Here is a 143,216-nt window from a genome sequence, read left to right as displayed (position 1 = left end):
ACATTTGTCATGTCTGATTAAACCACACGAACCCCACATAAAAGCCAGCTCTTGCTTTAATATAGATAACAAAATACAACACTGACTGCCCCCTGCTGGCCTATTTTCTCCACAGTCACCAAATGGATTAATTGTTTAAGGAAAGACAGAAGTTTCTGACTTCGTGGCGGAAATCATGAACATGTTGCTCTCTATGCAAATGTTAGGAAGCCACATGGTTAGAGGCTCAGACTGTAAACATAGCAATGCTGCTTCAAATAAACACTAAAAGACCATTTCTATTACTGTGCCCTATTTCACTTCCAAATATGACCGCAGAACAACAAAATATGAAGATGATAAAACAAAACAAAAATAAAACAAAAAAAAGAAATGACACCAGGCACCAACCTGAGACTTTTGGGTCAAATTCCAAACCTTTGTAAAGTTTCTGTTTCTGCATTTTTCAACATTTTCAACCAATAAGATGTTAACCTTCACTGTGAGTGCTTAAATTATTCTACACAATCAAAACTAAAAGTGTGTTAAACAGAACACAGTAACCACCGGTCACTAGGGGACAATGTGTATTCCCCGACTGGTTGGCTAGTTGTTGCTGAAGGAAATCTGTCAAAGAGGGTGCTGAACTAAAAACCTTTTTGTAATTGCTTTAATTGCTATTAGGCTGCCATAGTTCAACATAAAGGGCATGAAAGATGGTGCGTTTTCTGCAAACACTCACCACTTATACTCCGAGCTGTGGGGAATCTGGAGAAAGTGCAGCACCAACCAAAAACAGATAACGTTCAGCTTCAAAGTAAAAGCTCTGTCTTACCATTTCTACCAAAACATTTCAAAATGGGCAACTTTGTTTTGGGTTTGCGTTTCACAGCTTTAACTAGAAAAATTTGCATTTCCTGCGAAAATGCAGTGTGGATGCTTAAAGCTGAAGCTGTATGCAAAAAGTAGCTGAAAAAGCTGAAAAGTTGCAGAAATTGTAAAAACTTTGCAGAAGCAAAAGAAGTTTGCTAAAATGGAATAACTTAGCAGAACTGCAATATCTTAGAGGAAACATAATACTTGGCAGAAATACAATAGCATAGCAGAATTTAGCAGAAATATTGTAACTTACCAGAAACATGATAACTTCTCAAAAATACAAGAATTTAGGAGAAATAGTATAAGATAACAGAAAGAATATATTTAGCCAAAAATACTTAAACATTACAGAAACACTATGATTTAGAAAAATAGTACAACAGAGCAGAAATATTGTGATTTACCAGAGACACTGTGATGAACTATGAATATTGTAATTTTAAATTGAGACTATGTTTTAGCACAAATATTATAATTTGGCAGAAATACTATAATTTAGCAGAAATACTATATTAAGCACAAATCCTATAAAAAGCAGAAATGGTATGATAAAGCACAAATACTACATTTAGTAGAAATACTTTGTTTTAGCACAAATCCCATAAAAAGCAGAAATACTGTACTATGATTTAGTAGAAAAACTATAATTAATCAGAAATACTAAATTTAGCAGAAATACTATATTAAGCACAAATACTATGAAAAGCAGAAATAGTATGATTAAGCATAAATACTACATTTAGCAGAAATACTATATTAAGCACAAATCCTATAAAAGCAGAAATAGTATATTAAGCACAAATCTTATAAAATAGCAGAAATAGTATGATTTAGCACAATAGTAATAAGTTAAACAGAAAAATTGGAAAAGCAAAATGGACAGCTGAAAAAATGCTGAACATGCTGAGGGTCCCTCAAATATACTTGTTAAATGACAAAAATCTGCAAAAAAATTTATTACAGCCACACAATCACAAATATGTACACATGAGGAAACACACATGCACAGAGAGACCCACACACAAGATCCAATTCAGTCAACCAGTCTAAATATATTGAATTTAAATCTTAGAATGAGATCATCCCATTAAAAGCCTTTCTCTCTCTCTCTCTCTCTCTCTCTCTCTGTCACACACACACACACACACACACACACACACACACACACACACACACACACAGGGAGAGAGAAGTAAGTTTCTAGGTCAGCCTGGGAGCTGGTGAATTTGAATCCACCAATCAGAGAGGCTGTGCACTTTTCCCCACCAAAACAGGTGCATCTGTTTACACACGCAGCAGCACAGAGAGACACAGGATTTTTGCAGTCTATTTCTCATAGTGACGACTCCCCTCAAACAAATGACCGTAATTTCCTAACCGTAGGGGCTAGAACGGTCATTCTTACACCGTTTTGTTCAGAAGAGATGGGGGAATCTTCAAGTGTTGACAATTTAATATTAAAATATGAATTTTTAGAGATATATGACATGGATGACTTGTTGACTTAGAAGCCACGAATTCCCCAATATGCAAATTTGAATGCCTGAGACCACATATGTGATTGGCTGGCTGGGAAGCCGTGCAGGCCCTGATTTGTGGATTTGAATTCCTCAGCCCTCAGATATGATTGGCTGGCTTAGAAGCCACGAAGGCCCCAATATGCAAATTTGAATGCCTCAGGACACTTATTTGATTGGCTGGGAAACTGTGCAGGCCCTGATTTGAAAATTTGAATGTCTCAGTCCTCACAGAGGATTGGCTGCCTGGGGACCTGGCAGAAATATATAGAAATACTATTATTAAGCATAAATACTACATTTAGTAGAAATACTATGTTTTAGCACAAATATTATAAAAAGAAGAAAAACTATAATTTAGCAGAAATACTATATTAAGCACAAATCCTATAAAAAGCAGAAATACTATAATTTAGAACAAATAGTATAAAAAGCAGAAATACTATAATTTAGCAGAAATACTATATTAAGCACAAATCTTATAAAAAGCAGAAATACTATATTAAGCACAAATCCTATAAAAAGCAGAAATACTATGATTAAGCATAAATACTACATTTAGTAGAAATACTATATTAAGCACAAATCTTATAAAAAGCAGAAATACTATATTAAGCACAAATCCTATAAAAGCAGAAATAGTATATTAAGCACAAATCTTATAAAATAGCAGAAATAGTATGATTTAGCAGAATAGTAATAAGTTAAACAGAAAAATCGGAAAAGCAAAATGGACAGCTGAAAAAATGCTGAACATGCTGAGGTTCCCTCAAATATACTTGTTAAATGACAAAAATCTGCAAAAAAATTTATGACAGCCACACAATTATAAATATGTACACATGAGGAAACACACATGCACAGAGAGACCCACACACAAGATCCAATTCAGTCAACCAGTCTAAATATATTGAATTTGAATCTTACAATGAGATCATCCCATTAAAAGGCTCTCTCTCTCTCTCTCTCTCTCTCTCTCTGTCTCACACACACACGCACACACAAACACAAAGAGGGAGAGAGCTGCTGAATTTGAATCCACCAATCAGAGTGGCTGTGTACTTTTTCCCGCCAAAACAGGTGCTTCTGTTTACACACGCAGCACAGAGAGACACAGGATTATTGCAGTCTATTTCTCATAGTGAGGACTCCCCTCAAACAAATGACCATAATTTCCTAACTGTAGGGGCTAGAGCGGTCATTCTTACACCGTTTTGTTCAGAAGTGATTGGGGAATCTTCAAGTGTTGACAATTTATCATTAAAATATGAATTATTAGAGATATATGACATGGATGACTTATTGACTTAGAAGCCACGAATTCCCCAATATGCAAATTTGAATGCCTGAGGCCACATATATGATTGGCTGCCTGGGAAGCCGTGCAGGCCCTGATTTGTGGATTTGAATTCCTCAGCCCTCAGATATGATTGGCTGGCTTAGAAGCCATGAAGGCCGCAATATGCAAATTTGAATGCCTCAGGACACATATATGATTGGCTGGGAAACCGTGCAGGCCCTGATTTGTGGATTTGAATTCCTCAGCCCTCAGATATGATTGGCTGGCTTAGAAGCCATGAAGGCCCCAATATGCAAATTTGAATGCCTCAGGACACATATATGATTGGCTGGGAAACCGTGCAGGCCCTGATTTGAAAATTTGAATGTCTAAGTCCTCACAGAGGATTGGCTGCCTGGGGACCTGGCAGAAATATATAGAAATACTATGATTAAGCATAAATACTACATTTAGTAGAAATACTATGTTTTAGCACAAATACTATAAAAAGCAGAAATACTATAATTTAGCAGAAATACTATATTAAGCACAAATCCTATAAAAAGCAGAAATACTATATTAGGCACAAATCCCATAAAAAGCAGAAATAGTATGATTAAGCATAAATACTACATTTAGTAGAAATACTATGTTTTAGCACAAATAGTATAAAAAGCAGAAATACTGTAATTTAGCAGAAATACTATATTAGGCACAAATCTTATAAAATAGCAGAAATAGTATGATTTAGCACAATAGTAATAAGTTAAACAGAAAAATTGGAAAAGCAAAATGGACAGCTGAAAAAATGCTGAACATGCTGAGGGTCCCTCAAATATACTTGTTAAATGAAAAAATCAGCAAAAAAATGCACAGGGAGAGAGAAGTAAGTTTCTAGGTCAGCCTGGGAGCTGCTGAATTTGAATCCACCAATCAGAGAGCCTGTGTACTTTTTCCCGCCAAAACATGTGCCTCTTTTTACACACGCAGCACAGAGAGGCACAGGATTATTGCAGCCTATTTCTCATAGTGAGGACTCCCCTCAAACAAATGACCATAATTTCCTAACCGTAGGGGCTAGAGCGGTCATTCTTACACCGTTTTGTTCAGAAGAGATGGGGGAATCTTCCAGTGTTAACAATTTATCATTAAAATATGAATTATTAAAGATATTTGACTTGTAATGCACCATAACTGAGCAGAGCGAAGCAAAAACTGCCTTGACTTGCCCTCAAACAACGCTTTGTAACTCGAAATCTATTTGGAGTATCGATATCATTCTTTCACCGTAAGAGACAGCAGGCTTTGGTGAACAATCATGGAAATTTTCAGGTCTCTGTGGAAATCCAACAAAAAGTTATGACGAGAGAAAAAAGTGGTTCATTTCCAGGGTTTGAAATCTGAAGAAATCTGAGCGACGGACGAATTTCCTACCCTCAAACAAGTCCAACTCATTTCAGAACGGTAATAGGTGAGAAAGAAATTCTTGAATTGTGAGCGTCAGGAGTGTCTGAAGATATACGGGGACAAGCCTCATGTCTTAACTTTGCTTCGTTAAGGAGATATGACGATTCGAATATGCCTCTCATTACAGAAATCCAGCGGTGATTTTGAACAAGCTCTCCATTCACTTTATATGGAGAGTTTTCTGACATTGTGTTGGTCTGAGGAGATTTGCGAAAATTCTATAAATCCCACAACAATGATAGTGACATTTCCTGAAAGCCAGCAAAAATACCTACGTTTTGATGTATAATTTGTGGAAGTTGAGTGAAAATTGAGCAAGTAGCAAACAGTTGTTCGGACACGAAGAGAAGACTGAAAAAGCTTCAGTGTCACACTGGAAGCCAAGAGCATAGCAACCATAACAACGCATGTATTTTGTGAAAAATCACAATTTTGCAACTCAAAACTTTAAGAGGCATAAAAGTAAAACAGTAAAAGATTTGAAAAAGCTGAATCATACATGAATAGCCCAATAATTTGTGAACATTTTAAAGTTTAAATGGTTGTTCTAGGTGAAAGTATGAGGAAGTAGTTAAGTTTCAAAAACAAGCAAAATTTAGCAGAATTTTGGAAGATTTCCATTCATTTCAATGGGACAAATTAAAGGAAAAAAGTGGAATATTTTAAAAAGTATAATAGTTAAAAATAGCAAAAGTCATAGCAGGAAAGAGCAAAAATAGCAGAATAGTTTAAAATTTGAACGGTGAAAATCGGCTGAAAATTGTGGAAGTAGTTTAACGGCGAAAAGTGTACGGAAACACCCGGAATAATAATAATAAAGAACTAGAAAAAATTGCATTTCCTGCGAAAATGCTGTGTGGATGCCTTACGCTGAAGATTTCTGCTGAAAAAAGCAGAAAAAGTTGAAAAAACAAAAAACATTGCCCTGAGCGAGATTCGAACCTGGCCTTTCTGATCTATAGGCGGCGTCTCACCTTACTGGACCAAACTGATTCTTACAAAGAAGAGGTGGAGAGACTGACAATTCTGGTGAAATTAGCAGAAGCTGCTTAGTATTGTGCTAATAAGAGGTGAAAAGGCTAAACATTTAGCAGAAAAGAGGTGAATCAGAAGAAGTTCTGCTGAAAAGAGGTAAAGAAGCAAAAAGATGAGTTGAAAAGAGGTGTAGAAGTGCTTGCTGAAGATGGCTGTATGTGTAATGACACACTGGAGAGTGTCAAGAAAGCAGAGCGCATGCAAGCAGGGAACATGTGTAGCAACTGTCACAGGTAGGATTCGAAACTCTGCCCCCGGGTCTCACGGCAGCTGCCCTACCCTCTGAGCCAAATGAGTTCTGGTCTCAAGCAAATATATGATGAGAGAGAAAATGTGCACTGTGGAGCAGAAGCTCAAATTAGCAGAAAAGAGGTGAAGAGGAAGAACTTTGTTGTGAAATGAGGTAAAGAAACTGAAATTTGTGCTTAAAACAAGTGAAAAAGCTGAACTCTGAAATCCTGCTAAAACAGTAGTAGAGGCTGATATTTTTCAGCTACTCACTGAGCCAAACTGGTTCTCACGTAACTGAAAAAAGGTGGAAAAGCTTAAAATTCTAATGAAAACAGCAGAAGAGGCTAAGTGCACTGTGGAGCAGGAGCTCTAATTAGCAGAAAAGAGGTGAAGAGGAATAATTTCTGCTGAAAAGAGGTAAAGAAGCAAAAAGCCGAGTTGAAAAGAAGTGTAGAAGCAGAAGTGCTTGCTGAAGATGGCTGTATGTGTAATGACACACTGGAGAGTGTCAAGAAAGCAGAGCGCATGCAAGCAGTGAACATGTGTAGCAGCTGTCACAGGTAGGATTCGAACCTCTGCCACCGGGTCTCACGACAGATGCCCTACCCTCTGAGCCAAATGAGTTCTGGTCACAAGCAAAGATATGATGAGAGGGAAAATGTGCACTGTGGAGCAGCAGCTCAAATTAGCAGAAAAGAGGTGAAGAGGAAGAACTTTGTTGTGAAATGAGGTAAAGAAACTGAAATTTGTGCTTAAAACAAGTGAAAAAGCTGAACTCTGAAATCCTGCTAAAACAGCAGAAGAGGCTGATATTTTTCAGCTACTCATTGAGCCAAACTGGTTCTCACGTAACTGAAAAAAGGTGGAAAAGCTTAAAATTCTAATGAAAACAGCAGAAGAGGCTGAGTGCACTGTGGAACAGAAGCTCAAATTAGCAGAAAAGAGGTGAAAACAGCAGAAGAGGGTGAGATTTGTGCTGATAAGAGGTGAAACTGCGGAACCAATCAGAGGTACTGCTTCTGTCTGCTTCATCAGGCTGTGTACTTGTATGTATTTCTGCCATAGACTGTTAACCAGAATCTGAGGTCCATATTAGAAAAGCTGCTAAAATCATTAAACTTTGCAGAATTGTAATAAATTATCAATATGAATTACCGGTCTGTGATAGTGTATAAATTTGTAGTTAAAAAAAAAACATGTGGGCCAAGGTGGAATCGAACCCACGACCTCTGGTCTGAAGAGCGGTGTCATTACCAATCGCGCCACCTCTAAGGGGGCGGGCGCTTTGAAAAAAAGGGTGATGAGGAGTCAGAATTAGATCGCGGTGAGACGCGAAAAACGCCGTTTTTTGGAGTTACAAAACGTCGTGTAACTCAAAAACTAGGTGGGATAGAAGCATAATTCTTGCACTGGGTGAATCAGCGGACTTTGGTGTACTTTGACTGCGATTTACATAGCTCTTTGTATCTCCGTCGCGGAGATATGACGAGAGAAGAAACGGCTTCATTTTCGGAATTTGAAAAATGAGAGGAGGACAGATTTCCACCCCTCAAACAAGTCTAACTCATCTCAGAACGGTAATAGGTGAGAAAATAATTCTTGAATTGTGAGTGTCAGGAGTGTCTGAAGATATACAGGGACAAGCCTCATGTCTTAACTTTGCTTCGTTAAGGAGATATGACGATTTGAAAATGCCTTCAGTTTCAGTATTTCAGCTCTGAGTTTCACAACCTCCCCATAGACTTTGAATGGGGAGTTTTTAGACCATGTGTCACTTCGAGGCAAATTGTGAAAAAAACGTAACTCTCACAATAATTATAGTGACACTGTCTTAAAGCCAGCAAAAATACCTACGTTTTGATGTATAATTTGTGGAAGTTGAGTGGAAATTGAGCGAGTAGCAAGGAGTTGTTCAGACATGAAGAGAAAATTCAGAACGGACGAGTGTGCAGTGGGAGTTAATTGCATAGCAACCATAGCAACACATGTATTTTCTGAAAAATCACAAAGTTGTAACTGAAAACTTAAAGAGTCATTACATGAAAACGGTAACAGATATGAAAAAGCTGAATCACACAGGAATAGCCCAATCATCTGAGAACGTTTTAAAGTTTGAATGGAGTTTCTAGGTGAAAGTATGAGGAAGTAGTTAAGTTTCAAAGACAAGCAAGTTTTAGCAGAATTGTAGAAGTTTCCCATTCATTTCAATGGGACAAATTAAAGGAAAAAAGTGTAATATTTTAAAAAGTATAATAGTAATAAGTACCAAAAGATATAGCAGTCGAAAGCAGAAATAGCAGAACAGTTTAGAGTTTGAATGGTAAAAATCGGCTGAAAACTGAGGGAGTAGTTAAGCGGCAAAGAAACGGAGCAACTAGAATAATAAAGGATAAAGAATAAAGAGAAACAGGATCTCAATAGTGTGGATGCCTACGGCATCCACCCAATAAAGAGAAACAGGAACTCTATAGTGTGGATGCTTAAAGCATCCACACAATTACGCTGCTCAAGCAGCTTGCAAGCGATTGCAGAGATCCTGACATCTTCGAAGGTTGATAATCACAACAACCTTCTAGCAAGGAAAGCATTCACATAGACGTTCTCAATGCAGCACGATATACACCTGTATGCAACCAACTTCTCCTACCGACAGCCAACATCCATTCACCAGCCAGTCATGGATTACACACTTTTCCCTAGTGAGAGGTCAGGTGGTCACTGACTCGTTTCTAGTCCTGTGTGACTCCACTTCTGGACACCATTTACACCATCACCAGTTTTTCAGTCAAAATAGACAAACATTTAAAAACAAATTCTCTCAAACGTGCAGTCATTTTTTTTTTTTTACTTTATTTAATAGAAAAATAGATTACTCTGCAATCGGTCACAGTAATACTACAGCAACTACCTCTGCCTTCACAGAAGTGGATGTCAAAGATGTTACCAGGTACACGAAGACACCAAACGCAGCAGGTATACTGGGGACTTAAGAAAACAGAACTGTTGACTGACAGCTAGCGGTGAAATTTTACACACTGCAATTTTATACTCCATCTATAAAGAAATGACACTATAATAACAATATATTATTCCTTAGAGTTCCAGTTTAAATTCAGATCTTATTTTCATTGACGCCATTTGTTTCCCTTGCACGTGCTGTCACACTTCCAGAAAGTCATAAATGCAAGTGTTTGCAGCCTCCACCCTTTAGCCTTAAGATTTATACACTGATGACACTGAAAAATAGATTTCAGTTACTGCACTGTATAAAAATGAGGCTAAGATTACCAGCAGACCTTATAGAAGTAAAAAAAAAGTTTGTGTGTATTTGTCTGTGTGTGGTGGTTGTGGCAAGGACACCCTGCCTGTCAGCCTTAGATGTGATACACCCTCTGAACATGGAGCTGCATTTCTTCGCAGCACCCACTGTAACCCATGGCGATGGCGAGCCTGCCCAGCAGCCAGGCATTATGCAAATGTAAATCACGCTTGACTGGCCACAAGACTGTGTGTGTGTCCATCGCATGGCTTCACATTTCACCCAAACTTTATTGGTGCCAGTGGTCTTTTTGTCTGCTTTAATTGAATTAACTTCTCAGAAACAGACCTTTGCAGGAGAGCGATGGGACGTAGCATAGCCATCAACCCAGCACGGGAGCTTTTAACTGTGTTTATACTGGAATCATTTAATTCTTCTGAAGGAAAGGGGGGGGGGGGGGGGGGGGGTGTCTCATTTACTTCATTTTATAACTTGATAATTCTTATTTTTAAGAGCTACATGACACATTTGTCACAGTCACAAAGCAAATGCATCGTCAGCACCATCAGACTCACTCCCTTTGCTTGGAAAGAAAAAAAGAAAAAAAAAAAAAAGTAATTTAAGCTCCTGAAAAAATTTTTCCTCAATCAGCGTGCTGGCTTTAGAAATGCATTCCTGCATGAACAAACTATTTTCTGCCAAAGTCAGAAGAATTTCTTGTTGTTTCACAGGACATTTTTGTCTCTGCTCCTCTCACTGGTTTACAGTGGGTGGGGCTCGCTTAGCCTAACTGTCGTCACATGTTCCTGCGCATCAATCAACATTTAGCAACATAAAATAAATCAAATCTGACTAAACCACAGCCACATAAATTAGCCTTGTTTTTAGGTTAATAGACGTAGAGGAATGTCACAAATTGAATGCCAAAAAAATAAAAAATAAAATACAATCAACACACCATAAGTAACACTTAAATTTATGGTAATTATTCCTCAATTTGAAGCTATGGGCATTTTTGTGTAATTACGTGAGTAAGTCTCAGTTTAAGGTACAAAAACAGTCAATGGTAATGTCCCCATCTGCTGGTTAAAAAGCACAGCATCATTAAACCCACATCGAGGAGACCTGAGCTCCACTTTGAAGGGTCTGAAAATCTTCAGATAAAATGCATCACTCTGCTGTTGTTTTGACTACAAGGCGCTGTCTGAAAGAAGGAATGCGTTCATCCTTTCTTCTTTCACTTCGACTGCGGACAAAGTGTCGTGGTGTCCCACCCAGATGCCAAGCAAACAGCGTCACATGGTTTCCTCTGGCAGATAAAAGGGTTGTGGAAGTCCAAATGTTTGGCCAGTGTCTAAGATAATGTAGCGCAAACAGGTTTCTGCCATCTCTATGTGTTTGATTTATGCAGACTCGCAGGCGTGAATGGACTTGAATTCTGCAGGGTGATCTACGGTGGCATTTCAGTTAGATGTGCATCAGACAGCATATAACGCTGGCTCTGACTCAAATGGATATAAAGAGCCCAAAAGTTTCCCCACTGCACAGAAAAGTCATTTTGTGTCAAAAGAAACGCATTTATTCAAAGAGTCAACAGGGAAGTTCAGGAAGAAAGGCCTGTTCTGCTTTTCAGGCTGCTCATTAACTGGCAGAGCATGCTGCTGCTGTCGGGAGTTTCTTTATCCAGATCTGTTCAGGTCAAACACATTGTGAATTCAGCCAAACAACACCAGGGACTGTTGAGATTTAGGCTCACAGCCCTCGGGTCACTCTTGTTATTCATCTTCACATTAATTTCATCACTCCTGGGAGGCAGGAATAGCCAAAAATGTTTCTTTATAACTCACAGAACGTACATTTTCATGTTAATGTAGCCTGGCATGCAACAGTGATTTAATAAGCTAGAAAATCTACTTTAAAAAAAAAAAAAAAAAAAACCTGCTAGAACCTGCTTTTCCAAAAATTAAAATTCACAGTTAAGAAATAAAAATGGCATCTCTGTTTCTGCAGAAATTTCACTTCTTGTCAAAGGAACTACTGACTTCAGTCAGGATCATCCATCTGTTTTCTGGAGCCTATCCCAGCTTTCATATGGAGAGAGGCGGGGTCTCTCCCTGTGATTGACAGGTCGCTGCCACAGATTACAACACACACTCATATTTACACCTACATCTCATTTAAAATCACCAGTTAACCAAACATGCACGTCCATGGACTGTGGAAGAACACCACAGTACCCGAGGAGAGCATGCAAACTACACACAAAGGCTTCAGCTGATGATCAGATTCAAACCCTCAAACCCAGACGTCTTTGCTGTGATGGAGCAGTAACGCCGGCACATCACCTCAATGATTAGTACTCAATTTCCAGTACTTGATGGTTTAATTTTAGTGGTATGGCTCTGTTGTGCGTCTCAAACAGTCTCACTGAACAGAGCAGGATTCAGTGACAACAGACTCTACAGTGAAGCAATGAATGTGCATAAATGTTGGACACAGCCATTGAGATATCAAACACTGATTAAGTCCTACTGTGAAGCTTGGGCCGTTTGGCCACCTTGATGTTTTAAAACCACACATGACAAACGAGAGGTGGATAAAAAATATGCTTGCTTAATCCTTTTACTATAATTTACAAGCTGAACATCAAGTTTGCATTTTTGTGTTTGTTTTGTAGAAAGAATGCAGGTTTCAGGGGAGTTTGGGTTCCAAAGCAGCTTGCAGAGGAAGACATCATGTGAACCATCAACTAATGTAGGCTTTCTCTGAAATGCCTGATCTTGACTTATTGCACTCTGTTGTATTATTTCATGGATGAATGAATAGTAGAAAGTTTAAGCATGTGTCACAGGAAACTGCCTTTAAGAATTAAACACAATTACCTGATTTAGAAATCAATTTTCAACTGTCTTTTCTTTTCTTTTTCAAAGGTGTGACTGCGTACCCTGGGCCTCAGTTTTGGCAGCTCACCTCTTTTACTCCATAAAAGACCCTGACATGCTGAGAGCTAATCCCAGAGTCTAAATTTAAGAATGCACATGTGTTAAAGGCTTGGCTACGGTGGAGCTTAGCAGTAATATAAGACAATAGCACAAAAGGGATCTCAGGAATGTGCCACAAAAGTGAAAGTGCAGAGAGAGGAATGCTATGCAGTGAGGCGATAAGTAACAGTGTCGCGGTGGAGGGAGCTGCTCGCTGATAATGCAGCCATTAAGGCAACTTGTTCAGCTTCATCTAAAACCATTAAAGGCACTTTATCTAACATTAGACTGTTAAATTCATTATTGTTATCTGAGAAAAGAGGAGGCAAAGATTTCTCTGAAAGATGGCGTGCAGAAAGTTAACAGATTTAGTTTGTCTTTTGAACCCAAAAAATGTGATGCAATGTCACTTTGCTGCAACAATTAATTAGCATTTACGGTACAACTGCAACTGCAGACATACATCAGTCAAAATAAAGCACATTTAATGGCAGAATAACAGTTCAGGGCAGTATAGTGCGAGTATAAGATTAGTACAACTCTGTTCTTATGTAACTATGAGTCATTCTCATTATCCCATGTCAACAAGTACGATATTACTTGCATACCCAGAGTAATATTAGCCTCCAGTCAGAGTTGATACACAGACCTAACACTACAACACAATAAGGTGGAGGTATTCAGGCTATTTTCAGATTCATGCCACAAAGCTGCCAAGGCAGATAGGCACGCAGGAGGCAAACAAGCAGCAGATTATGTTCTGAGAACTCCTGTGACTATCGTGATGTAAAATGAAGTGGGATTAAAGGGTAAAACCCCTCAATTTAGGTAATCCAATATGTCATTCTTTCAGTCTGGGAAAGTCCATGAAGAATCAACGAAACCAGACCTGCATTAAAGCCAAATGCTTTTAGGCTTTTACAGCCATATGTATTCTTTTCCTCCTTTGCTTTGATGCGTGGGATGAAGCACAGTTGTCTTTGTCCCATACAAATAAAAACAAGATGAATCAGGAGGCAATGCACAAAGAAACGAAACTTAGCCAATAATAATAATAATAAATATTTCAGTTACTAAAACGTCCAATTAAATACATACTGTTTTCATACTTAATTAAAAATAAAGGAAATCTGAGTCTAATATCCATAATGCCTTTCAAGGGTGTTGCTTGAGTGGCACTGAACAGTTCTAAAGAGTTTCAGAGTGAGAGATGGAGGATAAAAGAGTGTCCTTCTTCTATGCTATGTCCTAAATGCATTAGAAACTTCATCCAGTGCATAAATGAGGCTTCAGCAGTCTGGGCTCAGTCAAACAGACCAAGGATTCTGAGATTTGTCCATTATCTCATCGCTTTCCTTTTTGAAATGTAAGTTTTCTTCTTAGATAAACGTTTTCTTTCATATGTTTTTAAAGGTTAGCAAGAGTAGCAAGTTTTACAACAGCGCTGTTTAGGATGATATGACGGGGTTATTCAACATGCTGTCAGATATCGCCAGCATCACAGGGGTAAGCATAAGATGTTACAGTTAAAGGTTTTATACTCTGCAGTTGCATCGCTTGACTTTCATACACGGAGTAAGTTTACGGACAAAAGTATCGGGATGCACAGTCACTTAATCTTTGAGTTGTTTGGGAATCAGAGGAACTCACCCATGTATAAGTTACAGAGCGTGTTCAAGTCCTGCGGTGCATAGAGCATAAAAGTCGCCAATGCTCTGCTGACTCAGTAACTGCAGACCTCATCTGGCATTAACATCAGCACAGAAACTGTGTGCCGGGAGCTTCATGGCATGGGTTTCCATGGCCAAGCAGCTCCTGTAGGTGTAATCTGTAGGTGCCCAGTACTTTTGTCTTTACAGTGCATGTTTAATTACCAATTATTTCGTACTTTAGCTTTTACTTGTTGGTTAGGTTAGGCACTAAAAACAGCTCTTTTGGAAATAAAATATTCTGACTTGTGACAGGGGATCTTCTGCAGCCACATGTGAAGACTGGGAAGCGAGCAATCTGTGTTACCGCTACAACATGGCACAGACAAGTTGTGCTTAATGGCTGGAAACAAAACTGCCGTATCCAACCACCTGCAAATGCAAACAGGCTGGTTTATCATCATGTCAAATAATCAGCTATTGATCAGAATAACTTTGATTATGTTTTTTTGCATAATCGAGCAGCCTTATAAGACACCAATGCCCAAAATCTCTAGTCCCAGTGCCATTTACAGCCCTGCCTGCAGTAGACAAATGCAGCTGGAATCATGACAAGGATAGCGAACTAAAAGCATAAAAAAAGTCTGCAGACACATTCCAATCATCTAGATATCATTTTAATCATCCCACACGTGTGAATCTAAATAGAATCACTATATTTTCAGCTTTAGTGTGAACACGGGCCTTGGAGCCACCCTAAATAAACTCCCGGCCGGCCCATGTGACATAAATGCGCGGCATGTCGTCGTGGTCGTGTAGGGTTTCAGGCGCGTGTAACAAATGTGCAGCATCGCGTCCAAGAGTGTGATTTAATTAAAGATTCCTTTGCCCTGTGCACGGGGTGGGACACGCCTGCTCTCATTAACAGGGATCAGGACAGGAACGTGAAACATGCAACTTTTTTCTCTTGTTTTTTTTTTTTTTTTTTTCTCTCCTTTTAAATGGCGGGCCTCTGAGTTTCTGCTCGCATTTTACTAATAATAACTGCACAAGCTTTCACGACAGAACAAACTACCGTTGTCCCCTGTTGTTACATTAAGGGCCCTGAAAGCCACCATACATGTAAAAAAACAGACAAAAACAAACAAACAAAACAAAAAAACAACGCTTTTTTAGTTACAGGAATATGGATAAAGACACAGCTTGATGCGTCAGTGTGAGGAAGTTACAGGACTGGTGTCCAATTACAGAGTTACATACTTTCTATACAAACACTTTTTATATTTATTGGACACTTTATGGTGACGTTTCATCATACCAATTGTGCCTTCTTATTTGTTTTGTTTTTTTACAGTCTAGAAACCACATTCCAGAGCAAATACCTATGATATTCCTCCTAAGAGGGATGTGTAAGTGAGGAAATCTATCCCTTAAAAAAAAAAAAAAAAGGGGGGGGGGGAAAGAGAAATGAAAACAGTAAAGGCAAACTGGCAACAAAGATCTGCCTCAGCTTGTTACAAACATTAGTGCAAAATGGAGAGATGAAAAAAATCTGGGGTCTTTCTTCCTGTGTGTATTCAGAGTAAATGCAGCATGTCAAGGGGGGGTTATTACGCCCCCAAAGAAAAACATTCTCCTGATGATGAAAACATGATTGGGCGACCTGGGCAGCCCAGCCTAACTTTTGCTCCACTGTCACAGTAATTACCCTTGGAGCCCTGTGGCATCAGACCTTGGCGAAAAGACCCCGGGAAAAGAGAGGAGGCACAAATATCAACAAAAGACACATTTTGAGGCAAAAAGGATGCGACCTGGGAGAGCCGAGCTGCCTGTCCATCACTCGGAAGCGTTGTGAATGGCTACAAAAGCCCCCAGAGCGACACTTTGTGGGATTTCGACGTTGCCAAGAGCGAATGCCACATCGCCTTGCCAAGTTTTAGGAGCGAAGACAAGAAAATTCACCCCCCTCAAACACACACACACATAAAAAAATATCAACAAAACTGGAGCATAAAAAGGCCACATTCACAGCTACACAAAGCCATCGAAGCTGGATGGTATAAGACCAAACAGTGTGTATTATGTAGCACTGCTGCAACAAGGTCCGAGGCCGAGGTGCAAGTAAGATCTCAGCTTTACGTTCTAAGAAAAGAAGCAAACAACTGGGACTCTGGAGGGAAAATTTAGCTGCTCTCTGCTTTAATCTATTATTTCGACTGTCATTCTATCCACTGTGCTTTGCCAAGTGAATTAAAGACACTTTAAGAAGCTCATTTTGTATCCCTTTATCTTCTCGTTCCAGAGGCTTTGTGGCAAACGTCATGCATCGCTGCATCAGTAATGTCCTGAAAGGCTATTTGGAAAAGAAATATCCGCTCATCGGATTCACACATCCTCTGCCTGCAAGGCTTTGAAAGTAGAAAGCTGTTTGACTCCCAAAAGAAAGAAAAGGCCAAAAGTCGGATAATTACACGCCTGCTGTTGACATAAAAACTTTTTGATGTGCGTGCATTAATACTACATTTGATATTTAACGGCAAATAGTTATGATTCGCTATTATTAAAGCAAATCTTTCCTTCTGCTTCATATCTGAACAAAAAGTTTATGTAAGATGGATATACAACTCAATTTTGTAAATTATGAGTGTCAAACATAAGGCCCGGGGACCAGAATCAGCCTAGAAAAGACTCCAATCTGGCCCACTGGACAGCTTTGAAAACATGAAGGTGGGCATAAATTTTTGGGATGGATGACCATCATGTATGTCTGACTGTAAGCCAGTGTGTCTCATTCATGCACACAGGCAAATAGTCACGTGCACACTCACAGCCACATCCTAACATTCATCAACTCTAAACGTTCATAACAACGGACCTAATCAGACGTTTATCTTAAAGAACCTAACAAAGGCAAAATGGCTAAAGCTACAGCTATCATACCAGAGCCAGATACAAATCAGCAGCCAGTTATAAGAATAATCATAGAGATGAGTGAAAAAGAGAGAAGGGTTGATATCTTGTTATTGTAGTAACGAGAACATACCCGTCTAGCGAACCTGTTTTGTTATACAACAACAACAACAATCTTTATTTATAGAGCACATTTAAAAGCCTTGGGCATACCAAAGTGCTTTACATAAAACAATAAAAGGTTCAAACATTGATAACGGATAAATAAAAATAACGAGTTATGTTCATAGATAGAAGCTACCAATAAGAATGACTACAGCACATGGGTAATAGCAAGATAAAAGCTGTACCACCATAATAAAAGACACCAATAGAAAGATAGGAGGGAATTAATACAAGAGGTCAATAGGTCACAGCAACCAAACAAACAAACAAACAAACCAGCAATTAAAAGGTGGAGAAGGCAAGTTTAAAAAGATATGTTTTAAGCTGTGATTTAAAAGAATGAATAGAATCAGATGCCCGGATGCCAATCGGGAGATTGTTCCACAGCACAGGTGATATTGACAGTTTTGCATTATGAATTTGTTGCCAGGGACAGATCATCAACTCGAAGAACTCCTGACTCATGGTATTCGTTGCAAAGTTTATTGGGTTGTTGATAAAGATGCAAAGAGACAGAGTCATTAAAAGTGCCTCATTTGAGGGGAACAGATTCACTATATCAAGATTCGCAATATGAGATGAGATAGCCTTATTTAGTCCCAGAGACGGGAATTTCACATATCAGGATAAACTTACTGCCTTTGTCATCTTCTGATCTAAATCCTTTGCATAACAACTTGAAGTCGAAGACAATAAATCATTCAGTCCAGATTGTCACATGCTCCATTGAAAGCTTGCAGCATCAGAATAAAATGTCTGCAAGAGGTTAAATTCCTGTGTGTGCAGGCATTAAAAAGGGAAAATGATGGGGGTTAACTTTTGCTGAGGCATCACGCCCTTTTCCCGGTCAAGTACACAGTGGGCACCTCTCCACAGAGGAACACACAGAGAGGGTCTTGTTCTGTAGCCCATGTGCAGGTCAGTGCCGGCAGGTAGGAGTGAAATGATAGGCCTCCCCAGAGACACGGCACAGAGGACACACTGTTTCCCAAAGCGAATGCATTCACTGGAATGCAATATGGGGCAGCAGGTAACTCTCAGTTCACCGCATACCTTTATCGAAAACTTTCAAATGCCAGGAAAGCCCCCACCTGCCATCTGACACTTTGGTGGGAATTCAGAAATAGGGGAGTTTGAGAGCAGCACCTGACAGGCATCGAAATGAAATGAGGATTCATTTCTTAAGGAAGGAGCAGTCCAGCATATTACTGGTGTCAGACTGGCTACTAACACAACCTTGTTTCGCATTTTAAAAAGTACTTATGAAAGTCCTATAGACAAGTCTGGATTCACAGAAAAATGTACTGATTTAAATGCAGAAGGAAAATCTGAATGAAAACATGCTAAATGTCAAATCCAACACTGAAATTTCATTTTAATTCAGTTTAATTGTCACACCTTTAATCTAACTCTAAGAGGAATAAAAAAGCCAGAAAAGGGCTGAGATTTTCAGCCTTCCTTGACTTAACCAGTTAACATGAAAACAACAGCAGCACTGACCGTGAAGAGCATCGGCACAGCATCAGCAACCAACATCCAGTTAAAGCCTTCTTTAAAACAGCAGTTAATTCATAAGTTAACATAACTCTGATCAAACCAAATAATGGGAAACTTTAAAGGAAAATATGAGACAAAAATACAAACCAGAGGGGAAAAAAAAAAAAAAACAATAACTACTGTAGCAAGTGGGCTTTGTGATATTCCTTACACATTCCTTATGTCAGCCACTGGTTTGTGGACTCTCCAAAAAAATAAAATAAAATAAATCAAGTTGTATATTTTAACCATCAATCTTGTTCATTTTTTTCCCTGTTTTGACTGAGAAACTGGAGACATTGTGCAGGTCAGCACAGTAAGAACTCTGCCACCAAAAAATACCCCACTTTTTCATGCAGTTTACAAATGAACATCATGCTCACAATCATGCTGTTGTAAATTAGACTTTAAACTAGAGAGTAAGACCATTACTCTCTAGCAATGGGATAATGAGATCATAAATCAATTAACAAGCAGGATGTTTTTTTCAATAGACGTTTTATACGTTACACTTTTTACTACAGCCAGCCTGCTGGGTTATTCAGAAAACGCTGGTTTCATCCCTTCATCATTTATTAGCTAGTCAACATAACACAGAGGGAGACTTTTGTCCACAAGATCTGTTTAGAAGAAGTAAAATACATCTGTGAGGTAAAAATCTGAAACAGTTTCTTGTGGCTGCCTCCCTTCTTTCACCAATGACCTCCCACTTTCCTCTGTCATTCAACAGATTGGTGGTTTCAGCCCTGCATGGCTACTGTGCAGATCTCCAGATGTGCACGACTCCACGGCTGGCCTCCTCAACTCCTACCACATCCTACAGTTTAGGCTGTGAACTGGCAGGAACTTGCCAGAGATGGGCTTTATGGTCAAAAGTACCCACTAAATTCTTAGTCAGCAGCATTGTACATAGGGACCACCTAATAAAAATTGGTTCATGCCCCAACCTCACGAGTACTAATGGTCTGAGCTTAAGAAAACACCTTTGCCAATCCTAAATTATATCCAAACCTACTTGGATCCTGTCTGAAAAAGTTACTCACCCCCCGAGGTTATGCCACAGGACAATGATCTCAAACACACCAGCAAGTCCACCTCTGAATGGCTCAAAAGATTTTGGAGTGGCCTCAATCCAACCGAGATGCTGTGGGATGACCTTAAACAAGCCGTTCATGTTCAAAAACTCTCCCGATTGACTGAATTAAAACAATTCTGCAAAGAACACTGAGCCAAATTTCCATCACAGAGATGAGAGAGACTCACTGCTAGCTGTCACAGTTCTGCCAGCGTTGGGACAACCAGTTAAAAGAAACAAAGCTCGAGGTTTAATTTATATGAGCAATATGTTTTCCTTCTGAATGCAGAACTGATCAGTAATTTAAGAAATGGTCAAGATCAATTCTTATTCTGCTTTGAACTAACTGTTCCGGTTATCTGGGCCTACACAACCAAACCAGAGTTCCTTTCTGTATAGAACTGCAAGGCAAAGCTGCTCTGAGGGCAGGAGCTAAAACAAACTGTTCACTGCCTGCCTGGGCAGCCAAAGTACACAGCAGCACCAGCAAGATATTTCTCCAGGATGTTGGTGGACCTAACAGAAGCCAGACAGTGGATTCTGGGCATTTATAAAACAGGTAAGCAGACTCTAAAGGCAGCGCTAAGCCAAAAAGAAAAGAAAAGAAAAAAGGAAAAAAAAGAAAAAGAAAAAGAAAAAAAAAAAGAGCATGAACCCAGCTGTTCCCATTCAGCACTAGTCATCAGAAATACATTAATTTATATTTAAACACCCCAATCTTAGCAGTGCTCAGCCTTTGGCAACATGTATCAACTTTCATGCTAACAAAGCATACTTTGTTTACATGCAAATGTGCAGGCTGTATGTACCCAATGTATGTTGTTGTTGTTTTTTTAAACACCAATTGTGCATGGAATTCATTTACAGAGCAACTTTATTTTGATTCCAGTGCAAAGTATTTAAATTGCCTCTTTGGCCATCTACCACTGCAATGCTCAATTTACTGCCAGCTTATCTGGTGTGCATGGCACGTGCCACCAAACAATAACCCACTTGACAAAGCAGCATACATAGCAATAGACCTTGCAATGGAGTCATGTTTCTCTCCACGTGATGAATCCACTCTTAATATACCCACATGGCTTGGTCTGCTAAGTATCTCTTAGGGTGTGCCCTGGCTGGCTTCACAAAAAGCATATTTTAAAAGGCAGGGCAATTACAAGGACAAAATAGCCTACAAATAGATGTGGATTTCCTCCAGTTTAAGCTGAGGTGTAGACACTTGTGCAAGTTAACTGACCATTGTGCAGTCTGTTTTATGAACACATGGAGCCAAAGGAGAGGAAGAAACTAAAGAAAGGAAATAAGAGAAAGACATTTAGGACACTCAACTACAGTAATATATGTTCAGTTCTCTCAGCTTTTCTCAATATCAGAAGCTCTTCAAGAGTTAAAAAACAAATAAAGCAAGATAATGTTTTGCTGTAGAGCTACTTTTTTTTTTTTTTTTTTTTTTAAACACATCAGCTGCTCACCACTTGTCACCAGGAATTCAATTGGCTATTCTGAGCTGGAGGCAGCTTGCCAAAGTTTTATATGATGCGGTTACTTTAGCACTTGCTTCTGGGAGTCAGTCAAACTGAAAGGGTTGGTGCTAGCTTGGATCAGCAGGAGGAAAGCTCTGCCATGATTGGTCATTCAGCTGTTAGACAGCTCTTGATATCTAGCCTTACCGGACAATAACTTTTTACAGTTTGCTCCATAGACTATATGCAGGCACCCTTTGGTTTCTGAACACCATGTTTTTCTCTTTGCCTATAGTATTTTGACCACCAACATGTTGTATATTTTGGAGACAAAAGCTTAGCTATCATGCTGGATTTACAGTTGTGTGAAAAAGTGTTTGCCCCCCTTTCTGAGTTCCTATTTTTTGTATGTTTATCACACTTAAATGTTTGAGATCATCAAAGAAATTTAAATATTAGACAAAAATAACACGAATAAACACAAAATACAATTTATAAATGAAGGTGTAGGCCACTCCAGAGTCTTCATTTTGTTTTTCTTAAGCCATTCAGAAGTGGACTTGCTGGTGTGTTTTGGATCATTGCCCTTTTGCAGAACCCAGGTGCACGTTTGAGGTCACAAACAGATGGCCGGACATTGTCCTTCAGGATGTTTTTGGTAGAGAACAGAATTCATGGTCTATTTACCACAGCAAGTCTTCCACTTCCTGAGGCAGCAAAACAGACCATCACACTACCACCACCATGTTTTACTGTTGGTTTGACGTTCCTTTTCTGAAATGCTGTGTTACCTTTACACCAGATATAATTGGACACACGCTTTCCAAAAAGTTCAACTTTTGTCTCGTCAGTTTCCCAAAACTCTTGTGGATCATCAAGATGTTTTCTAGCAAAGCAAAATGTTTATGTTGCTTCAGCTCAGCAGTGGTTTTCGTCTTGGAACTTTGCCATGCAGGCCATTTTTGCCCAGTCTCCTTCTTATGTTGGAGTCATGAACAATGACCTTAACCGAGGCAAGTGAGGGCTGCAGTTATTTGGATGTTGTTCTGGGGTTAAAAGTAGAGCTTTTTTCCCAATAAGTTGAATACCTACCATGACTACTCCCTTTCAGTCAAATCTCACCAATAGTCTAGAAGGAGTAGCAATTCTTGCAGATCTTAGACTTCCACTGAATAAGCTCATCGGTCCTTTGATTGAATGAGCTAAAGAAATCACAGTTTATGTTGTTTTTGATGGATCCCTCTGCCAATCATCTGTCGGTGCATGTGTTCCCACTGTATCACAGCACCTCGCAGCAAAACAATCTCAGGTCCCCCTCATCTAGATCAAAGTCTTGATTTTATATTTTGTTCGATCGTTATCGCTCTTCAAAGTTCGGTGCCTTGAGCTTCCCTGAGCACTGCTGACAGGTGTAGCCAAAACTATCTTCTTCATAAGGAAAACAAACCACAAGCATCACACGTAAAGTAATCTGTGTGCACCTGAGTACACCACCAACGCACACATAGACATGAAAAGGAAAACAAATGGTATGCAAAAAACCCTCTGGGAAGCAAAGGTTTTCAACACAAAGGTCGACAACTTTTAGTCCAGTTTACAGCTTAAAATGCTTGTTAACCAAGTTTCTCTTTAACACTCAAGCTAAACTAACTAGGGAACAGCAGGATTTCACACATGGACAATTTTAGAGCTTCTTCTTCACCGCTCCTTCAAGCGACTGCTGATTGTTTACACTCAGCATGATTGACACTTGGCTACCTCATTTGAGTGACTATTTTAAACGCTTTGGCACTACTTCATTACTGGAGCCACAGCTCTGCTGGCAGAGTCAGGGCATTCATTTCCCACAGCTCTTAGTGTGCCCACAGCCCTAAACGCCTCAGTGCCAGCTGCTTGTGTGCACCACTGGCAGCTCAGCACATCCAGGAAAAGTCACCCGAGATGCTCTAAAAATGTGTCTGTAGTGTTACCTCCAAGCAGCACAGGATTACACTGGTTAATATAAAGTATGTGTCTGTGCTATGGTGGGCAATAGATGCCTATTATTTAAGAGATTAAAGGATTTTCCTTCCACAGTACTGATGCACATGGTGTCATCTGGTGATTCCCCACCAGGGCGGCAGTTGCAGCATGTTAGATGGAAAGATTGTTGAATAGTCTGAATTTAAAAAAGAAATCAAAAAGCACAAATAAGTGTTTGACAGAAGAATGCCACATGCACTTAACTACAAGGCATAGGTTACAACACAGTGGCAACTTTGGGACACCCTCGCAGGAATTTGCAGTTAGCCTGTGCCTCTTTCTTTTCAGTTTAATTCAGGTGTTTTTCCAAGATTTCCAAAATAAGATAAGATAAGATAACCTTTATTAGTCCCACACGTGGGGAAATTTGTGATCCCACTTCTCTCTTCTTCCTTGTTTTGAAAGAATGAAAATAAATGGAAATAACAGACTTGATGAAGCACTGTTAAAAAAGAAAAAAAAGTAAAAATTACGACAAAGAACATTTCATTGTCCGTTACTGAGAGAGTCCTGAAAAAGTCACACAGATATTTGCACCTGCACACGAAACATCTGCTTTCACTTCGAAGTGTGGTTAGTAAACACGCAGCAGAGCAAACATGGAGCTGGAGGACCTAATCAGCCACTTCTACTTAAAGCTAGTTGGCTTTAAACAGCACTCAATGTTGGGGAACCTACATCTAAATGCTTAATTTGAGCAAAAGTGTGTAGAAATACACACGTCAAATCCAGTCTGGCCCCAAAACCCTCTCAGATACTCAGGAAACGCCACACAACAGCAAATATGAGATGAGCGGAATTATTCACTTTGTTAGAAGCCAAAACAAAATGAAACAGCATTCATGGAAATTAAGTTCAGGTTTGTAAACTTTCATGACATTTTAGAAAAGCACATAAGATACCTTAGCAATAAAAACCAAGAAGAAAGAAAGTAATGATAACGACTGCGAACATATTAGACATATTGTAAAAGCCGAAACGGAACTGGGCCAAAGCTGGTGCACTGGACATAATCAAAATATATACATTTAAAGTAGAAAAACTCGCACCATCATTTAAACAGAGGCTTCTCAGACAGTGGGAGGCTCTAAGGACCAGAGTGGAAAGAAATCTAAGTTGGTTGTTTTTCCAGCGAAACTGGAACTGCTTCTTACCATCAATGGCACCTAGCAAAGCCTTAAATGACCCTTTGAACATCTCACTCAGCCAGCAGGCCCTGCAGAAGCAGAATACCTCCACGCAACGTTATTTGTTCCTTTTAATTGATTTTCTCAATAAACTTAAAATTTTGTCTCCACTCTATGGATCCAGGACATCATACAATTCATGTTGAGACCCGACACATGAGCCACAACAAAGGTTTTAGAAACACAGGCTGATGTAAACAGTTGCCAGCAGCGCTTCGGGAGGTCGAGAAAGAAGCAGTGTGTATCATACCGGCACAAGCATGCATTTATCCACACATCTGCAGGCTGCACAGGGGTATAAGAATGTGCATCACAATGTGATCACAAGAGAGCACAGAGGTCTTGATTTGCCAGATTCTGATTGCAGAAACGCAAAATTTATGAACAAATACAAAGAAAGAGGGAAAAGACTGTTAAATAACTCCCACCCTTGGAGCAGGAAGCACCTTTTGAGCTTATCTGTAGGGCTACAGGTTAGAAATATCTGATCACAGCAGAAAAAGATTAGAAAAGGGAAGAAAATGCAAATAAAGAGGCTGACACGGGCATGTGATCTTGAAAGTAACTAAAATGTATCATAAGTGCAAAAGCTGTATCAGATTATTTTCATCACGCTAAAAGTATGATAAGTTAGACTCAAGATTAACTTCACACATACAGTAGTTTATGAATGACCTTAAAAAATTCCTCTGAGAATGATCAGGTACAAAGACTGGACTGAAAAAAGAGTCACAGCCAGTGTCCAAAGAAAAACTTTGAAAACCCTTCAGAAAGCCTAGAAGAAATGATGGGTGGCTTATGACTTTTGCACAGCACTATAGCTCATTCTAAGCAGAGAGCCTAAAACCATATTAACTTTTGGGGGGTCAGACTTTGGAAAACTTCCTGATTACCTCTAAATTACACCAAACCAACCGGAGGCTGTTCGCAGCTGCAGTTTGGCATCGGGACTGATCTTCAAAGAGAGCCTACAGCTCAAAGTTGATTTTCCTGTCAGAGAGGTGCTGAGAGGTGGGTAGTTTATCTTCTCAGAGCGGCTGAAAGACTGGCTCAAACATATCTAAAAGTGTTGATGTGGCACAGGTCACAGCCACGCTAACTTGTGATTTAAACTTGACCCTTTACTGAGCTACTCTGAAGGCTCCACCACCGCAGACACAGCAGCGGAGGGTAAGAGAAAGAAAATGTAAATTATTTCCATGACATCACCACAGGTAGCTCCTTTGATGCGTGTTTTTGTCATGGACTGAACTTGGACTTTTCAGAGTTGCCCTTGGCATCCATTGTAGTGAATGGTTTACCTCATTTCCTCCCAGGAGCAGTGTTTGAATGCCTAATGTCAACGCAGGAATTAGACGCACACTAAACCTGGATTGATGCTCGTGAACAGGCTGTTTCTTGTTCATTTAACGAGCACTGGATATATCCTGCTCTCACTGGGTGACTTATTGCTGGAGAGAATCTGATGTTGCCTGCAATCGACTTTAGCAAGCGGAACCAAAGGTCGATAAGTCTTATCTGATGTCCTACATAAAGAAAGTCATCTGGCTTATGTACTACACACACATACACACACGCGTAAGCAAATAAACAAACCGAGCCTGCAGCGAAAACAACCTGAACAAACACGCAGGCAAGCCCTGTCTGTTCTTTTGCTAAAATTGGACGCCCACTCGTGTCTGCGCACATTGGCCACCCGCGCGTTTCCCCCCTTCTGGCAACTTCTCCTTACCTTCTTCGGGCTTCCTTTCTTCTTCTCCTCCCCATGGTGGTAAACAGGCATTTGCAGAAAGTCCTCTTCACAGCAGATGAAGCTCACCGAGCATCCCATCCGAGCAAAGCCAGAGCGCACACGTCCAAACCCATTCAAAGACTCCCAGCACTCGGTGCCCTTGTTCTCTCACGCCACTGCTGCAGCTGTAGGCGCACTAATTACTGCTTCATTCCGCTTAAACGCATCGTGAATCGGCGCAGTCTGTGCGGCATCACTGTGCGCTGTTTGGGGCGCGGAGAAGTTTCCAGGAGTTTGTCGCACTTGTTTTCGCCCGCACGCGCAGACTGAGCGCTTCCCACTGCAGACTGTGGAGGACGAACAGGTAGCCTGCAGCCTTAAACACTGAAGGTGTTCCTCCCTCCCTCTCTCGCTCTCTCTCTTCACTTCATTTATTCGGACAGTACACACTAGCTGTGTTACATTACTGTAAAGACTGAAACACGTCCATTTCTGTCCTAACAGGTACAATCCACACCAATGCTCTCCCTCCGCCTTCCCCGGGGTAATTATCTGACCTCCAGGTAAACATGTGCAGGGGTGTGTCCAGAGATTGGCGGCATCAGGTGGTACAGGCCCAAACTTATTCCACTGCTTTTTTTTTGTTTCTTTTAATGAGTTCCAGTGTTTGACATATTCTTTAATGTGTATTTAAAAAGGGATGACGCTGCATCCTGTGACAGGTGAACACACCTGCCAGGACATGTTTTAGTATTATACTGGCATGCAGCTTGTTTTACACTATAGATTTAAAGCATGCATATTATTTAATAATACAAGTTGCACATCCTTCTTACACAATGTCAGTCTTACTTTAACTGTTTCACTTAACTTCAATTATACTTTCCTTGTTTTGTTTTTTTATCACTGTTGTAAATACATAAATTCCTGCACTATCTCATAGTATGAGGTCCTGTGTGTGGCACTTTTATTTTAACCTTGTTGTTTATTGTTGTGTATTGTAGACTGTTCTATTTTTACTCTTTATCATGCTACTGTAACACAAAACTTTCCCCTGTGGGATCAAAGTATCTAACTTACTATCTATTATACTACAACTGCAGAATAACAATATTGATAAGACAGTGTGTCAGCTGTTATAAAGTCTCAGTAACGCCTCCTGAGGCTGGTTATGTTGGAAAATTTGACCAGACTGACAAAAACTAAGGATGTTTCCTGTTTATTTTCATTTGTACTTTTAAGGAAGTTTAAATTTAAAGAAAAGTTTCACACATACTTTTAAGTTCTGTTTTAGTTCACTGTAATAAGATAGTACCACACCCCCTGAAATATAATTACCTGGTTTTAATGTACATGTGCTTTATTTAGTACAACCCCAGTTCCTGAAAAACGTTGTGAGTCACTGTGTAAAATGTACATTAAAAACAGAATGTAATGTTCTATAAATCTCTTAAACCCATATTTTATTGACAATAGAACATACTAAATGTTGAAACCGAGAAAGCAGCACATCTCATAAAAGTTGGGACAGCGCCATGTTTCCCATCGTGTAGCATCCCCTCTTTTTTGAACTACAGTCTGCAAAAATATGGGAACTGAGGAGAGCAGCTGAAGGACTTTTTGGGAGATGAATGTTGTCTCATTCTTGTCAGGTAGAGGACCATAGCTGCTCAACAGTCCTGGTTCAGCTTTGTCGCATGTTTCGTGTCATGATCCTTCAAATGTTCACAGCTGTTCAAAGCTCTGAACTGCAGACAGGTCAGTTCAGCACCCAGACTCTTCTACTATGAAGCCATGCTGCTAGAAGAGCTGCAGTATTTGATTAAGCATTGTCTTATTGAAATATGCGTCTGGATCCAAATGTATGTTCCTCTAAAAGCTCTGCATACCTTTTAGCATTGGTGGTACCTTTCTATCATCTTTGAATGATAGAGCTTTAACCTGCATTTGTGAACAGCGTAGTGAACTGTTTTCACGGACAGTGGTTTGTGCAAGTGTTTATGGCTGTTTTGATGCAGTGCAGTGCTCCATGAGGCATCCAATAGTGATTTTCAGCCCTCCTTATGCACAGATTTCTCCAGGTTATGTTAAAAATATTATGTAGTGTAGCTGATTAGATATTGTACTTCATACCATTTACTTTATAGCTTTAATTTAATTGCATTATTTAAAATTACCTGGCAGTAAAGAAGTAATCAAAGTCATGTCCTGTTGCAACATTAAATTGATACTCTGTGCATTCAGTTATGAAATGTAGATGATTCTGCACAATATGTACTTTAAGTATAAAATTAGTTGCTTTGAGTATACTATCCTGCTATTAAGTAGCACAATAGAGTAAAAAATATCAGGAGACAGTCAATGAAAGTTAAAAAGAAATCCTGTGAAATATTAATTATACTATTAGAATTTAAGTTTTAGTTTTTTAGCTCATTACATGGATTTTTTGATTGCTGGTTGAACACTAAGTGCAAAACAAGCAATACAATCTTCCAGTGTGCTGTATTTTAATTTGTAACTTTGTAACTGAGACAAAAGATTTGCATTTCTCAAATCCATAAAATCCTTCAAGCGCTTCAGTTTTAGTTCTTCAACCCTGGTGTGAGGAGTTTGCAGAGTGAATGAATCTCTGGGGTATGTAGTCAAGTGAGGTTAAAGGGCTTTTCATGCAATGATGCTTCCCCCTGCTGGATCATTTGTAAAGTAGTGACCAGAGTCAACAGAGCTGCCCGCTTTTAACCTTTCTTTAACCTGTCTTTCTATTGGATACAAAAATACTTACAAAGCTGCACAGCTATCCTCCATAACTTTCTTCTATTCCTGGACACTATCCTGTGTAACGCTGTGTGAGACTGTTACATCATTTCAAAGTCGGTTTATTGTCTTGTAAGTGTATATGTCACGTAATGTACTTGAAAATAACGATGGGAAAGCCGCACAAACTTCAAGCAGTTATTTCCTGCACCCAGTCTCTTTCCTGAATCTTTTACCTGCCACAGAAATCGATTTATGTTCAGGAAAGATGGTGAATCTCGGTGAACTTCGATAAGAACCGACAGCGGTTTTAGACCCTGAAACTAAGGAAGCAACAACATGAAAACCAGATTACCAGAAGTACTAAAACATATTACTGAGGACACTAATAGACTATGAGAGGACGGACATACAGAAATATAAGAGGTCCAGGACCTTGACAGCATCCACGCTGAACGTAAATGAGCTGGATTACTCCCAAGATGTAACCGTGAGGATGCAAGGAGCAGAAATACTGAAGGTGAACAAGTTTAAGTACCTGGGGTCAACCATCCAAAGCAACGGGCGATGCACAGGAGAGGTGAAGAAGAGAGTGCAGGCAGGGTGGAGTGGGTGGAAAGGAGTGAAAGGGAAAGTTTGCAACATGGTAGGGAGACCTGCCACAACGTATGGTTTGGAGTCAGTGGCAGGAGGCGTAGATATGGAGAACATGCAGACGATTGGTATGACAGAGGCGAATGCTATGGACAGGGTGGCAGATAAAGCCAAAGCTGACAACACTTCAATAAAAACCGAGACTCCGATCGATGCATGAGAAGAAGAAGCACACTTTTTTTCTTTTTATAATCTGTACCTACCTTCTCTTGTATCTTCAGTAACAATGCCGAAAATGTTATACCTTCAGATTTCCCCGTTAGAAAAAGCCAATTAATTGCTTCCATTTAACACTACAACTCAACCAGTATTTTTTGACTCAATAATAAAGCCTATCTATGAAAAGCCTTCAGCTGATCCAACATGCTGCAGCTAGAGTCCTGACAGGGATTAGGAAGAGAGAACATATTTCTCCCATACCGGCTTCTCTTCACTGGTTCCCTGTTAAATTCAGAATCCAATCTAAAATCCTGCTTCTCACACACAAGTTCTTGAACAATCAGTCCCCATCTTATCTTAATTACCTTATAGTACCATATCACCCCATTAGAGCACTTCACTCTTGCATTGCAGGCTTACTTGTTGTTCCTAGAGTATTTGAAAGTAGAATGGGAGGCAGAGCCTTCAGTTTTCAGGCCCCTCTTCTATAGAACCAGCTTCCAGTTTGGATTCAGAAGACAGACACTATCTCTACTTTTAAGATCAGGCTTAACACTTTCCTTATATAGCAATCCTAATTCACTTGCTTGATCACGTAACATATAAATTAACACATTAGTACACTGTGCAGATAATAACAGACACAATTACATAGACTTTATCAGAAAAACATTTTACCTTAACAAAGATATATAATTTGAGTAAAATGAAGATAAACAATTAACAGAAACTGAACAATTCACCTCATTCAGTCTTTTGAGTGTACCATGGGTTTCATAACATACTTTCAGAGTACTTTCAGACATGTGGCTTAGGTACAAGGTGATATAGAGATTAAAAAGCGTTTTTTCTTTCTCTCTCTCTCTCTCATGCTCACTTTCTTTTTGTCTTGTCCCACTTTCCAGCACATGCTGCTCCTTTTTCTCCAAACTTCTAACAAAGAAAATGTTGTAGCCATTTTAGTTTCCTTCAAAAAGTGTTAACTCAGTTAAAGGTTTTCATGAAGTTAGCACTGTTGCCTCACAGCAAAAAAAGGTCCTGAGTTCGACTCTACCATCAGGCTGGAGTCCTTTCTGTGTGGAGTTGCATGTTCTCCCTGTGTTTGCATGGGTTCTCTCTGTGTTTGCGTGGGTTCTCCCTGTGTTTGCGTGGGTTCTCTCTGTGTTTGCGTGGGTTCTCTCTGGGTACTCCAGCTTCCTTCAACAGTCCAATGGCATTCAGTTGGTGGGGTTAAGGTGACTGGTGATTCTAAATTGCTCATAGGTGTGAATGTGAGCATGAATGGTTGTTGGATTCTCTGTGTTAGCCCTGCAACAGACTGGCAATGTCTCCAAGATGTACCCTGCCTCTCACCCTGTGGTAGCTGGGATAGCCTCCTGTCCCCCATTCCCCAGCTCAACTCTGACAAGGACAATAACTGAATAAACTAAATAAACTGCACAGATGGATAAAACCTGTCATACATTGCATTATATGTATATACAATAATCATCTTTTATTGAATTGATTAAAAAAAAACAGTTTAGATGTGTTTTTCTATTAGAAAAAGCTCATCTGATGATTTTCAAATCACGTAAAGGAATGAAAAAATAAAGGAGGTTAAAGATTTTAAGTTTTTAGGAATAATTTTAGATTTACATCTCAAATTTGATAAGCATGTAAAGAAGATTTCAAAGATGGTTAAGGTTAATCTGACTTGTCTTAAGTTAACTCGGCATTACATACCCACTTCAGCACCTCAGTTATTTATGCATTTGTTAAGGGTTCAAATATTGAGGAGGGATACAGGAGGAAATCCAAATAACAACACTGATCCGGCCGGGTGGAGTCAAACGATGAGTTTAATGAACACACGTGTGGGAGATGAACACTGTACGCAGACAGCATCGATCTCACTCGAACAATACACAATCAGTTGTTTTTATACCTTCAGGGAAATTTATGACGCCCCCTCATGCGTCATCACATGCATAAGTTTCAAAACCACAATGACTTTTAACACAGTTTGAAAAAGCAACATCGCCTCGTCTTCATGCCAGGTGTCTTCCTGTCGCTGCCGGACGCTCGCTTATCGTCTGGAACATCAGCAGCAGTTCTGCAACAAACTGTTCTTTTGTAGGCACAATTTTGCAGTCACAAGCAAAATATGATTAACCTCTCACCTAAAAATGAGTCTATCTACTGTGTGTGTGTGGGTGTGTATGTGTCAACCTGAAATGCACTCAGTTTCACCTCTCACCTCACCAGCTAAACCTTGTAACCTTTCCACCAGACCAGAGGCTCATCCTTATGTGTAATAACCTAACTGAAACTATATCTGTAACATGTTGAATAAATTTTTTAATCAAGAACCTCTACTAAAAGCTTAATCAAAAGATATAAATGAATAAAAGACAACAATGAATAACCTGGTTAGTCAAATAGCATCCTCCCAACAGCTCCTCAAAGTAACTTACACTTAGACTCTGCTTTAGTTTCACTTTCACAAGCACGCTCTGCAAAAGCCTGCGCTTCCTGTCTACTTTGGCACAGAGTGTACTCAGAGTTAGGCCTTTCTTTTATAATGCAATGTAATCTACATATAAACATTTAAGATTATGAAAAGCATTCCAAAGCATTTAAGATTATCGATTTAACTCAACAGTTTAAAGTGGTTATAACTGCACCTGTAATAAAGGCTAATTGGGTGCCAATATGTTTAAACATCTGAATACAATATCAATGCTGTAGATTATGTTATTAATGCAATGATAACTAGAAAGTGCATTTTCTGAAGAAACTGCAGTGTGAATGCTTGAATCTGAATGTATGCACTGAAATGAATTAATTGCTGAATTTTGAGTTAAAAATATTGAATGAGATAAAAAAACAAACAAAAAAAAAACGAATTTAACCTGAAAACAAAGGTGCTGAACTGCTAAAAGCTGGACGTTACACAGAAGAAGAAGTTGGAAAAAAACTGAAAATGTTTTAAATGTAAATTAGAAAACCCTAAGAAATGAGAAAAGAACATTTAGAGTCAGAAAACATCTGAATGAATATTAAAAGTTCATATTCTTTGAATCACTGAATGACTAAAATGTGATCCCTCCGCTTGGATCCACACCATTTAAAAATTTTAAATGTCTGAGCTTTTAAAGACACAGTGTTAGAAAGAGAAGAACGATGGCGACGTTTTGAGGGTAAAATGATGGCTGTAACACTGTGGACACAGCAGCAGTTGAAAGAGAAGTGTTTAAGATGAATCTTGGCAGAGTGGCAGAGAGAGCTCGTTAAGCAGGCAGGTGTGAGCCTGGTTGCTATAGTGACTGCACCCAATGGCTCCATACACACGTACACAGACATGCGCCTCACTTTTGCTGCTTAAAATGAACAGAAAAGTCAGGCCGAAACAAATCGCTCCCAAATGAAAAGTATAGGTCGTATTGACGAAATTCTTTCACCGTGAGCGGCAGAAATGTCCAGTCTACCTAATTCTCAGTTTTCATGCCTGTGGAGTTTATTATATGGACGTGGTGACAGTGTAAAAACACCATGCTCTTCTGATTTTCAAACGAACCTTCTGAGCCGTTTTAACATTAGAGTCTATGGAAGAGTTGGAGGGAGGAGGCTGTGCATTGGTGACATTTACGAAAGAACCATAACACCTAGTACAATAGTAAACACATTGGATGAAAGAGGACAGCGATGGCTACATTTTGAGGGTAAAATCATACCTGTAGAGCAAACGCTGCAGACACAGCAGCAGTTTTAAAAAAGATTTTAAGATTAATTTTTTTGCTCCTCTCACTCTAGCAGTTGAGCTGTCTCACTCTAGCCCCAACATTCCGTCCCATACACACCCATTATAAACTCTGAAACGGGTGAAAAAACATCATGAAACTTAAACTGGAACTGAAGAAAAAGTATAATAGATATTGAAAAGATAAATACAAGTTGAATAGTTGAATGTCTTGTCTTCATTTTAAAGTTTGAATGGTGGCTCTATGTCAATGTATGTGGAAGTAGATACAGTTTAAAGAGGAGGAAGTTGAATGAGAATTTGAAGGGTCTCTCCATTGAAATACATGGGAAATTTTTGTTGAAAAAAGTTGAATAAAATTAAAAATATAAATGTTAAAAATGAGGAAAAATAGAAGCAGTGTTGTCCAAAAGTATTTCTCTGATCTCCACACATTCCATGATATTCTCTCATTTTTCATATTTTATGACAGTTTGGACTCAAGCAGCACCATCTACAGTTCAGCATCCTTATATAATCAATCTTTGAAAATAATGGATAAAAAATCTGTTTGGTGGAATCATTGTCACATTTTAAAGAAATATAATTGACTTAGTTTAGGAGCTTCAATCACTTGTGTTGTCTTAAATTACCCTTCAAGTGTATAAATAGGCTGGTCCCAGAGTGTCTAATAGATACATCCAAAGACAAGATAGTAATCGCATTACTAGGAGTATAGTGAATGGCAACCGCAAACTATCATATCGCAGATCTAAATTTGGACAATCAGCGTTTTCCATAAAGGCTTGCCATCTGTGGAACACACTTCCATCTGATATCAAATTGATTACAGATGTTAGTTCCTTTACATTGAAGGTTAAAAGTTAGTTAAAGGGAAATCAGAGCTGTAGTGATTTCAATTAATCTTTTTTTTGTGGGGTTTGTTTGTTTGTTTGTTTGTTTTTACATTGTCTGTTAATTGTAGCTGTATTCATGGTGTATTTTGGTTTCATGAAAATGTATGTTTTAACTCTGTGTATTGTGAATGTAAGCCCAACAAGGGACAATTGTTGAAAATTAGCCATAGCTGTAATGTTATGTGCAGTACATCAGTTTTATGTTTTATACTTGGACTATGTTAAACTGCACTGTCTGTTTTAAATAAAGAATTATTATTATATCACTAAGTACACTAAGAGATTATGAGAGGATGGATATACAGAACTATAAGCTGACTGCTGCAGTACATACATAGAGGAACAGTGTTAAGTTGAACTCTTATAGCATTACTTTGATGATACAACATTTAAAATTGGATGAGTTTAGGCATTTCAATTTGTGATTACAAAGGTTTAAAATCCTCTGCTCCCGTCTCACTGACTTAATACAAACCACCATCACTCAGTCTGCTGTCTTTTCTTATCTTCTGTCCACAAAGTGCAAATTTAGTTGTTTTTCTGGTATCAGAACTGTGCGGCTGATGGATTTCAGCTCTCCCAGTGTGGGGTCGGGTTTGATTTCAAACTGCCTGATAAGCTGTGAAAAAAAAATAGAGTTAGTGAGTTGTCTGAAACGTGGATGACAATTGATTTGAATATGGACAAATGTATTATCCCACACAATCACAAACAACAGAGATGCATAAGACACGTATATACCCTTCAGCATTAATGAAGCCGTTCCAGATTTCCGTCAGATTTTTTCCCACTTTCCATGAGACCCCTCCCCCCCCAAACCCCCGCACTTATTGTTGGACACACCTGAGTCACATTTAAAAAAAAAATCCAGGAGTTTCCCTGGGATGTTCAGCAGTTTTTTCTCCTTCTTGTCACTTACTTGAAACAGGAGCAGATACATCTCGAGCTCAGCAATCCTGCGACCGACACAGCCTCTTACTCCAAAGCCAAACGGGATGGAGCCGAAGGGGTTTGGCCTCTCACGGCCGTCTCGGAGCCATCGCTCTGGCTTAAATGTGAACGAGTCGGGGAATGTGTCCTCATCATGGCTGATGGCATAGTGACAAAAGGTGAACGGCGTCTGTAAAGCAATCAACAACTGGAAGTCAACACAATATGGAATACTGATCCTCCCTTATAACACAATAGCCTTTTTATATCCAGGCATCATAAATATGTCTTATTAAGTTAATACAAAAAGCACTCACAAACAATCTAACAATGGTTAAAAGCAGACCTACTTTTTTTGGGAACTCATATCCACCAACAGAAACATTATTTTCTGCAATGATCCTCGCATTCATAGAAACAACAGGATACATCCTGCAAGACAAGTTATTTTTTGTTTGCATGTTACTTTAGGCTGGTTCATAGTCTGGCTTCTTCTTAAGCAGGTGAATAAGGATGTTGACTGATGAATTAGTCTACATTTAACCTGTTAAGAGCCATGAGTTCAAATAAAACCCATTTTGGCTGCTAAATAGACAAACTTCAGGAAACTCGAAGCTTATTTTCACTTTCAAAGATTTTCAGTTTGGCTGTTACAAATATGTGAAAACTATCTACTAAAAACATGTTTGTTTCCTGCATTAATCGCTTCAGTTAAAGCTAAATTGCAGCAGTCTCACCTCAGCGTCTCTTTGATAACTGCCTTTAAATACGACATGCCAGTGATGTCAGCAGCGGTGGGGATCCGGTCTAATGGTACCATAGTGGACACTTCTTTATAGAGTCTTTCCTGGATATCAGGGTTCTTGGAAAGCTCGTGCAAAGCCCATGTGAGAGTGTTGGAGGTCTTGGGAGTTTAAAAAATGTGAAAGTAAACTTTTGAAGACATATATGCTGAGCCTTGCATACATGTACATGCAAAAGAAAAGTGAATACACCGAGTGGTGAGCTTTGATGATTAGAGCCGTGCAGAGTGCCTTTTTACATGTGATTTTTTATTACTAGTATTGGTATTCCATTTACCGTGTCCACTCCAGCTAAGAGGAGCTCAGTGACGCTGCCATACACATCTTTAGTGCTCATCTGCGTGTTTGAGAGTAGGTATGTCAGGTATTCACCCTCCACATCCTGCTTGTTGTCAACCCGCTGCTGAATCATCTCCAACTTCTTGTCAATCAATTTTTTGGCTAGAACAGGTGCATAAAAATGGTGCAAAAAAAAAAAAAAAGTTGGAACACTGTATAATATCAGTCAAAACAGAATGCAGTCATTTACTCATAAGCCCATATTTTACTAGCAACAGGACATAGGATGAAATATACTGTATCAACTGAGACAATTTATTATTTCATGAAACATATTAGCTTGGGTTCAATTTGATGGAAACAACATATCTTTAAAACGTAGGGACAGTTGCACCAAACTGGCAACAGTTCAGTACCATCAGTACCATAACTGGTACTTTTATATCTTTTATATCCATAACTTGATATAAAAAAAGAGCATCTTATAGAGGCAGTGTTTCTCAGAGGTAAAGATAGATTATTCACCAATCTGCAACAAAAGACCATAATCTAGAAATGCTGCCATCTACTCTGGGACAAAGCTCATTTAAAATAGAGGCAAAGTGGAAAACCGATCTGTTTGTTTGTTTCACTTTATTAAAGACACACATGGGCCCATAAAAAAATTAATTCCATAGCGTTACACAGTTATATAAAGGCTAAAATATCAATGGTTCCATAATTTTGAATAAAACCTAACTGAACTTAGTGCAGGGTCAGTCAGAGATACAGTTATATGGGTCCGCTGCCACTGGCCAGCGAGCCTTGAAGCTACAAATGCTGGCCTAGGACCACCTGCTGGCATGATGGGAACACCCACGAGGACAGCCATGGCTGGTAATAACGGACCGACTGGTCCTGGCCCCACGAAGGCCACCGACTAACCCTTTTTCATCTGGGTTTTCTCCACAGGTCCCGGCCGTTACGGACACCATGCCCAGCTCACCTAGGGCTGCATAGGCATTGGGGCAGGAATGCTGGAGATGTGGGCAACCGGGGTATCTCCGTTGGGACTGTCCGTTAATGGAGGTGGGACAGGTGCTACGTATTGCCAGCCCTCCGATGCCCTACCCTGATTCAGGAGAGACATACCGTTTACCGGTAAGGTGCCCAGGGGGTATATGCCAGGCTTTAGTGAACTCGGGCTGTACGCAGACCCTGGTCCACCAAACCCTGCTGGAGGCTGAGTGGGTGGAGGTGAAGTGTGTGCACGGGGACATTCATAAATGTCCCTCAGTGCAAATAGAAATTAGATATCAGGAAATCTGGAATCTGGTCCGGCGGACGGAGCAGTGCCAGGCAGCGCTTGTGCGGGTGAAAAAAGCCCCCTGTGGATAACTGCTGTTCCACACACCTAACAGCTCCCTCCTTTTTATTCTGCAGACCGAGGAAATGAACCATTCGGCTTGTTATCAGCACTCAGTTCAAAAGTCTGTATCTCAGATGGTATATGGTGCATCAGTACCTGTGAAAGTCTGGAAATGCTCCATAAATGCTGAAAGGTATCGCATTGCATATTTCATCAGGATAATGTTAAACTGCATACTGCATCTATTCCAACAGCATGGCTTTTTACTAGATGAGTCCAAATGCTGAACCGGTCTGCCTGCGGTTTAGACCTTTCACCAACTGAAAACTTTCAGACCATCACGAAAAGTTCCTCTGGCAAAAGTCCAGCAGCTGGTCTCCTGTTGTTGTTGACTGTTGCTAAAAGAAGAGGACATGCTGCACAGTAGAAAACATGGCCCGTTTTGTTGCTGCCAATTGCCATGTGTCTCTGTACTGAAGCCCAGTTTTGGACCCAAAGTGCAGGATGCAGAGGACAGGACATGAAATCAATTTAACTTTAACTAAACCAAGAAAATTAAAGCAGAGGGTTACACAGCACGTGTATAAGGGAGAACATGACAAGGAATATAGACAAACAAGAGGGAAGGGGGCAAAGTGGAGACACCTGGTGAGAAAAGCTGAACTGAATCCGAGCTGAATTGAACATAATGCACATGAGACAAGAAACTATCAAAATAAAACAGGAAATGAACAGTTGACAGATCCGCATACGTGGACTTTACACAGAAACAAAAAACAAATACTGGGACTAAACTTACTACACACATGTCTTTTTGACACATGACACTGAGGACTAAGCACAGATAAGACAAGGGAAGACACAGGAACAGACGAAGGCAAAAATAAAAGGGCACCCAAAGCATAAACTGAACATACATAACCTGTTACTAAAAACTGGGAGGAGCAAATTTGATGCCAAATACTAAATAGGGGTTTATAACACAAAATGGTTCACTCTGCTACTTCACCATATTACACTACATAGCACTACATCTCTGGATAAAAGATAAAAGATGCTGAATGATGCACATGTAGTAAAGTAACTGTAAAAGGATTCTGAATCCTCAATAAGATAAGAAAAGCACTGTATAAATACCAGCTGATAGAGAATAAGGCCGTGGCTCCTTACGGGAAGTTGGTGCAAAAACCCCCCACAGATTTATTTTTTTCTTTTTATAATAATGTTTATTGTTTCCTAACACTCTAAAACTTAACTAAAACATCAGGACTGTGAGGTTCAAACTGCTCACCAAAGCTGAAGATGCCCTCCCAGCCAGCAATGTAACGTCCCCAGTAGGGCAGCAGATTCCGGCTCCACTTGGGAAGAATAAACACTATCATGTTGTAGGAGAGCATCTGGGCTATGGAATTGATGAAATCTTGTGTACCACCAGGAATTTCCTCTTCCAGACAACCAAGCCTTGTCTCAAACAATATGGAGGCAATTCCTGAACGGATAAGAAAAAGAAAAGGCACTGAATCTAGCAACAAATTTTTTTCTTAACTTTTAGCTTCCTTTAAACTTTAGTTTGAAAATAATATTTTTTTCATGTAGTTCATTAAACAAATATGTTATTTAGCATTCAGCATTTGCAGTTTTAACCATCAGACTACCTTCTAGTGAAAACAGATAAAGCTCATTGGCAATGTTGGTCACAAAGTCTCCTGTTGGGCTGCACTGGCACAGACTGCGCATCTTCTTGGTGAAGTCTTTAACCACATCATTGATAATCCCAGAATACTGGGCCGAGTCCTTCGGATTCAGCATCCGCTTGTTAAGCACCACCCTCAGCTTGTACCACCTCTCTCCATCCCTGTTGGAACAGAAACATGTTTGCACTGAAATAAATAAATCCAAACGCAAACACAACAAAGAGTCTGAACTATGATACACTTGTGCATCCATTATGGCTGATTTTCTGCTACATTTTTCCATTCAACCAGTTTGTAGCCAGTAAACTAAAGAGCTCACACAAATATCTAAGCTGGCTGTGGTCTGCAGTTTGTTTGCTACTATGCTTACACGCGCACGCACGCACACACGCACACACACACACACACACATATATGTATATAAAATGCATAGAAACATTGAGAGAGTGCATCCTTCATTTTGAGCACTATTTTAAACCAGTTTGTCTTGTGAACAAAGTAACCTTTTGTGTTTAAAGTGCAGCACAACAGACAGACCTGACCTTCATTGACTACTTTGATTATTTACTGATATTTACTGACTGGTATCTGTCACGGCGAGTGGAGTGAGCCGTGTAGAGGAAATGAAAGAGGATCCAATTACAGGCACTTGCTGAGATGCGAATGTGGTTTATTGTAGAACAAAGATGGAAATGGCAAAACGGAACAAAAATAATCTATACTGAGACAAACTAAACTATTGAACAGCAAACATGAACACAAAGGAATGTAAACAAAAGGTACATGATGGCGACAGCAGGGAAACCACACAGTAGATACGCAGACAGACCAGCGACTACAACAACAGAAGACACGACTTAAATACACTCAGGGAATACAGGGAGATTACACACAGGTGGGGAACACAGCTGGAAGTAATTGACAAGAGGAGACAAGGAAGGCAAACTGAATACACTCACATAAGACACAGACTTTCACAACAAAACAGGAAACAAGAAACGCAGACTCGACACAGAGGCAGACAGAATATAACACATGGAACTCAAACTATGCTAAACATGAGACACAACCGAAGAACAAATCCTTAAACACGAATAAACAGAAACATAGAATTCTAATAATAATCAGCAAAGCACACGAGTCTCAGAAAACAATCCAAAATGCAAAAATAAACTAAAACTTAAATAAGTTAGTTTTAGTTTATAAAATATAAGAAACTCAAAATGCTGGGTTGAAACGACCCAGAACCGTGACAGTATCACTGATGCCAAATTTAATCATTTAACATTTTTTGCCATTGGTGCATCGTTCTGATGCAGTATTTACTGATATCACATTGCTATTAGTGTTCCCTGCATCAGATTTCTTCAACAAGCCTGTGATGAGTTTATTAAACTGTGGCTCTGACTGTTGACCTAGAAAAACACCAGAGTATTACTTCTGGTGTTTTCCTCAAAATCCTCAAACTTTCTTGTAATTTCCAGCTTTTCATAATAATATGACAGATATTGGGTGTGGAGCCCACTGTCTTCAGATAAACAACACAGTTTAAAATCTGCTCAGCCTTTTAGTTTCATTTGATTGCCTAATATGGTGGTTCTCAAACTGAGCCTTTGCCGATGGTGAAGGAATGACCACCATCTGCAATATAAATTTTATTTTAGCAACATAAATAGGTTTACTGCTGCTACTGCACTGAGCCTGACAGAGCTAAAATTAAACATTGATCCCCTTATATTGTCACCGGTTCATAAAACTTGTGGAGCATTAACATTTTTCTGATTTCTTATCTTTATGGAATATACCAGCCTGAGAGGAATCTATTTAACCCAAATAGGTCAAAAACAATCCCTTCCACTCATAATAAAACTCTTTCCCTGGAAATCTGTTACGTATTAGAATCTAAGCAATCACAATGAGATTATTTTTTAGGTGGGGCAGCATTACTACACTGTTTGGTAGTCTTACTCTGTAAAAGGTCCATAGCCGAATCCTCTCATGTCACGATATTCCCTCCACACACTCATGTCTCCTCTACAAGGGAACTTCTCATCCCTCCTCAGCAGCTCGGCCAAAAGCTCTGGGGTGCTCAAGGATATTGATCTGAGTCCGTCTCTGTAAATGGGCCCATACAGCTGCTTCTCATAGATCTGACGGTGGAAAAGTGATAAAGGTAGAGCTGCATTCTTATAGAATAAAGATGAAGACATTTGGGGATTTTTGCAATGTGCAAATTAAAAAGCAGACATTATATTTAATCAGTCAGTAATCAGATGCCAGAGGTCAGTGTGTGCTGGAGTGGCTGCATGTGATTCATCAGAGAAAGAAAGCAGCCCAAGACTCTGTGTCAGTTAGCTGTGAGACAAGCTGATACTGTCTGAAGGTAACTATGGACAAAAAAGTCATACAACCAGCCCAACATTTTCTATTATTTATTGTCACTGGAGGAAAATGCAGTCACTTGTAAACCTGAGCAGAATTCGAACCTGGCCCTTCTGGTACTCAAGGAAGGTACATATCTCACTGCGCCACACTCTTTCTCACATCTCACTTGTAAACCCATGACCTCTCAGATTATCAAATTTGTCACCAGGGTTTCTGAAATGCATCAGGTGGAAAACACAAAACATCTTTGACATCGAACTGAAACAATCACATATCACTGTGAGTGAACATAATAAAGATCATGCACTGCAGCCTACCTGAAGCTCATGCATACGTTTGTAGAAACCCTGAAACACCACTCTGCAAAGAAACTCCAAGAAGCTGACATGTGGGAGATCTTCCACTGTCCGAGGCTTTTTCTGGATGGTGGAGAGGGCCCCTGAGGCAGGGGAGACCCTTGCAACCCCTCTGGAGCAGACTGGGGCCAGGGAGATAGGGCACGGCAGCAGTGAGCTGCATTTTCTCTTCACCAGTCTACTGGACAGCCATGCAGCCATTATGAGGGGAGAATAGAAAATACAGAGAGCTCCTATTGCATGCAGAAGACTAGCCATAAAGGGAGGCGCCACATCTTGCTAAATGTTTAACCCTTCCAGCCCAGCTCTTAAGGATCAACAAAGACAAGAAGCCACAAAGGACCACAAATGGAAAAATACCTAAACTCACATTTTTCTGCTCAGTAACAGTGAGATGGCTGCTTTTAAGCAAGCCTGACTATAGTGTCAAAGTAAATCAATGACTGTTTCTAGTTACTGAATCAAAAGAATGCTTTTAATTTAAAACACATTTGTGTGATGAGCGAAACAGATGTGAGATCTGATCAACACGACTTTCAGTCTCCAGCAAACATGCTTTGGATACTGCAAGAGTTATATTTTTGTGTGTGTCTCATCTCAGTACCCTCCTACTGTACTGTACAGTGAATACAGAAAGGCAAGCAGAGGTGATAGAGATCCACTTCCACACCCTTTAATCATACACAACAAAAAAAGACCAGTCTAGTACAGTCAGTCATGTGAAACAGAAAGTATATGCTTCCTTTTCTAAAGTTGCTTCAAAAGGACTTCAGAGGACAAGTAGCAACCAGGTGCTTCTTATGAAATACACTTTATTAACTGATCATTAGTAAGAGTAATCGCCTGTGTAAAAGCAGACGTTTTGGCAGTTTTCTGGTCTGAAGCATTCAGGTGCATGTTACCATAATGCCACAATCTTCCCAGAAGTGGGCATCCCAATTAATTCACCCAAGATCGCATCGTGCAGCCCTCAGAGAAACTGTAAAAAACAAACAAACCCTGAGCTCCATCTCAAACTCTGAAGGCCTCAGTCAGCATGATAGTTCATGATAGCACAATTAAAAAAAGACTGAGCAAGTTTGGAAGAGTTGCCAGGAGAAATCCTCTACTCTAAAAAGAGCAGGGCAGCACAGGTTATGTTCAAAAAGCTGCATCTGAACAAACCGCAAAACTTGCGGACCGATGAGACCATACGACCAGATGTTTGATCAGCATGCATAGAAGTATGTTTGGAGATAACTAAACACATTATAGCAACAGTGAAGCAAGGTAGTGAAGGGGTGATGATTTGGGCAGCTTGCAGTCTTCAAGTCAACCATAAGGTCCTCATTGTACCAAAGCATTCTGTCACATGTGGTGATGGACATGTGGTGGTGTGACCTCAAAAGAGCTGTGAATGAATGAATTCTCAATGGCCTAAAACAACAATGTAAAACAAAGTGGATGCTAGACTGATAAATAGAAAACAATTATGTTATCACTGCTAAATGTGGTTCTATCATGGGGTGCACTTAGGTGTTCAGAAGCTTCTTCTGCATTTTAGTTCAGTTTTTGTCAAATAAATCACATCGTGTAAATAGGCAGTGTCTTATTTTTCACCTCATTTTAAGGCTTGCTGCTGATTTATATGTGAAAACTATAACTTAAACTACAACTATAACCAGAGCTGGACTGGAACAAAAGAATCGGCCCGGGCATTTTGACTAGAGACCGGCCCACCAGGTATTATAGGAAAAGCCATAAAGCCTTTGAACGAAAACAAACGCTGTTGTCACAGTGACGTACAGTCTTGTTGGTATATGTATGATTTCTATACATTTTACATCAGATAAAAACTTTGGTTGTAAGATTCAGATAATTATTTGTTAAAAGCGAGACATTTTAAATGAGAAAAAGAAAGAAAAGTATTTCCTTGTGCCCCCCTTTCCCTGTTAATGCCCTACATGGCCCCCTGGCAACACTTTGCTAGACCCGCCCCTGCACAGTTACCAGCTGTCAGCTATGTAGAAAAGGCTCCTGGTGTTATTTGTCTCTCAGAAACAGTTTATAACTTCCCTTCAACTCATTTGTGTCACCTTAAAGGTAAACCTGTTTCTCCATCACCTGTTCAGCTCTGATGATTCAGTAAGGACATCTCCTGGTTTCATCTTCATGTTTCCCTCTCACCAGATAACCAAACCAACATCATGACCAGCAGCTTTTACAGCTGTGGCTCCAGCAAACATCAGCTGATACTAGAAAGTAATATTAAATAAATTCTAACAACAGCTGATCAAGCTTAAACGTGCTGCTGTTGTTTAGCGCGACATCCGCTGGTTTCCCGTTCTGGCGCAAAGTGGGCGATAAACAAGAGAGACCGGACTTGCACCAGAAAAGCCAATCAGCTGATCACTGATCAGTTTCATGATTGAAGTAGCAACAGGAAAGGGAGAGGTGAGAATGAGAGAAGAGGCAGCTGACAGCGTAAAGACGCAGAATAACTCCAGCTTTGTGTCTTTTCCCATTGTAGCTGAAGTACGGGACAAACTGTGTTCCTTCTCAGCTAATTACAAAACGCGTAATATTTTCTCTGAATACGGGAGGATTCCGTTTTATATGGGACGATTCCGTTTTTTACTAATTAACCTTATGAATAAAATAAAGTTCACTATCAGTAACATCAAAGCACCCACCCAGCTGTATAGACACTTCGTCATGCTACCTAGCACGCAGTACGAGTTATTGTAACTGACTGTAAAAAGTCAACACAACGAAAATAAACTCCACCTAAACTTGGTTTATATCTGACCCAGATAGACTGCAGGTCATAACTTCTTACCTGAAGTTCAGTTCACCTCTCCTCCTCCTGCCTCTCCTTTCCCTCATCCATCTGTTGGCCTATGTGGTGTTTTTCCAGGTAGGATGGATTCCCAGAACACCACCACCAAACAACTGAGTTATTTTTACACATCTGCCAGCATCTGGCCAATCCACCACCTTTCATTGTTTATACCGTTACTGAAAAAAAATAAATCATCAGCCCATAAAAACAAAAAATCACCATCGGCCCACTGGGCAAATGTCCGGTGGGCCAATGGCCAGTGCAGCTATGACTATAACTACATTTGGAAGACAACCTTTCAAGGTCAGAGCAAAGTTTTTTGCAAATTTTTGAGAATGAATCTTTCCAATAAGACAGAGCTTGGATAAGTAAATGTAGGTGAGGTTTGTGTGTTTGTATTTCCAACATCTAAGCAGTCGCATAAATCACAAAAATCAACTCTCTTATGCGTCTGTCTCATTAATAAACTTAAACTGAAAATATTTTTCCATTTCTCTTTATTTGGGCTTCAGCATCCAAATCCCTTCCAATCCTGTCATCCTTTTATTTGAGCAACATTGTCTATCGATCCTGCAGGGTCCATTTTGTGCAGCAGAAAGTGTCCTTGCACCTGAGCAGCACTGATTTCAGAGTGTGTGGCTAAAGCGTGCTTGGCAAAGTGTTCTGCCTCAGAGGCCGGTTCGTCGGGATAAAATCGTCGGAACATCTGGGTGAGCTGCCAGTGGGTGCAATGCCCGATGTACTGCTTGAGATCAACACGGCCAGGTCGGATGAGCGCTGCGTCTAACCTGTGTGCAGATATCATACACAACGCTGGCAGTTAATGGCACTGAAAACACTTCTTATGTTTCACAAGTGAAAGAACAAGTTTTTGTAGCTATGACAAAAAGATTGTAATGTTCATTAAGGAAGCAGAGAGACGTGAGGAAGATGAGGTGATGAAGCTGATCATACAGGCAGGGATGAACAGGTAGGCGTGCACGGATTAATTTAAGATCTGAAGATAAAGTCAATCTAACATTTGATCATGTGATCAGTTATAGTTTATTAATGTATGTAAATTGTCACTATGGATACACGGTCTACTGTGCACATGCATATCAGACCTATGTACTCTGATACTGTGTCACACTGCACTACTCCTTTTTTCCCAGGACACTGGTTATGTCAATCCCTGTACTGCACTTATTTTATTGAGGTAGGCTGCTGTATCACAGCAATATCTCAACTTCACCAGCACTTGGTATGCAGCGCCACCTGCTGTTGGGGTCTTTTATTTTCTTCTAATTCTGTTTCAGTCTCTTCACTGCTTCAATTGTTTTTTTTACATTACATTTTTTACATTTACATTAGAAGCAGCTATATCAGTTTACATGTTGGTACAATGTCACTAAACACTCTTGGCTTCGAACAGTACCTGTCTATGAAGTTGGTAGTCATAAAAACTATTCGGGCCTCCGATGAAGCCACTCCGTCAAGAGAGTTCAGCAGTCCGCTGAAGGTCAGTCGTCCCATTCCCTGATAGGCCAGAGGGTCTGAGAGGCAACAGAAGAAAACACAGCTCAGTGACTTCAAAATTCACCTTCAAACCAGAATGTAACAAATCTGGTCAAATACAGCTTTACAGGTTGCTTCAGTACTGAATATCAGCCTGTTTTAAAACCACAGAGTGGAGCTGATGAACATCTGTGATGTTTTAAACATGTAAAAAGAAATATGTTTGATCGGTTCTGCTGCTCACTCTCAGTGGGAAGCAGGTCTCTGCTGACAAAGGCTGCATCGACATCCTCCAGGAGAATGATGCTCTGCTGCGGAGCCACACTCAGGAGGTGATTCAGGCGGTCGTCTGAAAGTGTTCGGTCACTCAGACTCATCAGACAGATGCTGTAGCCCAGCTCACCAGCCAGCGCCGTGCTGAAAAAACAGCAAGTTACACAGGCATTGGTGAGGTTACACGACGAGTACGCAGCAAGAAGAATAAACCCAAATAAAGCATATACTCACATAAAACTGCTCTTTCCACATCCGGGGGGGCCGTACAGCAGGTAGCCTCTTCTGTAGGGAATACCTGCACAGGTGAACAACCACCATCAGTAGAGGATTAATCACAAAAAACCCTAGAAATTCTTCTACAAAGTAGACAAATTAAAACGTTCGGTAACATTTTTCTTATTAGGTTTTTCTAGAGACCTTCCCTACTCTCGAACAGACTCTGGTAAGGAGTCGGACCAGACCTTCAGCAAAAATCCAAGGGGCTTTTAACAGAAGTGATGTTCATCAATAAAGCGATCAGAAAATCAGCAACTTCAACCAAGAATGGGCAAAGTACCCTGTGAGTAACAGTTTCATGATAACTCAGTTGTGTTCCTTTAATTGTGGTGATCAAGACATTATAATCATGATTAAAATTCATGTCATGTAACATTTTACCTCTATCTGTGTACCATTTGGGATTTCCAATGAAGTCCTTCACGTCATCTACAATCCTTTCTGCAACACCCACGTCCAGCACCACAGAGCTGAGGGGTCTGCGCCGCCGAGGAAAGCCGAAGGGCCGCCACTCTGCACCCATGGCCGTGTACATCACTGTCCTGCCTTCCTCCTGCTTCAGCGCCAGTTCTCTTGCTGCAAAACAGGAATGAAAGCTCAACTAAAAGCCCACTCAAGTATTTTGTCAAGTACAGTTAAGTCTGTAAGTATTTTAGACAAAACTTCACAACTTAGCCCATGTACACCACACACTGTGCACTGAAATTAAGCAATTAAGGGAGGAAACATCCAGACTTCGAGAAGCTACTCGGTGCAAACATTTGGAGGGATGAGCCTCAAATCCCAAAATGTTGATGCTGTTCATCTGGATGTAGATGAGCCTCAAAATTCAATGTGATAATTCTGAAAATACATCTGCAATACAGGTGAAAATCTAACTATGTGCACACCTGACTTCATGTGTTGTTAAACTTACCTTCTTGTAAGATATTAAAGAAGATCTGTCTGTCTCTGCCTAAAGCTGTGAAAGTGACAGACTCCCAGGGGGTTCCGGTGTGCAGATCCACCATCTGCTTCTCCCTGGTTCTCTCCACCCTGATCCACTTCCTCCCATACCTGCAGACCACAACGGAAGTCAGTGTCACAGAGAAAGTGGCCAATCAGTTTAGAATACAGGTCTTATAGGTGTAGTGGTATGTGCTATACCAGATGATGTGGTTGCCAGGGCTCGGGTGAAAGTCAAACTGCGTGTGAACCCGTCCGCTCTCGTGCGCCAGGTAGGAGGTCTCCACGCTCAGGTGCTGCGTGTGTTTGGCGTGCTTGGTGATCCAGCTCAGCAGCCAGTTGTAGCTCTTGTCCCTGCTGGGCACCTCCAGAGTGATCATGTAGTGCCTGCGGAAGAAGATCATCCCCACCTGAGCCCCTTTCCTGGCAAGCGCCAGAGCTGTCCCGACCCCGACCAGTCCGAAGCCGGCTCCGAAGTACGGGTTGTCCTTCAAGCCGTCCAGAAAATCCGTCAGGGGCATGGTGACGGCTGCAGTGAGACTCTAGATACCCCCGCAAAAGGAGCTCATCTGAAGACCTGCGTAGTGCAGTAAATAAAGGTTATCGGTCTTTCTTCGTATCCTGACAGCTGCTTGTAGGCTGGAAATACATTTAGCGACAGTTAAGGCTACCCGACTGGCTAAATTACGACAGTTGCGTTGTTTTTTCCCTCGGACTTAATCTCTCACAGCTGCCACTGGTGACTTCATTCATTCTCGTGTTTAAACCTTCATTCAGCCACATAAAATCCCCAAGCGTGCAACGATGCTTCTGCACGGCGACCTTTACTACACTTCCTGTGTTTGATGGATACCGTTCCGACTTTCCACTGGCGCTCACAAATAATGGTCCCCCCTCCTTAGTAATCTATTTTTATGCTCACCTAATTTTGCTAACCTGTTAAGAGAATAACTACGCAACGGTGGTTAATGCACTCTGTGAATTTTAGTTTAAACGGCTTGAACCGCAACAGCGATGAAAAGCTAACAGGGACGCAAAGACTTTGCGATGAGCGTCTCAAGAAGCTAATGAGGGTTAGCTCAGCTAGCATTAAACGCGATGTTATTATTGGCGTGTTTCAATCACTTTATATTATTAATCAGAGCGAGAAAAACTTCAGCTGCTGTAACTCACTGACAGCTAAGGATTTCTATAACAGGCAGTCAGTAAAAGTGGATTCAATGAGGCAGACGGTGCAGCCTTGCGGTTAAACACAGCTGTTGATGTTTTGTTTTTTGGATCCAAAGGACCGTGGAAACCCGGGCAGTAGGTCTGACTCTGAAGTTCATTTTCTACTGTAAGCACCTGCAATTTTGTGCATGTAACCGTGTACCTGTGATGTGTCTTATTACAGTTAGCACTAGTGCAGTAACTTCATCAGTATGAAAGACCACTATGTACTATCAAAGTTATATTAATATCAATATCTGTATGTCATTAATTTTTTCTATATATTATCCCTGATTAAAGGGTAAGTTATACAGTGGGGCAAAAAAGTATTTAGTCAGCCACCGCTTGTGCAAGTTCCCCCACTTAAAATGATGACAGAGGTCAGTAATTTGCACCAGAGGTACACTTCAACTGTGAGAGACAGAATGTGAAAAAAAAATCCATGAATTCACATGGTAGGATTTGTAAAGAATTTATTCGTAAATCAGGGTGGAAAATAAGTATTTGGTCACCTCAAACAAGGAAAATCTCTGGCTCTCACAGACCTGTAACATCTTCTGTAAGAAGCTTTTCTGTCCCCCACTCGTTACCTGTATGAATGGCACCTGTTTGAACTCATCTGTATAAAAGACACCTGTCCACAGCCTCAAACAGTCAGACTCCAAACTCCGCCATGGCCAAGACCAAAGAGCTTTCGAAGGACACCAGGAAAAGTATTGTAGACCTGCACCAGACTGGGAAGAGTGAATCTACAATAGGCAAGCAGCTTGGTGTGAAAAAATCAACTGTGGGAGCAATCATCAGAAAATGGAAGACATACAAGACCACTGATAATCTCCCTCGATCTGGGGCTCCACACAAGATCTCATCCCGTGGGGTCAAAATGATCATGAGAACGGTGAGCAAAGATCCCAGAACCACACGGGGGGACCTGGTGAATGACCTGCAGAGAGCTGGGACCAAAGTAACAAAGGTCACCATCAGTAACACACTACAACGGCAGGGAATCAAATCCCGCAGTGCCAGACGTGTTCCGCTGCTGAAGCCAGTGCATGTCCAGGCCCGTCTGAAGTTTGCCAGAGAGCACATGGATGATACAGCAGAGGATTGGGAGAATGTCATGTGGTCAGATGAAACCAAAGTAGAACTTTTTGGTATAAACTCAACTCGTCGTGTTTGGAGGAAGAAGAATACTGAGTTGCATCCCAAGAACACCATACCTACTGTGAAGCATGGGGGTGGAAACATCATGCTACGAGGTTGTTTTTCTGCCAAGGGGACAGGACGACTGATCCGTGTTAAGGACAGAATGAATGGGGCCATGTATCGTGAGATTTTGAGCCAAAACCTCCTTCCATCAGTGAGAACTTTGGAGATGAAACGAGGCTGGGTCTTCCAACATGACAATGATCCAAAACACACCGCCCGGGCAACAAAGGAGTGGCTCCGTAAGAAGCATTTGAAAGTCCTGGAGTGGCCTAGCCAGTCTCCAGACCTCAACCCCATAGAAAATCTGAGGCGGGAGTTGAAAGTCCGTGTTGCTCGGCGACAGCCCAAAACATCACTGCTCTCGAGAAGATCTGCATGGAGGAATGGGCCAAAATACCAGCTACTGTGTGTGCAAACCTGGTAAAGACCTGTAGTAAACGTTTGACCTCTGTTATTGCCAACAAAGGTTATGTTACAAAGTATTGAGTTGTATTTTTGTTATTGACCAAATACTTATTTTCCACCCTAATTTACGAATAAATTCTTTACAAATCCTACCATGTGGATTCATGGATTTTTTTTTTTTTCACATTCTGTCTCTCACAGTTGAAGTGTACCTCTGGTGCAAATTACTGACCTCTGTCATCATTTTAAGTGGGGGAACTTGCACAATCGGTAGCTGACTAAATACTTTTTTGCCCCACTGTATGCTACAGTGGGGACATTTGGAAGTCTGTGGGTTTTCAGCTTGAAAAGTTCGGGTGTTATCAGTGCATTTCCAGCAACTATGATCATATCAGCACCATTAAGATACCACTTTATTCCAGACTTTTTTTTTTATCTACATGCACAAAATATATATCAAAGTCTAATACTGAGCTGTTGGGCGGGAGGAAAAGAGGAAGACCACCGACAAGACTCATGGATGTAGTGAAGGAGGACATGCAGAGGGTTGGTGTGACAGAGGAGGATGCAGGTTCTACTGTGTTTTCACATGCTGGGAATTAATATCCCATATCATAGTTCAGGAGTGAGATGACAAATGGAACAAAAGAAAAAGCAAACCCTTAATAATGTTTGATTTAAACAAAAAAAAAGAAGTTCTGAATAATATCAAAACTAAAAGCAAAACAGGAATTCACAAGAGTGCGAGAAGGACAAGGAACAGACAGCCCAACACCAAGAACGAACAGGATTATTTATACACACATGGAGTGATTGGTCGTTAAACACAGATGTGAAACTAATCATAATCAGAATCAGAATACTTTATTGATCCCTGGGGGAAATTATTTTTTGTTACAGTGCTCCATTATAAACCAACATTAAGACAAGACAGACAATACACTAACTAAGAATAGTACAATATATACATATATACACATACATACATAAGTCACTCAATGAGCTGATGCATACAGTCAGAAAGGACTGAAAAGGACAGGAATGTTATAGAGTCTGATGTTTAACTTGTGCATGTGTACCCTAACATGATATTAAATTGTTGTGAAATTTTAAGGCTTTACTCTTTATTTTTTTTAGACACAATGGAGACGATGGATTTTCATTGTGAAAAATGTGGACAGAGCTTTTCAGACAGCGGCATGTTTGCCTCTCACCCCTGTTCACAAAGACAAATCGCTTCATCCAGTAAAGTGCAGCTGGACAGATTCAAGTGTTCTCGGTGTGCTGAGGTCTTTTCCAAACCAGCTGCTCTTAAACATCACTTTAAAACCAGCCACAGTGACCCAGACCTGACAGGCCCGTTCTCCTGCTCTGAGAAAGGCTGCTACTTCAGTGTCTCGGACCGTGACGAGTATCAAGCCCACATAATGTCTACACATGGCCTCACTCTTGTGCCCTGCACCTACCGGGCTTGTAAAAAGTCATTCCTTACACAAGCTGAGATGGAAAGCCATCGGAAAGGACACATGCCCTTTGGCTGCTTTCACTGCCAGTTTGTCTCTCAAAATGCTAAAACCCTGAATGGCCACCTCTTGGAACACAAATATCTACCAAATAATGCTCAAGGTAAGTGGGCCCTGCGGGGAGGTGGAACTCTCATACCTTCAAACCTTAGCTGTAAGATGGAAATTATGATTATTTTCTCTTAGGGAATGAGCAGGAGCCAACACCGATGGGCTATAAGGAAAGCTGCTTGTCTGAGGTCAGCGTGTCACAAAGAAAAAATCGAGCTTGTGGGCCAGAGGAACAACCTGAGAGGCCAGGTGGCATGAAAGACACGACTTTAGCAGGAGATGCTACATCAGTGCCATCCAAAGGTAAGAACACCTATTATCTGCTTAGTGGATTATTATGGTGACCACTGTAATCAGCTACAACATTAAATCTGACAGTCTGCTTGAACACAGTGGCTCCTGGGCACTCACATGGAAGTCACTTTGACATGATTCTCCTAATTCTGATACATTTGATTTGTATAGTACCAATTGGCACTTTATACACGTGTCAATGATCCTACACTTTGCAGACATTTTCACTAGATGGAGCTTTAGCCAGATGTAGAAGTCATCAAGTAACACCTTTTTTGGGGTTGTATATTGTTTTCTCTTCTTTACTTTTGCACCTTTGTGGTCCAGCTACCCAATTTCGCAGTGCAAGAAACTGCAAAATGACAATCAAAAGCTCTGAGTCTCTAAGATCAAGTCGCTGGTTCTTTGTTATCTCGCCTGCTTCTTCACACCCCTCCCCTGACACTGTTGGTTCCACCATTATGAATTTCTTCCCTCCAGGAAACCACATCATCATCTATTCTGAGATTAGTGTATACCCAGGTTGACCTTCATCCTGCTGTCCTTGTACAACAGGTTCTGCCTGATACTGGCCTGTGCCTTTATAATAAAAATGATGCTGTTCAGTTGCAGTTTTCATTTGACTCAATATCCTTTCCTGCTCTAGGACCTCCTAAAGTGCTGTTACCACTGTTTATACCCTAATTGTGCTAATGTTCCTCTCTCTCCACATAACTGGTTGACTGGTCAAGCTAGGACGTTATAAGCTTATTCAAGTAGGAAGGAAATGCTCCACCCTCCACAGTCCAAGTCACGTGATGGCACTTCCTCAAAGATTTGTAATTCTTCCTAGACAAAGCCAATGATGCCTCACGAGACAATATTTGGCAAAAGTGGGGGGGAAATCTGTAACAGGAAAAGTCCTCCAGCAGACTGCAAAGGGAAAGAGGAGAATGAGAAGAAACAGTACAGTAGATGGACAACAAACGAAACTATGGTAGAGTAGGCAAACATTAATGACACAAACACAGGAGTGAAGATGTGATTGAAACATTTAGTTGCAAAGTTGAGGAAAGGTTCAGGTCCACCCTGTATGGCCTTAATTTAAAGGTTAATCAGAAAGGAATGTCCAAAGCCTGCTATTAAAAGTAGACGTGGTCTCCTCAATGCAAACCAGAAGTTAGTTTCATAGTAGACAAAATCTTGTTGGTGGCAACCCCCCAAGCAGGACAGTGACCCTTGTCTTACCACAAAAAACTGCAGAGCTCATGGCTTTCCTGAACTCCAGAGTCCTAAATCCTGTTCTCAATGATCCTACTGATATGTGCTGGAACAATTCGGATCCAGAGAGGCCTTATTTTATAATCTCAAAGTTGTTGCCAAAGTCGCAGTACAGACACCCGTTGGAGTCCCACATCAATGCCCTGAAAGCTAGGAGCTCTTTTGATGCCACAAAAGAGACCTACACATTATTAGACAGATGTTGTGAGTGATTGGTGCCCATCACAAGTGGTTTATTACAAAAAAACCCATCTCTCATTACTGTTTAACATGACATAAAAGATCTGTTCTTTAATCAAAATGACAGAAGGAAAAAACAGTAAACAATGCAAAATATAAACTGTAACAAAGACAACCCATTATTCTTGTAAACGTATATTTAAACTAACATTTTCAATTTGTTTCTATTTAACAGAGTACCTTGCAGAGGGATCAGAGCACATCTATCGCACCCACACCTGCCCCAAGTGTCGTCGCTGCTTCAAGATGCGCTCTCACCTCCAGGAGCACCTTCGTTTGCATTTCCCCGACCCAAGCCTCCAGTGTCCCACCTGCAAGCGTTACTTCACCAGCAAGAGCAAGCTGCGTGTTCACAGGCTGAGAGAGGCCGGCGAAAAGATCCACCGGTGCCACTTGTGCGAGTATTCCGCCGTGGAGAGGAGCTCAATCCGGCGCCATCTAATCAGCGTGCACGCCGGAGATGGCGAAAACGGTTACAGCTACATTTGTCCGACCTGTGGGGGAAGCTTTCGCCTGAGCAGCGCATTGAAGGCTCACATGAAGTCACATAACATCCCGTCTGACAGCCAACCCTTGGCCTGCTTTCAGGAGGGTTGTTCTTTCCAGAGTTCTCATCACAAAGACCTCATTAGACACTCTGCCGAGGCTCACGGAGTCAAAGCAGTGGAATGCCGTCATCACGCCTGCGGCGCCCTCTTTAAAAGCGAGACAGACATGGATGATCATTATCGGACGCACCTCGCCTATCACTGCTCAGAGTGCGATTTTTCTTGCTCCAATAAAACAGTCTTCCTCCAGCACCAGCGGCTCGGTCATGCAGGGCCTGAAAAGCTCAGCTGCGACTTCTGCTCCTTTGTCACGTTCAACCCCGTGGAGTTTGAGCAGCACCTCGGGCATCTGCACGCCAACGAGAAGATCCACCGCTGCTCTCAGTGCAGCTACGTGACCTCGCACAAACGGGGTTTGAAGCGGCACATGCTCATGCACAGTGGTGAGGATGGGTTTGGTCACATGAATCCTGCCTTAAAGTCTGGGCATTTCTCCCTTGTGACACAATAACTCTTAAACTTGTTTTTCCTCTTTAAGGTGAGAGGCCCCACAAGTGCAGCCTGTGTGAGTTCAAGTGCCGAGATGAGTCCTACCTGTCCAAACACATGCTTACTCACTCAGATGATAAGAACTTCATGTGTGCCGAATGTGGATACGTCACCAAATGGAAACACTACCTTAACGTCCACATGAGGAAACATGCAGGGGACCTTAGGTACGCACTCAAGAGGTTTCTTACACATCTTTGTTATATTTTAATTTTGGATCTGTTGTGTAAGCTGAGTTTCTTAAGAGCGCAACACCAGAATGCACAGCTGTGGGTCTTTAAGGTGGGGAACAGTGGAGGTGGAAGAAGCATTGTTGGTTCTAGATTCAATACTTCCTGTTTCCTCTCCTAGGTATCCCTGTGATCAGTGTCCATATCGCTGTCACCGCATGGACCAGCTAAACAGCCACAAATTACGGCACCAAGCCAAATCACTCATGTGTGAGATCTGCGCTTACGCCTGCAAGCGCAAATATGAGCTTCGAAACCATATGTTGGCCAAACACTCCGGAAAGGACAGACAGTCCGCCGTGTTCAAGTGCAAATACTGTATGTACACCACCTGCTACCGTCAGGCGCTTCAGAATCACGAGAACTGCAAACACACCAAGCTGAAAGAGTTTCGTTGCGCCCTTTGCTTCTACTCCTCCTTTAGCAGCATCAGCCTTTTCCTTCACAAGAGGAAAACACATGGGTACGTGCCCGGGGACAAAGCGTGGCTGGACAACTACGCTGCAAAGGAGAAGGAGAGGAGCTCGGCTGAATTCATGCAGGATTTTTACAACAAGCCTTCAGTTACTCACAAGCTGCCTGAAGGACCTCCACCTTCTGGTACTCCTGAAGGTCAAAGAGACCAAGTCCTGCCTTACCACGATGGCAGCAGAGAAACGTCTCCTGCTTCACAACCTGAGGAAGTTTTTGACGTTGTTTCTCAGGAGACCATTACAGAAAGTCCTTCGCCCATCGGCAGTCCTGAGGAATACTGTACCCTCGTTCTAACTGCACTCTCCACCTCTGACTTTCAAACCCCCTCTGAAAACTCTGAAAGGGTTCCTACTTTAGATTCTAACAGGCCCGAGGCGTCACAAGTAAAAGCAGACCTCTCATCAGAGGAACATGATGAAGATATACATGATAGCTACGAGCCTCTAAATAACACAGCTGAACTGGTTGAGCCCGGAGATTGTCAGACACCTGACAGAAACTGTGAAACAATCAGTCCTACTTTTCCACCTGAGCACAGTCAGCCATTACAATCTGAGGTGCGTCTGAATGCTATGAAAAAGTATGACAAGGACCAAGCAGAAGCCATGGTGTTAGAGGGACGGGTGCAGATGCTCGTGGTGCCAGCTGAAGGTGTTTACCGCTGTGAGAAATGCTCTTATGTCACCTGCAGAGAGAGTGCTTTGAAGCACCACTGCCAAGCTCTGTGCCAGGGCAGGATGAAGGGCCACAAGTGTCAGGCCTGCGGTGCGCAGTTCAAGCAGAGGCGGGGCCTCGATGGCCACCTTAAAAAGAAGTGCCCAGCCATGCCACGGAAAACGAGGACATTTGTAGGCATTTCAGAAACAAGTGTTGCTCCAAAGGAGAGCTGTACTGTAGATCAGGAGGGATCCAATTCAGATCAGACAGAGCAAAATAAAATTTCCACTGATCCTGAGTGTTCATCTCATTCTAAGACCTTTGTTAATGATGATGCTGCTACATCCAGTGCATCTGAAAACCAGCAAACCGAAAGTCAGAAGAAACTGATCTCCAGTAACAAACAGCAAAAGTCCCTTTATAGTACAAAGGGTGGGAAATTCAGATGCAAGCTGTGCAGCTTCTCATCCGTCAGGCTCATAACAATTAAACGGCACCTCTCGACCTGCAGAAGAAGATTCAGGAAAAGGGAGAATGAGACCAATTCAGAAACAGGTGATGAAGGTGGGAATGACTCAATCAAAGAAAGAGAAGAGCTGGTGGAGAAACTCGACGAAGATCTTGTAAAAGTTTCTAAGAAACGTCAAATTTTTGGCTGTCCAAGCTGTGCATTTAAGTGCAGTCAGAAGAGAGCTTTAGACAGCCATGAAAGAAAAGGCTGCATGAGGCCTGGTGAAGTACAGTGCGCTCTCTGTTCATTTGTAGCCAAATCTAAAGTTTCTTTGACCCGACACAGTTTATGTAGTCATGGCAAGGAAAAGTTCGGTGCTGCCAAACCCAAACGTTTGCACTGCCAGCACTGCACTTTCAGCTGCAAACAGCAGCGCTGCATGACGCAGCACATTGCACTCAAACACAAAGGTGCACGACCTCACCGCTGCCGCTTCTGCCCCTTCAGCACCACGCGGCGCTACCGCTTGGAAGAGCACGAGTCTCTCCACACAGGTGTCGGCCGTCACCGCTGTGACGTGTGTGACAAAACCTTTGGGGCGGTGACCAAATTGCGCCAACACAAGAGACGCATTCACGACAAACTGCCCACGCACTTCTGCTCGTTGTGCGACTTCAGCAGCTACACGCTCGACGACGTGAGACGCCACAACCGCAGATGCCACACGGGGGAGCTGCAGCACGTTTGCACCCACTGTGACGCTCAGTTTAGCTCAGAGGTCGCTTTGAGAAACCACTGCAAGCGTGTGCACCAGCTCCAGGTGCGTTTCTCATGCAAGCAGTGTGACTACACCTGCAGCAGCGACATCACACTAAGGGCCCACCAGCAGAGCAAGCACCCCCAGGTGAAATGCAACACCTGCCAGGAGTCATTTGAAACTAAGGAAAGCCTCGAGCTTCATCAGAGAGCTCACCTGGCGCATCAGTGTCACGTGTGTCCCTTTGCTACCAAAACGAGGCAGCTGCTGGCTCAGCACCTCTTGAGCGAACATGAGGAGGGACCTGCGGAGGACAAGGCACTGAGGTGCAGCACCTGCCAGTTTGCTTGTCACCATCAGCTGGTCCTGGAGCAGCACCTCCGCTCGCACGGAACCAAGCGCTTGTACAAATGCACCGACTGCCAGTACTCGACCCGGAACAAGCAGAAGATCACGTGGCACATTCGCATCCACACTGGGGAGAAGCCTTACAGCTGTGAGGAGTGCAGCTACACTTGCACCGATCCATCGAGGCTGAAGGTACCAAACAAGCTTCCATAGATCCCAGACAGTTGGTTCTGTTCATCTGTATCCACGTCCACTGAAAAAACTTCTATCGACACGTTGCTTTTAGATAATGCAGGATGCTAAATATTCAAAGCAACTTTATTACTAAAAAAACAAGTCAAACAAGCAAAGCTGGCTGGAGAGTTTGTTAATACAACTTAAAGGGTTAACTTGGACTAAGACACAAGCTTGGAAAACAGGAGGGTGAACAAACCCACAAGTGGGCAAAAACTGAGGGGAGGAAGGAGCTGAATGTAGGCTGGGGATGGATTGGATTGAAGTAATAGCCAGTAATGATAGGCTAGGTGAGGACAGAAACCACAGTAAGACATCAGAGAAAAACAAAACAGGACTAACTAAAATATCAAATACAGAGACATTACACGGCACGTTAAACAGAGGCAGTGGAGCACAAAAGTAGCTTAAAGTTGAGACAGAGAAATGGCGAGGAAACTAAAAACACAAGAAGGAATAAAAAAAAACAGGTTTTGAAGCTCAATAAAAACAAAAGAATTAAAAATGTAATTTATAAATAGTGGTGTGTACTTTCAAGCAGGATTTAGGCTCCAGGTGTCTTCACAGTTAAACTTGGCTTTTCCGTATTATGAAGATGTTCATTTCATGCCAGCGTGCATCAACTTGGCATCTTATGCTGCAGAAATAATGTGATCTGGAGCTGGTTATGTTTGAGATTGGAAATCAGCAGGTTTACTGACCAGTCAGTTCCCTGGAAGATGGCATCATTTGTAGCTAGAATCATAAATCCGGGTTAGTATAGTTTGAGTTAGTGAAATGATAAACATTTCATGTAACTATTGAGCCTGATTTCTGATCTTAGGCTCACAGAAGCCAGATGAGTTAAATTTGCTTTATAGCACAGAACAGGACCAAGAGCAGTAAATGGGAACAAAACGCAGTAAAAACTAAACGGGTATCTGTAAGACGACAACAAAACCGCTGAGACCAACATGTTAAAAGTTAAAAACAAAGAACGATGGCAGAAGCGTTTACAGTGCCTCTGGTTGTGTAGTTACTTATTGAGGCTCATTTTGAGTCTTTCCATGAAATGGAGCACAATGAAAGCAATAACAGGTCCCTTTTATTTTATTTTTAATGTTTTTATAGCTTCACATGAGAGTTCACCAAGAAGAGAAGAAGTACCTTTGTCCAGAGTGTGGCTACAAGTGCAAATGGGCGACTCAGCTGAAATACCACATGACCAAGCACACAGGTATCAGAGGTGGCTGTTTTCACCCCTAAAAATGCAGCTGAAGAGCTGCTGTTGGAAAATGAGACGCTACATTTATTTACCATACAGCTCAGGCAGATATGATGGTTATAAACTGAACACAAAACACAAACTGACAGTCCACATGCTTATCTGATGTATCCAAACTGCATACTGGACAGTCTAATTTAGGAGTGTCAATCATAAGGCCCGGGTGCCAAAATCAGTCCAGCCCACTGGAAAGCTTTAGAAATTCCCATATACACACAATCAGTTAAATAGCTCCTTCTAGTGGTCAGGGGTGAAAACAAACCAAATGTCTCCTGCAGAAAGGCATAAAGTGAAAGTTTCTAATTTAATCTTGCAATATGTCTAAGTTATAAAGTGATTTGGTTACATTTTTAAATAATGTTTGTCATCTGCAGGAGAGAAGCCATACGCCTGTGATGAGTGCGACTACCGCACCAACAGAGCAGACGCCCTCCGCGCACACTGCGACACACAGCACTGTGATGTGCGCCCTTATGTTTGCGAGAAGTGCGGCAAAGCCTTCAAGACTAGCTTCATACTGAAGACCCACCAGCGCCAGCACAGCGACGACAGGCCATACACGTGCGGTTTGTGCCAAAAGGCTTTCAGGTGGCCTGCGGGTCTCAGACATCACTACCTGTCTCACACCAAGCAGCAACCTTTCAGCTGTCGCCACTGCTCCTACAGAGCCAAGCAGAAGTTCCAGGTGGTCAAGCATCTGCAAAGGCATCATCCAAACATGCCAGCAGAGGAAGGTGTGGTAAGAGACTCAGAAGCTGGAGGCCTCACCCTGAAGGAGGCTCTCGAGGGGACTCTGGATAAAAGAGCAGAAGAAGCAGCCAATGAGCTGCTTCCACCAGCCAGTGAGGTACAGGAGGTTGCTGAAGAGGTCGAGCTAGGATTAAACCCTGAAGAGAGAGAGTAACTGGTGACATAGCTGGTAAATACTGATGTTTGATTAGTTGATTTTAATGTCTTGCCAAGCCTAATAAGACACTTAGTACACATATTAAGAGAGAATGTAAAGACGGGTCATTTATTTGAACAATAAACAGTTTTTTTTATATCCTATCTTGTGATAATTTCCTATAATCAGAATATAATTGTATTAATGAGAAAATCACCATATGAGATGCCACAACTGTGCTGCCAGTCCAGAAACTCTTAATAATGCAAAATACATTGTTTACAAAAATTCAACACTAAGAGAAATGGAAGTCCTGGAAAAAATAAACAAAAGAAGAAGAAAACAAAGATTCCTTAAAAACAAATTCATGAAGCCAAGGCTGAAAACAGGACTGCTAGGAACTCTTAGCTTAATAAGCCAAAAGCAACTGAGGAATAAAGCTGCTGCTGATGAAGGAGAGAGAGTGCTTTTTGCAGTTTGCTTTGGATGAGATAAGGATGGATGAGAGAGCATAGAGCAGCTTAATGAAAATGATAGAAAAATATGAAAAATGTGCTGGCACAGACGTACAGGGTGATTGCAAAAAAATGCAATAAATGCATTTCTCTTAAACGGGACAGGCTGATGTTGGCCTTTTTTCTTTTTCTAACAGCTCTTTTTTAAACACGTTTTTCATTTGTACCATTAGCTCTGAAATATTTTGCATGCATAGATAATCTTTTTTAAATTCTGTTTCGACATGTTGACTTATTACAATTTTCTGTTAAATGCTGGGTTTCTTATACTTAGCTCCTGAATTTGAATCCACTTCAGGTTCCTATGTCAGTTCTTTCCGGGTACTCGGGAGTCGAAGGACATGTATGTTGGGATAACAGCTGACTCTGAATAGGTCATATGTGTGAATGGTTGTCTGTCTCTCTGTGTTAGCCATGTGACAGACTGCCAACCTGTCCGGGGTGTTCCCCACCTCTCGCCCTGTCCCAGCTGGGATGGATAAACAACTGTTTGCAAGTGTTTGTGTTCTGTTTAATTTACATTTTAAGACATTCCCCAAATTTCTAGAAACAAGGTTGGGGAAAAAAATTAACAAGCCACAAATGTTTCTGAACAACTGAATTTCACACACAGGTTTTTAACCACTCAGAAAATCACATACAAAGACATATTTACATTATACACAACATGGCCTTGTAGAACATTCATTCATTCATTAGAAATAAGTCATTCATGCAAAGTTGTGAGTATATTTCTGGATTTTTAATACTGAGATTTGTCTTTTTTCCCCACATCTAACCTTTCAGTACTGTTACAGATATTTTGACATTCTCTACATGCTGCAGTCTTTTGTCTTACTTTCACATCCATCATTTAAAATATTTTTTACAATTTCTGGAATGTAAAGTTGCATATATTGGACTTAAAAACCTAAATAAATAGTACTGCATGGCCTAGTTTATCTTATTCCGTGGTTAAAAATTATAGATTGGTTTAAAAGAGATGCACTCCACTTTGTCACTGTTGAAAACTCAAATTCAATAATGCTGATTTCTGAGATGATCTGTTCCCTGTGGTTCATTTTGACAGTCTTATGTAGCGTTGGCAGATCGAAGTACTGCTCCATGTCGTCCTTGTGACCACATCTGGTTTCTCGTTGTTCTTCATGTGAGCTCAGAAATGCTGATGTTAACAAAGAGCGATGAGGGCGGGATAGCTGTTCCATCCTTAGACAGCAGATGTATGTGACGATATCCTGGAAAAAAGAAGAATTTCAAAACAAGTCTCAAGGCACTTTTTAATGCTAGAAAAAGAGCTTCTGAATATTGGAGACAAAAAGCCCAACAGTGTCCATTACACGGCGTGGGGGCCAGAATCTGCTTACCAAGAATCCAGTGCATTGAGTGGTTTCGGAAAATATGAAATGCAAAGAAGGAGGGCTTAAACTTTGGACTATTTTTTACAGTTTTACAGGCTTATTGTTGATGATGACATCACCCATGGCCTGGGACACCCCAAAAGGTTTGAAATATCATGAGGAGAGCAAGGCTAGTTAGTTTGTGTGATGCAGTCTTCTTGTACTAAGAGGTAAGACTGGAGCTCTCCATGCTCTGCTCACCTGGTTGGATGCACATGAAGGGCAGAGTGTACTGTCCAATGAAGTCGTTCCTTGATGCTTTGTCATGGTCTTCCACCACAAAGCAAACCAGCGCCAGCTCAGGGGTGTGGATGGTGAAATCTAGAGTTTCATTCCACACGGGGTTAAACCCTGCAGGAGGAGGGCAGCAGAGGAGTGAATATAACCAACTGGGATCGACTTTATACCCAAAATTTGTCCACTGAGTGGTCTAAGTGTTGAATACTCAGTCACCATTGTTGTTAATGTGGCTGGTCTCATCCTTTGCCTGGTCCTGTGGTACTCCGTAGATCTCCACTCGCACCAGCGGGTCAACAATAGAGCCTTCTTTCTGGTTCACCTTTGGCAGTTGTTGCCCGCTGATCACCTGATAAAGATGCAAACCATTTTAGCGTACTTTACCTCTCATACCACATCTCAGATTTCCACACTGGAGGTAAAATAAACAGATTTTCATAGAGCTCTGTACCTGTATGGATAGGCGGAGTGGTTTGTACCCTTCCCGCTCCTCAGGTCTATCTGGACTGAACTGAGTGTTCCCATCTCTCATGAAATCGGGCTTTATGACGTAGCCACAGCAGCCATTCTGCCTGAACAACCCATCATTTAGATCCATTTCCAGACCGGCTGTCTGGAAATTCAAAGCCACTTTGGGAAAGAGGCAGACAATAATTCGATTAACTTTTTTTTTTACTGAATGGCAATCTAGGATAATTTCCCAGGTTTTGTAGAGCTGTCAGAGTTAATGTGAAAAGGGCTACAGGAGACGAGCTTTCATCCTAAGCAGATACCATCAGTGTGAGCACTTGTGACAGGAACCATCTGTCCTGTCAAGCCTCTTTAGCGACCTTGATGATGTTAGATACCCAGCTCTTAGCTCTAACCCATCTAAAAATAAACATGGTGTGGCACTGAGGATGTCCACAAGGATAATTACTTCCTAATATAATATTACACAATAATAAATGCATGAGCTGTAAAAGCAGTGTGTGTGCAAACAATGAAGTGGAAAGAAAAGAGTCTAATTGAACTGCCATAAAAGCGTGTCGGTCTCTGTGTGTTGGGCCTCTCCATAGCCTCGAGTGTCACATGCTGCAAGATACTCCAGTCCTTCCCTTTGTTACTTCCTTTAGCAGAAGATACAGTGGAATTTGTGAACAAATTCACAAGAACAACTCATGCTGTATATCCTCCTGAGAACCAGCCTATTCATTTATGTCCTATGTAATTTACATTTGTTTTTGGTCTATATCGTTGGACTTATTTGAGCTAGCCTACTCAATCCTGATGTGCTCAATAGAGGATGACCTTTCCAATGATGTGTCATGTGATTGGGTGGCTTCCTTTAGCTCCAAAGAGGCAGGAAATCGCAAAAAAGTTAAACTGAAAGGTACTCTCTCTTCGGTTCTCAACAACTTAAATACCAGAACATCGGTAATGTGCGAGCTCATCCGATTCACCATTCATCACAATTCACACATTACTGCCGGTAGAACGACAAATGTGATGCTGACCTTGAGTATAGTTTAGTTGAAGACCCATTAGTGATCAGTGTGTGTATCCAAGTTTGATTAAATTCTGACCAGTACTATAGGACGGATGCATGACAGACGCCTCGCCTCAAACTCAACAATACATCAAGACCTTAAACACATTATTTCCAGCATGATAAAAGAAAACCCTGAAACTGTGACGAGGAAGCCAAAGTTTTTCATCTGACAGAAATTTGAAATATATATAACTAGTACTCATTTACCAAATCCACCTGCAGATACAAATAACATAACCTGTATATTTGACAGAATGGTCAAGCATTACAGAAATGACTTCCTACCAATTACTTTTAGTACGTGTGCTGACACCAGTGCAAAAACCTTCCTCTTGTTTGGACTTCTAAACTATCAGTAATGCAATTTTCTGGATGCACTAAACCAAAAAACATCACACATATGGTGACTAGCAAATATTATACTCGCCTACAGGAAGAAAAGCCCAGATAATGCTGCTGCTTTTTTGTAACAGCATTTCTGATCAATATCATTCAGGCGTTCTTACACTGTGTAAAATAAGGAGGTCGTACTTAACCCTAATGGATACACCGGTTTTGCACTGGCGGTGAGTTCAGATTTTACACCAGCAGAGGGCGAGCTTGTCCTCACCTATCTGACAGCCCACGCTCCACATGTCCTGGGGGTTGTAATTGGATGAGTCTGTCCTGAGGCCGCTGGGGTAAGTCCTGCTCAGCTGCCGTGTGTTGTACTGCACAAAGTCCGTCCCTGAGAAAATGTTTGAAGAGAACAAATGCAATAGATTTCTACAGCATAGATAACTCTACCTACTTCTCCACCTTTAAGTCAGATACAGTTTCAAATATTGTAATACACTTGTATGACACGTCACAATCGTTTAACAGCTCATTTATTATCTGAGGAATATACTACTCCTTCGTCTACCTGCTTCCTTAGCGAGCTTCTTGGCCTTGGATTCAGAGAATGAGGAGATCTCGTAGCATTTGGCGTGTGAATGGGCGTGCTCAAAGCCGTCGAAGTGCACGCTCTTGCAGTAAACCACCAGGTCTGACAGCTCCCTGGACATTTTGGATTTTGCTTTAGACTTCTGCAGCATAAAAATATATAATCAGTCAACAAAGCTCAAAACATCACTTTAAACATTCAAACATGCCAGGTAATTAAAGATAAGATAAGATAAGATAAGATAAGATAAGATAAGATAAGATAAGATAACCTTTATTAGTCCCACACGTGGGAAATTTGTTTTGTCACAGCAGGAAGTGGACAGTGCAAAAGTTATGACGCAAAAATTAGAATACAATAAGAATAAATACAGTACACAGCTGTACAGAATAGAATAAAATAATATACTATATACAGTAGAATAAAATAGAATAAAAATATACAATAAGATAAAAATAGAATACGAATGCTATATACAACTGAGTAAAAATACAACGATGCCAGAAAAGATTATTGCACTTAGTGTTATTGCACATGTGTGGATGTGTGTGTTTGTTCAGTTAAAGTCTTTGTTGTGGAGTCTGACAGCAGTGGGGAGGAAAGACCTGCGAAATCTCTCCGTCCCACACCGTGGGTGCCGCAGTCTCCCACTGAAGGAGCTGCTCAGTGCTGTCACAGTCTGCTGCATGGGGTGGGAGACGTTGTCCAACAGGGATGACAGCTTAGCCGCCGTTCTCCTGTCACTCACCACCTCCACTGGGTCCAGAGGGCATCCTAGAACAGAGCCGGCCCTTCGGATCACCCTGTTCAGTCTCTTCCTGTCCCCAGCAGAGATGCTGCCGCCCCAGCAGACCACACCATAAAAGATAGCAGAAGCCACCACAGAGTCATAGAAGGTCTTCAGGAGTGGGCCCTCCACCCCAAACGACCTGAGTCTCCGCAGCAGGTACAGCCTGCTCTGCCCTTTCCTGTAGAGGGCGTCTGAGTTATGAGTCCAGTCCAGTCTGTTGTTCAGATGAACACCAAGGTACCTGTAGCTGTCCACAGCCTCAATGTCCATACCCTAGATGTTCAGTGGTTGCAGTGGAGAATGCTTGTGCCTGCGGAAGTCTACCACCAGTTCCTTGGTTTTACTGGCGTTGATCTGGAGGTAGTTCAGCTGGCACCAGTCCACAAAGTCTTGAGTCAGTCCTCTGTACTCCTTGTCGTCCCCATCAGTGATGAGGCCGACTATTGCAGAGTCATCAGAGAACTTCTGCAGGAAGCACTGGGTGGAATTGTGGGAGAAGTCTGCAGTGTAGATGGTGAAGAGGAACGGAGCCAGAACCGTTCCCTGTGGGGCCCCCGTACTGCAGACGACCCTGTCCGACACACAGCCCTGAGTCCTCACATACTGTGGTCGGTCGGTGAGGTAGTCCAAAATCCAGGTAGTGAGGTGATGGTCCACTCCAGAGTTCTCCAGCTTGTCCTTCAGAACCGAGGGAAGAATAGTGTTGAAGGCACTGGAGAAATCAAAGAACATGATTCTCACAGTGCTTTCAGCGGTCTCCAGGTGAGCGAGGGAACGATGTAGGAGGTGAATGACGGCATCATCCGCGCCAATGCCAGGCTGGTAGGCAAACTGAAGTGGGTCCAGTGATGAGCTTGTTAGGCGCCGAAGCTGAGCCAGGACCAACCGCTCCAGGGTCTTCATCAGGTGGGATGTCAGAGCCACCGGCCTGTAGCTGTTGAGGTCCTTGGGGCATGAAGTCTTTGGCACTGGTACAACACAGGAGGTTTTCCAGAGCTGTGGGACTCTTCCCAACCTCAGGCTCAGGTTGAAGAGGTGCTCCATCACCCCACACAGTTGGTCCGCGCAGGACCTGACGACCCTCGAGCTGATGCCATCTGGGCCCGCTGCCTTCTTGCCATTAATCCTCCTCAGTTCCCTCCTAACCTGGGTGGTTGAGAGAGACAGGCTGGAGCCTTGTGTTGAGTGTGTATTGGATGCTGTTGTTGGGGGTGGGGGGGAGTGAGCAGGGTGAATAGAGGAGGTGTGAAGGGTCTGAGGTGGAACAGCAGCAGTGGGGGTGGGTGAGTCTGCAGCCGATGTTGTAGACTGTCTCATGGCTGAGTCAAATCTGTTGAAGAAATGATTCAGTTCATTTGCCCACCTCACATCCCTCCCAGGCAGAGAGTTCTGCTGTTTGTGGCCTGAGATGGTTCTGAGGCCTCTCCAGACTTCACCAACGTTGTTTTGCTGAAGCTGGTTCTCCATCTTCTGCCTGTAGCTGTCCTTCCCATTCCTTATCAGTCCCCTCAACTCTCTCTGCACCCTTTTCAACTCCTCTTTGTCTTTTGATTTGAAGGCCCTCCTCTTCTGCTTGAGGACAGCTTTAATTTCTGGGGTAATCCAAGGTTTGTTGTTGGAGAAACACCGTACAGTCCTGGTAGGTACAGTGTTATCCACACAGAAATTAATATAGTCAGTAATGCATGTAAGTAAGGCTGTCGATGTCCTCTCCATGGTCGTCACAGATCACCTCCCACACAGTCGACTCAAAACAGTCCTTAAGAGCCTCCTCGCTCTCCTCTGACCATCTCTGTACTGTGCGGGTGGCTGGTGGCTCCCTGCGCACTAAGGGCTCATACACAGGGACAAGGTGCACCAGGTTGTGATCAGATCTGCCCAGGGGAGGGAGAGGTGATGAACTGTATGCCTCTTCAGCATTGGCATACAGTAAGTCCAGTGTTTTATTGTCTCTGGTTGAGCAGGTCACATACTGGGTGAAGGTGGGCAGTGTGGAGTCCAAAGAGGCATGATTGAAGTCCCCTGATATTATGAGAAGGGCTCTCGGAGATTGTGTTTGCAGTCTGCTGACCACTGAGTGGAGAGTGTCACAGGCTGCATCCGCGTTGGCCGAGGGGGGGACATACGCTGTTATTGCGATAACATGCGAGAATTCCCGGGGCAGATAGTACGGACGCATGCTAACGGCTAACAGCTAACGGCTAACGGTGACGCCCTAACCGCCCTTATCAGTCAGTCTAGTGCATTTGAATCAGTACAGTAAGTATATAAATTATTTATTTAATATCCATTTGTGTTTGCCAGAAAAAAGTGGTCGCCTAAAAACTGAAGAATTTTCAATTTTATTTAAAATAAATATACATTTTTATTTAAGACATGGCATTTGTGACTCTATGTGGTAGGTCCAGTGTTTATTGCATTTACACCCAGACTTTTCATAAAGTCTTTTCAATTTCACGAGGGTACTGGACAAATTACTGGCTAACTACTATTTATTTACAGCCCTATTTTGACATTATTTTAGTTGTATATGTAGTATATCGTTAGCTTGATAGCATAATTGCCTAAGTCATTTTTGGCCAATGACATAGGCAGACGGACAGGATGATGCAGCAGTGGTAGGGGAGTAAAGTTAGGCAAAAATCTCAATTTGACCAAAAAATGACTTAGGCACTTATGCTATGAAGCTAACGATATGTAGAGTATAGGTTTAGCTACGTTTCGTTTCTTTACCAGCTTTTCATCTATATGACCAGGAGGATACAGAATAATAAACTGCTTTTTCTTATTATCTAACATGTGTATGTGGATGCTCGTGTTAAACATGGACACTGTTTCAGTGTGTGTAAGTAAACTCTGTGACTTGGTTTCACATAGTTTTTCTATTCTTGGCCTTTGTGATGTCAGAGAGAGAGGCAAGATATTTCTAAAATGATCATCTCAGGAGGGGCAGCCAATCAGAATAAAGGCTCTAACCTCCTTGTGGCTTCAAGGGAAAGGAACAAAAACAATATGTTTGTGACAGTTGATGGACTGTAGAGTCTAAAATAGGAACAAAGAGCTAGAAGTTTTATTCGATTTATATAGCACCACATCAGAACAACAGTTGCCTCAAGATGCTTTATGTTGTAAAGACCCTACAATAACAGAGAGAAAACCTCAACAATCAGGCGATTCCCTATGAGCAAGCACTTGGTTACAGTCAGAAAGAAAAACTCCCTCTTAAAACTATGAGCAGAATATATCAGCTTTGAAAAATGTGAATAACATGATTAGGATTTCTTACATTTTGGTCTCTTTCTCATTGACTCTTATGGATTAATGGATTTATTTAAGCCACAAACAATTCCAGTTATTCTCTCACTGCCACCATGGTTGACCCATTAGTAAACTTTAAGTGTAAAAATTAGCACATCTTAAGCACTACTTTGAAGATAATATAGTTCCTTCACTTCAAAGTGCAGGCTGAGAAGCCTGGAAATTGTGTCTCACTTAAGTGCATCTTGTATTGGCCTGAAATATCTGTTTCCTGTTTCTCTTACACTATCTCCCATCAACTCTTGTCTCGCCTCAGTGTCTCTTGAATCCCAGCCAAGTTTCCTGCCTTCCTTTACTATCAAGCACCATCCAATCCTGCCTCGTCTTACTATCTATATGGTTCCCTTTTTCTGCTCTCTATCTGTTTTAATTCCCACTTTGATATGAACTATGGAAACAGAGAGAGAAAGTAGTTACTGCATCCATCTACCTTGTCAGGTGAATCTTCTGTCGAAGCCATCTCAGCATCACAGTTGGCCATCTCTTCCTCATCACTCACTTCATCTGTACAGGTTTCATCGACATATTCTTCTAGGCCACCAATCTTCTTGGCTTTTAGCAAAATCTTGCCCTTCAGTTCCTGTAATGAAGACATATGGGAGCATGTCCACTTATCCACTGTCTTTTTCTTTAAATTTAAGTGTTTAAATGATTATCTTATTTTAACATAGTTACACAGCCATATCCATAGATGCCACTTGGATCTGCCGTTAGAATGTGGGTACAATAAAAAGGACAAAGTGACTGAAGACTAAATTTCAGTTTTTTTCATACACACACTTCTAATAAAGGTGTTCCATATTCTTGTACTTTATTGTAAATGCATCAATGTGCCCCCTTTTAAGTGGCTAAAACCTCAGTGGGATTTTTCACAGCCATTACTTTAAGTTAGCATTGATTGTCCTGAGTGCTTTAATGGAGAAGAGTTATACAAGTACTTTCAGTCTGTGTGTGAGATGGATAATAAGACACAGGCTGACCATTAATCTTTAAAAAGTTACCGAATTTTTAATAGTCATCAGGTTTTTCCTCCGGTTAAATCATCAGGGTGTTGTCCAAAAACATTTCATACCTCTTGGCTAAGTGTAGCATAACTGCTAAACGAGTTAAGGTTTATATAAAAAAATCAAAAAAAAAAAAAAATCACCAAAACTGAAAAATTTCCTTTAAAAAATGCAAAATGCTAGCTTAATATAAAAGTCACCGCTGAAAGAAAAGAAGCAATGCTTGTGGTTTTAAACCTGTGATTTCAGCTATGGAGTGATTCTCATATAGCACTTTTCTACTCTCCCGGAGTACTCAAAGCACTGTATACAACATGCCTCATTCACCCAATCCCTTCAAAATTCAAGTGCAATCTGAAATGATGGCAATATTTATGTTCCTATTTTCCTATTTTAGTTAGAAGATCCAAATGCCATGTTGCAATACTATACTGTTATGGTAGCCAACGTTTCAAATGCAGATTTGACAGGTTTGTGAGTGTACACTTTATCCAAAACCTAGTGAGAGTTTACTCATGTTTACCACTGGGTGGCTGAAGCTCAGGAGGTAGAGCAGGTCACCTACTGATTGGAAGTTTGGTTGTTCGATCTCTGGCTCCTCCAGTCTGCATGTCTGTGTATGAATGTAGTTAGGAAGCACTCAGTTTAGAGAAAGTGTGTGATTGGGTGAATGTGGCATGTTGTATAGAGCACTTTGAGTGACCCGGGAGAGAAGAAAAGTGCTATAAAAGAGTCAGTCCATTCACTGTCTGAACAGAGTTTCATCATGTTACTTTTGCACTATTATGTTCTGGCACATGTTGTTATTACGTGGCTTGATTAAGGTACACATTAGGCTGATATCTGGGGCCAGAGGTGAAACTGTTCTGGGCCAGCACACCAGTGTGTCTGCAACTGGCCTTGTGCTGGTCCGTGTGTGGGCCACCTCTGGCAATTCTTTGCGGTATGCGGGCCATATGTAAGCACATTGTGTGGGCAGATCCAGGCCATACCAATTTTGCTATGTGGGTACTTGTACTACAATCAGCTGATTTTAGTTCATGTGCCAGAGGAGGAAAATGCTAGAGCAGTCCGCAGCATAGACATGGACATTTATTTTTGTTCCACAAAATGATCACAATCTCTTTAATATGCTGCTTAGTGAATAGCGATGATGACTCTCAAAGAAGAGCCAATGAGAATCAAAAAGTGATTTCGATATAATGTAATGATAATGGAATTGGAATCACTAAATTCTTATGAATTTCCATCCCTAGTAGCACTGCTGCTCCGAGAGTATTTGGACTATTGACAGCTTTTATAAAGGCTGCCATGCCAGTACTTTCCACATTACTTCACAGCCTACTCTCCTCAGAAAAACAGATTATTCAACCACAGCCTGAATGTTAAAAGAGCACTGGCTGGGAGGTGGAAATGATGATAGCAGAACAGACAATCGAGAAAGGAGCGGAAATGACAAAGGCAAGAACAAGACAGAAGTATCTTTCAACATGGAACAAGAAGTAACTAAAAGACATAGATCAGGGAATGTAGATGGTGAAGGGAAACAGCAAAATGAGCATAACAAAAGAAACAAATATTACAACGACCATGACAGGATCCTTAAAATGTTTGAGTTCTTTATACTGAGTACGATTTCTGAGTAATTTCCAGGATGGAAATTTATGGGTTTTTTTTAGAGGTTTATGGGGGGGGGTTGATCCACCTTTTTTCAGACAGAAGAACTGAGAGCTGAGGGCACTGAGGCCCAGTGTAAGACACATATGCATTATTTTTTTAACTGTGAATCATGCAAAACTATTCTGATAGACTGCAAAGATAAAAACATGAAGCAGGAACAGAATTATTGTAAATACTTGTGACCATGTGATCTAGGAAGCAGAGAAGTATTTGACATTTTATAAATGCAAGATTACCAGTTCAGTTCTAGGTCCAGGATTTTGGAGCCTCGAGCTTTGAATTCGATATCTATTGCTTCTGAAACAAATCCTGCATTCCTGGACTTGTTCATTCTGTCAATCTGGCCTCAAATCTTTATCTTTCCTTTCTCAGAGGTCACTATGTTAGAGTTTAACTATCCTCTTACGTGTCTGGTAAATGACTGAACCCTTGAGTTTAATATGACTATTAAATGATAAACATTCTCATGGTTTAACTGACAGATTCTGACCTGTGGAGATGGGAGCTGCTGAGGGACCTGTCCATCCAGCAGGGTGGTCTGCAGCATGTCCCCCAGGATCTGTCTCAGGTACTGGGCCATGACCGTCTGCTGTTCCACACTGCAGTGATTCTCAATCGACAGGATGACAGGGAACTCGGACGCCTACCAAACATATAAGATGCAATATAGTTACAACGAACAAGAGACTGTTTTGCCAAGTGGCAAATGTCTTTGCACTGTTGAGCATAAGTTTCCACATTCCTCCAAAACAGATTCCTCATCACATCTTCCTATGAAGCTCTGTAGGAAAGTTTGAGCAGGATCAAGCAGAGACACATTAGAAATTCCTGGTTGTTTTCCATGTGGGTCACTCAGTAGGAGAACATTGGATTCCAGCGGCAGGGAAAGTTACTAACTGAATGTGAGCTTTACACTTTTCTGGGCACACAAACACAGTCCTGTAAATTATATCTGCAGAAATAAACACATTGTTTCTATTACTGCCAGCAGAGACTGTTTTGAATTTATCTAATTGTTTTTGTGTTGGACTGAGGTTCGCACAGCCCAGTCAAATACATTAGGGGTTAGTGGAATTTAATTAGTGTTCATTAATGGCTTCATTAGAAGGAAAGACTCCCAAATGTGCTGGACAATAAGAAAAGCACAGTAACCTGATCTCTTAGTTTCACTGGAAATTGTGCAAAGAGGGGCTTGTGTACAGCATAGTAACAGTAAGTGGGAAATTGCTTATTGATCAGTGGGCTGCAAAGCTAAAAAAAACAGTAGAGATTAAAAAAAACAAAAAAAAACAGGTACAGTTAGGTGAAGCAGTGCTTCATAAGCTGCTCACCCTGAAGGCGTATTCTTTAAGCGTTGAAATGACGTCCTTAAAGAGGATTTTTGAAGTCAAAGTGTGACCATGATACACAACAGGATCCCCATCATAGCCGTCCCAGCAGTCCACTTCTACACAACGACAGCCTCTCTTCAGAGCCCTGCACACACACACAGTTCTTTTAACTCTTAACCTGTCATCACCACACAGCCAACAGGGCTGCAATGAGTCAGGTTCAACACGTTCCCACATTAAAAGGTTACAATAAACAAAAATAAAAAAGGTTCACAGCCTAATACAGAAAAACTGTTTTAGTCTATTTAGCTAATTTACCACTTTGTGACAAGTGTATGAAGTTGTGTGTGTCTGGGTTGCCCTCACTGAATGTAGGCCTCCAAACTGCTCTGTCCCCGTAGCTGGTCCTCCAGTAAGTAGGTGTTGTGTGAAGAGGAGATGAAGTAGTGGCTGAGCGGCTGACTCATGTCCTGGTAAAGGTCCTGATGCTCGGGTTTGAATATGGAGCCCTCCTGGGAGCACAGGTACATCTGGAAGCCATCTAAGGACATGGCGCCTTGCTTCTTGGCTGCACAGAGATAAAGACAGGGAAACTTTTCTTCAGAATCAAGCAAGAATAAATCTTGTTTGAAGCATCTTTGTGGTTTGCACTCAGCGTGACGTTAAACCCATCTGCAAACAGCAGAGTGTCGACATTAGCTTCCTTTTTATATCAATTTTCTTATGATTTCATATTATTTTCTTCTTTTTAAAAATTCTTTTCTTATCTTAGTATCCCATCGACCCCGACTGCCACCCCTTCCCAAGCCTGGTTCTGCTGGAGGTTTCTTCGAGTTAAATGGGAGTTTTTCCTTCCCACTGTCACCAAGTGCTTGCTCATGGGAGGTTGTTTGATTGTTGGAGTTTTCTCTGTATTACTGTGAGTCTTTATCTTACAATATAAAGCACCTTAATAATAATAATAATAATAATAATGCAGTAACCTATATCTCCTTGAACTGGGTCAATACCACATTAGCTTTCTCTGGTTTTATTTACAATAAATACACTAAAACAGCTTGTGTGTGTTCCTGTTACTATAGAAAACAGGTGTGGCTGTATTTCATAGCATTTGTGCAACAGTCCTGCGCTTCCTCGGGTGCAGGTCTCTAGATGAGGGTGCAGTGTGTTACCTTGTTACCTGTCTCAGACGGCTCGTAGCGTTCGATGAGCTCCTGGGCGTGCTGAGCGCTCTGCTCTCCCTCGTGCTGCTCCACACTCAGGAAGCTCTGCAGCTCCTCCAACATCAGCTTCTCTCCATCTTCAGAGTAGTCCTGGAACACCTTCCACACTTCATCCCTCTGCGTCAGCATCTTATAGAAAAAGACAAACTGCTCGATTTCCAAAGAGCCGCTCTCTGACTTATCAGCCATCTGAGGAGAAAAAAGAAAAAGTCTCTTACTTGTTGTATATTTAGAGTTTATTTTCTTCTAATAGTCATATTTTTTGTATAATGTTTTGTAATTTTGTAAGTTTAGCAAACTGAGCTGAGCTGTACCTATGATTAGGGGTGCAACGATACACAAAATTCACGGTTCGGTTCGGTTCGGTTCGATACTTTGGTGTCACGATTCGATATTTTTTCGATACAAAAAAAATGTTCATGCCTTTTTAATTTGTCATTTATTAAAATTATAAATATATATTTTAACTCAAAAGTACAGTTTTTAAATTTAATGTTGCTGAAACAAAAGTAATTAAAAAAATAAATATATCTCAGGGCTCTCAAAATTTCAAAATCCCTGGTAGCCCTTCAGGCAGGGACTCTTCAGTTTTTGGTCGCCCAAAATAAATGTAAGTAGCCCGAATAAAAAAGAGAGCAATTTTTTGATTGATGTTTTGTTTCCTGTTTTGTTTCCTTTACAATATTATACATTAAAGTATAAAATTGTAAAGGAAACAAAACATTAATCAAAAAAATTGTTGAAAAACAAATTACAACATTGTATAAAAATTACAATCATCAACTCAAATACTTGGTTCTAATTGAACAGAAATTTCTGTAAGAACTGTGTAGGACATGAATCAGTCTGTGTCAGATCCTGACTTTGAAATTTCCACTGAAGTCACAGGTAAGAGACAAGTGGAACCAAGATCGAGGGCATTTGCTTTTTGAAGTTTGCAAAGACTGCTAAATTGTGCCAGTGGTAGTTCACTCTTTGCAACATAGTAGCTGTTCTAAACAGATTTTTCAGGTTTATTTTTAGTATGTTATTTGCAATTGGTGTTTGTTCTGGGAAAGATATTGCAGACTGAGCAATAATGCGTTTCTTGCATTTCTCATGGGTTCTAATGGGGGCCTTTCTTAAAATGACTGGTCCCAGTAACAAAGGCGCTTGTCGACTCAGAAATCGAGAGAAAACCAACAACACACCCGGTGGAACATTATGTTATTTACACGGGTGCACATAAGTGGTCCGCATGTGCGCATTCGCTGTCAACATAAAAGACGCGCACTAGATAAGAAGTTGCAACGCGCGTTTGCGTCCAAAAGCAGTTTTTGTCCGCTAGCGTGGGATTTTCACGGCACATTCCGCACCACATCTCTGTGCGTTCATCATTTGTTTGAAGCCAGCTCACCTCCTGCAACCACTTTTCCGAGAATACGCGCTTCTTTTGTGGTTCGGATTCCTTCTGACATTTGTTTGGAGGTGGAGGAACACCAAGGTAATTGCTTAAAGGAGCTTCTTCGACATCTTTAAGAGTTTTAAACAAATGTCTGTCCTCCTCCAGAAAATCTTATGTACGCAAACACGCGTTGCAACTTCATATCTTGTGCGTGTGTTTTTTTTTGACAGCGAATGCGCACCTGCGGACCACTTATGTGCAGCCCCGGTTACATAGCTCGTCATATTGCAGCCACAGAAATTCTTTTGTCCATGAAACCATAAAGCTGCACTTTCTTTTTGCCTTATAGTCTGATTTGTCATAACTTTTCCGTTTTGTGGTAAGCTTTTCTTTGGCTGTCACTTCTTCACCCTTATTTGGCTCAGCAGAACTAAAATATATATCCTGCTGCTTTTTTACACACACACACACACACACACACACACACACACACACACACACACACACACACACACACACAACGGTCAGCGATTCTCTGCGCGATCAACCTCTCACATGTTTAAGCTTGCTGCGGGAGATTTCACTTGTCATGTTTGCATAGTAAGCTAACGATTGATAAGACGATGTCAGAGGAATTGGTGCGCAAATTATCATCACTCACCAATCAGTGCTGTCGCTCTCTATACACAGTTCGCGCGATTGCAAAGTGAAAGCAAAAAACAAGCGCAAATTCAAACGCGATTTCAATATGTCACATATTGACAGTGGCTCACCGATGCCAATGACATAATTACCCAGCTACATTTCCGAAAGAATGCAAAAGCATTGACATATATTTTTCCTTCCTATGATAGATTTTGGTAGCCCGACTGGAAAAATCGCTAGGGCTAGCGATTTTGCAAGCCCTGTATCTGATTGAGGAATCACTCATCTTTGGAAAAGAGAGTTTATTACAGAGAAATGGCTCTTTCCAAAATAAAAGCTATACTATACGCTTCTTCTGGGCTATATTCTCAGCAGCATATTGTAGCGGGTCAGGGCTGTTCGGGGTTCTGTTTGTACAGTTATGTTTTGTTTATGTTGCCATAGTGACGGGTGACGCCCTCGCGCTGCGACGGTGTGTCCTTCCGGGGTCAGAGGGCGCCCTGTGTGTTGTTGTTGCTGTGCAGTTGCTGCGCTGAGCAGTTAGCTAGCGGCAGTGTTCTTCTGCAGATGTCAATAAACGGCTGTGCTCCCTGGCTAGCTCACGGGAAGCAAGGCCAAACGACACCTCCGTCTTCTCGTTGTCTGAGCTCGCCACACTGGTGTCAGAAGTGGGATGATGGTGGCACCCCATGTTCTGACCCGAGTGACTTTTCCCCCGCCGGTCGTGACCGGCCGGTGCGCCAAAAGAATGCACCTGGACATTTGCAGGACTTTGTGTGGGGCAATGGGGTCGTCGGGGACGACTGACCCCTTAGGTGGGGGGCTATGTAGCGGGTCAGGGCTGTTCGGGGTTCTGTTTGTACAGTTATGTTTTGTTTATGTTGCCATAGTGACGGGTGACGCCCTCTCGCTGCGACGGTGTGTCCTTCCGGGGTCAGAGGGCGCCCTGTGTGTTGTTGTTGTTGTTGCTGTGCGGTTGCCGCGCTGAGCACTTAGCTAGCGGCAGTGTTCTTCTGCAGATGTCAATAAACGGCTGTGCTCCCTGGCTAGCTCACGGGAAGCAAGACCAAACGACACCTCCGTCTTCTCGTTGTCTGAGCTCGCCACATTGGTGTCAGAAGTGGGATGATGGTGGCACCCCATGTTCTGACCCGAGTGACTTTTCCCCCGCCGGTCGTGACCGGCTGGTGCGCCAAAAGAAGGCACCTGGACATTTGCAAAGTGAAAGCAAAAAACAAGCGCAAATTCAAACGCGATTTCAATATGTCACATATTGACAGTGGCTCACCGATGCCAATGACATAATTACCCAGCTACATTTCCGAAATAATGCAAAAGCATTGACATATATTTTTCCTTCCTATGATTGTCCGACGGGCAGGGCAGAGATAGATTTTGGTAGCCCGACTGGAAAAATCGCTAGCCCCGGGACATCGGGCTAGCGATTTTGCGAGCCCCATCAGGCTTCATCCTTAAAGGATGAAGCCTGATGGGAAATGTATTCGGGATGTGTGTAGCGGGACTGCCTGGTGTGTGTGTGTGTGTGTGTGTGTGAAGAGAGAGAGAGCGGAGAAGGGGAAAAAGTAACGGTTAGCTACAGAAGAGACAAAAATAAAATAAATAAAAGGAATATAATAACTCCCTCGACAGTCAGAGTTGTGTCGGCGATGCTCGCTGTGAGTAAACTGTTTCAGCCCACTGTACGCGGTGTTCGTGCCTTAGAGAAGAAATAAAGTTCGGTGAAGCAGTTTCCTACGCCTCCTTCGATCTTTTTGCTAGCGAAGTTGACCTGTATAGTAAGCTGTTGCCGGCTACGAGTCAGTTACGGAACCTTCAAGTAACTGCCAGGTTTCCTTACTACGGTTCGGGGCCGCGGATCTGGCGCGGTAACACCTCTATCTGATTGAGGAATCACTCATCTTTGGAAAAGAGAGTTTATTACAGAGAAATGGCTCTTTCCAAAATAAAAGCTATACTATACGCTTCTTCTGGGCTATATTCTCAGCAGCATATTGTAGCGGGTCAGGGCTGTTCGGGGTTCTGTTTGTGCAGTTATGTTTTGTTTATGTTGCCATAGTGACGGGTGACGCCCTCTCGCTGCGACGGTGTGCCCTTCCGGGGTCAGAGGGCGCCCTGTGTGTTGTTGTTGTTGCTGTGCGGTTGCCGCGAGTGACTTTTCCCCCGCCGGTCGTGACCGGCTGGTGCGCCAAAAGAAGGCACCTGGACATTTGCAAAGTGAAAGCAAAAAACAAGCGCAAATTCAAACGCGATTTCAATATGTCACATATTGACAGTGGCTCACCGATGCCAATGACATAATTACCCAGCTACATTTCCGAAATAATGCAAAAGCATTGACATATATTTTTCCTTCCTATGATTGTCCGACGGGCAGGGCAGAGATAGATTTTGGTAGCCCGACTGGAAAAATCGCTAGCCCCGGGACGTCGGGCTAGCGATTTTGCGAGCGGCAGTGTTCTTCTGCAGATGTCGATAAACGGCTGTGCTCCCTGGCTAGCTCACGGGAAGCAAGACCAAACGACACCTCCGTCTTCTCGTTGTCTGAGCTCGCCACATTGGTGTCAGAAGTGGGATGATGGTGGCACCCCATGTTCTGACCCGAGTGACTTTTCCCCCGCCGGTCGTGACCGGCCGGTGCGCCAAAAGAATGCACCTGGACATTTGCAGGACTTTGTGTGGGGCAATGGGGTCGTCGGGGACGACTGACCCCTTAGGTGGGGGGCTATGTAGCGGGTCAGGGCTGTTCGGGGTTCTGTTTGTACAGTTATGTTTTGTTTATGTTGCCATAGTGACGGGTGACGCCCTCTCGCTGCGACGGTGTGTCCTTCCGGGGTCAGAGGGCGCCCTGTGTGTTGTTGTTGTTGTTGCTGTGCGGTTGCCGCGCTGAGCAGTTAGCTAGCGGCAGTGTTCTTCTGCAGATGTCAATAAACGGCTGTGCTCCCTGGCTAGCTCACGGGAAGCAAGACCAAACGACACCTCCGTCTCCTCCTTGTCTGAGCTAGCCACAATATTAAACATATCAGGTGAATCATGTGCTAACGGCTATCTAAATGACTCGGGTAAAGTTTGTAGCATGCATGCTTGTTGTTTTTGTCTGCTTCCACTTGTCTTTGCACTAGGATGATGTCGGCGTAAATGTGCAGTCATATTCGTTGTGTTCCCACCAGTGCTGTCAGCGTTAATCTCGTTGAAATGACGTTAACGCCACAACAAGGCAAATCTCCGTTAACGAGCTACCCCTGCATGGGGCTAGACAGCCAACACGTTAACAAGCTAACTGCGCTAACACACTAGTTCCCACCCATGTAATTGAGCATTGCGTGGCACATCCAACATACTGTTTTACTTTAGTCCATGACGCGCTTACCTTCAGGGTCATACCTCACATGAAAACCAAAATAATTCCAAACGCCAGATCTGAATGAGGGTGGGGGAGGTTCAATTTGCCATGTTGCAAGGAGAGCTTAACTTCTGTCTTGCTAGCTTGCCCTGCGCTCTTCCTTCTGACGATGCTGTCTGTGTTGAACGCTCAGTGGATCTGCGCTCGACAGTGCAGCCTAGGCGGAGTAGTCGAACGCAGATTCACTGAGCGCTCAACGCAGACATCATCGTCAGAAGGAAAGTTGATAAAATAAATTACAAATTTTGTATTGTGCGATACATATGCGTACCGAACCGAAAGCACTGTATCGAACGGTTCAATATCGATACGAGTATCGTTGCACCCCTACCTATGATATATTAATTTCTAATCCCTTCCTTGACCCAAACACTGCAGCAGCTAATAATAAATTCACCATCAACATCTCAGGTCTAAAAATGCTGGAGAATGCTGCCGTTATTGTGTATATATTTATTTATATTTAGATTTCTTCATACATTCTTATATAGTTCTATATTGTGTATTGTGTATTTTGTTGTACAGTTATTTTATTTTCAACTTTGATTTATATATTTTATCTTATTCTTTCCCAGTTAAATTTACCCTTCATTCTAATTTGTGTTGTACAGTTATTTCATTTTTAACCTTAATTTATATTTTATTCCTTCCTAGTTAAATTTACCCTTTTTAATTTTTCATATTTATTTCCTATCTTATTCATAGCCTTATTCATAGCCTTTTCCTTTTTTGTTTTCTTTAGGTCACGAGCAGTTGTCCAAGCATTTCACTACATATCGTACTGTGTATGACTGTGTACGTGACAAATAAAATTTGAATTTGAATTTGAAAAGCTCTGAGTCCTTCACGAGACTTTTAAGGGAGCTGAAGTCAGAGCTCGGGGCTAATCGCTGATTCCTTTCTCTTACCGTGAAGAGATGAAGAGCATGGTCCTCATTCATCTCTACATTCATCATCTTCAGCAGCTTCTTCACTTCTTTGAAGTTCATCTTCCCGTCTTTGTTTTTGTCAGCTTTATGAAACCAGTCCCAGACCCACCTGAGGACATGCTGAGGAAAACCCAGATCTAACATATAGCTGAGTAAATGTTTTTAAACTTCAAAAATGTCCTGCTAACTGCAGAGGGAAAGAAAAAAAGGTTAAAAGCAGACTACTTGGAGCTTTGTTTAGACGCCTGCTAGTGTGTCTGATATCAGCCAACACCAGAATAAACACCACAGTTAAAGGATACTGGTCCAGCCTCTCCTTCTCGTCCATTGTTTGAGCTTTGTGAATCAGCATGCGCACACCCTGGATCCAGGCCTGGGCCTCATCTGGGGACTCGGCCACGAGGTCCAGATTTCCCTGGCGGCCGTGAAACACCAAGGTGAAGCAGAGTTCAGCAGGGAACTCCTCTGCAATGCTTAGCAGGACCTCAGACTGATGTCCTTCACGCACCGCTTCCAAGTCAGTCACCGAAACTGTAACATGATCATCACATGGAGGAAGCTCAGTGTTTTGAGGTTTACACTGATGCATTTCATATGTTTGAGGTGTGTTTTGGGATCTTGAGCTACGATGAGCTGAGTTCCTGTCATTCTGTTTCAAACAATAAGTCGTTTCTAAAGCAGACGGATGTTCACCACACTGACAATTCTTGGGACTTTGCTTCTTTTTTTTTTTTATAACAAATATTCTCACTTTTAGTTGAGCCCAAGCACTTCGACCCAGCTTGTGAAACATTGCTGGAAACCCCTCATGTTTTAGCAAGAACACTATAGCAAGAAAACCTACAAACTAATGTTTATATGTTGTCAAATATACTTCTTAAAACAAAAGAATGCTGGAATGGTTAAACTTGGATTGGGTAGGTCAGATGGTGTATCTACTGTATCATCCATCAGGGGGAAACAGCTCTTTAATTTAGATGTGGGGCTTATTCTTAGTTTGTTTTTTATAAGTAATTACCCAACCTGGTTTAGATATGATGCTGCAAAATGTCATGTGGACAAAATGCAGCCTAAAGGTCATCAGGTGGTTTGACATAGTTTACAGCAGTCAGACTGTGGGGTGTGGATGACCACTCAGGAAATGCTGAGTTTAGCAAGAATAATCTGAACGAATAAGTTATGAAGTTTTCTTTTTCTAATTGCAAAATTGGGACATGCAAAAAAGGTTTTGAGCACAGTTGTATTCTTATGAGTTTTGGCCCAGATGTGGTCCAAATGTCATGAGGTGGGCTTGATATAGATTATAGCAAGCTTCTGTAGGGCAGATGTGGCCCTTAGTACCACTGCGCACCCGTCATTTGGCCAATATGCGATGGGCCGGTGGCTGAATTGTGCTGGCCAGACAGCATTGTCACTATAGGCCAAACGAAACCATAAGAAATACCACCATGGCTGTTAATCAATTCTTATGTAGTAAAACTCAGGCCTGCTTAGAGCCTGCTTGGCTCTGTCGGTAATCAGTTTATAAAGGACTCCACGTCTCTTTGGGAAATGTGCCTATTTGCTTTGTTGCTGACAGTTAGATGAGAACAGTAACACCATGCTCATGTATGCAATGTCCATATTTCCAGACTCAGACTCAACCTGCTAAGTCTGTGAAGATTAGGACTGCTTTAAATGGCAAACAGACTGATTCTTATATGGCACCCAAAGCTATACAATATATATAATATACCTCATTCACCCATTTGCACAAGCTTCGATTAGTAGATGGACCTGCTCTACCTCCTCACAAACTTTCATTTGCATTGCCGTGGGTCTGTGGTTTTGCCTGGGGAGTTACATAATTTACACCCTTGTGTTGTTAACCACAGAGTTGTCAGGTGAACCCAAAAGCTTAAAAACAGAAGCTCTAGCAGCTCTTTCTAACTCAGAATGAGTCTTTGTGTTGGGACTTTGCATACTGGCATGATTAGCACTAAAAAAAAACTTCCTCTATCCAGAAAAACCCCTACTTACCAGGTGACATTAGTTTAAGTGACTAGGCCTCAGGGTGTGGAATGAGAATAGGCCTGAATGTGTACATAAAAATCTAAATGTGGTTAGCTTAGCTTAGCATAAAGACTAGCAACAGGGGCAACAGCTATCCTGGATCTGTCCGCAAGAAACAGCCTAAAAACATCCATCCTAACAACAACTTTTCTTCTCGAGACGAAATGATGAAATAAATTAAATTGCAGTGAAGGAGCATGCAAAGAAAAAAAGGGGGGTTATGTGACCCTGAAAGGGCCAGTGGGGTAGATATGGTTTGTGTCATAATGCTGCAGAAGATATAATCTTGACAGCCCTCTCCAGTACCGTCTCCCTCTCAGTACAAAGCTTCTCCCATCAGATGAGCACGGTCATGAGCATAAGCTTTATGTGCAATAAATTATATATGCTTTAAAGCCTCTTATGAGTTTTTTATTTGTTTGTTTGTTTTTCTTTTTGGTTCATTAACCCCACAACATAAAATACAGAAAGCGGCTTGTCTGATGATATATTTACCAAATGAATAATAAATGAATAAGGAGCTAACTTGTTATTACACACAGGTGTGCTTCTGCACTTACAGGTGGAGTGGCCTCTCCCCGCCCATCTGGACTTGTACCAGATCGTCAAGCCGTCCTCCAAAAGGCGAAAATAACGATTCTTCTTCCAGGAGCGGGACTTGACTTTCCTCAGAGTCGACCCGGCCATCATCACCTGAATGTATGGATCATCTTGGATACCTGCACAAAGATCACAAACCTCTCACACACTGCACTATCAGAGCCGGGGTGAATTTAGCAGTCAGCTTAAAGGTCAGAGCTTCTGCGTCGCAGAGTGAGCGAATAGAATTTTACTCACGTGAACCTTCAGGATCCATCTCTACGCTCGACACATGCCAGTGGAAATGTGTTTCTAAAAAGAACCAGATGTCAGTGAGCGCTTCCAAATATTTCCCCCTGAATCCAAACTAAACCGATTTTGCAAAAGTTCAATCAGCAAATAATCACAGTATAATATCGATCTTTGTTTGTTCAGAAGGTGTTCTCTGGGTCTGATTTTTATCATTACGCAAACTCACTTTGCTTCTTTCCTTTAGCTTACTCAGCACTTCCCTGCTGCAGTGCTGGATAATGACCAGGCATTGAGACAACCAGACGCAGTGATGTGCGTTGGATGGTGAGAAGAACCGGGCTTCTCTTGGCTGGTCTCTTTTTCACGCAGGATCACCGCAGTGAGCAACTCTGCGTGTTTGATTTGGCTGATTTTTATGCCCTTCCTGATTTAACCCCAAAGGGATTTATTTCTCCTCCCAAGATCAAACCATAAATCTTTTGCCTGTTAGGTGAATGTATAAACAATGAATCTTCAGAGCCACTGATGGTAGGAAAAATCTTTACTGTTACTTTAAACTGAAGAGTTTGTTCTGGGAGGTCTCCACTGACTCTCTGCAACTCTATCTCCAGCAAAAACAATGTGTAACGATACAGGAGATGGCAGTTTTGAAACTTCCCTATCTGATGGTCTAAAGAGGTTTAAACACACCAGATAATAAGATAATTGATGTATAGGAAAGAGAACTGCAATTTCAACAGTTTCTTGGAATTAAATTAATCTCTATTTTGCAAACATAGGTGCCTATATGTCTGCTAATATTTAAATTACATAATAAAAACTATAATGTAATCATAGTTTTTACAATAATATAATATATAGTAAAATCAAATGTACAGGTTGTTCCTCTGGCTTATAGTGCTGTTTGTCCATCTTGTGGGTGTAGGAGAGTGTGTGTGTGTGTGTGTGTGCGCGTGTGTGTGTGTGTGTGGTGTTTAAAAAGTGCAATTACTCTTTCTAGGAATCAGTTAGTCCAACAAACAAAATGCAAATCTTGTGTGAAGTTTCACTGAGGAAGTATTTTCTTTCCACTAAACCACAGTCACGAGAGGTATCACTGTCCAGGAGGGAGATCCTGTCCATTGATGATGAGAGGAGAGGCTCTTGCTTGTTATACAGTGACAGGACAGGACAGAAGAAAGAAAATAGTTCCCCAGTGAAACTATTCACAACAAGGAATTTTTGAATGTATTTTTTTATTTGATGCTTTGAGCGCACTGAGGTGAGAAACATTTAGCAGACATTTTTGCAGCTAATAGATATAAAGCTGTGAAACTCACACCAAATAAACATGTAAGTGGAGAGAAAGCACTACACAGTACAGGAAAAACATGTACATTTGATTTTAGCGGGGGACTTTGACCTTTAGCAATGATCTGCTGCTTTCAGCGTCTCATTCTGAGCAGATAAACTGACACAGTGTGTCAGTTTATTGATGTGCAATGCAGACTGGATGCTGCGTGTCAATGAAAGCTGACATTCTCCTTCTATCTCTGCTGTTCACTGATAAATGTGCATCAAAACAAACCATCTCAAAGTTGCTATAGCTGCTCTCTCCCAAACCTCCCCTCCACTCGGGGCAAGTTTATCTAAGCTCTCACCACAGTATGCTTGAAGTGATGCGAGGAATGTATTTGCAGTTGCTTCTCAATCCAAGAGCATTAAAGCAAAGCTTATTTTCGAAAGCTATTGGCTCAATTAACTAATGTATGTTTCGTGCTTTCACTGCAGACATTTTCACGCTCCATCCGAGTCCTTCCACCTCCTCTGTGGAAAGGTTAACACACCCTTTTTCAAAATCCAAACTTTTAACCTGCGCTTAGCTCACGTTATGTTTTATTTTGAGGGCTGTGAGTCACACACAGTCACTTCATCAGGGAGTATACTGACCACATGCAGACACACAAGCACACAAGGACATGACTCAGGGGGATATGTTGAGAACAAACAGGCCAATCATGACAGCCAGCCGCTTCGGTCTTTATTCTCTGTGAATGCCTCTAATTTGTAGTTTTAATTTAAAAGTATTTAATGCATAATGCTCGATGTTCCCAGAAGCTTTGGGGATATTTACCCAGGACTCTGCACACATCTGCACACAACCCTGTAACAGATTTAAGTGAACAAGCACTGCCAGTGCTCTTTCCAGTCCAGTAAAACTATATCTAAATCTAAAGTGTAGCTGGGGGAGGGAGGATCGTGTACAGTAAATTAGAAGCAGACGCAGAAATAGGAAACATTACGAAGCATCACTTTGGCAAAGTCATGCAGCCAGCTGAGCTAAAGAAAACAAGCATGACTAATCCAAAAACGGATTTAAGTGATTTAGTATCTGAGTGAGACTTACCTAAAGAAGAAACCTCAGTAGGGTTGTGAAGTCAGACTTTCAGAGTCCAGCTGAGCTCAGCTCTCAACTCCTTTAAAGTCTGAGAGGGTCTGAAGGGAAAACTGGCCCAGCCTCTCCCCTCCCCTTTCTGCAGCCTTAACGCTAGGAAATCTGATTCCCTCGTCACTGCTCTGCTTCACTCCCACCTCCACTCCTTACCCTCCCCGTCCTCTCCACCGCCCTGCCCCTCCTGACCAGTCTTCCTTCCTTTCCTGCCACTCCCTCACGCTGCCGTCCACAGATCTCTCTTCTCAGAGTCACTCTCCTCAGTCCCTCTGTCCTTCTCTCGCACTGTGGATGCTCGGATAGCCTAACAGGTCTCTGTATCAGCACTGATAACTGGCAACACAATAGTGGGAACAAGGTCACACGTGGAAAGACGCCAAATCGTAAAACAATGAGAAAAACATGCCGTGTGTTCTCTGTAGATATAATCGCAGAATGTGGATCTCTTTTCCTGATAAAACAATGACTCTGGCTAAGTCTGGTGATAATTACAATTACAAGAGACTGAGCAAAGACTGATAAAGTCCAATGCCATATATGTTGGCAGTATGCCATAATGCAGAGGCTTGATTTCCCGCTATAATACAGAGTATAACCCTCCACTGGACCCAAACGGCAACACATAAATAGAAAACACCACTTTCCCAGTTCCTGACCAGTGTTGGTCAAGTTACTTGGAAATAGCAATCAGTTACTAATTACTGATTACTTCTCCAAGAAAGTAATCCCATTACTTTACTGATTACTTATTTTCAAAAGTAATTAGTTACTTATTATTTAGTTGCTTTTTAAAAACATGATGCACAACCTGAATACATTATAAAGCCATAGAACTTTCAGCCCAGTTCTATTTTTTCTGCATAATCCAACATATAAAATTGAATCAAATGAAAAAGTCTATTTTTAAAACTTGTTATATTAGTTTTAATCTTTTAACTTTAGGCACATTGCAACAAGCAAAAATTAAATTCTATGCAACATCCTCTGATCGGAAGAAATTTGTTTAACATTTAAACCTATTTTCTGCATGAAATTTCCCCTTGTGGGACTAATAAAGGTATATCGATTCAATTCAATTCCAGCATATAAAATTAAATATTTTTTGTGTGCAAGTAAAACACAGCAAAAAAAATAAATAAAACCAAAGATTTAACAGCACTAAGTCCTGTTGCTCTTAAATCTATTTTCACCTGTTTAGCAGGAGAGGGGCTGGTGGAGGTTTGCCCGGTGCCGCAGCGGTCATGTCAGTGGGGGGGATCCGGGGGTTTCTCTGTGAATTTCACGTTTCCATGGCAGAGTGCTTGGGGCTTGCTCAGATTTGAAGTTTAATTTTTTTGCTGTAGTGAGAAGTTTTCTTTTCACGCAGACTTTACAGTGAACGCTAAGATTTTTGTCACTTTTTATGGAATCAAACTCAAAGTAATGTCAGTACGTCCAAGCCTTAAACTCTGCATGGTCGAGTTTGTAGAGTGTGTAGATCAATCCATTGTTGATCTACACACGCCTGTTGCTACCACAGATATCTCACACATGTACGTCATCGTCATGAGACACTCTCACAAACAAAATCATGGTTTAGTAACGCAGTAGCGCAGCATGCTTATGAGAAAGTAACAGTAATCTAATTACTTTTTTGCAACAGTAATACCTTACGTTACTCGTTACTTGAAAAAGTAATCAGATTACAGTAATGCTTAACGTGCTACTTCTTATCTCTGTTCCTGACGCAGTCCAGCTGATGTACCCGTTGCACCCTGCTGCACACTTATAATGACTGCAGCTACTTTACCTCATGAACAGTAAACAGAGAAAATCACAGAGTGCATACTTAGGAACATCTCCCCACGGGACCGGATATGCTCTGAAATGGAGACCAGGTGATGCAGGCTGTCCATCTCAGTCGTCGAGGTTAATGGAACCTGTGGGGGCAACGATCTGATAATGTACCGGTAAAAGGAAATGAAAGCTCATTAGTGAAGTATGCAGGGCTGTTGGATGGAGCTCATCACTCAAGGGAATTCAGGTGAGTCATAAAGGGACAGAAAAAGAAACAAACTTCAAAACTTTGACTCCAGTCAAATGTGGAAACAACGGCAACAACCAAACTTCTGGTCATCTAAGCTACACATTTTGACGCTGATACTCAAACTGATCATTTATTAACATTTATTTGCAAGATAACTTTAGTATATTTAATAAAGCCATGCAAATCTTTACCATCTTTTTATGAATATTTATCAAGTTACAGGCCCTCAAAGTATGTGGGAGTTGGCTCTTTTTAATTCTCCTCAGTTTTCCAGCAATTTGCAGCCTTATTCTTACTTATAGGAGATGTCCAGATGACAGGAGAACACAGGACGAATCAAGCTAGAAGATGAGCCTTGCATGCAAATTCATCGAAGGAGATCTATCACAGCTGCCCATGCCACATGGTGCTATTACCCTCGAATGTTTACCCTGCATACACTTTTTGAAGTTTTCTCCAGTGAATTATCAGAAACCGGGTCAGACATCCAGGGTAGCAATGCTAGTTTCTGCTCTTTTACTTCATGCATATTAAACTGGTGCAGTTTACTGAAAGGTTTAATGGATTTAAACTTCCCACGCACACGTCCAAACCATCTCAGACTATCTTTACTACTTCTGCTCCTTGCACCGTCACATTTCCATTGGTCTCCCTGTCGTTCACACATGTATTCTGTCTAGCTTCTATTAGACTTTCATTCCTCTTCTCTCCACACCTCCACCTTTCCAGGCTCTCTTCAAATTGCTTTCCATTCTTAGTGCAGATCACAGTGGTTTCTGCAAACCTAACAGTCCACGGAGGCTCCTGGCTGAACTCACCTGTCAGACTGCCCATCACCACTGTAAACAAGAAAAGGCTCAGAACAGATCACTGATATAATCCCTTGAAACTAAGTCACTTGTGCTGCACACCTCACACTCCTCATACTTCTCTGCCACTTCCTCATGCAGTACATCAGTTCCTCTCCTGGTACTTCTCCATCAACACTCTCAAAGCAAACATCACAGCTTTAGTGCTTTCTCAGCTGATGGTCACTCCTCTTTGCTGACCGTACAAATCAAATAAATAATAAAGAATTATTTTATTTCAGCATCAGAGACAGGGGTTTAGCACAGAACTCTGGCTCTTTAACATAAACAGCCTCAGTGGAGATCCCTTCTTTTCGTGATCTCCTACCCAGTAATTTAATACATCTACAATAACTCTGCAGAGTTTGATGTTAACTGCAAAAATAATTGAATTTGAATCTCAATTTCAAATTTGGATTCTCAAAGGTAAATGTACATGATTGGCTGAAACAGAAAATGTGTGCTTCTACAATAGAACACAAAGCAAAAGCAAACCAAGCAAACTCCTTGAATCACTACCTGATGATGTGTCTGCGTGGAAAAAGTCACAGGTGCCCCACGCACACCTTAAGTTTCCTGGAGGTAGAGTCTGGATGACTTAAAAAAAAATACAAAAACATTAAATTTGACACACAGAAGGTGAGGAGCTTCTCATTTGAAACAACTGAAAGCGAGCCGGTCCGGTGAGTCGGCGCATCCATCCAGTGCACAATGACACACTGAAATCACCAATGTAAATGCGGTGACTAAGGAAGGCTTCGGGAACGAGGTGAACACACTGGACAAAAGATATGTTATTCCTGCACTTATTTCACTCGCCATAGTGGGAAGACCTATGCTGCATGCAAAACATCACAGAAGGAAATAAAAGAGATCTCAATAGTGTTCTGCCATGATATTCATTCATAGGGCTGATAGCAGTTTATGTATATTTTAGTCAAGTTCAGTATGCAGTCCACTCTGTTGCGTTACTTGTAAATTTATTTTAAAAGAAATATACCTCAATCATGTGCTATGAAAGATGTCTGAATCTTTGTGTTGATCATCATGTCAGTTTTATAGCAAAAAGTGCTTTTCAGTCAGGCGCATTTCATTCCTTATCTCCAAAAAAAGCCAGTTTCAATATACACGAAAAGCTGAAAGGTGCGTTTTGCTATATTAACGGATTGTTGGGTAAAGTAAAAATCAGTGAATTGTAAATTATTGATGATTCGTCTCATAAGTCACGACACTGCTTTTACCTCCATAAACTGCCTTTATAAGAGGAAATTATCAGTATTGGTATTGGCAATACTCGTCCTGTAATTTCTTTTTTTCATATTGCATTGATACAAAAATTCGAAGTATTGCACAGCACTACCGTTAGTTTTGTTTTGTTTTTTTTACCCATTAGCTCAGAATAGTAAAAAATACTTCAGTAGGGGACTGAAGTATACATTAGTGAAAAGGATGATTCGGCGTTTTCTGCTTTGGTCTTATCTGATTGCAGAACCGGTTTCTCTACTATGTTAGAAACAATCCTCATGTGTTATGTAACATATTTATACATTGTCACCCATAAACCAGCTCCGGGTTAAAACACTGAACTGCTGTTACTGCTATTATTACATTTAATCTAAAGTTGCAAAACCAGTGAGTGCTCAGATGTGCTCGTCTCCATCTAGTGGTCAATTTTATTTACTGCAAACACATTCATTCATTCCAACTTCAGTTAGAGGAAAGTTCTGGAGAAAATCACAAGCAGTATTTCTTTGATATTTATTTGATTAGTTTTAATTTAGAATTTAGACTCAAATTACACCGATGATTTAGATTCAGAAAAAGACATGGTGGCTGCAGAATAACCCTGACACCTTCACTGTAGCTGAAATAGACAGGTACTTCTATTGCTTTTCTACTCTGAGCACTTTCTTACTACCAATTTTGTTCACTCAGTCCTACAAGTGTTTTTAACCCAACATTCACACAAGGATGGAGCAACTCCGGTGTCTTGCCCAAGGATACTCTGGAGTAGCTGGGTATCAAACCAGTGACCTTCCAGTTAGTAGAGCTGCTTTATTTATGTAAGAGATTATGAAGATCTCATGAACTCATGTGAAGTTATAGAGAGGGTGTATCACTAATATAGGTCATCTCAGGCTGTTGAAATCTTCTGGTTGTGAGGGAAAAGTTGACCTAAAAAAAGAAGGGGCTAAAATTTCTTGCTTCGGACAGGGGATAAACTGAGGATAAACCCAGGATGAGATAAATATGGATTATTTTGAACTGAATAATAAAATCTACGGATGAAGACATGCAGGTAGAAGTAAACAGAATAGCTCCTATTTAATATGCCTTTATGTAGATGAAACCTGATAGCTCTGTGACGATAGCACTCCTAAACAAAGGTATCCAATACAGCTGATTATTACTCTTCAGGCACTGAAGAGTAACATCTGTGAAATTCTGATAAGTCCTGAAAGAATTCCTCATTTCTCAGCTTATACTTTTGTGGCAAAGTACCTGAGAGCCTCATTGTAGTCGTCAACTTCAGAAACTCGACGAAGCAATTAAGACGTGAGACGGAGTAGACGGAGGGCAAACATTTTAATAAGATTAAGAACCAGAAATATCAAGTACTACAAGCTATGGCCAAACAAAGTAGGACTCGCTGCCTCAATTATAGCCAAAAAAAACAACAAAAACAAATCAAATAATCCCTCAAAGTATGAAGAGAGTGGCTACATGAGTGTAAGTTCATCACAAAGACACTGGAGCTCCCTCAGTAAACACTTAATCTGACAACAATAATCTGTCTCATTTCTACATAAAGGACATAATATTCACTCACACATTCACTCACACGCACTCACAAAGAGTACAATGAGAAACGCCTGCTGTTCTGATTGGTTACAAATGATTCACAAAGGAAATCATGCACCTGAAGAGCTTGATTCTGTTCTTCCTCAGCACGAAAATGTCTGACACCCGTTACAAAACCAGACTGTACCGGTAAACAGCGAGCCATGGGCTCCTACCCTCACAAAGTAAGACATATTTGAAAAATACATTTGCAACATCTTTGTGACTAGAAACACAATTTGCATCACTGTGTGTGAGATGAGAGCAAAGAAAGGAAGAAAAGTAAACTCAGCCTAAAGCCTCACTGATGCCTGGGCCCGCCCAGGTCGACGCAGGCCGAAAATACATCATTAAATATTCACATAAGTTAGTAATGCGTATGGCATCCTGTCATGTACAGACATATCATCTTTAAACCAGAGGGATGCACCACAAAGCAAACTGAACACAGCCAGGCCTCCTTTCAGAGATAACAGGTGTCATGAAGGTGAGATGTGTTTATCCCGACTCTGTGTTGAAGAAAAAAGGAGCAGATCACACTGAGCAGTGAAGACTTTACGATAATTACTACAGCCAAACATCAGGCCAGAAAGAAAGTTTCTTACAAAGATGGGATTCAATACAAAAGTTCTGAATCTCTGCCCATGAAAAAAAAAAATGAAACCATTCCCTTTGACATTGCCTCCTCATGCACGCTGATTTTTGATCGCTCCATGGAAGTCTCGACTCCTGTATCATGTCCTGAATCACTCCCAGTTCGCCTGAATCGCAGCTTTTTCCACTTTCACTTCAGTTTGCGTCTGTGCAAGTATGTGCTGTTGCCATCTTAGCTTTATGACACCACGAGGATGGGCTGGATCTGACCAACTCCTGTAGCACTGGCTTGTCATTCACATAACTATAGCCTCTGACCCTGATGGGGAGCTTAATTTAAAAAAAACAAAAAACAAAAAAAAAACAAAAAAACAAAACAAAACTGCATGTTTTAAATATTTAAAGTAGAAAGTGTAGTAAGTGGATGAATTAGGGGGAGGGGAGGGTAATTATTCCAAATATTTCCACAAAATCTGGCTTCTTTATGCAGCCAGATTACTCGACCATTAAAAGACTGCAGATATAAGGCACTAATGCACTGGCTTCATGTTTCAGACATGGAAGCAATGGTCATCTCTTCTGTACAGCTTCGGCTAATTTGCTTTCTGCCACACACGCTTTAGGATGTCTGACTTCAGGAGGTAAAAAGTGCTATACAAAACCTAATGCATGTGCAAAAAAGATGAAGCCTCCACAGGGTAAGAAATGTTACATATAGATTTCACTGCTTTAAATGCATGTTGTTTGTCTTGTGTAGTTGTAGTTGAGCAAAAAGCTAGACTATGCAGGTAAACAATGTAAGGCAACTAGTCAGAACTGCTTGCAACTGAACCAAAACTTGTAGGGGTTTTCCCCCGCACCTTCATTCCCATTGTGGCACTTCCTGAACAAAACATATTGTGACTCACAAATGCTTGGATGAAGAGCCAATATTCAGCGAATTTACATTTCTTCATTTCTGAGTAAAGCGAGCAATGCAACTGCTCTGACCAACCACATTTCAAGACGTTAAATTACCTCTCTAAATCTGAGGAAATTTGAGACTAATAAAAACTAGGGATGCCTTTTCAGATTCAGACAACCTTCAAAATCAGTCTGCAGGAACCCTGTTCTAGTTGCCCCCTTCACTCATTGTCAACTTTTCCAAACAACTTTGCGTGATCTTTTCCTTCCTTTCTACCACCGCCATGAGAGTTCTACCTTAAAACCCGTCTTTCATTTCAGCAGGTTTGTGAAGTCATTATTCCACAGTATTTCTTGCAGTGGATCGGATATTTTATATGGGAATAAAAATAACGATGGGCAGAATCTCTGAATCATTGGTGAACCACTGGTCAACTGCAGGTACTGCCTTCCAATTCGGGTTACGTCGTTGTTTCTAAGTTTGTGCCAGTAGGATTTATTTATGGGGTGGAAATGCATGGAACAAGTTCTAGGATTTCGCGATCTAAAACTAGCCATAGTGGTGTCCAAGGAAACAATTTTGAAGGAGAGATCAGCAAACATTAAAGATATTAAGAATTTTGATTAACATGGGCAGAGCTGTGGAGCTTTGCGATCACACACTGCTCAGTGTTTTCTCTTTGCTGCAGTTTATTCCTAACACAACTCAGGAAGTGCATTCAGGCCTGACCCTGTCCCATAACAAAGGATGAAAATCACTTGAGTTTTTGGCCATTTCAAAGTGGAAGTAAGTTTACTGACTGAATATTAGACAAATCAGTGTTCTACTCTGCTTTACATCAGCAGGAAATTATGAACAAACATAAAAGCACGTTTTCTGCATTGCCAGCCTAATGCATTTAAATCCCTGTTGCTGTAACAGTTTGTTCAACTAAAACTGCATAGCTTCTTTGGGGGCATTACAAACACACGGCTCAACAGGTTTTGCATATATAACCTCAGCTGAAAATCTGTACTGCTCATTAACAGATAATGTTACACAAAAACTTTGAATGTAGCCTCCGCCCAGAGCTGAGTCATCTGGTTTAAAAAAAAACAACAAAAAACAAAACAAAAAACAGAGCTACCTTCATGACGCTGAAAACTCTTTAGGCTCAACGTACCTCGTTTCGTAGTGCACCCCTCTGGTGTTACTATACGACAACAGCGGCCGTTACACAAACTGTATGACTTGGTACACACATCGGCGGTACAGACTACACAGGAATTAGCTTCAGTTGCTGAGAGGCGCAGCATTTACAATTATTAATACTTGTTGATGCCAAGAATTCTGACTCCATGCAGCTGTGGCAGTTTGGGGATCAGGACACTCAGAAGCGAGGCAGTGTTGATGACAAAGTGTGTTGTGTTGTATTTTGTATAGAAACTTGCCAGGAAGTATCTGTAAAGGTGGGGAAAAAAAGACAGTGTGTTAGAAATACATTGCAGCATTTTGGTTTCAATCAAATAAAAATAGATAAATAAATACAACGCCTCCTAAAGTAAGTCACTTTCCACAGACACAAAAAGTAAAACATTTTTTCCAGTCTGCCACTGGGCTCTATGAATAGTTTCCCGTCTTTCACACTATCATAACAACTATACAGTACAGAACTATGTCACCAGCATAAAAACGGACATCATAGTTGGTCAATGTGAATGAGACTGGACCCAATACTGAACCCTGTGGAACTCCCCTAATCACGTAAAATGGTTCAGGTAATAAAGTCCTGAAACCATTTATAGGATAAAAATAAAAGACACACATATCCTCTGCTCAGGCCCAGAAATGCTTAGATGTTTTTATTTTCAGGGACAGTCTCTTTGACTCACATGTGGAAGCTGAGATGTGCAGCCAGGCTTCACCTCAGCCAACTGAAGTCACTGAGCTGTACCTCTCCACAGAGTTTGTGCCTTCCAGAGAATTGTGTGTTAATTATCTGTTAATTAATACCGTTTTCTGTGCAGTTACTAGGATGTGGAGTCTACCACCAATGGCTAATGGTTTACTATTGTACAACCATAGAAACTAAGAGGTTTTTTGTGGCACGCTGTAAACATCTTATTTCTGCTGTAGAGCATTTTAACATGGGAGTCTGTGTCACTGTTGGAGCCAGGCTCAAACGGGCATTCATGGATTCAAAATCTTTGGTAGTTCCATGTCACTAGTATCATTTTCCTAGAAGTTTCCACTTGGCATTCTCTCACACATGGTAATGTCCACAGAACTATCAGGGTTGGAGGTACATGTCTAAAGACAACAGGTTCAGAAAGAATCATTGGTATATAATACGTACAGAATAATTGGGGAGATGGTGAAGAACTTTCTAGATGAGGTGAACTGAACGCCATAGTCGAGCTGCTCCCAGTGAGTAAGAAGTCTGGCTTTTCCTTGGTCAGGGGTCTCAAAAGGGGTGCCTTTGACTGCATGCATGAAGACATACATTCCCTGTGGAGTGGAAACTGCGGTCAATAGTGTACTGACAGACTGGCCAAAAAGAAATGTGATGTCCTCTTATTGTCAACTACGAGGGCAATCTCAAAAGTAGGTCTCCTATTGTTTTAGAAATACAACCCATTTATTTTCCATAATATTTACATCATTTTAAAGCTTGAAGACTTATTTATTTTTCCTACATAATCACCATTTCGGTCGATGCAGTTTTACAATGCCCATGTCGATCTCCTGGCAAACTTTTGTTGGAACTTCATCACCCACCCACCCTACAGTCTGGACTTCAGACCCAGTGACTACCACCTGTTCCCAAAGTTGAAAGAACATTTGTCCAGTAGGCAATTCTGCAGCGGCCGTGAGCAGGTAATGACATGGGCATTGTAAAACTGCCACAGCGTCTACAACAATGCATCGACCAAAATGGTGATTATGTAGAAAAATAAGTCTTCAAGCTTTAAAATGATGCGAATATTATGGAAAATAAATGGTTGTTTGTATTTCCCAAAAAATAAATACCTTACTTTTGGGATTCCCCTCGTAAGTTAGCCATCTTGGGAGGTTCTAATTACATGTCTGTGTCCAAAACACTGGAGCTTTAGATGGAAAAAGCTGCAATACAGAGGGAAATGTAATGAAACTGAAGCGCTGACATACGGCCAAGAAATAATCACCACACTGATGGTGTATTGTGGTGGAAAACAATAGGCTATAGTTGACCTCAGCCGCTACTGTTAATAGCCTTCCTTATTGGCTGTGATACACAATCCTTGAGCTCAAACTGTTCAATGACGTCACCCACATCAACTCTCTTCATTTGAGGCCAGCCATGCAGCAATGAAAGGTCACTCTTGTCAGACTTTGAGGCATGGGGAAATTATCATAATAGGTCAGTCATCAGGCTGTCACAAGGAAAACCGCCTTAAGACAAAACAGGGTTCCTGAATCAAACTGATAAGCGTTAGAAATCAGAATTAACACAAAACTTTCTTGAAATAATATAGAGGATAGCTCAGTAGGTAGAGTGGTGGCCCATGATCGGAAGGTCGGGGGTTCGACTCCACTGAACGGCTACCCTGAGGTACCCCTGAGCAAGGTACCGTCCCTACACACTGCTCCCCGGGCGCTGCACTGGTGGCTGCCCACTGCTTCACTGGGTGAATGGGTTAAATGCAGAGGAACTATTTCCCTATGGGGACTAACACGCACACTTTACACTTTTACATAGAATTTAATGCTTTTCTTGCCAAACACAGAAAATTATTTTTTAATTATTTATTTATTTTAACTATGGACTGTTGGTTAGAACAAAACAAGGATTTTGAAGACCTCACTTTGATCTGTTAAATTTAAAAATGTTAACTTTGTTGTTTATTAACCCTCTAATAAAAGAAAATGTATTCAAATTAAATTTTGGAGGCGAATACTTTTTCAGTCTTTTGACCAATGTGGCTTTTTCAGGACCAATACAGATCCTTAGTAAACTTGGAGACAAATAAACAAAATCAGGATCTGACCTCACCATCCCACTTATGTAAAAATAATCAAAAAGACAACGTGATATATTTTGACACCACTAGAATCTTAAAAAACATAGCAAGATAAATAGACATACTGTATAGTAAAATATCAGTACATCGTCCTGCTCAGAGAAGGCCTTCAGTAGATGACCACAGCTGCATTATTTGACCATTTTTCTGTGACATGTGGCCATTACTAACCAGATTATAGAAATCTGATATTATCAAAGATGTAGGGCTCTGTTCCATCTTAAAAGAAAAAAAACAAAACAAAGAAAACGCATCACTGTCAGTATTTTTCCTGAGTACTTGTTAAAAATAAACAAATGCAAATAAATTTTAGAGACTTTAATATCCAGTGAAGTGGACTTTTCAGGGAAACTGCGAGAGATGGTTTTCATTAATATTTATAAGATATAAGAGAAACTTTAGCAGTGGATGAATTCTACTTTGAGCACATGCTGATTTTCCTGTTGCTTTGGGGACGTTGCTAATGGAAATAAAAGTTAATCCACGAGATCCTCATGTCTTTGGACACAGCAAGTGCAAGATTTGGAATCAGAGCTGCTGCTGAAACAGGTTAACGAAAGCGTGTCACATGTGAGTGAGTGTTGGCAAACCTGAAATAAACTACTGCTCAACCCACCAGGTCAGTCTGGGCTGTAACTCAGAGCATTTCCTGCAAGACATTTGGAGCGTGAACAGACTGAAAATCATGACCAAACCACTGCAGTTTAGCTGGCTTGTCCAGCGCCTGTGTGAAATACAGCAGCTGGAAGTCAGAGATGTCATATTTCATTCATTCATTCATTCATTTATTCATTCATTTTCAGGCACAACAAATACCTATATTGAACATAAAATACACAAAACAAAAAACAAAACTTGCCTGAAAAAGGAGTTTATGCAATGCAATTCAAAGCATTGAATTGCATTCTTTCCCCCCCCCTCAATCATATTTTTTGTTGCTCCTTTTGGCACCATCTAAACAGCCTTTCTCTATGTAGAAAAACCCCTAAACAGCCTGGTTTGTTTCTGAAGCTCAGATAGCAGCACTGACACAGCATGAGAGAAAACTGAACTTACTAAGTTGTGAATGACATTTGTTAGAGTCCACACCACGGGCACGCTGAAGAAGGGTATGCTCAGGAGCACGATGTGAAGCACACCAACACCAAGTGCGTAGGTCAGCCAAATCCCTCGACTGTTCATCACTCGGGTGTTTGGGTTCACCTCGCTGTGAGCCACACCCACATTCATCCTGGTCTGTGGACAGAAAGACATTCACAAAATCACTTCTGTTATACACATTATAAAAAAAAGCTATTCCACCTGTTTTGTGTTAAAAAACCTGGAGGTTGAATGTTTAAACTGAATTCAAAGAGCTGAGCATCGAGGTGGAGAGAAACTGATTGCAGGGATTTAGGGGTGGAGTTGTATTTATAGATAACACCACCATAATCCAGCATCACTAATCCACCTCTTATTGAGTATGTTCACCCCATGTCTAAATGGGTACCTCTGATGTGTTTTGCTAAAAAATAAATAAATAAATAAATAAATGAATAAATCCAACTTTTTAAAATGAGAGTTTCCTCACACTTAACTCCTCCGTGAAACTCACTGTAATCTATTGTGTTTAGTCTCATTTACATTTACTAATTTTAAGTTCTTAGACAACAGTGAAGGTTTGTTGCAGTTCAGTGGCAGAAACTTTTAATCTGACTGCATTTTAACATGGACAAAAAGAAAAAACAAAAACTCCACAAAAACAATCAAATTCAATAGGATGGTCAACTATGATCAACACTCAGCCCCTTTAATAGATACACCAGTCAAAACACTCATTAAGACGAATATCGGTAAATTAGCCAGAAATGCATTTAGACATATTTAAAAAATGTCCACAAAACCATTTCTAGTGTTTACAGAAGACGTTCCAAAAATGAAAAAAAAAAAAAGACTCCAGAGAAAATATCTGGTTGATATGGTTGAAATATCTGCTTCGAGCTGACAACAGCAACTTAAAAACAACACTAACTCAAATAATTATCACAGTTATCCACAAGAGCATCTCTGATTACAAAAAATGTCTAATCTTTAAAAAGGTAATACCGAATGTATCTAATAAAGTGGCTGATAATTAGATAAATCACAGTAACAGCATGTACCGGGTTTAGCTCTGAAAAAACAAGCTGACTGTAACTGTATGAATTTTATCTCTATATGGTGCAGCTGTTATTTTGAAAATCAAATTACACTATCAAAGTATGTCTGTAGTACTTGGTATAACAATAACGGGGGTGGAGGGCCTTATGTAACTGGTTAAACTTTGGCCTCTGACACACTTTCTAAATAGATAAAGGACAGATCAGAGCTCAAGTTGTTATTAAAACAGCTAGCATAGTCCAGTAAGTGCATCGTTATTTTAACGGACAAATGACATATATACAGCACTGAGTGCGGCGGTTAATGACTCAAATTTTAATATTAGTCTCAAATAGTGTTCACTGTGGTCATTAACTGCTGCTCTTGTCAGCAGACATGCAAATGATATTACAGAAAGACCCAGGAAAAAAAAAGTCACTATCTGCTTAACTTTTGTGTAACAGCACACCACACTAGCCTTAAAATCACCCAGGAGGCACCAAGTTAACTTATGTTCACTGCACTTGTTATGAAACTGGTGTAAACCTGGTATTTAGCAGCAACCCAACCCTCACAAATAGTTGTATAAACACGGAACGCCTCCCTTGATTGTTTTTTCCCAGGATATAGCCGGACCCCCGAACAACCACTCTTCCTAAACCAAGTTGAATTCAATTAAATACAAAAAGGAAAAGAAACCTCCGACAATCCCAGAGTGCGAGACTTACAGCTAGTAGCAAGCAGTGAAGGTATTTGCACGAACAAACTGCTGCAAGAGAAACGCTTTTTCCTCCTGTTGTGCTCAGCTCCCAGACAGTGCAGACGGCACGACGTAGACGGACACCACCGGAAGTAGACGCGGATTTAGGGAGTTTTTACCCGGGGTATTTTTAACTCCACGGTTTGACTTGTAAGGCCGTTTCCCCGCCCCCTAACGGCTCACACCAATCAATACGCCAATGAATAAATACTATGGGAATACATGTTATTTATTTAATGTTTAATGTTTCATAAATTATTTAAATATTAATTTAATATTTAAATATTAATTTTTATTTTTATTTTTCATAACAAGTGCAGTGAACATAAGTTAACTTGGTGCTTCCTGGGTGATTTTAAGGCTAGTGTGGCGTGCTGTTACACAAAATTTAATTATTTTTAATATTTAAATGTTAATTTAATATGAAAAGTTTAAAAAGCGGTTTAAGGATATGGTTTTTACAGGGTACAGGGAAAAGGTAGAGATTTGATAGGGTGTTCTTGTCTAATATTTTCATGTGTGTGCGGGTGCACGGGTATGTTGGTATGGGTATATAAATATATATATTTGTAGGTTGTGTATCCTTGAGGTGTTAATGGGGTTATTGAAAATGTGTATATGTGCGTATGTGTATATACGTATGTATGGATAGATAGAAACATATATGTATATATATATATTAAAAAAATTACACATAACATATAATGTAATTGCAAGGAGGTATTTCTGTAGTCTATTGATACTAGATAGTGGAAAAGGGGTGGGATTAAATAAGCTTATGCTTCTTCCTGCTCCTTTTTGAACATGAACGTTATTTGGAGTTGTGGTTGCTCGTTTTCCTTTTGTTTTGCTTTGTTCATTTGTCTCTTTTAATTCTATTTTGTTGTACTTTTTCAACATGTTCAAAATAAAGATTCAATCAATCAATCAATCAATCAATCAATCAATCAATCAAAAATACATAAAAAATGAAAAATAAAGAAATATCCAAATGGCATGCCTGTTCTTATCCCTGCACACAGGATGTCACATCACATCAAGCAGGTAACATTAATTTAATTTAATTTAATTTAATTTAATTTAATTTAATTTAATTTAATTTAATTTAATTTAATTTAATTTAATATGGGGTGGCATGATGGTTAACACTGTTGCCTAACACCAAGAAGGTCTTTCTGTGGAGTTTGTATGTTAACCCCATGTCTAAATAGGTACCTCAACTTCCTCACACAGTCCAAAGACAACCACTTAGTGGGGTAAGGTTAACAAGTGATTATAAGTTGCCCATAAGTATGAGTGCAAATGGTTGTCTGTCTCTCTGTGTTAGCTGCCACAGGTGCAGAGGTGCAGAGAATAACATCAAGAGTGAAAGGGACCGTTTAGAAGATGGTAGTGAGACCTGCTATGAATTGTGTTTTGCAGATGGTGCGACAGACAAATTGACTGATTTTTAGATTTCTTGTAAATAAAATGAGAAATAAGAAAAACAATGCCCAAAACTGCCAGCTCTAACTCCGGGCAGACTGCTCTTTAGACTCCGCCTACGCCTGACTTATAGCCAATCAATATGCAGCGAAGGGGGTTGGGACGGCGGGAAAACAGTAACTTCCGCCTGTGGTTCTCCGTGTCTGTTGTTATGAACGATTGAAGCAGAGAAGCAGTTTTATGTTAGTATTATTTAGCCGCTTTATTGAGCTAATTATGGCTTTGTAACATCTGTACGTAAGTTTGAACTAAAATTGAAATTTAAATCTGAGCTAGCAAGTCTGAGCAGCTTAAAGGAGGTGTGGAGAGCAGTTAGCTAGTCTTAAAGTACAGTTTCATTTTGTGTTTAAAGAAATGTGGATAAATTGTGCTTTAAATGAAGTGAATATATCTTAGTGCCGTTGCTTTTTTGACTGCCTTTACTGGTAAATTACTGTTAGCTGTGATCACTAATTCATCGATATAAAAGGACGTTTTCATGTATCAAGGAGCAGCCAATTTTACAAACCGTAAATACTATTTCTTTAATCAGCAGCAGTAAACGAGTATTTCTGGCAGAAGCGCCTGAAAAGTTAAGGATTCCGTCTACAGTCATCAAGGCAGAGTTGTTAATTAATGTAGATAAAATGTCCCCTTGAAATATCTGCTCTTATTTCCATGTATAGATTTTAACTGCAGGAGGGTCCACTGAAGCTGGTTCAGCGTTTCTTTGGGTTTCATGTAGAGAAGTTAAGAGACTGAACTCATAAACACTTACATGGGATGGCCCGCTGTGTTTGAGCAGGCAGCTAAAATAAAGACTGGAGGTGTAAGAAGTTAGGGAGTAACCTGCAGGTTTCTGGGTTGAGATTTTTGTACAGGATTCCTGATTTTTAAAAATCACATAAATACAATAAATCTAATTAGTGACTTCAATAAACTAAAAAAGTTTGAATCATGCATGCCCCTAATACACAGTGAGTGTCGACAAACTGAAGAATATTCTTGTACTGTACACTGAAAGAAAGGGAAATACTTGGACACGTTTTTCTTTATATGTTTGTGTACAATTTTATGAACTTGTCCACCCCACTTCAGCGCAGATTGCATGTATCTGATGAGCTTAAAGCAGTCTGACACCACTGAAAATGTGGATAACCAAGATCATATAAATATTACATTCAATAAAATTGGTCAGAGGACACAAATCCTCTTTTTGGGGACATCCAGGATAATACTCTGCCGAATCAAATATGTGGTGTCACCCACTATTGCAAGGGATCAAAAGAAAGATCAGGAGCATGTTTATAAGGGCTATCCCTTGGCCAGCTATTCTCCTATTATTCTTGTGACTAGATGTGCCACTAAATCCAGATGTTTCACCTTAGCAGATAACTGTAGTCATGAAGCAGCTGCCCCCGGACACTGTGCGTCTGCTGTCCAGCTCCCAGGTCATTACGTCTGTGGTGAATGTTGTCAAAGAGCTGATCGAGAATTCCCTGGATGCTGGAGCTTCAAGCATTGATGTTAAACTGGTAAAGTACTTAATTACAGCTAATGTTACAGGGGAAAAAAATTAATTTATTTAAAAACCTTGATTCATGCAGAAGCAAATGCAGTAACCAGTCTGATTTCCTCCAGTTAATTACCCCTGTTAGTGTATTTTACTTGAATTTATTATCATATTTATTTAACATTAATGATGCAATGATTATGAATAATGATGTGAGTGAAAATAAATCATTAATATTAGAGCATTTTGACTGCTGCTGCAGTCACTCTTCAGATCGTAACAGCTTTGAGTTTGATTTCCCTTCATGTTGCACTACTTTTATTGACATTTTAGGAAAATTTTGGCCTGGACCGCGTAGAGGTTCGTGATAATGGGCAAGGAATCAAAACTGTAGATACTCCTGTGATGGCTGTGAGACATTTCACCTCAAAGATCTGCAGACATGAAGACCTGGAGCATCTGGAAACGTACGGCTTCAGAGGGGAGGCGCTGGGTTCCATTTGCGCCGTGGCTGAGGTGTTCTATTAAAACTCAAACACTCGTGCTGTGTAAATTACAGCCGCTGACACCTCAATGTGGCTAAACTGAAGTTTTGTGTCATTTCCCTTCAGGTGGCTGTTACCACAAAGACAGAGGAGGATGAAATCAGCACCCAGTACACAATGGACTTGACAGGGAAAATTGTTTCCCAGAAGCCGTCTCATTTAGGTCAAGGTACGGCACAGACAGCAGAGCAACAAGGAAAACTTCCTTTTTAAAAAATATCTAAAAAACGAAAATTAAGTTGCTTCAGATATGAGGGCAGAATTTATTTTAATCCCGGTGAACAGGAAACTTAATATTGATGTTTACAAAATCAGCCAGCAGACACATTATAAACAGTGCTGTTCGTGAATTATTATTGGAAAAATAGAAGTGTTTTACTTTTATGGAAATATGAATATAAAAATTTAAAAACATCAAACACCACCCATCACAAAAGTTCTTAAATAGGTTAGCTCAATAAGAAAAATTAAAATGAAATATGACAAACCAAAAATAGTTCAGTAAGGTAAACGCTATAGAGAAGAGCAAAGGTCAGGAAAAATTGGAGTATAATAAAGAAAGATAAAAATAAATAATAATAATACATTGATTGTATGGAGGACCAAAATTAAAAAACAAAACAAAAAACTTTCTCCTTATTCTCCTCTCTGTTTAACTTCCAGTTTATTTTGAAATTAATTGATTAGTGCATTTATTGATTAACTTGATTATATTTGCTTTAGAAAAATAAAATAGAAGTAATTCAAGTGTATTTATTTCTCTATTTTCTTTTTAATCTTCTTTTAAGGATTTCTTCTTCGTTATGTGTAACAAAAAGAAAAATAAATAGGGAAATCTATAAAAATAGGAAATAATAAATCAGTGATGCTATCACACAAGTACACTTGTTTATTGTGTGTTAAATTGGAAAATGCAAGTCTGCATCCATAACTGTGCAAAACATAGTAGATTTACTATTACACAAATACTCTGTTTAGTTACTCTATTTATTGTTTAATTGTATAAAGTGTCCTTTAATGATGGAATAATAAAACAGGAATATAAATCAATGGACGAGTTTAATAAAGGTAAAAAAAATACAAGAACAAGTGAAAACAAATGTCAGTTTACATCAGTTTTTAAGCTTACTTTAGATATAATTTTTAGGCTATTTTTGGTGTGTTAATACATTTAGTATTTTATTTATGTACATACTTTTAATTTTTGCAATTTTTTTGTCTGCCATATTATCAACTCTAATTGTTGCATGAAAATATAATTTTAGGTCACCTACTCTGTTCTGTTTCTTTTGCAGGGACGACAGTGAGTGTAATGAAACTTTTTAAGAACCTTCCAGTGAGACGTCAGTGTTTCTCTTCTAACAAGAAGTGCAAAGAGGAGCTGAAGAAGGTGCAGGATCTGCTGATGGCCTACGCCATTATCAAACCGGAGCTGAGACTCATGCTCGTTCACAATAAGGTCAGTAACTCGTCCACACAACTTAAGAAGAGAAATAAACATTACTTATATACAACCTTTAAAAACAAAGTGCTAGTACATACAGGCAAGGCAGAGCACACACCAGATATTAAAGTAATTTAAAAAAAAGCCACAAAAAATGCAAATAAAAATACAACGAAAAAGAAAGATTGATGAAAGAAGAAAAACAGCAACATAGATTTATATACCAAGACAAATTAAAACTGTTAAGTAAAGAAGCTTAATAAAATAAATAAAAAATAACAGAATAAAATAGGTCTAAATAAGATAAGATAAGATAGGATAACTCTTTATTGTCATTTCACAGTCATACATAATACAATAGTACAATGAAATTGAAAACACAACACAACACAAATAGAAGAATAAGTGTATGCTTATTGCACATTGTTATTATTGCACCTTATTATTATTACAATTAAATAGAAAAAAGAAAGATGTATTTAATGAATAAAAATCAAAATATAATGCAATAAAGAACTTAAGGTATTGTATTGTAGTAAGCTTGTCCAATAAGTGGTGCAGATGGTGGTAGAGGGTGGTATTTGACTCCTCCATCAGCAGATGGAGGAATCCAATTTGAAGCTTGATTCAAACAGCAAACTTATGAATTCTGAAGTAACATGGATCCATTCCCATAGCAGGCAGTTCAAAACTAAGACCACAGAAATAGTAACATTGCACTTTTCCCTAATAGTCACACCATATTACTCTTTACTGCTTTACTGGAGATTAATGTCGCACGCAAGTTTGGCCAGGAAGTGATTAAGACGCTTATACAAGTAAAGATGGAGATGAGTATCAGTCATATTCCACTGTGGTTACAAAAAAAACACAACACCTTTGTATACAAACACCCTGATTTAAAGCTTTAGCTTGATGCAACCACTAGGTGTCCGCCTTAGCCTTCAGATGACATTCCCTTTAGCTGAAAATCCCCTTCAGTTTTTTATATATTAATATGGCATGTATGTGTGATGGGACTATAGATGCAACTAGCTGCTGTATCTGCAGCTCTTTCACTTTATTTGTGACCATGTATAGAGTGTGAGAGTGGTTGTGTGTGTCAGAGAGACCATGTTTACATATCTTAGTGGTGACCAAAAATTGGAAGTCTACTATGCTTGTGGGGACCAACAGCCCTTATGGGGACAAAATCCCCATAAGTCCCCATAAGTTTGAAGGCATTTTTGAGACTCAAAATGTGGTTTTAGTGTCAGGGTTAGAATTAGGTTACGGTTAGGTGTAGGCTAAGTGTTAGGATTAGGCATTCATTTTTTGATGGTTAGGGTAAGTGGCTAGGGAAAGCATTATGTCAATTAGATGTCCCCACAAAGATATGAAAACACAGCATGTGTGTGTTCTCTGTGTTGTTGTTTACCTTTTTTATACACAGGTCTCTATTGATAAAGAGTTCTCTTTCTCAGTAAGACAGACTGATTAAATTAAGGATTTGAAAATAAATGTACTGTTTTGTAGCCATCTTGATAACACTGACATGTATCAAGACTCTGAAAACCTCTTTAGGATTACTGTTAGATACTGTTAGATTGTCAGTTAGTTAAGTTGTCTTCACTATTTTGATTAATGCCATTACTATCACTCCTCCTACTGTATCTGGGGGGTGCAAAGACAATGCAATGCATTAAGTAATGTGTTTTAGTTTTAATGCACAAGTGTATTTTTTTATTGAGTAGTATATTGGTCCATTTTGGGGGATTAACAAAAATCAAACAAAAAATTTATTAAATACTGGAAGAGAGAGCCAAGTAATAAAGCCATTAAACTCTTTTTTCCATCCAGATTTCCTTACAGCTGTAAGATGTTCGGGCATCTTTTGCCCTTTGTCCTTGTGGTTGTGTCCTCAGATGTGTAAACGGACAATTACAGGAAAATATCGAGGAGCTTGGCCGACCTGTTTGAAGACAGAAATTGTCTCTGGCCTCCTGCTGGTTTCTTGTCAGTGCTAATGCGAGTCGGTGAGCTGTGAAATTGTTAACGTGTGATGGAAAATCTTCATTTAGCTTCTACAGGCGCTCCAGAAACACTAAAGATTTTATCAAGGCGAGAAAGACGAACCGAAACACTGCAAGACTAGTGAACATTTTCTACATTTAGGTTGATAAAAATTTCACTCATTAATAAATAAACTTAAAATAAAAACATGCAAAAGAATATATTTGTTTCCAGTAAGGTTCAAACAGCCGAGTTTAAACAGAAACAGCTCAAGCTTTGATTAATTGCCTTATTATTTTTTATGTTCATCCTTTTTGGTTCTAGTAATGTCAGAAAATCTTAACGTATCTCTTTTGAATGACTTATTTTGTACGATTTATTGTACTTTTTCTTAAAGAGAAAGAAAAGAGATTTTGATCCGTGTTGGCTTCAAGGTACATAAATAAGTAAAATAGTCCAAAACCAAAAGATACAAAAGAAATGGTGACATAGAATAAATGAAACTAATAAAAACGTCACATCTGAGAAACTCGAACTCAATCTTTTGTTCTGAAATGTTTGATTGAGAATCTTTAAACAGGATTAGATGATGTACAATAAAACCTGCAGACATTTTACAAATACTTGTGATGCAACAGTCTGTCAGATGATGATCAAAATAGTATAATTAATGCAACTAATTGCTGAAACAAAACCTCTGTGAATGACAAACACACAACCCTTAAATTGTTAGACAACATGTCTAACAATTTAAGGGGAGCATGTTCTGCATATTTGAGGATCCCTTTTAGTGGTAAATGTCATTAAGTGAGAGAGCTCTAATATTTGTTTGATTGATTGATTTGTTTGGTAGCAAGATTACTTAAACATTTATGAAGAAATTTGCTTAAAATTTCGACCAGAAGTGGGGCTTTTGGAGTCAATCTGGATCTGAGTTCAGGGATTTTTTGGAAGGTCTGTTTTACCTGTGCAGTTAATTGAATTTTAATTTCAGCTATATTTTTACCCTCCACCTTTTACTGAAAGAAGGTAATATAGATCAAAACATTATTGTGCTACATTCAGTTTTCCAATCATTTTCTCGCTTTAGCTTTTAGCACATCCGTTTCCTTTACTTTTCCCCTGATCACAAAATTCCAGATTCACTCCCTGCCACATTCCCACTAGCCTGCAGCAGATTTACTGCATTCATGTAGTGTTGAGTTTATTTAGTTGAATTACAATTAAAGCTCATGGAAGTCTAATAATAATATATTAATGCTTTTATTTATTTTTCAAAGTTTAATAAATCCACTGTTGTTTTCTGAGAATGATTGTGTTAAATAATCATAATATCGATTCTCATTTCATTCCTAGTACAAAGGCTCTGACGTTTTTGTATGCCTTTCCCTGCACTGTCTGTGTCTTATCAGGGTTATTGTCTCACTCTTATCTACGGCTGTTTTGTTTTTGGGTTTTTTTGCATTAAGAAAAATTACTGTAATTGCCAGAGTTACCAAAATAATTGTGATTGATATTTACTTTAATCAGGCAGCAGCCCTGATTGCAAAATACTTTGCGTCATCACTTCACAAATGCATATAACATTTAATTTAAAAAAATCATGTGAAATGTCATCTTGATTTTCTCAAGAAAACTCACAAATTAATCCAGACCCAGGGACTGAATTCATGCCTGGTCTGGGGGCAATTTACAGCCTTGAAGCCACAGTGCCTCTGGATGCTGCTGCAAGAAAAATGTTACCAAGTGCATCCATGAACATTACAGCTTGCAGGGAATGCTATAGTTCAAATTACTTTAAGAGCAAACATCGATGCTCTGAGAGGTGTGAATCCCTAACATGTGTTGCCGTTTGTTTGGCTCTTTTAGCAAATGGTAGCAATTTGATTGTTGGATGAGTTTGACTAACACAAGCTTAACTGAACATAAATAACATGTGTACTTAAGTAATATATCATCTTTCACAATGTCTAATGTCATTTAATTAACTGTGAAGAGATGGATCATAAATAAACACTGACCTAACAACAGTTATTAATTCTCATTAGTTATATTCAGGTTGCATGTTTTCCAGCGTGAAAAACTGAAAAGTAAAAAGAAGTCATTTTGTGGGATATTTGGTTTTAGACCAGAGACGTGTTTGGTCTTTTTTTATATAATTTAGAAGTGTACCATTTTAGATATTTAGTAATTTATTCCCCAAATTTGGAAAGGCCTGTGTTGCAGTAAAAAAAAAAAAAAAAGGTGACCATTTTTAAATAAAGTAAGATAACATGGAGAAATAGAGTAAAATACTATTTCAACTATTTCAAAACATAAAATGTCCCAAAAGACAAGAAGATTTTTTTTAAGTAAAAATGTAAATAAAACATCAAAAAAGAAATAAAAACACAAGAAAAAAAATCAGAATACATAGTTTAGTAAGTCTAGCAAAATAAAACATCTTAATTGAGAACTAAAGGGGACAATAAAATATGATTTAAAAAATATTAAAAAATGGCTTAAATAGGCAGCACGGTGGCACGGTGGTTAGCACTGTTGCCGCACAGCAAGAAGGTCCTGAGTTCAATTCCAACATCAGGCGGGGTCTTTCTGTGTGGAGTTTGCATGTTCTCCCCTTGTTTGCGTGGGTTCTCTCCGGGTACTCCGGCTTCCTCCCACCGTCCAAAGACATGCAGCTTGTGCGGATAGGTTAATTGGATAATCCAAATTGCCACTAGGTGTGAATGTGCGAATGAATGTGAGTGCAAATGGTTGTCTGTCCCTGTGTGTTGGCCCTGCGACGGACTGGCGACCTGTCCAGGGTGTACCCTGCCTCTCGCCCTATGACAGCTGGGATAGGCTCCAGCGCCCCCCGCGACCCTGAAAAAGGATAAGCGGAAGCGAATGGATGGATGGATGGCTTAAATAGGTAAAAGTATGACAACATGGAACAAAACTCTTGGTTCTCATATGTAGAATCATGTAAGAGTTAGTATTTTTAATGTATGATGACAATATGTCGGAAAAATATGATCCAAAAAGCACTATATGCAGTTTTTGGACCAGGATGTTTTTCTTTTTTGGAGCTTTGCCTCTGTACACATTACATTGTATGAAGGGAAAATGGGGATTTAAGAAAAGTATTGGAACAGGTGAGGCCTATTCCCTCATTATTTCATGACAGTCCAAAAAGACCAAATATCTGAAAGTATTCTAAGTGCTTGCATTTGGTAGCTTTTTACTGAAACTGCCAATATGAGATCCAATGAGATGCTAGTGAATGAAGTCATCGATAGGCTGAAAAACCAAAATCCATCTATTAGAGAGAACAAAAGCTATAGAAGTGGCTTAAAAAGAACTAATACACCAGCCAGCCCAGCAACACCGAAAAGGCTGAAAGATTACAGAAGACAAGTGTGGTTGAGCACAGAATAATTTCTATGGTTAAGAAATACAATTTCATAACATCGTACGAAGTCAAGAAGGTTAGATGAGGAGGTGGATGTATCATTTGACACAAAGTCAAAGTCTACAATCAAGAGATGTTTTCATGGATGGAAATACAGAGGGTTCACAATAAAGTGCAAACCAGTGGTTACACTCAAGACAAGGAAATAAATAAAAAGTAAATTAAAAAGAAATATTGCATGTTCCTGTAGTAGTGGAGCAGAGTCCTGGAGAAAGTGCTGCTTTCTGTGAATAGAGTGGTCAGGAGTATCCGCAATGCAGAAGAGTTTGTTGTGTGATCTCCTGTTCACCACAACTCCAAAATTAAGCTATTTTTACTTGTTTCATTACATAGACATTTTCGTCTCTTACCCATCAGGCACCCCAACACAAATACAGCTGACTGTGGCTGCGATTTGGGTGATTATAATGCCTGAGTTAAGTTGCTGATCGCAGCTGCGGACTTGACCTCTGCTTCAGTTTCAGGCTGCAGCCAGTTTGTACACAGAAGTGTGTAGGCGGTGCAGGTCAGGGAAGGGAGCACACGACCACCATATAGCTTTCATAGAAATCAATTTGGAGTTCGTCAGGGGAGGGTACTGAACCCATTTTGTGCAATCAGCACTTAGTTGCCCCCTATCCTTTATCTCCATCTCTGCCATTTGGCTTGTGTCATGTTTCATAGTTTCTTCAGGAACTGTTTACAGGAGTTATCCGTTTATAGGTGCCAACTTTAATTTAATATCTGAGACACGTCCTGCAACACAGTGTGTGCTTTTAGAAATCAACACCCAGGAGATAAATTCACTGGTAGACACATACTGATGTTAACATATTTTGCACCTAAAATATTTTCTGAACTGTGGTGCTGCTAAAAATACAGCATTGAGTTTTTTTCTTGATTACTTATTTGAAAAATTTACACATTTAGAAATTTATGTGGGGAAATCTTTTTAAATTTATTTATTTATTTTAATTTTTGTCCAAGCTTTAATTACTACATTATGTTAAACGTTTTCACAGCATTAGGGGGTTTATACAGTGTGATTGTCGATGAAACTTGCTTTTTGGTACAGTGGACCTATTTTGCTTTTCCTTCTTTTTCTGTCTTTTCCAACTACCATTGGACAACCTGCAACTTGGCCCTGCAAGACTAAATTAACTACGAATTCCTGTTTCATTACTCTTTATTGTTTGGCTATATTGTTATGTGCATATATGTGTATTTTACCAAAGGTTCCTTTGTTTCTTCTTTTCCTACGTTTTTTCTGACCTTTTTGAGCCTCAGCCCTGACAAAAATTCAGTTTTATAGGAAAGACCAAAACACAGACTATAGCACTTAAAAAATATCAAAACACTTTAAAAATGTGTCACATCGAAAATTAAATTGTCAAAGCTAATAAATAAAAACTGTAATAACCTTGACGAGGACTCATTGAGGTGGACGGGTGTCATTTCGTTCCAGGTGGTCCTTTGGCAGAAGGCCAAAGTGGCCGATAACAGAAGCGCCCTCCTCGCCACGCTGGGGCCCGGTGCTATTGCCAACTTGATCCCTTGCCACCATCACCAGGAGCAACCGGAGGTTAGTTAAGGGGAAGCTGTAGAAACTGGAGAAAAGCTGAGCGATTCTGCAAGATGAACACAAACGGTTGTTAACCCTTTTGTGTCCCAAATTCACATTTTAATATTGCAACAAAAGAGACGGCATGAAGTGCACAGAACCCTGACGGACGATTGTCATGAGTTCAGATCTGCACACTGCCCCTGTCCCGCCTCAAGCGCACACATCTACTCATTGCTAGAACCTCATGCTGTTTCTCCTGTGGCCCCGTTGCCCTTCATTACGCAGACGTTTGTGTTCGAAAAGCACAATTTCCCCTCGCTCACCTTGAAAGCTTGATGTCAACAAACACATCCTGAGATCCAGATCAGTTAAAATATTGTGTAACATTGCAGCATGCATAACAGGACTTCTTAGAGTCAGTGTTGCTAATGTTATGCAACACTAGCGCTCAAAAACCTAAGAAAATATTTGAAAACAAGTTAAAAATAACCAGATCTGCACTGGTGATGATTAATGATTACGACCTTAGGACCTTAGGCTTAGCTGCCAATACTACATTTAATGCCTGGATATGATGGATAATTTCTGCAGAGCAAATGGGAGCATGCACGTTATACTCGATTGTGAGCTAATAACCTCATCATGAACGCCTGGGCTCAAGCCAGCAAATGTGGTCAGTTGGTGGCTGGCCAACAATTTCTTTGCCCTTTTCTCTTGAGTTCTTTCCTGATGAGGGCTGAGTGATTTTTGTTAGCTAAGCTTTGCTCTGCAGATTGTAATTGAATTACCGTCGAGCTGTAACTTTCTGCTTGGTCACGGTAGGTGTCATGTGGCTCCTACCTGCTGTCAGGCTCCAAACTAATCTATTCTGACAGATATGGAGCAGCCCTTTTCACCCTGTTTCTCTCTCATTTTCCCCTTTGTTGTTGTTATTTTCCTGCTTGGTGCCCGGTTATGAGAACAACCTTTCACCTTTTCCTCTTACTCCCCGTAGCAATGAAAGGGAACTTTTCTCCACCTTGTCCCTAAGAACAAAGCTTCAGTGATCAAGGGGACCGGGTTGACAATTTCTCCAGCCTCGCTAGGGGAGAGCTGTAAGAGCTGTTCCTCTGCAGAACAAAATGTGACACTCGCTTTTTGCCAGCTTGACTACACATAGCCGAGGCCCTTTAGGGCCAGAGGTGCCATTCGTACACTCATAAAGTGACCCTAATGAGCAGAAATGGAGAAACGCATGTGTGCCCTGACCTGAAACAGCAGTTCATTTATTAACTTCATTGGCGTGCGCTGCTGCTAATAATGAGCCTGAGACCATGTGGAAACAAGCATAGCTGTTGACTCCTCGCAATCTGCTGAACATTAATAGTTTTCCATAATTTCTTACTAGCTTGCATTCATAATGGAGTTTTAAGTACAGTTGTTGAGGTTTATGCTGAGTCGTCGATTTTAGCTCATTAGGACCTCCTCTGGCATGATTTTGGGTGAAAGGTCATCATGTATGATGCTGAGTTTTAATGGGAAAATGCTGAACACCAAAAACAGGCCTGCATGTAGAAGAGGGAACTTTGGTCCTCTTTTATGAGTCTGATCATTTTAACCCGTAAAATATCATAACCTTAATATATGGACAACAGAATTGTGCAGAATTAGAGAGAGACGAAATGGAAATGTGGCTTTAGTGCTCCTCTGCCACAGTGTGAGGAGAGACTTTATGAAAAGTGAAGCCAATGTCTTAAACCTGGTTGGTCTTACCTTCACCTGGCCACAAGCAATAGATGGCTGAAAGAATAAGATGGCAAAAGTGAGCTTCTTCTGAAGGGAACTCAGAGTAGAGTCACTGCTCCTCCGCACTGAAAAGAGCCAGATGGCATCTGACCAGTTAGCATTGTAAACCCCCTTTAAGTGAGGTGTTTTGTAACATGTCCAAACTGGTATAAGATCTTGGGGCAGACCAGTGATACACTGGAGAGATTATGTATCTCATCTAATAATAATATTAATGGATTGCATTTATATAGCGCTTTTTGGGACCCTTCAATACCACTATTCATTCACTGGTGAAGGCAGCTACAGTTGTAGCCTGGGGGCAGACTGACAGAGGCGAGGCTGCCATATCGCGCCATCGGCCCCTCTGGCCATCACCAGTAGGCAGTAGGTGAAGTGTCTTGCCCAAGGACACAACGACCGAGACTGTCTGAGCCGGGGCTTGAACCGGCAACCTTCCGATTACAAGACGAACACCCAACTCTTGAGCCACGATCGCCCTCATCTGGCATGGGAACATCTCCATATCACCTTGAAAGAGCTTGGGGAGGTAATGGGAAGAGCAAGATCTTTATTTAGACTGCTGTACATCCTATACAAGCGGTGGAAAATAGATGAATGATGTTATAGTGCTTTTGTTTCTTTTTGGATTTTTATTCCTGTTTGACTTATTTCTAGTTTTTAATGCATGGCATGCCTTTTCTTATTAGCCTTCTTTGTGTTGGATAACTAATTTTTCTTTTTCTCAGATTCTTTTGGAGGGCTTTTTCCCAAAGCCTGGAGCTGATTACTCCTCTACGAGCACATCTAACCCTGACAAAACATTTATATTTGTCAACAACCGGCCAGTCCAGCACAAAGAAATAATGAAGGTAAACTCATTTTGAATAAAACAATCAATAAATACATTTTTATGGATTAAAAACTTTTTGTTTATTTGTTTCTCTGCAAATTTTATTTTTTTGTGATTGGCCATCAGCTGTTGCGTCAGCACTATACTGCTCAGTATGCAGACGACCAAGCCAGAAATCGATATCCCACCCTTATGCTTAAAATTTCTGTTCCACCTTCATCGGTGGACGTTAATCTGACACCAGACAAGACTCAGGTTCTTCTTCATAACAAGGTAACCACAAAGCTCAAACTTAATCAAAGTGAGTTGTAGTTTATTTGTTTGGCTGTAGAGATTCCTGAGAAAGGAAATTGACCTTTTCTCATCTGTTTTTTAGGAGACTGTATTGACTGCAATAGAGGCATTGCTGGTTTCTCTCTATGGATTTCGGCCTAACGCTGATCTCCCAGCTGACAAACACCTCAGCTCTGAGCCATTTCCTTCGCCATCTAGTCCTTTGCAGGCTGACAGTGAACGAAATGCAGAGAATAGTCACAGCAATGATAGCGTCCCCAGAGATGGACCCAAACAATCGAGTGCTGACACCTCGCTGGACCGCCAGGCCTCAAACTGCAGCTCCTCTTCTTCTATAGCAGATGACTGGATTGTAAACCAGATTCCAGCTGATCTTGAGTCTAACTTTTCTCTTTATGATGATGAAATGTCTCAGACGGTGACAAAGCCAGCAAGCAAATCCCCGGAGAGACTTGTGGACAATAAAATGACAGCTGCAACTATAAGCAAAGTCCAAATTTCAGCTGAGGACTGGAGCCGGGGGACCGCTCTTACTGACCCGGTATCAGGAGAACCCCTGCAGCCTGTCATAATTCATCGACCTACAAAGCAGAATCACTCTGTCCCAGATGAGGCCATGAGTGAGAGCAGCTCAAGCAAAAAGACATTAAATGCCATCACGGAGAAGCGAGCTGCCCTGACAGCCTATGACATGATCAGCAACCGCACCATGAGGGCACCGCTGTCTCCTGTCACTATTTTTGAGAAGGAAGCCAGAGCTGAGGTCCTGAGAGAGAAACCCACAGCCAGCCTGCAGGACATCAGCGTCGCTATCCATGAGAGGTGGAAAAATCTGAGGGAGGAAGACCGTAAGAAGTGAGTTTCCAGACCTTCACCTTTCTGAGTTTCCATCTCTTGTTATTTGCAAGGCAGAGATGGAAGAGAGGAAAGTCTGACCTGCCATTTGCATGTGAGAGGCCTGCTGTGGAAATTTTATTGATACGAGCTGTATTTCTAATTTCCACACAACTTTGCCTAATAGTGGGTGAGGTAACATAGATTTCCGTAGTGCAACAGGTATTCCTAATGATGATATGTCCCCTCTTGGTCTGTCCAGAGGGTCACATCTCATTTCTATTTAAATTTGGCAAATTAAAGCTTCAAGTTTGTTTTCTCTTTCCATGCATATCGACTAAACACAGGCATTAACTACTGATTTAATTTATACTCACTGATATAAACTCCTATTCACTCAATTTTAATTAGAGACCATTTCTAGACTCGCACATGTCCCTTTGTCCACTTAAAAATCTCACCTACACTTACACCGCATAAGTGGCATGAGGACTGACACATAGTTGGCTAGTCAAGGGCAGACTTGGCGCAGCACACATGGAGGTAATGAGCATTTGTGTTTGACCCCGGCTCCCCTCAGAGTCAAAGGATTGGCATTAATGAAGGTTAGATGAGGACGGATATGTTAAAATAAATAAACAGAAAAAAAAGCAAATGTTTAGTTTTATTCTTGAATTTGAAAGGATAATGCACAAAAAGATGAAAAAATTGCCTTAGCTCTTACCTCTCTTTGCAGTCCTTGGCCAGTTATGCGCATTATTTAATAAGTTATAAAATATAAATACCTGTCAGCAAGATACAAGATATAAGAAGATAGTCTCATTAAATATTCATCCAAAAAGGGTTAAAATACTTGCACACTACATTTCCAAAAGTATTCACTCATCCAAATCATTGAATTCATGTGTTCCAGTCACTTCCATGGCCACAGGTGTATAAAATCAAGCAGACTGCTTCTGAAAACATTTGTGAAAGAATGGGTCGCTCTTAGGAGCTCAGTGAATTTTAGCTTGGTACCACGATAGGATGTAACCTGTGCTACAAGTCCAGTCGTGAAATTGCCTCGCTACTAAATAATACACAGTAATCTGTTAGTGGTATTATAAGAAAGTGGAAGTGATTGGGAACAGCAGCAACTCAGCCACAAAGTGGTAGAAAACATAAAACCATAGAGCAGATGCTGAGGGGCATAAAGCACTGAGGTTACCAACTTTCTACCAAGTCAAACGCTACAGACCTCCAAACTTCATATGGCCTTCAGATTAGCTCGTCTGCCTTGACATGTGCATAGAGGGCTTTATGGAAAAGGTTTTCATGGCTAAGGAGCTGCAGCCAAGCCTTACATTACCAAACACAAGTGTCAGATGCAATGCTGTAAAGCACGGTACCACTGGACTCTAAAGCATTGGAGACACGTTCTCTGTAGTGATGAACGCTTCTCTGTCTGGCAGTCTGATGGATGAGTCTTGGTTTGCTGGTTGCCAGGAGACGGTACTTGTCTGACTGGCATTGTGTCAAGTGTAAAGTTTGGTAGAGGGGGTGATTATGGTGTGAGGTTGTTTTTCAGGAGTTGGGCTCAGCCCCATAGTTCCAGTGAAAAGAACTCTTAATGCTTCATAATACCAAGACATTTTGGACGATTTCGTGCTCCCAACTTTGTGGGAATAGTTTGGAGATGGTCCCTTCCTGCTCCAACATGACTGCACACCAGTGCACAAAGCAAGGTCCATAAAGACATGGGTGACTGACTTTGGTGAGGAAGAACTTGACTGGCCTGCACAGAGTCTTGACTTCAACCCAATAGAACACCTTTGGGGTGAATAAGAGCGGAGACTGAGCCAGGCCTTCTCAACCAACATCAGTGTCTTACCACACAAATGTGTTTCTGGAAGAATTTCCAAAAATTCCAGTAAACACTCCTAAACCTTATGAAAAACCTTCCCCGAAGGGTTGAAGTTGTTATCTTAGCAATGAAAGGCCCACATTATTATAAACTTTGTGGATTAAGAATGAGATGCCATTCAGGTGTATATGCGTGTGAAGGTACACAAGCAAATACTTTTGGAAATAAAATGTGCATATACATTTAAAAAAATTCCCCACTTGCCCTCCGGGTGCTCTTTGTTTGTCCTTCAATCTCAGTTCCTCTACCAGGGGCTTGGGGACTTGAGTGTCTAGGGCAGTATCTTTACTGTTCCTGGGACTATGCTTTTTTTGGACATCTCATTCCTGGAATCTGTTGGAGCCACTCTCCCAGTTTGGGGGTCACTCTCCCATTCATTTTCCTCCTTAACTGGAGTTGCATTCAAAGTATCTTTCCAACAGTTCCCTATTGTCATCCCATGCCAGCTTATGCCATAGCCTTGTTCCAAAAGCACACTTTTCATCAGTATATCCTGGTTCCTGACCCAGACCTTATTAATCCGGGTGATGCCTGAGCTAGCGTGGCTTCAGTTACAAGTCTCTTATCATGTTCCAAAGTAACCTTGAGTAGCATGGCAGGTCCTAGCCTGGGGAACCCTTACTGGATGCATTCCCTGGCCGGGATTTAAACCCTTAAGCTATTATTGACCTATTGTTCCAGTGACGGTAATATTGGTAGAATAGTTTGTCATCCTCCTGGCTCAAGGTTTGCATTAAACGTGTGCAGTACTTTTCAGTCATTTGTCAATTTGTCATTAGTGACTTAGAAACTGTCCCAGATGCACTCGTACATGTCAGAATTTGATTTCTAACTGCTGAGCTACTACATTACACTGTGTTGCAAACATTTGAACCCAATTATGTAAGATTGCTGCATACCAATTTAAAGTAATTGCAAGGTTGGAAAGTGTGCATCAGCAGATTATAGGATCTTTTAATAAGGTATGGAAGAGCATATGGAAAATGACATCTGTTCAGACTTGTGTTTCACTGTACTGCTGTCTTAACCGTGAAATAAGATAACTCTGCACCTTTCACTTAAGTGGCACGCTAACATGAATTTGTGAAACATGCTATTTAAATAATGAGGTGGTAAAGCATCAGACCAAATGCTCAGATGCAGTATATGGAAATAGGAGTTGATAAAATTACTATTTTGTTAAGGAAAGCACCCAATGTACCCTGGTGTCAACTTCTCAACATGATCTTTGGGAACAAAGTGGTACTCATGATGTAATTTATAACCCCATTAAAAAAAAATCCTTGAGATGCTGTGTACATTGTAAAGAAAAGCGGATTACAATGATTTGCAAAAATATACATCATTTGAATGATGTGACAAGCAACAAAAAAACGACTTAGTGTGTTATGCTAAAAAAAAGGAAATACAATTTTTTTTAATGAAATATCTCAGAGCTGGTTAGGTGAATTCCTAATGTCATTGGTAATAAAAAGAGCATCCTGGAGAAGCTAAGTTTTTCAGAAGATCGGAGCTGCTCTGTAAGAATGTGTGGGCGAAAACCTTTTCTTAGCATTTATTTTGGGCTTTCATCGCTTACAGTATGTGGTATTTCTCAAAGACTGAGAGAGAGGCTGGGATCCTAAAGAAGCTGACTGTTTGACCAGTTCACCACTCTTTAAATGATTGTGTAGGCAAATAGTTCAAGAATTAATTTTCTTCTTGAGAGAAAATCTCCTCCCGAGAGAGATCATAGGTCATTTTTATCTTATTTTTATCTTTATATGGATAAATTTTAACTGACTTTTATGGAAGAAGTGGTGAACTGTGTTCACTGACCCTGTTTTTTACTGAGCATGTGCAGTGATTTCCACCACACGTCTGATTTTAATGATGTACTTTCCAAAGGCTGAATACTGTGAACATTCGGTACTGGTTTTTTAGTTTTGCTACTTGCAGAGATTTCACTATATCCGGCTGAAAGCTCCAGCTGCTGAAGTGTTGAATCTGGCACACAAAGTACAAAATATTCAGATTGACAGAGCACAGTTTTTGAGCTTTTTACAGTCTGTTATGTTAGTTTTGCAGCCTTTTTTCAGATAAAGACATTATCTACAACCTGCTTTATAACAGCAAAGTAGTGTTTCTTTGTAACCACAGTAAATTGTTTAATATCAAAAACTGAGACAGAATATTGTTCAAATTGCACTTATTCTTCTCTGTTTTGTAAATGAATGGTTCAGAATCCAGACTTCATTACATGTACAGCTGTTCCAGATAATGATTTTACTGGTCTGGCCAGCTTGAGATTAAACTGGCTTGGTTTGGTCATGAGCAGAATGAGTCTGACATCCCTGCTCTGCATTTCCATCTTTTATGATATTATTAACTGTATATGACCAAAAAAGGGTTTTTGTTGTTGTTGTTGTTGTTTTCATCAAGAAAAGTTATTTCTAATTAGTTGAACTCATGAACAATCTGTAGATACTCCCTTAAATACTTCTGAAAGACCTGTCTGCTCAGGGATGCTTTTAAAAAACAAACAGAACAACAAAAAACAACCCAGTCAGGCTAGTCCTGTACCTCATTAGTTGTGAGATACTCCACCACCTCTTTTACAGTCTTCTGTTTGCCCCATCCCAACTTTTCAATGTTTGACATGTTTTTCCACTATGTTCAACTAAAAATACACGTTTATGCTGATCTCATTTCATTCTCTTTGTTTCATTTATGCACACTTTTTAGAAAAGAGGTTTTGATTTAATAGCAGAAACAGCCATAACTACCATTACAAGGCTTGGTTTAACTCTGCAGGTATGAAGAGAAGGCAAAAAAACACCTGGAACATCATGAACAAAGGACTAAGTTGGCCTCAGCTGAGGGCCCCAGAGAGCCTGGTGTGAGGAGCCATATGCAGGGTCAGAAACGTAAGGCCCCGCTGTCCAACCAGCAGCTGCTGGATGAGCTCTTCGCCGCTCAGCCTCAGAAGAAGATGAAGAACCCTGCTCCTAAGCCCTCACAGCCCCTCCCCTGCAGCGTGGCTGCCCTGCGGCTGCAGCTTCAGCGCCTCTCATCCCAGAGCAGCGCAGCGCCGCAGGGCCTCCGTCTTGTAAACCGGCTGGCCTCTCAGAGCGCCTGGGTCATTTTATGTGGTCAGAGGCTCATGTTGTTAAACCCATTTCGAGTGGAGGAAGCTTTGCTGTTTAAGAGACTTCTAGAGAATAATATACTTCCAGCAGCGAGTCTGCAGAACCCTATACAGTTAACAGATGGGTAACGTATCACTCACGTTTCACTAGCAAAGTGCACAGCCACTTTCTTTGTATAAATGTATGCACATATATGAGAGCTAAGTACGAAAGAAGCATTTTTACCTTTGTTTTTTGTATGTATGTTAAAATCCTCTTTTTCTCTTTTTTAGAAGCCTTGGAGGGGCTGAATACACAGAGGCTTTGTGCAGCATGGAGAAACAAAGCCCGGAGCTGAATGGAGCCGCCTTCTTTTCTGATCCTAGGCTTGTGGCAAATGGTTTTAAAGTCAAACTCACTCCAGGTACAAAGAATAAATCCAGGAAAAGTTGCTTGACATTATTTTATGAGGATATTACCACAGAAAACCACTCAGGTACTCTGGCTTCTGTTAAAAAGAGAGATTAATTTTATTCTTTGAACAGCTTGGAAGAAAAAAATAAACCAACACATATCAACTTTAAGCTTTCATCAGGGTCTGACAAATCCAATCAGCCTGAAATAAATACCACTCCTGGCAATCTACCTACATAACCCATAGAGGGTGCTAAAAATAAAAGCAGAAGCTCCACAGAATTCAAATTACAAGAACAAATCATGAGGATGATGATAAAATTCAATAATATTAATCTCCAGGCTACATGAGGAAAATGTAAATATTGCAAACAAAAAGTCCACTAAGTAAACAAGTTGTGTGCAAGAAGTTTCTTGTTTTGTGACTCATGCTTTTGTTAATGTCATAGTTCAGCAGTTAGAAATGTCAAACCTACAGTCCCCGTAACGGGATTACAGGCAATTATGTCTGACAGAGTTTCTCTGTGTCGGATTAGCTGCGGGTAAAATGAAAAACACCCAGTCTTTCACAAGGTTGTTTATCATGTTAAACAATAAATTCTCAATTCTAGTGTTTTTGTTTTTTAAGAGTTTTCAGTAGTAACCTCCAAATGTTCATTTTAAACTTGCCAAAATTACTGATTGATTACTTAACTTTATGCATTTCAACAATGAAAAGGGTGAAGAATTTGTGAGATATTGTGGTAAATGTTAACAGCCAAATAATGCAGTAATCTTGGTATAAGTAAAATCCTTCTAGAATCAAGTCTCAGCACTTGGAAGTGGTCCTGATATTCAAATAGTATCTAAACTAATTTTCAGTGGTCACTGAGACCTAACAATAATGTTTTTAAAAGTTTTTTCCTTCCCTGTGGAAGTTTTATTTCTACCACCACCTTTTCTGTTGTAGAAACCTCACATTTTAGTTTCTATTCAGGTATGTTTGAGTGCCTCTCTTAATGTGTCTGATATAAATACTGAAAATACTTCATCAAAAACATAATTGTGTTTACTTCAGTTCAATTCATTCTGGATTTTAAATTCGAGCCAGTGAAGAGAAGCCAGTATAGGAGAATAATTCTTTCTCTTTCTAGTCCCTGTCAGTACTCTTGCTAAAGCATTTTGGATCAACTAAAGGCTTTTTAGGAAGCTTTCAGGACATCCTGATAATAATGAGTTATAGTAGTCCAGCCTAAAAGTAATCAATGCATTGACTAGTTTTTCACCCTTACTCTGCGACAGAAAGCAGTCCTACATGTTTGTTTATTATGAACTTTGAAGGACATATCCTGATCAAAAGTGACTCCAGGGTTCTTCACGGTGTTACTGGAAGCCAAGGAAATACTATCCATTGGTTTTAATCAAGTATCGGCTTAAAATCTTGTTTCTAAGCTTTTCTGGGTCGAGAACAATAACCTCAATTTTATCTCATTGTAGAAGCAGAAAATTTGAGGTCATCCAGGTCTTTATATCTTTAAAACATTCCTGCAGCTTAACTAATTGGTGTGTGTTATCTAGCGTCATAGATAGATAAAGTTGGGTATCATCTGCATAGTAATGAAATTGTATGCTGTGCCTTCTAATTATACTGTTTACATTACACAGATAGATTCTGTGTAATGTAAACAGAATTGGTCCTAGAACCCTGTGGAACTCCATAATTAACCTTAGTGTGTGAAGAAGACTCTCTGTTTAGCTTGAGTTGCTGAGACAGCTGGGTCAAATGATAGCTTTAATTAGTGAATTACTAAAGGTCTGTAGTAAGTAATCCAGTAATAGATGGACTGATCATATTTAAGACTAAAACAGTAATTAATGGTAGGACTTCTTTGGGCAGTCTTGTAGAAATGGGGTCTAGGAGACACGTTGATGATTAGGAGAAAGTAATCACTGAAGTTAACTCAGAAAAATGAATCAGAGAGAAATGGTTTACCATACATCTATGAGATGGTTACAAATAATTTAATCTCTAATGGCTAAAATGTTATTTGTGAATAAATTCATGAAGAGCTCTGACTCTTTGTCAGCCTGGCTACAGTGGTGAAAAAACCTAGGGTTCTTATTTTCTTCAATCTGATGAATAGTAAGATGTTCTAGCTTTATGGAGGATTTTATTGTAGTGCAACAAACTATTTTTCCAAACTAAATGATGATCTTCTAAATTAGTAAGATGCCATTTCCACTCCAGCTTAAAAGTTATCTGGTTTAAGGTGCACATTTGAGAGTTATACCAGAGGGTCAGTTACTTCTGATTTGAGGCTTTCTTTTATAAAAGCATCCCTTTGTCATTGTCATTGGGGAGAGTTTCCTGGCCAAGACAAACAACAGTACAGTCAATGGTGGTTGCGTAGACTAGTAAGGCACACAAAAATACATAATAGTATACCAAATGTGTACTACAAGCATACTAAATGTAAAGGCCATAAACTGCAAAATACAAAAACTACCAAAATCTATGAGTAATCTTATTGACACTGAAAACATCAGTGTAAGTCTTTATATTGGGGCAAAAAACAGGGTTATTAATATTCAAGAAAAACAATTGGCTGAATATTACTTTAGCTTCTGCCTCCACGTCACCTAAACTCACCTTAAATTCCTTAAGTAAGACCAGCTCCTAAAATGTTGCTCGTCAAGAGTTGCTCCCTGCTGGCTATTGGAAAGACTGCAGGTTTAAGGCATGTCAGTGTTGACTTTACTTTTTAGACACAGAATGTTTATATTTTATTTTATATCCAGGCTGTAGTTCAAATCTATGGGGTCTTGTTTAAGGCAGTAGATGAATTTAGCATCAGCACCAAGCCCAACTTTACAGTTCAAAATATTGTTTTGAACTGTAAATCATTCAGAGCTACTCTAATAGAGACCGAGAATAAAAATGTGGACCTGTAAATGAGCGAAAGAAATGAGACTATTAAATAAGACTTCGAGGATTTATCCCAGCAAATGTTTAAACATGATGTCAGAGTAAAGTAGAATGACTTCCTCAGTTGAACCTCGTTCATCCATGCTTTGATGTTACCTCTTCAATATTTGCCTGCAGAGGGTATACAATGTCCTGTGAGTATTGGTTGTTTTTGTTGCTGGAATGGTTCACCTCAGTTGACATTGGCTCTCTGCCCGACAGCGTGGTCTCACAGTAGGTTTGTACCCCAGTGTGCAGGTGATGAGAATGGTTGCCCTTTAAAAAATTCCAGGAATTTTCATTTGGCACTGCCAGCCTCTGTGGGTGTGCTTGGACTGAAGGCAGCGGTGCATGTAAGATGTTTTCAGTGCACGAAATCTGCTGAGTTTCTTTTGCTTTTGTTATATTCTTGAAAATATCCTCCAAAACTTGTGTATAATTTTTCTGATATTTTAAATTAAATCTGAATATAAAGTAAATGTGTTACTGCCGTAGGTAATTTTATTGTTTTAAGCTATTATTTTCATATAAATATTTAATAGAATAGAGAATGATTTGAACCCTGCAGTATTTCTCTGCACAGATATTTCAAATTGTCCCTGGCTCTCTGGGTTTGTTCTTTTTTTTTTTCTTTTTTTTTACCATCCAAAGTTGTGTATTAAAAATAATAAATTGTGCATGATTCGCAGTATTTCCTCGTGAAATGAGAAGCCATCATTCTTCCACCCTACAAGACAGCTTCCTTCCAGTCTGCTGGGGCTTCTATTAGTCATTTAACACTCCATTTGGCCCTCTGCTTGTTTGACTTGGTCAACAGTTCGGCTGTAAACCACAATATTTATTTATTATTCTTTCCTGGAGATAGTACTAGCGTCTGGAGTATATTAATCCTTGTTTTCTGCTTATTTTGGCCAGGCGTCACATCAGCCGAGAGACATCTGGAAGTGACAGCAATGGCAGACTGCGTGCCTTTCCTCGGTGTGGAGGACCTCAGGGAGATCCTGACTGCAGTTCTTCACAAGAAAGCCAGAACTGTGCGGGAGTGTAGGCCATTGAAAGTCACAAACTATCTACAAGTGAGAGCTGCTCTGAGTACAAAATGAACACAGCATCACGGTGATATTTTTGCTGTTTAATTTAATTCGAATTTTTTCCCTCACAGGGTGAAGCAGTCCGACTTACCCGGCAGCTGCCTACAAATTTATCTAGAGAAGATGTGAAGGAAACCCTCCTGCGGATGGAACAGCAGCTGGGTGGCGCCAACCACACCTGCATCCATGGACGCCCTTTTCTTCAGCACCTAACTGACGTTCCTACGACAGAACAGGAAGTGAAGGCTTTGCTGAGACCTTTAGAGCTCTAACAAACTGACAATATCATTAAAATTGCTTTTTTCATTATAATGTAGATGAGTGTTGTCAATTTGTTATAACCAGAATACATAAAATAAATATATTTTTCCCAATTTCTGGGCTTTGGGCAATCATGAAATGTGTTTTTTGAAACTTGTATTGTTGGTTTTGTTAATAACAAGATTTGATTAGACTCAGAACTGCTATAAAAAGAAATTCAGCATATAATGTGGTCTCTGATTTCCACAGAGCCTCAAAAAAATTGGGTGATGCTTTGGTGGAAGAATCGAGATTAGACTGGCTCAGAAGTTCTTGATGACAGGTAAACAGGGAATGTTCTCACAATATCAAAACTCTTTTTGTATAAGGCTGTAAACATGTTTATGCTGTTATGTTGGACATTTTAACATGGGAGTCTATGGAATTGACTCACTTTGGAAATAATAATAATGATTGATTGCATTTATATAGCGCTTTTCGAGACCCTCAAAGCGCTTTACAATTCCACTATTCATTCATTCTCACACTGGTGGAGGCAAGCTACTGTTGTAGCCACAGCTGCCCTGGCAGAGGCGAGGCTGCCACATCGCGCCATCGGCCCCTCTGGCCATCACCAGTAGGCGGTAGGTGAAGTGTCTTGCCCAAGTACACAACGACCGAAACTGTCCAAGATTAGCTTGAACCGGCAACCTTCCGATTGCAAGACGAACTGCCAACTCTTGAGCCACAATCGGCCAGGGGAGTCAATGAATGGCATTGACTCCCAAAGTGAGTCTGAAGTGGCTGTTAGGGGTTTGGCCAATTCCCATAACAACCACAATTCCATGTTGACCTAAATTTCATCTCTGGAGTTTGGTGTTCATCAGACCAGCTGATATGTTTCCAAGTTGGTTAAAAGCAAATTGTCATCCACTGTCTTTGGGTGGGTTAGCAAAACCAACAACAGAACAACAAAAACACCACATTAAAAACACACAAAATGTAAAAGCCCAGCATTGTAACAATATTGAAGGGTTAAGAATATTTGAAATATAAGTTAAATCATGACAATCAGTACAAGACAGCTATTATGTTATCTTTAGCCAAAACTGAGGAGGCTCTCTTTCAAAACTACACCGTCCAATCACCGCAGATACCATAGTCCTAAGGCGGGATTCACATTAAAATATCTTAGACCAAAGAACTTTGTATGGGGTTACTTCATGGTCTAAGGAGCTTGGAAAGGGTGTTACTTCATGCATTGCTGCATTGAACCGCTTTGCACTTAAAAGTTGTAAAAAGTAAATCAACTTTGAAGCAAATGAAATCACACTTATTTAAATGGTTCAGCACATCCAAAAGCTAGTCAAACACTGTTATGAAAATATCCTGACAGAGAAAAGTTGTTGCTTGCACAATTAGGAATCAAATTAAAGAAGTTGATCATTGCCATGAATAATCAGCTTGGTGTGCATCAAGTTGGTAACAGGCAGCTAGCTAGACTAATGCTAACTGCTTGGTTTTTGCACTATTATGATCGGACGTGATTTTTGTCTAGGGGTGTTTCCACTGAGATGAGAATTTAAAAACAAACCACTTAAGAAGCTTATAAAGTATATTAATGTAATGTCTTTGCAAAGAGGAACTATCATGTGTTACTTATATATTATAAATTTGATGGATGGAACTAAACAAATTGGTGACTGATAGATACAAAAAAATACATAGTGCCTGAAAAATTGAGAGATGGATGAATAGTTAAAAGATAGATAGCATTATATTTGTGAATAGTATAAAGTGGGTGATGGATGGATGGATACATGGATAGTACACGATAGATAGATGATAGCTAGATGAATAGTACCAGATAGAAAGTATCGGATATATCTATGGATGGATGGATAGATGAATAGATAGATCGATACATATGGTATCTGATGTACAGATTGTTTGTGCCAGACAGACAGGCAGTACCAGATGGATTGATGGATAATACCAGATAAATAGATATATATCGATAGAACCAAATAGATGGGTAGTACTAGATAAATAAATGGATAGATGAATAGTACCAGATAAACAGATTGATTGTACCAAATAGTACCAATAAATAGACACATTTCAAGCAGGCAGACGGGCAGATAAGTAGATAGATCTGTGCTACTATTAACACAGAAGCTCCAATCACCTGCTGTTGAAAACTTCTATTTATGACGAGTAGGAATTCAGAAGAAAGCTTGCATAAAAGGGTACCTTTGACTATAATGCTGTTTTCAGTCAAAGAGACTCCACTCTGATCCAGTATAGGATAAATGTGCATTATTGTGAACTTTAAATCATGCAAAGCTACTCTACTAGAATCCAACTATAAGGTAGTTAGGTGGAAATGAACAGATTAAGTCCACTTAAATAAAAGTGAGCCAGTCTTTGCTGCACGGTCAAGAGACTAACAAGTGAAAAAGGAATGTAGTAGCAATAATGGCTGATATGCTTAAAGGAAGACAACCCTTTCTCTGACATTTTGGTTTATTTGGCCAATTCCTCACAGGTTATGCATTATCTAAACAGCAGCCTTCAAACTGTAGAGTGACATCTGATCTCCTAACTTGATTTCTGTCCAAAAGCCACAGTATCTTACTCTTCCTAAGCCTCATTGTGGCACCATTGGAATGGGCATTGGCACTGCAGAGAGGTGTACTGTGCCAGCTACTACCCATAATTCTTTTTCCTCAATTAGTGCTGGCCGCTCAGCCTTTAGTATTGACAGATAGTTGTATATTATCCCTGGCTGCATTAAATGCTTCAGAGATTTGCACTGTAATTTCAACCACAAAGTTTAGCAAATCCTTCACACTGTGCTAACGTGTAGTGGTGCCACTTCCTAAAGACATTAGCATATTATGCCTTGCTTAACGTTTAGCATGGGGAAATTAAAGTGTGCCAGAAAGGAGAGAAATGATGGGAGTCAAAATCTAAAAGTATATTGTTTATAGTTATTCATGTGTTAATCATTTTCTCAACCTGACATAATGATAATTGGTCGTACTTCAGCAGGTCTGACCATGTACCACATATAGACTTTCACTCAAAGGTTTTGGCATATGGACACTGAAACCAACCACAGGGAAAAGTGCAATCTGATCAGTCAACTTATGATAATATTATAGTTAGGACTGTGAAAGGTCAAACCACAGCACACGTCTTGTTTTACGTGGCCTCCGCTGAGAGAACCCACAGATGGCTTCAGCATTGCTGCAGGGCCAGCACACTGCAAAGTGCCTCTGGGGAAGGGATAAATGCCAGTAAAAACTCGTGCCCCGCCTTTCACCCCTTCCACCCTCCACTCGTTGTCCCTCACTCCCACATGGATGCTTGTTTGAAACTCCCACTGCTGGACAGTCACTCCACAGTTGCTTGTGTCCAGAAATTCGCGCAGCGGCAGAATCTGCTGTGTACACGCTGTCTTCGGCATCTAGGGGGCATATCAGAGTAATTGGGGTGGATTAACTGATCATCATCTTTTGACCATGTGACCACAATGTTTAAAAGGTCAGCAGTGGTTCATTTTGCCAGCTGTCTTTTAAACCACCTGTTGCACTCTTTTTGACTTTTTTTGGAATCAAAATGAGGCATTTTCTGGTCATTGTGCTGACATGAAGAACGAGAACAAAAAGAGCAGTTTTGAATTGCCCGCAGTATGTCCCACTTATTAATTTCACATAAGGCGCCATGTAGATAGTTTTCTCCTCTCCTGTTACTGCCCTAATGTGCACAGCTACTGCTTTTTAGGTCCTATTCAGCAACGAGGGCAACTGTACCCCACTCTTGCAACCCAGAGGTAACCATAGACTTTAACAGAGTCATCAGATCCAAAATAAAATGACATGAACTATATTTAACCCCCTTTCCCACCCTATTTTTGGAACTTTTATGAGTAGTGGTCACACAGAAAGCTGTTCTCAGTTCTGGGTAATAGCACCACCTGTTTCTGTTTAGAAATATGAAGCTAACTTTATAAAAAAAGACAACATTTTTATTGAGCCACATACATAAAGGACATAAAGATAATGTTGTCACATTCAAATGTAGTAATCAGTTAATTTAACAGTTTTAAATAAAACTACCACCATAGCTGACGACCCACCAAGAAGAAACAAGAAACTTAGTAGCCAGTAAAATTATGGCTTTAGGTGGGCATGATGTATACTATATACTTGTATATATATATACCTGCAGTCCCACTTCTTTTAATCTTTTAAATGGTTATTGACGAATTTTCTTGTGTGCCGGTAAATGCGACTCTATGACTACCTGTGTATGTATTGTTATTACCTATGTATTGGTATTTTATATCTACCCTGCAAGAAGAACAGAGAAGAACAACTTCTTTCCGCGTAATGACAGGATCTGTCTCCACCTGGGATGAACAAATCCATCCTTTGACAGAACATTAACATGCCGTTCTCCTTAAGGCACTTTAGCCACTGCTTCTTCAGTCTTCAGAGTGATCAACCTTGGGGACTGAGACAAAAGGCTTTTCAGATAAATTGTCATGGCTTCTAGCCACATGGAAATGACATCAAAGTTGCAATTCTTGCATCTTATATGAAATTTGTGCAACTGCCGATCATTTTCTGACATCTGCATTTAAGGTAAGTCCTAAGATCTACTGAAACATGAATATTTCCAGAGAAATAGGCAGAGAGCCTCAGATCCATAGATGCCACTGGGGCATGACAGTTCAATGGGCATTTCTCAGTTACAGAAAAGGGAGTTGAGCTAATGCTTCTTCATCCATGCTGCATTCACTCAAGACACTATTAAAGCTATTAAAATGATGTAAAAATGTGTATTTTTTCGTCATGCTCAGCCTCGGTCACATGCCAGATGTTATTTTACACATTCCTTGAAATGTACCAAGTTTGATTTTGATTTGACCATCCCTCCTGCTGGTTTTAATTGCTTTTGATGGATAAATACCCTCATAAAGCAAAAGTCTGCATGATTACGCTTGTGAAGCCTGGTATCGATCTATGACAAGACTGGGGAAAAAATGTCTTTTCTGCCCAAAAACCAACAAGATGGAAAACCAAGATGACAGAGCTGACGTGTTAAGGTGCTTTTAACTCTGCTAGATCCCAGGCTTTCTTGTCTGTTGAAACTCAGGAAGGTGATTAAGAAGTTACATGGACAAATAACTCCAGCAGTATTAATGGTGCAGGCAGTTCAATGGGTTTTTGTTTTATCCCTGCTTCACTTTTTCACCAACTTTCATGAAAATAAGCTAAGGTAGTTTTTGTGTAAATCTTCCAATAAATAAACTGTACTGAAAACAACCTACTGAGATAGTACATGGTAATTATAATTTTAATTGTATATCATTAGTCTACTCTGAGTGCACAGAACTTTAAAGACATTAAATACTCTTAGTCAGGCCCCCAAAGAAGTCTTTAATCTACCACCAGAATCAAAATCTTCTTATTATCAGCACCACTCAGAAAACATTTATCAAAGCTGTTAACATACCACCGGTCCATATGGGACTACTTTGCTGCATCTACTTTGTTTCTTGGCTGGTAATTGGTGCTGGTGCCTTGCTGTGACTCTGCACTTTTCTGCTAACCACTGAACGGCTACTCAGTTGTTTTTATGGGCTTCAGGCACACACACTAATGCAATGGCCATTAAAAAGCCACAGGTTCCCAACCATTGGAGAATTTACAGTCACACGAAAATCAATTTCATGGGTCAAGGGCATCTTCGATGGGGCCATCAAGTCTGGTGTTTGTAATTTTTTATTACTTGTCATCAATTCCAGTAGCAAGAGGTTATATCCCAAGATGTGCTAATTGGAGGAATATGTTTTAGGTAATTAAAGAAAATGCTACTGCTGTCTAGCTCAAGAAATATCTATTTTTTCGAAGGAATAACTGCTTTAAGTAGGTCCCTTTTAGTCATATGATGTTTTTAGCTTTGAAAGAAACAAACCTATAAATAAACACTGCTTATGTTTCAAATAAATTTGCCATAAACTTTCGAAACCTAATGTTTTTTTCCATATCAATAAATGTCAAGCCCATGCTCAGACAGTCTCTTGGATCTATCCACCGAGGCCTATTCTGGAAATTCCTGCTTGCTGCATGAATGTCACTCAACCAATCCTCTTGTAAAATTAATTGTGTGCATTAATCTGTAAAAATGTACCATAAATGTTATTTCTGAGATGTCAAAACCAATCCAGCCCTCTTTGACACATACCTGATACTATTCTACATCCGTCTCTGTTAAGAGCACAGGCATATCATTGGGAGACAGGAGGTTTCCATAATCCTCCCTCCCGTTGTCTCCTTAGAGGAACATCTACCCTTCATCACTGTCAGCTCTCTGTCCCAGGAGAGGCAATGCTCAGCTGCCTTGGAACTTGGGGTCAGATTTTTTGCTCGTCACCTAACCCCTCCTCACAAACAAACACTGACATTGAGGAATTTTGTAAACATATCTGGAGTGAACACCAAATTTGTCCTCGCTCCAAGCTTCCAGCAGCCTTACAAAGTCATTAATCAAGCGATAGCTTCCCAGAGGTGACTGTCAGTTTTGGGGTTGGAGTAGTGATTCCTCATTGCTAAGTGAAATAGCAAGCAGAGCGCAGACGGGAAGGATAAATCACTATAGAGGTGAAGACAGGTAGCATTCAGCAGCTGGCCATCTGGCCCTTATCATGTCCCAGACTGGCTGATTTTATTGCTTTTCATTGCTTTCTGGGGGCCCGAGAGACATTTTAATAAACAACCTGTCAATCTTGCCTGATATGATCATCTTCTCCTGGTTGTTTAAGTGATTACAACCTCGATTTTAAACATCATGCCCTCGTAAGATGAAGTGTCTTCCCAGGGGCACATTGTTTAAGTCAGAAGTCATTTGGATTTTGAGGGGTGTTTATCATAACCACTAATCAATGTATTTTCATGGACTAAGGTTTAAAATTTTCCTATAAAGGAGAGTTACTTAACAGACGCCAGTTTCACTTATAAATTGACCTCTTCTTTTAATTTTGTGACAAATGGGTAATTTGGAGGTTTCTTAAATTAGGCCAAAATGGACTGTCCTGCTCTGTTAGTTTGCAATATTGTATATATTGTAATATTGTAATTTATATCATGGTTGTTGCACTGTGACTGCACCATGATGACAAGAAAGCTTGAACTTGTATGTGACGAACCTAACAACACCAAATAGGCTAAATATCGTCCATTAGGCCCCAGTTAGAGAACCTTGGTAACCACTTAGCAACCATCTGTCACTAGGTGAAACTGGTCATTGTAGATGGTGAGTGTTTGCCTGCAGATATTTGGGAACTGCTCACAAACTGGTTGTGAAACTGTCAAGAGTAGGACACAAACCAGCTGCTTGTAGTTTGCCTTGCACTTTTTAAAGTTTCACTTGCCCAGGGGTTATTTAGCAAATGTTTGCAAGCCATTCTGGAACTTTTATGCAAACTGTGGCAATTGCAGCAATCTGGTAATAACCCTAACAATTACTAAGAGGTTTTTGGTGCCACATCCTCTTTGCAGCCAATTTCATCTAGCAGCAACCAGCAGCCTCCTGCACCCACTTGCCAACCAGTCAGGGAGGGAACATGTATTTCTCCCCTCGTCACCAATGGTTGTATCACATCCAATACGGCAGAAAACTCTCAAGCAATTTCTATTCACAAATTGTTAACCAGTAAATGTAAGATTTATCAAGTAGATCTAACACTTACTTGTTACTTACTCATCTAGTTTGAAAAGATGCCAATGGTAAAAGCACTGATCTTGAGACTTTGAAATAGGATTTCACAAACCAAAACTTTGCAATCATAAGTCAGTGTACTGCTACTGCCATTCCCAGGCCCTGATAAATAGTGCTGTGTCAGAAAGGTAGATTTTATGCCAGATCAAATATGCAAGTTAGCTAGCAATTTGTCAATATTATCAATGAAGCTTGCTAAATTAGCCACAATAAAGACATCTCAGGGTCATTTTAATTTAAAATAAAAGACAGTCAGCGCGTTCTTAATGAAACTAGTGCATTGCTGATGTTGGCTACAGTTTTGCATGGATGTCATACTCATTAGTCCAGACAGGCTTCACTCGATAAAACTAGCTTTCTTTTGGGTAATATTATTAGGAATCAGGCATTTTTCATTTAAAAATACATTGCTAATTAAAGAGCATCCCCAACCCCACTCTGCCCTGAAAGAAGTGTGCATAATTGTCACAACCTGCTGGATACTGGCGCAAGCTTCATTTTGCATTATTTTTCAAAGCTTTTTGGTTGCTGTGTTCCTTTTTGTCTTTGGATCATCGCGCTTTTTTAGCATGTAGCACTAGCCATGTTTTAAAGCCCATTGACTGGTAGTTAACAAGTTCACTGTTAGTTTATTGCTGGTCTTCAAACATCTTATAGGTGCATTGTTAATCTTTTGGAGCTGAGTTAAAGCCTATTCATACATTGATAACGGTACAATGGTACATAACTAAACTTTTAAAATGCGTACTTATCATACTCCCACACATGTACCAGTGTTTTCAGACGGAGCCTTACAGGTCCACATATCAGCTTGAAATAGGTGTCAGTTTTCTTTTTTCTGCACTAGGAAAATACATTATTGCTATAAACATTGTTTAGAATGGTATTTAATGGTTTTATCCAACTTTGTGGCCTCTTGCCATCCTTGAACCTTGCTGCTTGTGCAGGAAGACCTTTACCACTGAGCTATCTAACTGCTGAAACACTTCTCCAGATGGTATGCTTTGCACATCTGTTAAAGGCTCCAGATGTTTTGGGATGCACCTGGCAAGCCCCAGGGCATCGTTTTAATTTGTCCAGATGTTTGGGGAATCTTGAGGGCTTGTTGAAGGAGGTGTAGGAGGAAAAGAAACGTTGCAGTCTGAAAACTGTGAATATTGTAAACCATCCATCAACTATGTTAAACTGATTATCAACAATTAGTCGATACAAACAATATATAAACTCTAATTACTGTAGTTAAAACAAATTTTCTGTTCTTATCTTATTACCTTAAATGGATATGTGTCCCTTTGTAGCTTGCTTACAAAAATATGTTTATTGATAGGCAATGAAAAGGCATACAGTAAATTCCCAATGTTATAATGTGTATAAATGCACAGTAAAAATAGTAATAGTAAATCATAAATGGTGTCTAGAGAATGTATCATTATTACTCTGTTGATCCCCTGACCATAAGGAGGACATTTATAACTCCAAATGAAATATCTGTCCTCCAACTGGATTGATTGTGATTGAATTTGGCACAGATTTCTATGTTTTATCTGCAGATAAATTCTAATAACGTTGGCAAGCTCTTCAGATTTTGGAGTTTTTCCTTTTGAACCTTTTGAGCCTCCTTTTAAGTCATTTTTTGCTGCCAGTTGTTGGCCAGCCGAATGTCTCGCCCATTTGATTCAGAAAAAAATGTTTCACCAACTATAAAATCTTTAGCAAATGTATATCAAATGTGCTACAGACTTACTATAGAGGATAAGATCCAGATTATTTTGATCTCTTGACTTTCACTTCACTTTTCCACGTTACCCAGCTCAATATCCCCTTTGTGGATTGGTTCAGAAGTCTCTAAAGACATTCATGTTCCCTAGATGGGATGTCTTGATGACTTTAGTAATCCCTTGTCTTTTCCCTACTGCAACCTTGAGGTCCAAAATTTGGTACAGACATTAATGATCTCCAGAGTGTGACTTGTAATAACTTTCAGTCATACTTAGTTCTTTCATTTCATTACCATATTGCTACTCATGTTCAAGTACAGTATTGTACTATACCCACTACAACATCAACATCAGCAAGAAGTCCCTTTTTTTTTAAAGCACACTTGAAAAACAACAGGAATTGAGCCAAAGTGCTTTCAAGTCAAGACACAGATTATTATTTCAAGTACACAAAAATATAAATATTAAAGCAAAACCCAAATAGCATGGCTGCACACTCTTAGAGCCACATTTTTATCTCTCTCTTTTTTTTTAAATACAGGCATGGATATTGGTCTTGTGCTATTTTGTATTATAATTATTTTTGTCACTTTGGTCCAGACCTACCAACCCACCCTATCTACCCATCCTACCTAGCTATCTTCCTACATACACAACCCAACTAGATTTTCAACATGCTAAATATAAGCGTGTAACGTCATTCTGAAGATGCGGGCAGAAGTATTTCACTCCAAGTGCAATTAGGCTTTATTACAGTAACATAAAGGCACGATTGGAGCTGTAAATTCTTAGTCTACAGTTCCAGTTATAAATGTTAACACAAGATTTGTGTTTTGCTGATGTTTCATTTTAGTCCTTTAAATGTATATTTTTATGGTTTTAGTAGCCTACCAAAACTATTATATAAATATAATAGCAATATATAAATATTCCAAAACATAAAGCAAAGACTACTCTGCAGCCAGTTCCCTGTAGAGTTAAAGAGAGAGAGAAAAAGATCTGGATTTGTGGCCATGTTTATGGCATTTAAGTAAAATTTAAATCTGTGGAAAAATTACTTTTTACTCGTCTATAGAAATAAATAAAAGTAAGTAAAAAAGCATATGGAATACACAAGAAATGTCTTTATCTTTAGTCTTTGTTAGTTTGTCAACAAACCAGCCTGAAGATGTTCTGCTGAATATGTTTATTGAGACTGTCTACATGACGTACCTAGGGTTTAGGTTTATTGTGTTGTTGTAATGTTGTTAACTTCATATCAGAAAAACAAACACTAACATAGAAACTAATAAAAACTCAACTGAAACCATTTTAACCAATGAAAAGCTAAACTGAAAAGAGTAAAAAAAAAAAAGAAAAAAAAGAATAAATTTAAAACAAAAAATTTAAATTCAATCACCTCTAGTTTTGGTAAATCTATTTGATTTCCATAATCATTACTTGATTCCCTTAAGTACGCATTTTCATATAATTACTAAAAAATCATCAAGCAACCTTATGATATGTTATTAATGGCTATTTGTGAATGCACACTTAACAAAGAGTATGTTTAATCCATTCAATTTCTATTAAATTTACGCAACAGGAATCCTATCCAATAACGGGGTCTCCAGCTGCCTTGGACTACTCTTTCACCCCTGAACATCCTTCTTCCCGTTCTCACTCTCACTTCCTCACCTGTCAGAGGTGGAATGTTGCTGGCGGATACGGTCCTCCAGGGTCGGACTCCTGACAGATGTAATGATGCTCAGTGGAAATGTTTCCCAGCTCCTGTTCACAAACAACACACTGCAGTGAACACTGTGGAAGAGCAGCTGCTGTCTGCCCGAAACAAGCAGCTTATGAATGAAAAAGATAGGCAGTCATTACTGAATCAGAGCAGCTCATGTGGCTGCAGGATGTTACTAAGTTTTATGTGCCCAAACCCACAACCTGAGCAGTTTTACAACTGTAAAATCATAAAAGACAATGAAACATTATTTATACCTATTTATAATATTTTTTTTGAGTTTTTAATTTAATAACTTCTAAAATGGCTATCATTAAGATTTTATATTTCACCCAGGATTTTTTCTTAATTTTGAGATAGCTAGGGAATCTTTATTTATGAACTTCTTGTGATTTAATTAAATACTGAACAGATAACTAATATATAAAATAGATCATTTCTTTAATTTTATGTTTTTTTTTTATTCAGTTACACTAATAATGGACAAAACATCTTGAAAAACTAATGTTAAAAGTAAACAGGGCAACAGGAACAGGGAACAATGTCTTCAAAGAAAACAAGATTGTATGTTAACTTCTAAAATGCCATTTAAGCGAGGTATTACAGCCTGCACTTAAAATACTAACTTATGCTTATAATGTAGTAGGGAGAGTTTGAGGAACTCTATAATGCCCATACAATATCTATAGTGTGCCTATAATAGTAATGTGTAGTTTATAATGAAAAAACGGGAGATTAGGATACTCATATTCTGCTTTTCAAATATTTCTGTGCCCAAGCCACACCAAAGCATATCCCATTAATGTCAAGACACACCTGTATTCACCTGTACTCAGAAATGCAAAACACACTCATAACAGTAATCTGTCTGTTCCGCTAAAGTATTCATGCCTAAAACAAACTCACTGTATTAATTGTATTTCCTTTCATTTAAAGAACTCCAAATGTAGTCATTAATCTAAAAATAATTACAGCATAATGTGTTCTGTTGCACGTATCTGTAAGAATTTTGGATACTTAAATTAGATCATAATTTAAGAAGAATTGCAAAATAAATTTTGGTATCTGTATAATATTGTGAAGTTTAACTTTTGGAAAGTTATAAAATTCTTGTGCCCATGTCTTACATGTAAAGAGCAGTAGTGTAGGAGGATAGTTAAACTGGTAAATGGTACACTTTTTTTTAAATGGTTCTGCCCACGAACGGTTAAATTAGCAATAATATATAAATATTGGAAGTACAGATCTTTCCACTGGCCACAGGAATTCAGAATCTGTAATCTCCCCCTTAGAGAGCAAAGACGCTCTGTGGATCCACTCTGCCCAGGCTCGGCTCTGCGCTGTGGCTGATCTTCATGGCAGTTTTCCAGCTCTCAGCAGGAAAGGAAGTGGCTCTCACGGGTGGCGCTCAATTCGCCCTCTACCGGGCGGAAGTCAGGCCTCAATGAGGCTGTCAGTAGAATAGGTCATGCTGTCAGAGCGCACCAGAGTTCACATCCTCTCATTAGACTACAACACTTTCAACATCCCTTCATGGGGAAAAAAAAGCAGAGTCAGGGAAATTGGGCTGAGCCGTGCATAAGAAAAACGGGCGGTGACGGGATTGTGCAGGTGTAGTCCGGTAGATGGAGGGAGGACGAGTGCTGGAATTTGTTTTTTGCACACACACACACACACAGTCACGCACTGGCTGTATCAGCTTGCACCATGTGCTGAAGACATAAAGATTCTCAGCTGCTGGAGTGTGACAGGAGGGGGACTGCGATATTGAGGTTCAGGTTGTTGTGTTGTGATACTGAAACGTGACCGCAAAGCTTTCTCTGAAGCAGCTCTAATAACAAATTCTATCGAGGTTTATGACTGAAAATGAGCTTCGTCGAGATGTCAGCTAATCAAAGAAACAGAACTCTTCAAACAAGCTAGAAATTTTATTTGTTAAAACAAGTATATAGAGTTGCTGCATTACAACATTTATCTTGCTAGGTTGCAGTTTTACATATTTACCAACAATGGTTCAGAAAGGCAACTCCTACTGGAAACAAATGCCATATGAATACAATACAAATTAGCAAACATATCAAAATCAGTTTTTACAACTTTTTTTTGTAGCAACCAATTCTTTCTATTGGTGTGCCATAGTGCAAACTGTGTTTGTAAGACAGAGTCTAAACATGATTTCGACATTCACATCGTTTTCTGTCTTAAACACACTTTCATTTGGAGGCTGCATTCATCGTGCCTTCAGTTCAAGTCCTTCTGTCCAGTCATGTGAATTTACAATCAGAATAATTCAAGTGTATCGGGCAGGTTGGGCTGTTTGGTTGGATACTGACAATTGCGACTGAGGGAGAATGATCTCTCAGTTGGATATATTGTTGCATGTATGTATGACAGAATAAGTGAGGACCTGACAAGACCTAAAGTGGTACTTCAGACTGGTGGAACATGTTTGTATCCATAGGCTCTGAAGAGAGATTAACCACCACATCATTATGGGGGAAACTTTGAGCAATAAAAGAGAGATTAATCTCCAGATTAGTTAGTCTTTTGTGTAGTTTAACTTTTCATTGACTCTTGGGGACACTTAGGGGTACTAAAACATGTTCTACCAGTGTGAAATATCACCCTAAAGAGTCTCCAGCTGTGTTTTTTTCCGAGCCCTTTCAAAAAGTCCTTGAGGATTCCTGGTTTCACTCTGAAAACAAAACTAAAAAAATGATTATCACAAACACAGAGCATCAAGTGTGATAGCTTGTATATCAGCTACAAGTGGAGTGGTGTATAAACGGACGGCATGTTGTTATAAATGGACAGAGCACAGATCATTTAAAAAACAAAGAATAATAACACTGTTTTGGAAAACTGTGATCATTTCTGGCTACATTCACTTCAAGGTCCAGCATGTGTTATATTTGTGTGTGTGCATGTGTGTGTGCGTGCGTGCGTGTGTGTGTGTGTGTGTGTGTGTGTGTGTGTGTGTGTGTGTGTGTGTGTGTGTGTGTGTTTGCATTCTTGCATCCACCTGGCTTCAAGCCTCTATGGCTAAGATTTCACTGGAGGAAAGAAAAGTGAGAACTATGAAAGCGTTGCCCTGCAGGAAGGTCGGGCTGTTTGTGGCTTCTACTCTGATTCTATTGCACCGTGTTCTGCAGGAAAGCACTGGAACTGGTGGATTGGTGGTATCAAACAGTCTTAAAGTAGGATGCTGGACGGCGCCTCGGCCCCTTCGCCCCCGCCCCCTTTCTCTCTCCATCCCAACTCAGGAGCATCCACAACGGTCCACCACCATGTCGGGGATCTTGCCATAGATGATTTGCTCTTTGCGGTTAAAGTAGAGCATGTTGATTGGCGACATCTTTGTTGGGGTACAGCAGGGACCTGCAGTCCCTCTGGGGTTGGCTTTGTTCACCAGGTGGGTGTGTGGGTACTTCTGTAAGTGCATGTACTCACACTCCCCAGAGCAATAGTTGGCCTTGTAGCGTTTTGGTGCAATAATCCAGTCCCAGCCAAAGTCCTCGAAGTCCACAGTGAGTGGGTAGCGACAGCACCGGGACTCTGGAGAGTTCTCATCGCAGTCCAGGCCCGAGTCTCTCCGGGCACGCCTGGGGCCCTCTGAAATCTTCACCTCCATGAACGGTTGCTGAAACAAGAGAGTGTGTGTGAACAATCTGATAATAACAGGTTTGCAGGTGGAGGCGGGTGACAGCATTCAGCTTTTCATCTTTTAATCCGCTGCCCTGCGGCTGTCAGTTTTCAAACATGGCACGATAATATTATGAAACTTTGAGTTATGCAGAAATTAAATCATCTGATGGTTGGTTAGCCACAGCTGTCTAGTTATTCTAATTGCCCCAGTGCCGGGTGCCATTATTAGAGCTCTGTGATGTATGTTTGTCATTGATAGTAGCTCTGTGTGTGTATGTGCCAGCAATTACTCTGATTTGCACAGCCACACTGAATACTTAAAGGAATGTGGAGCAGGTGAACTTTTATGTAATCAAGCAATAAGATTTGAGGTTATTGTGGACCGGGCGCTTGTCCAAATGCAGGTGTGCGCCTACATGGAGTCTGTGTTGATTAACAGCTTTCAAAAGTCTTTTATATCCTGATTCCTTCTTCCAGCAGTGAAATGCAGGAATGTTTAAACGCCTGCTGAGCCTGCAAAGCCTCTCTGCACACTGGAAGTTAAAGTCTCACCCTCTGTACAGAGACGCATTAACAGTTTTCTGAACCTAGGCGCTTTAGAAATGGCTAGATATGCACCGATTGTGACAGTAGCGACAGATAGCCTATTGCTCTAGACATATGAGACCAAGCTCCATCTATTGTTCATCGTTTCAAAGTGAAAACCTAACCACAAGCTCCCTGTTAAATTTCAAGTAAAAGTTGAGCTCACCAGACCCTCCTCTCCCGGCTCTGCGGAGGTCACAGCTAAGTCATTTCCCCTCGAATCGAAAGCGTTGATCTCGATGCCCCAGTTGGTCTCTGGCTGCCGCAGCCACACAGTCAACACTTGCTTGACGTCTATACTTTGCCAAGAGCTGGCCCCGGCATTCACGTCGATCTTCAAGGAGCGGATTCGTATGTGTCTGTTCCCGTCTGTGACCGGCATAAGCCGGGAGATTTGCAGGAACACGGTGGTCACTTCTTCTGAGGGACGCAGATGCACCCAAAGCTGCGCTCGAACTACACGACTGGCTTGAAACTTCTGCGTAATTGAGAAAAAGCAGCACTTTGGTTGCCCGTCCACCAGGACGGCGGAATCAGCTGCGGAGACATGGGAAAAGAAAATTAATTCCATGATCGCTGAGAAATAAAGTGGCGCGTTTGCGCATGATTGCGTAAAACTCATGCGTAATCACTCGGCGCACTCTCTGCCCAAACACCATGTCTCATAAAGTGTTTTGAATCTTTTGCATCAACAATTTAACACAAAACCTTGGTGGGAAAAAAAATGACTGCTCTCTAAAAATAAACTCTCCTGTGCGTTCTACCACGTGCGTAAAAAATTATTTTGGAGACGTTCGAGTGCGCTTACGCAGTGACACAAAAAATAAAGAAAATTCACACTTACGTTCAGTTGCCACCATCACAATTGTCTCTGTGGTTGCGTGCTCGTCGTCGTCCTCCAGGACTTCTTCCCTGTTGTCATCTCCCAGCACGTCGTACTGATCCAGAAGCTGCTGCAGCGGCGGCGCTTTGGGCAGGAGCTGCTTCACGATCTCTCTGCTAATGTTGGGAGCTTCCTTCATTCGCAGCTTGCTCAGAATCTGAGACTTTATCGCGTTTAATCGCATGGTTTTAATATGCTGCCGGACCTCGCAGGTAGCGCATTGATCCGTGTCTACTGGGGTGCTGACGGAAGGCTGCTGGTGCGCCTCTTGGTCACTCAGAACTACTGGACCCAAAGCAATCAGCAAGCTCAGATACAGCACGATCTGAGACAGATGCATTGTCTCTTAGGTGTGAAGTCTGGTTTAAAAATACGCTTTGTTTAAAAAAAATCCTTTGCACTGTGTCGGAGCTGATGCGCGACTGAACTGGGGTTGGATTAATGTCCCACACTGATAGGCATCATAGTTTATTAGCGCGCACCTTTTTATACTCCAACTTTAGCCTCTTTTGTGTCGTCAAAATCTATGATTGGCTGGACAGGCAACAATGAATTTTAACCGACTGACAGAAAATTTTTCTTTCGCTGTCAACCCATAAAGGAACGGTGGCTGTGGGCATGTGCTGGACGGGATAATCTCACTCAGACAATGTTTTATATCACCCAAAAACAAATAATTTAATGCAAGTCTTGAATAAAGATAGAAGCTGCATTCTTCATTTTCTTAAACTTTACAATGCGTATCTTCTCTAAAGAATATCCGATAGTCAGTCATATCTTTGCTCGCATCTCTTTCTGCGTCCTTGAGAAAGGGCAGCGTTTTGGATTTTCGGCTGATTCTGGATTAAAATGTTAATTTCTAAATGAATTTACCACCTGAAGAAAAATGACAGTTGTAATGTTATCAGAATCAGAATCAGA

At 40.5% G+C, this 143,216-nt stretch overlaps 8 protein-coding genes and 1 long non-coding RNA gene across 25 annotated transcripts in view; 3 read left to right on the top strand and 6 right to left on the bottom strand.

Moving 5' to 3' along the window:
* LOC146651544 (uncharacterized) overlaps window positions 1-16,503 on the top strand; it is a 23,283-nt gene extending 6,780 nt beyond the window's left edge. Inside the window, exons 3-5 of one of the 2 annotated variants that reach the window (XR_014907972.1) lie at window positions 11,657-11,773; window positions 12,324-12,400; window positions 12,577-16,503. This is a non-coding gene — a long non-coding RNA (uncharacterized LOC146651544). Of the gene's footprint in view, window positions 1-11,656; window positions 11,774-12,323; window positions 12,529-12,576 lie in introns of those variants that run through there. The other variant, XR_014907971.1, reaches the window with a different exon arrangement.
* Window positions 1-26,778, bottom strand: part of tns1b (tensin 1b) — a 203,217-nt gene extending 176,439 nt beyond the window's left edge. For 4 of the 9 annotated variants that reach the window (XM_085385302.1, XM_085385303.1, XM_085385299.1 and 1 more), the window contains exon 1: window positions 26,370-26,775. In XM_085385302.1, the coding sequence (XP_085241428.1) occupies window positions 26,370-26,468 (99 nt within the window). In that variant the 5' untranslated portion in view covers window positions 26,469-26,775. Of the gene's footprint in view, window positions 1-26,369 lie in introns of all 9 variants that reach the window. The other 5 variants (XM_085385300.1, XM_085385298.1, XM_085385307.1 and 2 more) reach the window with 4 other exon arrangements.
* An 8,091-nt stretch (window positions 26,779-34,869) lies between these two features.
* On the bottom strand, window positions 34,870-45,515 carry cyp27a1.1 (cytochrome P450, family 27, subfamily A, polypeptide 1.1). The gene is made up of 9 exons (XM_085384352.1): window positions 42,331-45,515; window positions 41,597-41,778; window positions 39,590-39,789; window positions 39,226-39,423; window positions 36,585-36,748; window positions 36,242-36,408; window positions 35,855-35,936; window positions 35,494-35,694; window positions 34,870-35,193 (listed from the first exon to the last, which is right to left on the bottom strand). Exons 1-9 carry the CDS (start codon window positions 42,625-42,627, stop codon window positions 35,077-35,079), a joined length of 1,608 nt encoding a protein of 535 aa, XP_085240478.1. The 5' UTR covers window positions 42,628-45,515; the 3' UTR covers window positions 34,870-35,076.
* A 155-nt stretch (window positions 45,516-45,670) lies between these two features.
* On the bottom strand, window positions 45,671-49,013 carry bcs1l (BCS1 ubiquinol-cytochrome c reductase complex chaperone). Its single transcript, XM_085384350.1, has 7 exons — window positions 48,386-49,013; window positions 48,156-48,295; window positions 47,621-47,815; window positions 47,195-47,258; window positions 46,932-47,104; window positions 46,608-46,725; window positions 45,671-45,978 (listed from the first exon to the last, which is right to left on the bottom strand). Exons 1-7 carry the CDS (start codon window positions 48,703-48,705, stop codon window positions 45,726-45,728), a joined length of 1,263 nt encoding a protein of 420 aa, XP_085240476.1. The 5' UTR covers window positions 48,706-49,013; the 3' UTR covers window positions 45,671-45,725.
* A 337-nt stretch (window positions 49,014-49,350) lies between these two features.
* znf142 (zinc finger protein 142) lies at window positions 49,351-60,795 on the top strand. 2 transcript variants are annotated; one of them, XM_085384347.1, is made up of 8 exons: window positions 49,351-49,493; window positions 52,145-52,633; window positions 52,717-52,884; window positions 54,551-55,366; window positions 55,462-55,639; window positions 55,824-58,581; window positions 59,734-59,839; window positions 60,262-60,795. In XM_085384347.1, exons 2-8 carry the CDS (start codon window positions 52,150-52,152, stop codon window positions 60,789-60,791), a joined length of 5,040 nt encoding a protein of 1,679 aa, XP_085240473.1. In that variant the 5' UTR covers window positions 49,351-49,493; window positions 52,145-52,149; the 3' UTR covers window positions 60,792-60,795. The 2 variants fall into 2 exon arrangements, with proteins under 2 accessions (XP_085240473.1, XP_085240472.1); XM_085384346.1 differs by having other exon boundaries at window positions 49,351-49,520.
* A 475-nt stretch (window positions 60,796-61,270) lies between these two features.
* plcd4b (phospholipase C, delta 4b) lies at window positions 61,271-88,598 on the bottom strand. 2 transcript variants are annotated; one of them, XM_085384348.1, is made up of 16 exons: window positions 88,246-88,598; window positions 83,993-84,046; window positions 83,716-83,874; window positions 81,406-81,634; window positions 81,083-81,212; window positions 74,682-74,913; window positions 73,868-74,069; window positions 73,502-73,646; window positions 72,661-72,813; window positions 69,917-70,066; window positions 65,358-65,520; window positions 65,064-65,180; window positions 63,374-63,552; window positions 63,139-63,271; window positions 62,887-63,036; window positions 61,271-62,523 (listed from the first exon to the last, which is right to left on the bottom strand). In XM_085384348.1, the coding sequence occupies exons 1-16, from the start codon at window positions 88,310-88,312 to the stop codon at window positions 62,432-62,434; spliced, it is 2,355 nt and encodes a 784-aa protein (XP_085240474.1). In that variant the 5' UTR covers window positions 88,313-88,598; the 3' UTR covers window positions 61,271-62,431. The 2 variants fall into 2 exon arrangements, with proteins under 2 accessions (XP_085240474.1, XP_085240475.1); XM_085384349.1 differs by lacking the exon at window positions 88,246-88,598 and adding an exon at window positions 86,373-86,490.
* Window positions 88,599-93,065: 4,467 nt separating this feature from the next.
* Window positions 93,066-100,638, bottom strand: ormdl1 (ORMDL sphingolipid biosynthesis regulator 1). The gene is made up of 4 exons (XM_085384351.1): window positions 100,517-100,638; window positions 98,727-98,906; window positions 95,966-96,117; window positions 93,066-95,070 (listed from the first exon to the last, which is right to left on the bottom strand). Exons 2-4 carry the CDS (start codon window positions 98,898-98,900, stop codon window positions 94,935-94,937), a joined length of 462 nt encoding a protein of 153 aa, XP_085240477.1. The 5' UTR covers window positions 98,901-98,906; window positions 100,517-100,638; the 3' UTR covers window positions 93,066-94,934.
* Window positions 100,639-102,125: 1,487 nt separating this feature from the next.
* On the top strand, window positions 102,126-126,096 carry pms1 (PMS1 homolog 1, mismatch repair system component). 6 transcript variants are annotated; one of them, XM_085384166.1, is made up of 13 exons: window positions 102,126-102,215; window positions 103,401-103,547; window positions 103,859-104,041; window positions 104,137-104,239; window positions 105,366-105,529; window positions 112,402-112,518; window positions 115,014-115,136; window positions 115,244-115,390; window positions 115,494-116,266; window positions 120,942-121,400; window positions 121,549-121,679; window positions 125,529-125,689; window positions 125,776-126,096. In XM_085384166.1, the coding sequence occupies exons 2-13, from the start codon at window positions 103,416-103,418 to the stop codon at window positions 125,974-125,976; spliced, it is 2,694 nt and encodes an 897-aa protein (XP_085240292.1). In that variant the 5' UTR covers window positions 102,126-102,215; window positions 103,401-103,415; the 3' UTR covers window positions 125,977-126,096. The 6 variants fall into 6 exon arrangements, with proteins under 6 accessions (XP_085240292.1, XP_085240295.1, XP_085240293.1 ...); XM_085384169.1 differs by having other exon boundaries at window positions 102,127-102,215; window positions 103,404-103,547; XM_085384167.1 differs by having other exon boundaries at window positions 102,156-102,266; window positions 103,404-103,547.
* Window positions 126,097-139,110: 13,014 nt separating this feature from the next.
* On the bottom strand, window positions 139,111-142,741 carry mstnb (myostatin b). The gene is made up of 3 exons (XM_085384541.1): window positions 142,257-142,741; window positions 141,579-141,949; window positions 139,111-140,822 (listed from the first exon to the last, which is right to left on the bottom strand). Exons 1-3 carry the CDS (start codon window positions 142,633-142,635, stop codon window positions 140,442-140,444), a joined length of 1,131 nt encoding a protein of 376 aa, XP_085240667.1. The 5' UTR covers window positions 142,636-142,741; the 3' UTR covers window positions 139,111-140,441.
* Between the last annotated feature and the right edge of the window lie 475 nt (window positions 142,742-143,216).

Source organism: Rhamphochromis longiceps, linkage group LG16, assembly GCF_057381845.1.
Source record: "Rhamphochromis longiceps isolate RC_006_pf linkage group LG16, R_longiceps_female_GT1.1, whole genome shotgun sequence".
NCBI lineage: Eukaryota > Metazoa > Chordata > Actinopteri > Cichliformes > Cichlidae > Rhamphochromis > Rhamphochromis longiceps.
This window is presented reverse-complemented; position numbering and strand designations above follow the sequence as displayed.

Bases quoted from the DNA above. Each gene is read 5' to 3' on its own strand.
- znf142 (XM_085384347.1), top strand. From the start codon at position 52,150: ATGGAGACGATGGATTTTCATTGTGAAAAATGTGGACAGAGCTTTTCA. The intron at 55,367-55,461 runs GTGAGGATGGGT...TTCCTCTTTAAG, and splicing joins GCACATGCTCATGCACAGTG to GTGAGAGGCCCCACAAGTGC. The intron at 55,640-55,823 runs GTACGCACTCAA...TTCCTCTCCTAG, and splicing joins AAACATGCAGGGGACCTTAG to GTATCCCTGTGATCAGTGTC.
- mstnb (XM_085384541.1), bottom strand. From the start codon at position 142,635: ATGCATCTGTCTCAGATCGTGCTGTATCTGAGCTTGCTGATTGCTTTG. The intron at 141,950-142,256 runs GTAAGTGTGAAT...ATGTCTCCGCAG, and splicing joins TGTGATGGTGGCAACTGAAC to CTGATTCCGCCGTCCTGGTG. The intron at 140,823-141,578 runs GTGAGCTCAACT...CTCTTGTTTCAG, and splicing joins AGCCGGGAGAGGAGGGTCTG to CAACCGTTCATGGAGGTGAA.
- ormdl1 (XM_085384351.1), bottom strand. From the start codon at position 98,900: ATGAATGTGGGTGTGGCTCACAGCGAGGTGAACCCAAACACCCGAGTG. The intron at 96,118-98,726 runs GTAAGTTCAGTT...TCCACTCCACAG, and splicing joins CAAATGTCATTCACAACTTA to GGAATGTATGTCTTCATGCA. The intron at 95,071-95,965 runs GTACGTATTATA...CCACCTTTACAG, and splicing joins ACCATCTCCCCAATTATTCT to ATACTTCCTGGCAAGTTTCT.
- cyp27a1.1 (XM_085384352.1), bottom strand. From the start codon at position 42,627: ATGGCTAGTCTTCTGCATGCAATAGGAGCTCTCTGTATTTTCTATTCT. The intron at 36,749-39,225 runs GTGAGCAGTTTG...CACCTGTTCTAG, and splicing joins GGAGGGCATCTTCAGCTTTG to CCAAAAAATTGATTGACAAG. The intron at 36,409-36,584 runs GTAAATGGAATA...TAAACTCCCAAG, and splicing joins TCTTAGCTGGAGTGGACACG to ACCTCCAACACTCTCACATG.
- bcs1l (XM_085384350.1), bottom strand. From the start codon at position 48,705: ATGCCCCTGACGGATTTTCTGGACGGCTTGAAGGACAACCCGTACTTC. The intron at 48,296-48,385 runs GTATAGCACATA...TGTGGTCTGCAG, and splicing joins CCTGGCAACCACATCATCTG to GTATGGGAGGAAGTGGATCA. The intron at 47,816-48,155 runs GTAAGTTTAACA...CCTGTTTTGCAG, and splicing joins CTTTAATATCTTACAAGAAG to CAAGAGAACTGGCGCTGAAG.
- pms1 (XM_085384166.1), top strand. From the start codon at position 103,416: ATGAAGCAGCTGCCCCCGGACACTGTGCGTCTGCTGTCCAGCTCCCAG. The intron at 103,548-103,858 runs GTAAAGTACTTA...TTGACATTTTAG, and splicing joins CAAGCATTGATGTTAAACTG to GAAAATTTTGGCCTGGACCG. The intron at 115,391-115,493 runs GTAACCACAAAG...TCTGTTTTTTAG, and splicing joins AGGTTCTTCTTCATAACAAG to GAGACTGTATTGACTGCAAT.
- plcd4b (XM_085384348.1), bottom strand. From the start codon at position 88,312: ATGGACAGCCTGCATCACCTGGTCTCCATTTCAGAGCATATCCGGTCC. The intron at 74,914-81,082 runs GTAAGAGAAAGG...TTTTCTCCTCAG, and splicing joins ATGCTCTTCATCTCTTCACG to ATGGCTGATAAGTCAGAGAG. The intron at 63,037-63,138 runs GTGACTGAGTAT...CTCCTCCTGCAG, and splicing joins CAGCCACATTAACAACAATG to GGTTTAACCCCGTGTGGAAT.